This window comes from Ranitomeya imitator, chromosome 5, assembly GCF_032444005.1.
Source record: "Ranitomeya imitator isolate aRanImi1 chromosome 5, aRanImi1.pri, whole genome shotgun sequence".
In the NCBI taxonomy this organism is placed as follows: Eukaryota; Metazoa; Chordata; class Amphibia; order Anura; family Dendrobatidae; genus Ranitomeya; species Ranitomeya imitator.
This window is the reverse complement of record NC_091286.1, coordinates 274,994,180-275,108,865: the sequence shown is the minus strand read 5'-3', so window position 1 is coordinate 275,108,865 and position 114,686 is coordinate 274,994,180. Positions and strand designations below refer to the sequence as shown.

At 45.5% G+C, this 114,686-nt stretch overlaps 1 protein-coding gene across 1 annotated transcript; it reads right to left on the bottom strand.

Moving 5' to 3' along the window:
- Positions 1-612: 612 nt before the first annotated feature.
- Positions 613-58,477, bottom strand: RWDD1 (RWD domain containing 1). The gene is made up of 7 exons (XM_069726180.1): positions 58,101-58,477; positions 54,467-54,532; positions 37,551-37,681; positions 36,742-36,885; positions 36,273-36,405; positions 3,734-3,796; positions 613-878 (listed from the first exon to the last, which is right to left on the bottom strand). Exons 1-7 carry the CDS (start codon positions 58,171-58,173, stop codon positions 769-771), a joined length of 720 nt encoding a protein of 239 aa, XP_069582281.1. The 5' UTR covers positions 58,174-58,477; the 3' UTR covers positions 613-768.
- Positions 58,478-114,686: the final 56,209 nt, after the last annotated feature.

The window sequence follows — 114,686 nt, the reverse complement described above, 5'->3', positions numbered from 1 at the left end:
TTTTGTTCTCTCTTAGGTTTTGTCTGTTTAATGGACAGTGTGAACATGCTCCTTACACACCGTTTCTTTGAGCTGGGCATTACCTTTATATAATTTCCTATTGCTGGGTGTCCAAAGTTGGGCCCCAGTTCTGCTTGGCCCTTATTCACATTGAGGTAAATTTTGGCATATGGCAAGATTTTAATAATAGAGGTTAGGACCATCCCAATTAGCTACACCTTGTGGCTGGTGGGATGGCTTTTAAGCTTTTTTTTCAGATCCAAAACAATGTTTACCAAGTACCCTATGTTACTTATATGCACTATTGCTTTTTACTGACTTAGAGCAGGGTATATGTTCATTTTTGTTATATTTTTGGTTGTGTCTGTTTAATGGCCAGTGTGAACATGCACCTACAATTTGCATGTGTCCCAATATATATTTATATTTTATCTCTGGCATAATGAGCTGACAGGCAACATGTGAAACCTGTCTATGAAAAAGATAAAACTACATGAGAGACCATGACAATTTGTTTCCCTGCAGCTACAGCGTGCTCTCCTCCCTCTGACATATAATGGCATTGTTTCAATTACTTTGATAAAACACAGTTATTAAAAACATCCCAATCAGTTGATTTTAAGTCACTTTATTCAGTGTGATCTTTGAAATGTTCAGAAGAGAAATCTCCTGAAAATTAAAATAGGACTTAAAAAATGAACAGCAGTGGATGAACACTTATTAGTCACAGATACTGTGACTTTGTGAAGAACGGTAAGTCCAAGGTAATCAGTCACTTTCTACATCAATAGGGTTGTAATCTAAATCCTCTTCGTCATCTAGTTCTAAATCATCCAATTCTTGGAATAGAGATTCATCCACTTCAACGCTGTTACCAGCTGCAAGGCAAAGAGGAAACAGTTATTCATTTACAATAGGTAACAACTTGTTGCTACAACCTTCCTCTAATCTAAGCATGCTCTAAGACACCAATGGACACGTCTTTACACATGGGTTATTCAAAATATCTAAATGCAGTAAAATAGCACAAAAAGAAAAACAAAATAAAAAAAACAAAAATGATTCCTTAGTCTATTTTACAGCGTTTATTGTGCTTTAAAAAAAAAAAAAAAAACACTACCTGGCAGTAGGATTATCCAGGTCAGAACAATTATGGAGGTTCCAAACTTTATGAAAAATAATTTGTAAAAAAAAATAATAAATAAATACAAATTTGCTTGTTGTGCTATTCTTTGAGACCAATTAGGTTTTCATTTTTTGGGTGATAGAAGAGTTTTTTTTTGGTAAGAATGCTGATGTTTTTATTTATACTATTTTGCATGCATATGACATTTCTTTTCTTCTTGTATTTTTATGCAGTGATCGAGAAAACAACTGCTCTGAAATGCTCAAGAGAAGGTTTCTGAAAGAAAATACCTGGCCACAATCGTGCATCCAGACTCTGATTTATACTGCCTATCATTTGGACAGCATGAATCAGCCGACACGTCTCCTTTAATTAAAAACACATATACATTAATATATATATATATATATATATATATATATATATATATATATATATATATATATATATATATATATATATAGCATTAACCCTTAATGACCAGAGATATTCTTCCCAGAGACATCACTTTTTTTATTTTTTGGTTAATCTGGCCACGTGAGGACTTGTTTTTTGCGGGATGAATTGTACTTTTGAACGACATCATTGGTTTTAAACATATCATATACTGGAAAACGGGAAAATAAGTTATTCCAAGTGTGGTGAAATTGCAAAAAAAAGTGCAATCTCATAGTTTTTTTTTTTTACCATGTTTACTAAATTATAGGTAAGTTTTCGCATTATAATTCTCCAGGTCATTATAAATTCATAGACACCAAACATGTCTAGGTTTTTTTTTATTTAAGTGGCAAAAAGAATTCCAAAGTTAAAAAAAATTGAGCCATTTTCCGTTACCTGTAGTGTCTCCACTTTTCCTGATCTCGGGTCTGGTGAAAGCTTATTTTTTGCGAGCCGAGCTTATGTTTTTAAGGATACCATTTTGGTGCAGATACGATCTTTTGATCGCTCGCTATTGCATTTTAATGCAATGTTGTGGTGACCAAAAAAGTAATTCTGGCATTTTTAATTTTTCTCGTTACGCTGTTTAACGAACGTGTTAATTCTTCTTTTACATTGATAGATCTGGCAACTCTGACCTGGGCGATACCAAATGTGTGTATATTTGATTTTTTGGTTTTATTTTGCATGGGGCGAATGGGGAAGGGGGGGGGGGTGATTTGAACTTTTATATATTTTTAAAAACATTTCTTTTCTTTTTTAACTTTTGGCATGCTTCAACAGTCTCCATGGGAGACTAGAAGCTGCCATAATCCGAAAGGTTCTGCTACATACAGGCGATGATCAGATTGCCTGTATGTAGCAGAAATGCTCACTTGCTATTAGCGCCGACCATCGGGCGCCGCTCATAGCAATCTGGCTATGACAACCATAGAGGTCTGCTGGAGACCTCTGGCTGTCATGCCAACTCGGTGACTCGCATTAACCTGACGGGGGTCGCCGATGGGCGGGATTCCGGCGTGCTTGCCAGAAGCGCAAGTTAAATGCCTTTGTCAGAATGACCGCGGCATTTAACTAGTTAACAGCCACGAGTGGATCGTGATTCAACCCGTGGCTGTTGCGGGCACATATCAGCTTTCATGTGCCCTGAAAGGTGCCTCATCACCGAAGCCCGCACCAAACAGGGGGAGTCCGATAGCGGCATACTATTACGCCCAATGTCGGAAAGGGTTAAGGACGCAGCGATACCACATATGTTTCTCTTTGTTACTTTATTTTTGATGGGGTTGGGAGAGAGGAAGGCCATTAATTTTTTTTCTATATTTTTTAAAAAAAAATTTCTTCATTTATTTTAATTTTTAGCCCCCCTCAGGGATCTTGAACCTGCAATTGTCTGATCGTGGATATTATACTGTGATACTATAATATAGGAGTATATGGTATAAATCATGGTCTAGTGTTCACATGAGTGCAGTCATGGCAGGCACGATAACCTTCATTCGCATCCTGGTTGAAATGGAATCCTATCGACACTTCACACGAGAGTGCGATGGGCGCACTAATGGCATGGCACACATCCCCGTGGTTCCCACACTTTAAATGACGCAGTCAGAGATTGTCAATGAGGCTTAAGGGATCAACAGTGCTTTGAGAAGCAGATAACAGCTGCATCATAGAAAAAGACCTGACATTGGACAAACCCATACATCCAATATTAGGAAGGGATTAAAGAGGTTGTCCGATCTCAGAAGAAAAGTCTGTGGTCACTATGCAATGCTCACACTATCATGATTCCCCTGTATTTCCCAAGTTAGCGGGCGGTAACGTGAAACACGTATACAACTTGCATACTTGTGGTCATGTAATGACTAGACTACAGCAAGTAACCGCAATTATGGAAATTGTATTCATGCACACACGACCACTCATCTGCACGGGAAATAGTGGTAAGGACTCACATTTCAGCAATCTGCAATCAGAGTGACTACAGACATTTATTTTTAAAGTGGTCAACCCCTTTAAGTTCATATATTTTACTATGCCATTAAACACAGATTTCCATATTACCAAGCTGTCTACAGTGCTAGCACTACATTCATGTAAAGGTTTGATATAAAAGAAGTATTATACATATATACATCAAGCTAATTGGTAACATTCATAACTTGCCTTCTTCCAGAAATTTGATGTCGGAGGTGTCCAGGTTATGGTCTCTCTCAAATAGCTGCTTTCCTGCACAACACAAAACACATTAAAAAAAAAACTTTGGTTAGAAATAAATAGTTCATGAGAAGAACATAGGAGCAGTAACCTACAAATCATTGAAAATGCAGTTACATACAAAAAGTCAATTCCCCCACACATGGACATGTGACTGTACTTTCCAATATTACTAAAAATATTGCCAGACATCCCAACGTCTAGCACTGCAGTGATAATCCCATAAGACTTGCCTTATTTTAAACCATGATGGATTAAAAGTTATAAAATAATAAATCAGGAGCCCATGAACTGGCCTACATGTTTAGCCAGGTATTGCTTTACTCATGGCCTAAAATTATTATCTGTCCATCTCTGCAGCCTTTAAGGCCAAGTTCAAATGACCGTATTTTTGATCCGAGTGCTGTTCATGAAAAGACATATCAAGACCAATATTACCGTATATACTCGAGTATAAGCCAAGATTTTCAGCTCATTTTTTTAGGCTGAAAGTGCCCCTCTTGGCTTATACTCATCAAGTCATTGTCCCAGGGGGTCGGCGGGGGAGCGGCAGGAGTGGCGACTGTCTCATCATACTCACCCTCCCTGGCACAGTCTCTGCACGTACCTGCTTCTCACATGGTCTCGGCGCCGTCAGCTCTTCCTGTGTTGAGCGATCACATGGTTCCGCTCATTAAAGTAATTCATATGGATGCGCCTCCACTCCCATAGGCGTGGAGTGCATATTCATTACTTTAATGAGCGGTACCATGTGACCACTGAACACAGGAAGAGCTGCCGAAGCCAAGACCATCTGAGATTCAGGGACGTGCAGAGACCGCTCTAGGAGGGGGTGAGTAATGTCATATTCACCTGCCCCCTTCCACCGCTGGGCTCTGTCTTCCGCATCCTCTGGCTGCGACGTTCAGGTCAGAGGCATGTGTGCCTTCTGCCTGAACAGTCACTGAAGAGACCCAGAAGACACAGCGGCGCGGCGGTGGAACGGGGAAAGGTGAATATCGCAAGTGCCGGGGGCCAGAGCCAGCGGTGACACCGGCACCTGGCCACCATAGCGCGCTGGTGTCCCCGCCTCCTCAGGACACCGGCACCTGGCTCCAAGCAACGAGAGATGTCTTTTTTTTTTTTTTTTTTTTAAACTGCAGCAGCAGCATATGGGGCATATTATTCTATGGAGCATCTTATGGGGCCATCAACATTTATGGAACATTATATGGGGCATATTATTCTATGGATAGATTGTGAAAGTTTTAGATATCAATCAATCAAGGTAATGTCTCTATCGATTGGGAACTCTAACAAAAAAGCACCAAGAAAAAAAAAAAGTTATTCTTTTACTGGTTACTACTTTTTTTTCCCTCTAAGAGAGGGTCTATATTTATAGACTTCATTTATACTTATGCTTGATTCCTTGGATTTAATTACTGTATATACTCGCGTATAAGCTGAGATTTTCAGCCCATTTTTTGGGGCTGAAAGTCCCCCTCTCTGCTTATACTCGAGTCATACCCAGGGGTCGGAAGGGGAGGGGGAGCGGGGGCTGTCTAATTATACTCACCTGCTCCTGGCGCGGTTCCTGCAGGTCCCTGGCTCCCTAGCTTCTTCCTGAACTGAGCGGTCACATGGTACCGCTCATTACAGTAATGAATATGCGGCTCCACCTCCCATAGACGTGGAGCCGCATATTCATTACTGTAATGAGCGGTAACGGTGACAGCTCAGTATAGGAAGAAGCTGCAGCGCCGGGGCAGCAGGGCCTGCACCGCGCCAGGAGCAGGTGAGTATAACGGGGAGGGGAGCGCTGCGCGATATTCACCTGCTCCTCGTTCCGGCGCCGCTCCGTCTTCAGCGTCTTCTGCAGTGACGCTAAGGTCAGAGGGCGCGATGACTTGCTTAGTGCGCGCCCTCTGCCTGAACGTCAGTGCAGAAGACGCTGAAGACGGAGCGGTGCCGGAATGAAGTCAGGTGAATATTGAAAGTGCCGGGGGCCTGAGCAACGGAGAGGTGAGTATGTGATTTTTTTTTTTTATTGCAGCAACAGCAAATGGGGCAAGTGTTTGTATGGAGCATCTTATGGGGCCATAACGTTTGTGCAGCATTATATGGGGCAAATGTCTGTATGGAGTATCTTATGGGGCCATAACGTTTGTGCAGCACTATAAGGGGCAAATATCTTTATGGGACATCTTATGGGGCCATAATTAACGTTTGTGGAGAATTACGGTATATGGGGCAAGTATCTGTATGGAGCTTCTTATGGGGCCATAATCTGTTTGTGCAGCACTATATGGGGCAAATATCTTTATGGAGCATCTTATGGGGCCATAATCAACATTTGTGCAGCATTATATTGGGCAAATGTGTCTATGGAGCATCTTATGGGGCCATTATTAATCTTTATGCAGGATTATATGGGGCGTATTTTGTATGGAGCATCTTATGGGGCCCATCATAAACTTTATGGAGCATTATATGGGGCTCCTGATTCAATATGGATACTCCAAAACACAACCTACTGATGTCTCAATTCCTTTTACTTTTATTGGTATCTATTTTTACCGGTAGCTGCTGCATTTCCCACCCTAGGCTTATACTCGAGTAATTAAGTTTTCCCATTTTTGTGGCAAAATTAGGGGGGGGGGGGTCGGCTTATACTCGGGTCAGCTTATACTCAAGTATATACGGTACATATTCTGTACTTGTTAAAATCACGCAAGACAGATGAATATAGAAACTACAGCTAAAACTTAGCGTATTAATGAAAGCAGAATACAAGTGTTTCAAAGAACCCGGTAACCTTAACCAGACCTTTACTAGGTTTCCAAATGGGTCCAGTAACCCCACCTGCTTAAAACATTAAGTAACATCAAACCCAATATTGTTGACACTGTCCACTGAAGGAAAATTTCATCAGCCCCACCTCAGGCCAAGATCTGGACCGTAAGAAACCCTTCTATGATCAATGATCACCTAACTGTTCAAAATCTACCCAACATTATGTGTAGCTTGAGCATCACAGAATGCCAAAAGGGGTTGAAAAAACAGAATATTTAGGATTTTATTACAACAATAAATATGGGTCCAGTTCATCCTTACATGTTCGGACTGCATCAAGGCGTAGAGCAATCACAAAAAAGGAGAAAATCCAGTTCAACAAACTTGTGAACGAACTTCTTTGCTTATTCACCAAACGTGCTCAGTGGAGGATAAAACAAAATCAGGGATGTAAGATACATCATATGCAATATCAATGCTTTTAAGGTGACTGTGCAGTCTTAAAAGGGAATCTGTCACCTCATATTTTGTATATAAACTGCGGCCACCGCCATCAGGGGCTTATCTACAGCATTCTGTAATGCTGTAGGTAAGCCTCCCGATGTATCCTGAAAGATAAGAAAAACAAGTTAGATTATACTCACCCAGGGGCAGACCCAGTCCAATGGGCGTCGCGGTCTGGCGCCTCCCATCTTCATACGATGACGTCCTCTTCTTTGCTTCCTGCCGCGGCTCCTGCGCAGGTATACTTTATCTGCCCTTATCTGACCGGACCGTATCGGGACCGCCCCTGGGTGAGTATAATCTAACTTGCTTTTCTTATCTTTCGGTATACATTGCGGGGCTTATCTACAGCATTACAGAATGCTGTAGATAAGCCCCTGATGGCGGTGGCCGCAGTTTATATACAAAATAAGAGGTGACAGATTCACTTTAATCATGAAAGAAAGTCTGTTCACAACTTTGTTGAGCTGGAGTTTCTCCTGTATTGTGACTTTATTATAATCCAACTTTAACAATCTTTTCATTCCTTGGTGTGTCCTTTAGGCTGGTTTCACATTTGCGGTTGTATCCGCAGCGTATCGTCCACACCGCAAACGCAGCGTTTTTTATCCGCATTAGCTTACGAATGACGGCAAAAAACGCAGTGTTTGTATGCATTTTTACATGCGTTTGCGCTTTTTGTGAGCATGCGTTTGATATTTAAGGAGGACGTGTCTCAAAGGGAGTGTCTAAATCAGTTCCTGGATATGCGCAGTCCAAAGTACGCAAGCGCATCGAACGCATGCGTACGCAAAGACATGTGTACGCATGCGTTCCCATAGACAGTAATCCAATCTTTTTAACGCACTCATCCGCATGCACATGCCTGCGCATATTTGATGGGAATTTGCCGCCTCAAAAATTCCAACATTGTGCGTTCTCTGCACCTTGCCAAAGACTACGAAAAAACGCATGCGTAAGCAAACGAGGGCGAACGCAAGCACCTGCTTCTAAAATGTTAAAGATAGGAAATCAAGACGCATGCAGATGTATGCGTCAGAAACGCTGAGGACACAACCGCAAATGTGAAACCAGCCTTAGGATGTAACGTTAGGCCAAAACGAACAAATGAAGTTCGAGATTTCCATGTAAGAATTTCTTGTTATCGCATCTTAGCCAAGTACTAAAAGCTGATACAACTAAAACAGGCAAAAATGAGGGATGAGCTACTCAATATAAAGAAGAGCCACAATCACACATTAATTTAGGAATGGTAGATTTTATCCTATTCTCTATAATGGCATCAATTCATTGTAGACGCAGATGCATCGTCAAATTTCCGCCGCCATTCGCATGCGAACGTTTGCAGAAGGAGTGCGTCAAAACAAAGCATTACAGTCTATGGGAACGCATAGGAATGCAAGGACATGCGATTGCACAAGGGTCTATATACAGAAATCCCATGAATGTCAATGAAATTCTCCTTGAAAAATTTTCTCATAACAAAACGCATGCGCATAAACAACGCAAACGCATGCAAAAACGCGTGAAAATGTTGCTTTTTTAATCAGTCATGCGTAACTTGATGCGGATAAAAAAATGCAGCGTTATCATGCGTTTGCGTACGAAACGCTGCAGACTCAACTGCAAATGTGAACCTAGCCTTAGATAGTCTTAAACCAAGGTGTTAGAACCACATCCCCTTAACCAAGTACCTTATGGATGTATCCTAATGTTCTTGAATAATAATCAAAATGGTCTTTACGTAGTGTGAAGGCATTTGTTTTGACTAGCGAAGATGTTCCTCCTTCACCACATTAGTATGACAGGTAAGGGGACATTTTAACTCATCCATTGGTTCTTCCCTTTATAGATTTGTTGCATTTTTATCATTCCAAAAGTGAAATGACTGAATATTTAACCATCTCACCACTTAGTTGAATTTACCAGTTTTATGACTTCAATATGGAAATACTTATTTGACTGAAAATTAAGCCAGTTGAGCCATTCTACGTGTCCATTTTCCAACTTCAACCAAGAGGATACACTGGTTTTGGAATACTTTCACCAGATCTGGTACAACAATGTCTATCGTGCAACTCCAATTAGGATAGACTATGATATTGATGGTTTATCAGCCCCATACTGGCAAAGTGCGGCCCAAATTGGCATAATTAAGTTAATCCTACCAGTCCATACCAGGAGGGTAGACTGGGGCAGTATGTTTAATCACTTAGCGTCCACAAGGCCAGCGCTTGACTTCAACTACGAGCCTTAACTGGACTTAGTGGTTTAATTCAGCCTAGCACAGCCATGTGCATCTTGCATCTCCAGCTAGGAGGGCAAACTTAAATGTAGCTGTTTAGATACTTAAATGCATTTTCCATCTAAAAAATGGGAAAAGTTTGGAATTATAGACTGTTCTTCACTGATAACGAGGCCTAAATTAGACTGGATTATAAACTTTCAGTCATTTAAAACCCTATACAATCTTCCTGATGAAGAATTCTATAATTTTCTAGAGTTAAGATATATTAGAAATAAATTCTCTTTACCTTTGACCCTTTCAAGAGAAACTGTTACTCTTTTAGAGAATGCTATGAATAACTCAATCTGGAATATTAAGACTATCTATTCAGTTTTTAACTCTGATGTCTCTTTTGAAAAACTGAGGGGCAGCGATGCCTGTCAAATACTCACTTGCTCCAGGCGCGGTCCACGCATGTCCCACGGTGTTCGGGCGCGGCAGCTTCTTCCCTTGTTCAGCGGTCACTCGTACCGCTCATTAAAGTTATGAATATGGACTCCACTCCCATAGGGGTGGAGCCGCATATTCATTACTGTAATGAGCGGTACCATGTGAGCGCTCACTACAGGAAGAAGCTGCCACTCCCGGAGACATGGGACATGCAAGGACCACGTCAGGAGCGCCGGGAGCAGGTGAGTATTTCATATTCACCTTTCCGCGTTCCACTGCCGCCTCGTCTTCCACGTCCTCTGCAGTGATGGTTCAGGTCGAGGGCGCGATGACGCATTAGTGTGTGCGCCGCCCTCTGCCTGAACAGTCAGTGCGGAGACGGGACACTGAGGAGCAGCGGGCAGCGACGAGAGGAGAGTATGTCATTTTTTTTTTTAGTGCAGCAGCATTACATGTGGCACAATGCTATATGGAGCGTCTATGGGGCCATAAAGAACTGCATGGAGCATTATATGGGGCATATATGGGGCCATAACTGCATGGATCATTATATGGGGCATTTATAGGGCCATAACTACATGGAGCATTATATGGAGCATCTATGGGGACATAACTGCATGGAGCATTATAGGGGGCATATTTGTATATGGAACATCTTATGGGACCATAATGAACTCTATGGAGCATTATATGGGGCCTATTTTGTATGGAGCATCTTATGGGGCCATAATGAACAGTATGGAGCATTATATGGGTCTCATGATTCAATATGGACATTCAAAAACACTTAACATAGTGATGTCTCAATTCATTTTACTTTTATTGGTACCTATTTTTATTTCTTACATTTACCGGTAGCTGCTGCATTTTCCACCCTAGGCTATATATTCGTTGCAAAATTAGGGGGGGGGGGTCGGCTTATACTCGAGTATACATGGTAAATAATTTTTTCCTAGATAAATGGGAAAAAGCGGTGGAACTAGCGTACAAAGTTTCTATTAACGCAAATGATATTTTAACATTTTATCTAGGTGGTTCTACAATCATGCTAGATTTAAAAACGCATTAACCAGATCAATCCGATTTATGCTAGAGGAATTGTGGTCTAAGATGTAATCCTTCTTCACATATTCTGGGAATGTCCCAAATTTTCAATACTTAGGAAAGATGTGTCTTTACTATTGACTAAAATAAATAAGTCTCCTGTCAAAATTTGTTCCCAATTGGCTCTCCTTTTTCTGGCAGGTGATGACCTCCCTAAAAAAAAAAAAAATTAGACAAGTTTCTTTACATACTCTTTCTGTCATAAAAACTTGCATTGCCCCAAAGTGAAAAATCGATAGATATTCCCTCTATTTCTGACATATCTGATATTATATTCTCTCATAACTCCTTTGAAATGTCCTTGGCTTTAACTCTAGAACGCGTACCTGGGGCCTCGCAGGCCTGCTAGGTTACTTGTTTTCTATTATCTGTAAAACTACATTAGTTAGAATTTTGAAACTAATTTTGTTAGTAATTTCCAGTTGTTCATATATTTTTATGTTATAGGCATCTCGTATAGCAACGCTTTTTTTGTGACTACCCCAGATTCACGTACCTGGGGCCTTTGAGGCCTGCTTTGGTTTACATGTACTCCTCAGTCTTTTTGTCTGTACTGTTGTTGGGGAAGAACTTATGACTCAGTCTTTATGACTATTGGTCGATGGCTGTTGCTGGGAAGAGTGTGGATTCTGCCTGACATGGTAATGTGATCCTGGAAGGGAGTTTCCCCTCACAAAGTAACGTGATTATGATGTCAGTACAGGTCCTTTAGTCCTAAATCCTAGTTGCTGGAGAGACTTTGGAGGAAGAAGTCAGCTTTCTTTGGTCTGTAACAAAGAACCTTTCTGAGCTCCAAAACCAGAGGCTTCTACTGCACTTACAAGAAAGTGATCTGTTGAAGGTAAGAGTAGGGGGGCTGCACTTTACCCTAAGCACACAAACACTAACAAAGTCTTAGCACACACAGTGTATAGTGCACAAGCCTGATTGTAATCTTTATTTTTTACTTTTCATTTTAGTTTACTCACATCTTAGGCTACGTTCACACTAGCGTTGTGCGCCGCTGCGTCGGCGACGCGATGCACAACGCACCGAAAAACGTGTGCAAACGCACGCAAAAACGCTGCGTTTTTCGACGCGTGCGTCGTTTTTTGACGAAAATCGGACGCAAGAAAAATGCAACTTGTTGCGTTTTCTTGGTCCGACGCTAGCGTCAAAAAAGACGCACGTGTCGGAAAACGCAACAAGCAAAAATGCATGCGTCCCCCATGTTAAACATAGGGGCGCATGACGCGTGCGTCGCCCGACGCTAGCGCGACGCACACTAGCCGAACGCTAGTGTGAACGTAGCCTAAGATTACAATGGCACAGTCTACATCAAGGGGATTGACTGTCCAAGAAATTGAGGCGATTATTTTCAATAGTGATGAAGACAATGGCATTTCTTTGTCGGATGAAGAGTATATTCCACCAGCTAATGTATCAACTTCATCGTCCAGCGATTCCTCAGATGATGAAGAAGTAATGGATCCAGCAGAATGTGCAAGTAGAACATCTAAAACAAATGTTTTTTGGAACAGTACTGCTGTGGCTCATGCACGCACCCCATCACATAACATTATTAGAGTTCCTCAAGGAGCTGTCGGAATTTCCCAATTCATGTCCAAAAAAGATGTTTTCAGTAAATTTGTTTCAGATGATATTGCAGATGAGGTAGTTTTGTGTACGAATGTGGAAGGTAAACGTATTGCTTCGGAAAAAAAAAAAACTTGGAAAAATTTAACTAAAGAGGAACTATATGCCTATATTGGCCTTACTCTTCTGGCAGGGTCGACTAAATCATATGATGTGCCAATCAGAGAGTTATTTCTGAACCCATTTGCAGATCCACATTACAAAGCCACTATGTCCGTAGATAGATTTGAGGCTATTCAGAGATGCATTCGTTTTGATGAAAAGAGAACTCGGCCTGTGAGGTTGGCAACCGATAAATTAGTGCCTATTAGCTATATATGGAATCTCTTTATCAAGAACTGTTACAAACTTTACAATTCTAGCGACTATGTGACAGTGGACGAACAACTTCTTGCCTTTAGGGGACGTTGCAAATTTATCCAATATATGCCCAGTAAGCCAGCTAAATACGGCATAAAAATTTTCTGGATGTGCGATTCAGCAACTTATTATGGGATGAATGGCATGATTTACTGTGGAAAAGAAGCTGACGCTCCAGTCCAGAAAGATCTATGTTCCAACATAGTGAAAACACTAGCTTTACCAATTTTCCATTCTGGAAAAAATATCACTATGGATAATTATTTTACTAATTTAGAACTGGCCAATTTTTTGCTTCAGAAACAACTAACACTTGTTGGTACAATGAGACCAAACCGCCGCGAAATTCCACCAATAATGAAGCACAATGCACAGCGACCAATCTACGAGAGTGTATTCGGTTTCTGCAATGAGGCAACAATGGTGTCCTATAAAGCCAAGAAAGAAAAATCTGTGATACTACTGAGCACAATGCATCACGATGAAAGTATTGACACCAATGACAGGAAACAAAAACCTGAAATTATACTTCATTATAATAAGACAAAAGGAGGTGTCGACAAGATGGACGAAATGATTACTGAATATTCGTGTAAAAGGCAGACTAAACGTTGGCCTGTTGCCCTTTTTTCCAATATCCTTGATGTGTCATCCCTCAATAGCTATATTGTTTATTGTCAAACTAATCCAGAATTCCATGCCAACAGGAATGACAAGAGACGTCTATTTTTGACAGAACTTTGTTATGAACTTTTGATGCCTACTATGCTAGAGAGAAGCAGCACAAAATGCTTATCAAGGCAAATTACAGAGGCAATGATCCGATGTGGAATATGCTTTCAGGAACAGCTAGAGCAAAGAGAAAAAAAAAGAAAGCGCTGCTATATTTGTCCAGCAAAGAAAGAAAATCGGAGCGTTTCTGTTCTACTTGCGGACAAAATGTATGCAGGGAACATTCTGAAGAAAAAATAATATGCAAGAATTGTTGGGGGAATATGTAAAGTGGAAAATAAATATTCCTGCACCAAGTTTGCTACAGACTTTATGTAAAAACTTTTTATAAGAAAAAATGTATCCATCATAAAAAATTGTACTAAGTGAATATATTGGGCGTGCCCGTTTAGTTACATTTTTGTTGTTTTATGTACATAATTTTGTTTGGGGAATTATACACATCTTACGCTATGTTCCAAGTAGCGCTGGGGTTCACCAGAATGGGATCCATAATGGATCTGACCTCCTGGTAACTCCAGCTAAGGCTGATGGAATGCCGGGATTCCACCAGCCTTAGCTGAGGTCACCAGGAGGTCAGATCCATTACGGATCCCCTCCTGGTGGACCCCAGCGCTAGTGGGAATACATCCTTACTTTTGCAAATTTAAAATAAACTTTGAAACGTATTTTTATTTGAGTTATTCCATGTTATTTGCACACAGGCCTAAAAGGCCCCAGGTACGTGAATATGGGGTAGTCACAAAAAAAGCGTTGCTATACGAAATGCCTATAACATAAAAATATACGAACAACTGGAAATTACTAACAACTATATAGCTGAGGAATACCTAGAGTTTCAAAATTGTAACTAAAGTAGTTTTACAGAAAATAATAAAAAAGTAACCTGACAGGCCTGCGAGGCCCCAGGTACGCGTTCTACCAGCCTTAGCCGGGGTCACCAGGAGGTCAGATCCATTACGAAATCCCGTCCAGGCGGACCCCAGAGCTAGTGGGAATGCATGCTTACTTTCAAATAACTTTGAAAAAAAATTTTTTTTGAGTTATTCCATGTTATTTGAAAACAGGCCTCAAAGGCCCCAGGTACGTAATAGTGTAGATTTCTATGGTCACGCATTCTAGGGTTAAAGGGACACTGTCACCTGGATTTGGAGGGAACAATCTTCAGCCATGGAGGCGGGGTTTTTGGGTGTTTGATTCACCCTTTCCTTACCCGCTGGCTGCATGCTGGCCGCAATATTGGATTGAAGTTCATTCTCTGTCCTCTGTAGCATATGCCTGCACAAGGCAATCTTGCCTTGCACAGGCGTGTACTATGAAGGTCATAGAATGAACTTCAATCCAATATTGCGGCCAGCATGCAGCCAGCGGGTAAGGAAAGGGTGAATCAAACACCCAAAAACCCCGCCTCCATGGCTGAAGATTGTTCCCTCCAAATCCAGGTGACAGTGTCCCTTTAAGGAATAACTCTCTACCTAAATATAATTCCAAATGGTCCTCTTGAAGCGTAATTTTTTTCTCCAAGCAAGAAAAGCCTCTTTATATGACGTCTGATTACTCTGCCAGAATACTTTTAATCTATACTTTTATGTTATTTTTGCACTTGGTATGTTAATTGTTGTGGTGCAACTATGTTAAGATGATCTTCATTTCCCTTCATTTTCCTTCTCTCCTCTTCCTCCCTAAGCCCTTTCCTCTTCCTTTGTTTGCCTTCCTTTCCCTTTGTTGCTATCCTGACCCATTATCCCCTATACTGTAAAAATCCCCTAATAAACATAATTTTGAGAGAAACTTAAATGCTTAGCAGTCCATCTTATGACACCAGACCAGAAGGATCAACTGTAGAGTTGAGCGACCTTGACCTTTTTAGAGTCGAGCCGGGTTTTGCGAAACCCGACTATGTCCAAAGTCGGGTCGAGTGAAATCGGCCGATTATGACGTAAAGTCGGGATCGACCGAAACACGAAACCCAATGCAAGTCAATGGGGCAGCATAGTCGGCAGTGAGTGGGGGCCAGGAAAACACCTAGAGTGGCCATTTTAATGTCAAAACCATCCATTCTTCTTAATGAAGCTTGTCAAGCGTAATTTACCTTATAATAATTGGAAGGCATTTGAAATTGGGGGTCATTTGGCTAAAGTTGTGGGGGGTAGGGCTGGTTCAAGTAATTAGTGGGCCCAGGAAATCTGGACCACGTCACGGCAGTGGAGCAGGGAGAGGTAAGTATTTCAACTTTGCAAGTGCTGTGAACCTGAGCAAGCAGGGGGGGCCCACTCGTTGGCATTGGCACTGGCACAGGGCCCCTCAAAGTACAGCGGTGTGTTTGCACGGCGGGGGCGCCTCCCACCGGCAGCAACACTTTTGCGTACTATGAGAGGCCCTGTGCCAGTGACGTCGCCAACTAGTATTCCTCCCCCCACCTGATGAAGGAACCTGCACTTTCATCTGCACCTTCCTCTTTGTCCCCGTGTAAGGTGGTATGGTATGCGGGAAGAGCAACCTGACTTTCAGCAGGGTCACAATGTTGTTGTGTAGCGTGCACGGGGAATGTTGCGTTATGGGTCAATGTACCAGCAGACTCATCTATCACTGGCTGGGCAATGGGCACGATGAAGTGGAAACACAGATATAGGCCCAAAGAAGAAAGTGGGCTAAATGCAGTTCAAAATTGGTAACACAGGAATAACCAGGGGGCATTGCAGTGGAGGACAACTGGAATGAGAGGCTGACACAGAGAGTAGGGCCAAATCAGTAAGTAGTCGAAATGCAGTTCAAAATTGGCAACCGTAGTAAACAGGCGGCACAGCTTTGTTCAGTGGAGGAGAACAGCAAGGAGTGGCAGACACCGATAGTAGGCCCCAAACCAACTAGTACGCCAAATGCAGTTGTTCCATTTAACCACAATTTAATGAGAGCCTGAAGATAGAAGCTCAGGAAAGGCAACCTGGGGAACACCTTGGAGTGTAACACACCATCTCTCTCCACCCCATACCCATTTTGTATGGCCTAATGCAGTGTACTTTTCTACAACTACTAAACGAGAGTCGGAAGACCGAAGCAATGGCAAGGAAACCTGGGGAACACCTTAGAGTGTAACACACCCTCTCTCTACACCCCATACCCAATTTGAAGGCCTAATGCAGTGTAGTTTCCAAGAACTACTAAACGAGAGCCGGAAGATCGAAGCTCAGGAAAGGCAACCTGGGGAACACCTTGGAGTGTAACACACCCTCTCGCTACACCCCATACCCAATTTGAAGGCCTAATGCAGCGTAGTTTCCAACAACTACTAAACGAGAGCCGGAAGATCGAAGCTCAGGAAAGGCAACCTGGGGAACACCTTGGAGTGTAACAAACCCTCTCTCTACACCCCATACCCAATTTGTAGGCCTAATGCAGCGTAGTTTCCGACAACTACTAAACGAGAGCATGAAGATCGAAGCTCAGGAAAGGCAACCTGGGGAACACCTTGGAGTGTAACACACCCTCTCTCTACACCCCATACCCAATTTGTAGGCCTAATGCAGCGTAGTTTCCGACAACTACTAAACGAGAGCCGGAATATCGAAGCTCAGGAAAGGCAACCTGGGGAACACCTTGGAGTGTAACACACCCTCTCTCTACGCCCCATACCCAATTTGTAGGCCTAATGCAGCGTAGTTTCCGACAACTACTAAACGAGAGCCGGAATATCGAAGCTCAGGAAAGGCAACCTGGGGAACACCTTGGAGTGTAACACACCCTCTCTCTACGCCCCATACCCAATTTGTAGGCCTAATGCAGCGTAGTTTCCGACAACTACTAAACGAGAGCCGGAATATCGAAGCTCAGGAAAGGCAACCTGGGGAACACCTTGGAGTGTAACACACCCTCTCTCTACACCCCATACCCAATTTGAAGGCCTAATGCAGTGTAGTTTCCAAGAACTACTAAACGAGAGCCGGAAGATCGAAGCTCAGGAAAGGCAACCTGGGGAACACCTTGGAGTGTAACACACCCTCTCGCTACACCCCATACCCAATTTGAAGGCCTAATGCAGCGTAGTTTCCAACAACTACTAAACGAGAGCCGGAAGATCGAAGCTCAGGAAAGGCAACCTGGGGAACACCTTGGAGTGGAACACACCATCTCTCTACACCCCATACCCAATTTGAAGGCCTAATGCAGAGTAGTTTCCAAGAACTACTAAACGAGAGCCGGAAGATCGAAGCTCAGGAAAGGCAACCTGGGGAACACCTTGGAGTGTAACACAACGTCTCTCTACACGACGGAAGGGCTGATTCTTAGGAAGGAAGGCTGTTGGAAATAAGCATTGCGCGTCCGAGGGTGATTATATTCTTATTAGGTATATACTCACCCTCGGACGCGCCCTGCTTCTTTATTTGGAATGAATGTTTATTTGCAATGTGGTGTTGACTTTCTCTATTATTTTGGTAATTAATGATTTTATTATTTTCATTATTTTGCATCTTCTCGGCAATAATATAAAGAAGACGCGACAGGACAACACTCGGTGGATGCCATATGTGTGTTTTCAATTTAAAAAAACTTTCAGTTAACTACTTGCAGGAGAAAGTAATTGTAGCTGGTGGCCATTTTTAGTACTGTACCAGATTAGAGTTGTGTGTTTGTTTTTAATGTTAAAATGTCTGCATTTGATATCTCACCAGTATTTTCTTTTTTATAAGCAAAATACTTATTTTTATATTTTCTGATGTTGGTTCCAGGGGTACACGGCCAGCAGTGCCCTGGTCAGTGTAGTAGTAGTTGAAAGAATGGACCGCAGACAGGCATCGAAGGCCTAAAATAATAACACATGGCTGTAGGCAATTTTAAATTGGTTCCAGGGGTACACGGACAGCAGTGGTGTGGTCAGTGGAGGCCTAGTGGAAGGAGTGACCGCAGACAGGCATCGAAGGCCTAAAATAATAACACATGGCTGTAGGCAATTTTAAATTGGTTCCAGGGGTACACGGGCAGCAGTGACCTGGTCAGTGTAGTAGTAGTTGAAAGAATGGACCGCAGACAGGCATCGAAGGCCTAAAATAAAAAAATTGGGCTGGCTGTAGGCAATTTTAAATTGGTTCCAGGGGTACACGGGCAGCAGTGGTGTGGTCAGTGGAGGCCTAGTGGAAGGAGTGACCGCAGACAGGCATCGAAGGCCTAAAATAATAACACATGGCTGTAGGCAATTTTAAATTGGTTCCAGGGGTACACGGGCAGCAGTGACCTGGTCAGTGTAGTAGTAGTTGAAAAAATGGACCGCAGACAGGCATCGAATGCCTAAAATAATAACACATGGCTGTAGGCAATTTTAAATTGGTTACAGGGGTACACGGACAGCAGTGACCTGGTCAGTGTAGTAGTAGTTGAAAGAATGGACCGCAGACAGGCATCGAAGGCCTAAAATAAAAAAATTGGGCTGGCTGTAGGCAATTTTAAATTGGTTCCAGGGGTACACGGACAGCAGTGGTGTGGTCAGTGGAGGCCTAGTGGAAGGAGTGACCGCAGACAGGCATCGAAGGCCTAAAATAATAACACATGGCTGTAGGCAATTTTAAATTGGTTCCAGGGGTACACGGACAGCAGTGGTGTGGTCAGTGGAGGCCTAGTGGAAGGAGTGACCGCAGACAGGCATCGAAGGCCTAAAATAATAACACATGGCTGTAGGCAATTTTAAATTGGTTCCAGGGGTACACGGACAGCAGTGACCTGGTCAGTGTAGTAGTAGTTGAAAGAATGGACCGCAGACAGGCATCGAAGGCCTAAAATAATAACACATGGCTGTAGGCAATTTTAAATTGGTTCCAGGGGTACACGGACAGCAGTGACCTGGTCAGTGTAGTAGTAGTTGAAAGAATGGACCGCAGACAGGCATCGAAGGCCTAAAATAAAAAAATTGGGCTGGCTGTAGGCAATTTTAAATTGGTTCCAGGGGTACACGGGCAGCAGTGGTGTGGTCAGTGGAGGCCTAGTGGAAGGAGTGACCGCAGACAGGCATCGAAGGCCTAAAATAATAACACATGGCTGTAGGCAATTTTAAATTGGTTCCAGGGGTACACGGACAGCAGTGGTGTGGTCAGTGGAGGCCTAGTGGAAGGAGTGACCGCAGACAGGCATCGAAGGCCTAAAATAATAACACATGGCTGTAGGCAATTTTAAATTGGTTCCAGGGGTACACGGACAGCAGTGACCTGGTCAGTGTAGTAGTAGTTGAAAGAATGGACCGCAGACAGGCATCGAAGGCCTAAAATAAAAAAATTGGGCTGGCTGTAGGCAATTTTAAATTGGTTCCAGGGGTACACGGACAGCAGTGGTGTGGTCAGTGGAGGCCTAGTGGAAGGAGTGACCGCAGACAGGCATCGAAGGCCTAAAATAATAACACATGGCTGTAGGCAATTTTAAATTGGTTCCAGGGGTACACGGACAGCAGTGACCTGGTCAGTGTAGTAGTAGTTGAAAGAATGGACCGCAGACAGGCATCGAAGGCCTAAAATAAAAAAATTGGGCTGGCTGTAGGCAATTTTAAATTGGTTCCAGGGGTACACGGGCAGCAGTGGTGTGGTCAGTGGAGGCCTAGTGGAAGGAGTGACCGCAGACAGGCATCGAAGGCCTAAAATAATAACACATGGCTGTAGGCAATTTTAAATTGGTTCCAGGGGTACACGGACAGCAGTGACCTGGTCAGTGTAGTAGTAGTTGAAAGAATGGACCGCAGACAGGCATCGAAGGCCTAAAATAAAAAAATTGGGCTGGCTGTAGGCAATTTTAAATTGGTTCCAGGGGTACACGGGCAGCAGTGACCTGGTCAGTGTAGTAGTAGTTGAAAGAATGGACCGCAGACAGGCTTAGAAGGCCTAACATAACAAACTTGGGCTGGCTGTAGGCACTTTTAAATTGGTTCCAGGGGTACACGGGCAGCAGTGGTCTGGTCAGTGGAAGTCTAGTGGAAGGAGTGACCGCAGACAGGCTTCCAAGGCCTAACATAACAAACTTGGGCTGGCTGTAGGCACTTTTAAATTGGTTCCAGGGGTACACGGGCAGCAGTGGTCTGGTCAGTGGAAGTCTAGTGGAAGGAGTGACCGCAGACAGGCTTCCAAGGCCTAACATAACAAACTTGGGCTGGCTGTAGGCACTTTTAAATTGGTTCCAGGGGTACACGGGCAGCAGTGGTCTGGTCAGTGGAAGTCTAGTGGAAGGAGTGACCGCAGACAGGCTTCCAAGGCCTAACATAACAAACTTGGGCTGGCTGTAGGCACTTTTAAATTGGTTCCAGGGGTACACGGGCAGCAGTGGTCTGGTCAGTGGAAGTCTAGTGGAAGGAGTGACCGCAGACAGGCTTCGAAGGCCTAACATAACAAAATTGGGCTGGCTGTAGGCACTTTAAATTGGTTCCAGGGGTACATGGGCAGCAGTGTATGGTCAGTGGAAGTCTAGTGGAAGGAGTGACGGCAGACAGTCTTCGAAGGCCTAACATAACAAAATTGGGCTGACTGTAGGCACTTTTAAATTGGTTCCAGGGTAACACGGCCAGCAGTGGCCTGGTCAGTGTAGTAGTTGTAGAAAGAAGGGACCGCAGACAGGCTTCGAAGGCCTAACATAACAAAAATGTCAAAACAATGGTATTGTCAGTGCCAGGCATTGAAGGATGTCAGCGGCTAGACTACACATTGGTGAAGCTGTGAGAGATAATTTTGCTAGTGGTAGAGCACTGTTTGAGCTGGGGGGGGGAACTGTCTTGTGGCCGGCGGTACAGGCACAGGGCCCCTCATATTACAACGGTGTGTCTGACGTTGGGTGCGCACCACCACCGCCAGAGACACTTTATTGTACTATGAGGGACCCAGTGGCAGTGCCGTCGACCAAAAGCGGCCACACCCACCTCTTCAGACAAACAGCACTCTCAAGGGTCCAAGCGCAAAGTGGCGATAGCACGGCCCCGTGTGGGGAGTTTGGCCATTTCGTGAGGTGGAAACATGTCGTATGCTGGACAATCAGGTGAAGAAAATTACGAGATTGGAAAAGTCATTCAGAATAGTCCACAGGCAAGACCTTTTCATAGGAAAGCTAGGTGTCAGCCGGGCAGGGTGGGGCAAAAGATTTTGAAATCCAGTTGTGGTTCATTTTAATGAAGGTTAGATCATCTACATTTTGGGTAGCCAGACGAGTCCTTTTTTCTGTTAGTATTGAACCTGCAGCACTGAATACTCTTTCTGATAGGACACTAGCTGCCGGGCAAGCAAGCTCCTGCAATGCATATTCTGCCAATTCTGGCCAGGTGTCTAATTTGGATGCCCAGTAATCAAATGGGAATGACGGTTGAGGGAGAACGTCGATAAGGGATGAAAAATAGTTTGTAACCATACTGGACAAATGTTGTCTCCTGTCACTTTGAATTGATGCTGCAGTACCTGTCCTGTCTGCGGTCATAGAAAAATCACTCCACAACCTGGTCAGAAAACCCCTCTGTCCAACGCCACTTCTGATTTCTGCCCCTCTAACACCTCTGGTCTGCTGGCCCCTGGAGCTCGTGTGAGAACGATCACGGGCGCTGTGTGCAGGGAATGCCAGAAGCAAACGGTCAACAAGAGTTGATTGTTTTGTTGCTAATATTAGTTCCAAGTTCTCATGTGGCATAATATTTTGCAATTTGCCTTTATAGCGAGGATCAAGGAGGCAGGCCAACCAGTAATCGTCATCGTTCATCATTTTTGTAATGCGTGTGTCCCTTTTGAGGATACGCAAGGCATAATCCGCCATGTGGGCCAAAGTTCCCGTTGTCAAATCTGCGGTTGTGCTTGGTTGAGGGGCAGTTGCAGGCAAATCTACGTCACTTGTGTCCCTCAAAAAACCAGAACCCGGCCTTGCCACGCCACCAATTTCCCGTGCCCCCGGGAAAGCTTCCTCATTAAAAATATACTCATCCCCATCATCCTCCACCTCCTCTTCGCCCGGTACCTCGTCATGTACACTGCCCTGACCAGACAATCGCTGACTGTCATCAAGGCTTTCCTCTTCCTCTGGTGCAGACGCCTGATCCTTTATGTGCGTCAAACTTTGCATCAGCAGACGCATTAGGGGGATGCTCATGCTTATTATGGCGTTGTCTGCACTAACCAGCCGTGTGCATTCCTCAAAACACTGAAGGACTTGACACATGTCTTGAATCTTCGACCACTGCACACCTGACAACTCCATGTCTGCCATCCTACTGCCTGCCCGTGTATGTGTATCCTCCCACAAAAACATAACAGCCCGCCTCTGTTCGCACAGTCTCTGAAGCATGTGCAGTGTTGAGTTCCACCTTGTTGCAACGTCTATGATTAGGCGATGCTGGGGAAGGTTCAAAGAACGCTGATAGGTCTGCATACGGCTGGAGTGTACAGGCGAACGGCGGATATGTGCGCAAAGTCCACGCACTTTGAGGAGCAGGTCGGATAACCCCGGATAACTTTTCAGGAAGCACTGCACCACCAGGTTTAAGGTGTGAGCCAGGCAAGGAATGTGTTTCAGTTGGGAAAGGGAGATGGCAGCCATGAAATTCCTTCCGTTATCACTCACTACCTTGCCTGCCTCAAGATCTACAGTGCCCAGCCACGACTGCGTTTCTTGCTGCAAGAACTCGGACAGAACTTCCGCGGTGTGTCTATTGTCGCCCAAACACTTCATAGCCAATACAGCCTGCTGACGTATGCCAGTAGCTGCCCCATAATGGGAGACCTGGTGTGCAACAGTGGCAGGTGCGGATGGAGTGTTTGTGCGACTGCGGTCTGTGGACGAGCTCTTGCTTCTGCAGGAGGACGAGGAGGAGGAGGAGGAGGGGGTGCGAACGGCTACAGACAACTGTTTACTAGACCGTGGGCTAGGCAGAACTGTCCCAAACTTGCTGTCCCCTGTGGACCCTGAATCCACCACATTTACCCAGTGTGCCGTGATGGACACGTAACGTCCCTGGCCATGCCTACTGGTCCATGCATCTGTTGTCAGGTGCACCTTTGTGCTCACAGATTGCCTGAGTGCATGGACGATGCGCTCTTTAACATGCTGGTGGAGGGCTGGGATGGCTTTTCTGGAAAAAAAGTGTCGACTGGGTAGCTCGTAGCGTGGTACAGCGTAGTCCATCAGGTCTTTGAAAGCTTCGCTTTCAACTAACCGGTAGGGCATCATCTCTAACGAGATTAGTCTAGCTATGTGGGCGTTCAAACCCTGTGTACGCGGATGCGAGGCTAAGTATTTCCTTTTTCTAACCATAGTCTCATGTAGGGTGAGCTGGACTGGAGAGCTGGAGATCGTGGAACTAGCGGGGGTGCCGGTGGACATGGCAGACTGAGAGACGGTGGGAGATGGTATTGTTGCCGCCGGTGCCCTAGATGCAGTGTTTCCTACTACGAAACTGGTGATTCCCTGACCCTGACTGCTTTGGCCTGGCAAAGATACCTGCACAGATACAGCAGGTGGTGCGCTAAATGGTGGTCCTACACTGCCGGAAGGGATGTTGCGTTGATGACTAGCTTCATTGGCCGAGGGTGCAACAACCTTAAGGGACGTTTGGTAGTTAGTCCAAGCTTTCAAATGCATGGTGGTTAAATGTCTATGCATGCAACTAGTATTGAGACTTTTCAGATTCTGACCTCTGCTTAAGGAAGTAGAACATTTTTGACAGATGACTTTGCGCTGATCAATTGGATGTTGTTTAAAAAAATGCCAGACTGCACTCTTTCTAGCATCGGATACCTTTTCAGGCATTGCAGACTGAGCTTTAACCGGATGGCCACGCTGTCCTCCACCAGGTTTTGGCTTTGCCACGCGTTTTGGGCAAGATACGGGCCCGGCAGATGGAACCTGTGGCGATGTTGATGCCTGCTGCGGCCCCTCCTCCTCCTCTGCTTCAGAACTGCTGCCGCCTGCACCCTGTTCCCCCAATGGCTGCCAATCGGGGTCAAGAACTGGGTCATCTAATAACTCTTCTTGTACCTCCTGCGCAACTTCGTCTGTGTCACCGTGTCGTTCGGTGGTATAGCGTTCGTGATGGGGCAACATAGTCTCATCAGGGTCTGATTCTTGATCAGCACCCTGCGAGGGCAATGTTGTGGTCTGAGTCAAAGGACCAGCATAGTAGTCTGGCTGTGGCTGTGCGTCAGTGCACTCCATGTCAGATTCAATTTGTAATGGGCATGGACTGTTAACTGCTTCACTTTCTAAGCCAGGGACGGTATGTGTAAAGAGCTCCATGGAGTAACCCGTTGTGTCGCCTGCTGCATTCTTCTCTGTTGTTGTTTTTGCTGAAGAGGACAAGGAAGTGACTTGTCCCTGACCGTGAACATCCACTAACGACGCGCTGCTTTTACTTTTACCAGTTTCACGAGATGAGGCAAAAGAGCTAGAGGCTGAGTCAGCAAGATAAGCCAAAACTTGCTCTTGCTGCTCCGGCTTTAAAAGCGGTTTTCCTAATCCCAGAAAAGGGAGCGTTCGAGGCCTTGTGTAGCCGGACGACGAACCTGGCTCCACAGCTCCAGACTTAGGTGCAATATTTTTTCCCCCACGACCACCTGATGCTCCACCACTACCACTACCCTCATTACCAGCTGACAATGAACGCCCCCGGCCACGACCTCTTCCACTAGACTTCCTCATTGTTTTAAAAACGTAACCAAACTAACGTTATTTGTTGCAGTCACACAACTTACACGGTGAGCTATAACTTCAGTATGATTTAGCTACCCCTTTACAGGTTGGTGAGACCACAGCGAAAATCAGGCCCAATGTTACACACTCTTTTTTTGGTGGCTGCAAATTAGAGAGATGCCCCACACGCAGGACTGTCACTGAAGCACAAATGTTAATATTAATGTCACACTATTATTTTTTTTTTATTTTTATTTTTTTCAGGAACACTTTAGAAACCCCCCAAAAAAAAAAAAATAGATTTTTGCAGGGAGAATTTAGAAAACAAATGTAACAAACTATATGCTTTCTATGGGCCACTGAGTGAGAGATGACGCACACAGGAATCAGGAGTGGCACACAAGCCCAGAGGCCAATATTTTTCTACCAATGATTGATGGAGTTATTTTCTCTGGTAGATTTTGGAACCCAAATCAAGGAAAAAAAATGTAGGCTTTCTATGGACCACAATTGGAGAGAGAGAGAGAGAGAGAGATGGCACACCCAGGAGTCAAGACTGGCACACAAGCAGAAAGGCCAATATTAATCTCCCACTGTTTTTTTTGGTTGTTTTTTTTTTTTTTTTTTTCAGGGAGACTTTAGAAAAAAAAAATAATAAAAAAAATATGATTTTATCAGGAAGAATTTAGAAACCAAATAAAATAAAATGATTTTTTCAGGGAGAATTTATAAAACAAATAAAACCAAAAATAGGCGTTCTATGGCCCACTGACTGAGAGATGACGCACCCAGGAGTCAAGACTGGCACACAAGCAGAAAGGCCAATATTAATCTCCCACTGTTTTTTTTTTTTTTTTTCAGGGAGACTTTAGAAAAAAAAATAATAAAAAAAATATGATTTTATCAGGAAGAATTTAGAAACCAAATAAAATAAAATGATTTTTTCAGGGAGAATTTAGAAAACAAATAAAACCAAAAATAGGCGTTCTATGGCCCACTGACTGAGAGATGACGCACACAGGAGTCAGGAGTGGCACACAAACCCAGAGGCCAATATTTTTCTACCAATGATTGATGTAGTTATTTTCTCTGGTAGATTTTAGAACCCAAATCAAGGAAAAAAAATATAGGCTTTCTATGGACCACAATTGGAGAGAGAGAGAGAGAGAGAGAGAGAGAGAGAGAGATGGCACACCCAGGAGTCAAGACTGGCACACAAGCAGAAAGGCCAATATTAATCTCCCACTGTTTTTTTGGTTGTTTTTTTTTTTTTTTTTTCAGGGAGACTTTAGAAATAAAAATAATAAAAAAAATATGATTTTATCAGGAAGAATTTAGAAACCAAATAAAATAAAATGATTTTTTCAGGGAGAATTTAGAAAACAAATAAAACCAAAAATATGCGTTCTATGGCCCACTGACTGAGAGAGAGAGAGAGATGGAACGCTTAGTACTGGCACACAAGCCCAAAGGGCAATATTAATCTCCCTTTTTTTTTCCAGGGAGAATTTCTGAAACCCAAAAAAAAAATAAAATAGGCTTTCTATGGCCCACTATTTGTGAGAGAGATGGGACGCTCAGGACTGGCACAGATGGCACGCTCAGGACTGGCACAGAAGCCCAGAGGCCAATATTAATCTCCCTTTTTTTCTGGGAGAATTTATAAAACCAAAAAAATATTTAAATAGGCTTTCTATGGCCCACTATTTGTGAGAGAGATGGCACGCTCAGGACTGGCACAGATGGCACGCTCACAACTGGCACACAAGCCCAGAGGCCAATATTAATCTCCCTTTTTTCAGGGAGAATTTCTAAAACCCAAAAAAAAAATAAAATAGGCTTTCTATGGCCCACTATTTGTGAGAGAGATGGGACGCTCAGGACTGGCACAGATGGCACGCTCAGGACTGGCACAGAAGCCCAGAGGCCAATATTAATCTCCCTTTTTTTCTGGGAGAATTTATAAAACCAAAAAAATATTTAAATAGGCTTTCTATGGCCCACTATTTGTGAGAGAGATGGCACGCTCAGGACTGGCACAGATGGCACGCTCACAACTGGCACACAAGCCCAGAGGCCAATATTAATCTCCCTTTTTTCAGGGAAAATTGATAAAACAAAAAAAAAAAATTAAATAGGCTTTCTATGGCCCACTATTTGTGAGAGAGATGGCACGCTCAGGGCTGGCTGGCACAGATGGCACGCTCAGGACTGGCACACAAGCCCAGAGGCCAATATTAATCTCCCTTTTTTTCTGGGAGAATTTATAAAACCAAAAAAATATTTAAATAGGCTTTCTATGGCCCACTATTTGTGAGAGAGATGGCACGCTCAGGACTGGCACAGATGGCACGCTCACAACTGGCACACAAGCCCAGAGGCCAATATTAATCTCCCTTTTTTCAGGGAAAATTGATAAAACAAAAAAAAAAATTAAATAGGCTTTCTATGGCCCACTATTTGTGAGAGAGATGGCACGCTCAGGGCTGGCTGGCACAGATGGCACGCTCAGGACTGGCACACAAGCCCAGAGGCCAATATTAATCTCCCTTTTTTTCTGGGAGAATTTATAAAACCAAAAAAATATTTAAATAGGCTTTCTATGGCCCACTATTTGTGAGAGAGATGGCACGCTCAGGACTGGCACAGATGGCACGCTCACAACTGGCACACAAGCCCAGAGGCCAATATTAATCTCCCTTTTTTCAGGGAAAATTTATAAAACAAAAAAAAAAATTAAATAGGCTTTCTATGGCCCACTATTTGTGAGAGAGATGGCACGCTCAGGGCTGGCACAGATGGCACGCTCAGGACTGGCACACAAGCCCAGAGGCCAATATTAATCTCCCTTTTTTTCAGGGAGAATTTATAAAACCAAAAAAAAAAATAAATAGGCTTTCTATGGCCCACTATTTGTGAGAGAGATGGCACACTCAGGACTGGCACACAAGCCCAAAGGCCAATATTAATCTCCCACTGTATTTTTATCAGGGAGAATTTATACACCCCACAAAAAAAAATACAGAAAAATGAAAAGGCTTTCTATGGCCCACTATGTGAGAGAGATGGCACACACAGGGATGGCACTCTAGCAGAAATGCCAAATTGCCAATCTTAATCTCCCACCAAAAAAAAAAAAAAAAAAAAAACAGGGAATGTCCTACAATTACTATCTCCCTGCCTGCAGTAATCTCAGCCAGGTATGGCAGGCAGCTACTATCTCCCTGCCTGCAGTAATCTCAGCCAGGTATGGCAGGCAGCAATAAGGAGTGGACTGATGCACAAATGAAATAAAAAGTGTGGACAAACAAAAAAGATAGCTGTGCAGAAAGGAAGGAACAAGAGGATTTGTGCTTTGAAAAAAGCAGTTGGTTTGCACAGCGGCGTACACACAGCAATGCAGCTATCAGGGAGCCTTCTAGGGCAGCCCAATGAGCTACAGCGCTGAGGGGAAAAAAAAAAAAAAAAAAACTTCCACTGTCCCTGCACACCGAGGGTGGTGTTGGACAGTGCAAATCGCTGCAGCACAAGCGGTTTTGTGGTTAATGGACCCTGCCTAACGCTATCCCTGCTTCTGACAAAGCGGCAGCAACCTCTCCCTAAGCTCAGATCAGCAGCAGTAAGATGGCGGTCGGCGGGAACGCCTCTTTATAGCCCCTGTGACGTCGCAGACAGCAAGCCAATCACTGCAATGCCCTTCTCTAAGATGGTGGGGACCAGGACCTATGTCATCACGCTGCCCACACTCTGCGTTTACCTTCATTGGCTGAGAAATGGCGCTTTTCGCGTCATTGAAACGCGACTTTGGCGCGAAAGTCGCGTACCGCATGGCCGACCCCGCACAGGGGTCGGATCGGGTTTCATGAAACCCCGACTTAGCCAAAAGTCGGCGACTTTTGAAAATGTTCGACCCGTTTCGCTCAACCCTAATCAACTGGACTTCCACTGGTTTTGCTCAGCTTAGCCATGCCTCAGCTACAAATCTCTAGGAGGATACCTTAGAATCTAAATGATTTAAGGTACCGTCACATTTAGCGACGCTGCAGCGATCTAGACAACGATCCCGATTGCTGCAGCATCGCTGTGTGGTCGTTGGAGAGTTGTCACACAGACAGCTCTCCAGCGACCAACTGTGCGAAGTCCCCTGGTAACCAGGGTAAACATCGGGTTACTAAGCGCAGGGCCGCGCTTAGTAACCCAATGTTTACCCTGGTTACCAGCGTAAACGTAAAAACAAACAAACACTACATACTTACATTCCGGTGTCTGTCCCCCGGCGCTCTGCTTCCTGCACTGACTGAGCGCAGCGATGACGTCACCGCTGTGCTCTGCTTTCCGGCCGGCGCTTACACAGTGCAGAGAAGCACAGCACCGGGGGACAGACACCGGAATGTAAGTATGTAGTGTTTGTTTTTTTTTAACGTTTACGCTGGTAACCAGGGTAAACATCGGGTTACTAAGCGCGGCCCTGCGCTTAGTAACCCGATGTTTACCCTGGTTACCAGTGAAGACATCGCTGAATCGGCGTCACACATGCCGATTCAGCGATGTCTGCGGTAGTCCAGCGACGAAATAAAGTTCTGGACTTTCTGCTCCGACCAACGATGGCACAGCAGGATCCTGATCGCTGCTGCCTATCAAACTCAACGATATCGCTAGCCAGGACGCTGCAACGTCACGGATCGCTAGCGATATCGTTCAGTGTGAAGGTACCTTAACTAACAAATGCCAATCAGTCCAAATCACAACTCCAGACCCGAAGATTACCACATATGCTCGTGAATAAGCTGAGATTTTCAGCACATTTTTTTGTGCTGAAACAACCTCCCCCCCTTCCTTTAGCTTGTACACGAGTCATTGTCCTAGGGGGTCGGCGGAGGAGGGAGAGCGTCAGGAACCGGCAGATGCCACTTTATACTCACCTACTCCTCGCGCGATCGCTGCAAGTCCTCCCTGCATTGCTATGTTGTCCCGGTGGGCAGCTCTTCCTGTGTCCAGCGGTCACGTGGTACCGCTCATTAAAGAAATAAATATGGACGTGTCTCCACTCCTATAGGCTTGGAGCACATATTCATTACTTTAATGAGCGGTACCACATGACCACTGAACGCAGGAAGGAGCTGCCGGTCCCGAAACAGAGAAATGCAGCGATAGCGCGAGCAGGGTGAGGAGGACGGGGGAGCCAAGGAGAGCCATGCACACAACAGGGGGAGGACGGAGGAGCCATGCACACAACAGGGGGAGGACGGAGGAGCCATGCACACAACAGGGGGAGGACGGAGGAGCCATGCACACAACAGGGGGGAGGACGGAGGAGCCATGCACACAACAGGGGGGAGGACGGAGGAGCCATGCACACAACAGGGGAAGCCACACATACCAGGACAGGGATGAGGAGACCATGCATACCTGGCTTATACTCGAGTCCATAAGCTTACCCAGTTTTCCGTGGCAAAATTAGGTCCCTCAGTTTATACTTGAGTATATACGGTAACTGGACTTACAAAGATTTCATTTGGCTTATTACAACCATTACCTATGCCAATTAGAAGGATAACTGGGATGTAGATATTTTGCTATGCTAAAAGTCGACCAGTCCATTTTGAGACTGACAAAGGTTTCTGATAAGAGCAACCATTTACACCCCCTGTCAAGAGGACAAACTATAACATAGATGTCAAAATGCAGACCAGTTCAATATGCTATCCAAGTATGAAGGATTGACTGGAAATCTATTGGACTCACCTGCTACCCTCAAAGCTGTCTTTTATGAAGTCCCCCCCTTGCTGTTTAACCCATTTACCACCTTGGGCTATTCAGTTTTTGCGTTTTCGTTTTTGGTCCCCTTATTCACAGAGCTATAACCTTTTTTACTTTCCCATCAATATGGCGATGTGAGGGCTTGTTTTTTGCGGCACGAGTTTTATTTTTGAACGACACCATTGGTTTTACCATAAAGAGTACTAGAAAATGGGAAATATGTTTCCAATGTGGTGAAAATGCAAGAAAAAAGTGCAATTTCACAAATTGTTGCTTGTTTTTTTTTTTTTTTACACAGTGTTAACTAAATGTTAAAACTAACCTGCCATTATGATTCTCCAGGACATTAAGAGTTCGCGGATAGAAAACATGTTTTAGTTTTTTGTCTTATTTAATTTAAGTGGCAAAAAAAAAAAAAAAATCAAGTTTGTTAAAAAAAAAAAAAAGTGTTGCCATTTTCTGAGACTCAGAGCTTCTCCATTTTTTTAAATCTGGGGGTGTGAGGGCTTATTTTTTTGTGCAGATGTTTTTAATGATATGTCTTGATCGCCCATTATTGCAATGTTGCGGCTACCAAAAAACCCTAATTGTGGCTTTTTTTTCTCTAGCTGTGCAGTTTACTGATCGGGTTACTTCTTTTTATATTTTGATTGATTGGGCATTTCTGAATGTGGCAATCCACAATATGTGTATTTATTTTTTATTTTGAATGGGGCAAAAAAGGGGGCGATTTTAAAAATATAAAAAAAAAATAAGTTACAAACTTAGCTGCGATCATCTGGTCGCATGTGCTACACATAGCAGCCCTCTACTGCAGACCCCAGGTTGTCATGCCAACCCATCAGCGTCACGTGGTCATGTGACAGGGGTGCCGCTTTGCACAAGTTAAATGCCTGCCGCTGTCAGTGAGCGAGTATACATACATCACAGGTAGTAAAGGTGGTCAATAGAATCACCACAGACCAACGATCATCCAGAAGCCATCCTTACTAATATAAGCACTATGGCTAGTAAAGGGTAGTGGAGTTGTGAGACAGTTGTGAAAACAGACCTAAAAGCCCCAAGTTGACTGGATAACAAGAAAAAAGCCACGGCCCACAAAGTTGTACATACCACTGAAAGTCATACCCCAACAAAGGCCCCATCAAGTCACACCATGAGGCAGAGGCAGCTAACAAAATGCCCTTCACCTGAGCTGGCAGGAAAGTAGGCAACACCTACAAAGTGGCAGGAAAGCCTTCAGGCAGGCCAAACACGAGACGTGGTGGCATACACCAAACAAGACACGTGGCCAGATCCGAGGCAGCAGCCAAACACACAAGACATGAGACCAGACATGAGGTGGCCGGCAAAACACACAAGACACGAGGCCAGACACTACCGAGATTCTAACACGACAGGCTCTTTAACAAACTAAGCTACAGCACCTAAACGAGAAATGCCAGGCTGCAAGAATCACAATTCTTCACGATGTGATAATCACAAGACCGCGGGACTACTGAAACACAAGGCCCCAGACATCAAATATTGGTAGGAACTGAAGCATTAAATGTAGATCCTCCCAGACTGGGCCACTATATTCATTGCCATTTATACTAGAGGTATTCTATGATTCACGGCTCCTCCGTGTGCTCAAGGCTCCAACATCCAAAAGACAGGAAACCACATTGAAGGAGGAAGTGCAAGTTTTAAGTCCTCATTCTCCCCTTCAGTCTCTGGACAGCATTTTACATCAGTATCTGTAAGCCAAAACCAGGAGTGGTTTATAAATACAGGAGTGGTGACGTGTTTTTATTTTTTCCTCTGATTGTTCCACTCCTGGTTTTGGCTTACAAATACTGATGTAAAATACTGACCTAATACAGAAGGTGGGAACATGGCCTTATTTTGTGCTCTTGGCTTCCTGTCCAGTGATCTCTCTCGTGCAGTCATGGGTGAGGGGGAAAAAAAATCAAGTATGCACCCATTTCTTCTGCATGTCTAAGGCTTCTTTCACACTTATGTCGGTCGGGGTGCGTCATAATGCAGTGAAGCGACATATCGACGGATGTTGTGAAATTAGTGTAAAACGTGTGCAACGCATCCAGTGTTATGACGGATGCGTCGAAGGAGTTCCTGCCTGCATTTTCAGGTACAAAAAAATCCTTCCGGGCATGCTCAGAATAAAAAAAAAAACGGGAAACGTCGCTGGATTCCTGTGTTTGACGGTCAGCGATGGATCCTGCGTCCATAAGCTTCCATTATAGCCAACGACAGACAACGCAGGACCCGTCGCTGAGCGATTTTCCGACGTGCAGAAAAAACGTTCCTCTGAACGTTTTCTCCGCACAACGGACCGATATTTTCTGACGGATCCAGTGCACGACGGATAAAACGGATGGCCATCCATCACTAATACAAGTGTATGGGAAAATGCAGGATCCTGCAGAAAAATTTGCAGGATCCAGTTTTTACAAAAATCAACGCATTTCGACGGGAGGAAAAAGACGGAAGTGTGAAAGAGGCCTAAGGAGACTTTCATAAGGCTACTTTCACACTAGCGTCGGATTCGGCCCGTCGCAGTGCGTCGGGCCGAGGTTACCAACGCTAGAGTTTGATGCGCCGCACAACAGGTGCAGCAGATGCATTTCTCCGGCGCATCCGCTGCCCCATTGTGAGGTGCAGGTGGAGTTCCGGCCGCGCATGTGCGGTCGGAAAAAGCGGTCCGTCGGCAGCAAAAAACAATACATTTAACGTTTTTTGCTCCCGGCGGTCCCCCACAACACAGCACAACCGTCGCACGACGGTTGCGACGTGTGTCAATACGTCGCAATGCGTCGGTAATGTTACTCTATGGGGCAAAAACGCATCCTGCAAACAACTTTGCAGGATGCGTTTTTTCCCCTAAACGACGCATTGCGACGTATTCAAAACAACGCCAGTGTGAAAGTAGCCTTAGTCTACGCATGTGCAAAAAAAATTTGGATTCCATAAGGAGCCGCCATGTAGAATCTATTTTTACAAATACAATACAAATATTTAAATGGAATCTGTCACCCCAAAATTTGCCTATAAGCTAAGGCCACCGCCATTAGGGGCTTATCTACAGCATTCTGTAATGCTGTAGATAAGCCCCCGATGTAACCTGCAATATAAAAAAAACAGGTTTATATTATAGTTACCCAGGGGCGGTCCGGATCCGGCGCCTCCCATCTTCATACGATTACGTCCTCTTCTTTTCTTCCTGCCACAACTCCTGCGCAGGCGTACTTTGTCTGCCCTGTTGAGGGCAGAGTAAAGTACTGCAGTGCGCAGGCACCAGGAAAGGTCAGAGAGGCCCAGCACCTGCGCACTGCAGTACTTTACCCTGCCCTCAACAGGGCAGACAAAGTATGCCTGCGCCGCGACAGGAAGCAAAGAAGAGGACGTCATCGTATGAAGATGGGAGGTGCCGGATCCGGACCGTGACTCCATCGGACCGCCCCCGGGTGACTATAGTATAAACCTGTTTTTTTGTTTTTTTTTTTGTCTTGCAGGTTACATTTGGGGCTTATCTACAGCATTACAGAATGCTGTAGATAAGCCCCCAATGGTGGTGGCCTTAGCTTATAGGCAAATTTTGGGGTGACAGATTCCCTTTAACACACGGTAGAACACTATTTAGTTTTACACAGGTTTAATAACTGTGATGTATAAAAATAAAGAAAAAAAGGACTGCACACAAATGACAATGTGAAAAAAGTGTGGGTTTTCTGTGTTAATATTGTTTTATATGCTCGTTTGAAAACAGCCTTATGTTTGTGAGGGACGAGTTGTAGTTTTGAATGACACTATTCATTTCACCATGTAATGTACTGTGAAATGAGAGATAAAAAAAAATTCAAAGTGTGATGAAATGGCGGGAAAAAAAAAAATGCAACTTCGCCATTGTGTTTAGTTTTTTAAAGCGTTCACTGTGGCAAAAACAACCTGGAAACACAATTGTCCAGGTTAAAGCAATTAGAACTATTTTTTATTTTATTTATTTATTTTTTTTATACGCTGCTCAAAAAAAAATAAAGGGAACACTTAAACAACAGAATATAACCCCAAGTAAATCAAACTTCCATGAAATCAAACTGTCCACTTAGGAAGCAACACTGTTTGACAATCAATTTCACATGCTGTTGTGCAAGATACCCTCAATAAAAGGAGTGGTTCTGCAAGTGGGGACCACATCTCAGTACCAATGCTTTCTGGCTGATGTTTTGGTCACTTTTGAATGTTGCTTGTGCTTTCACACTCGTGGTAGCATGAGACGGACTCTACAACCCACAAAAGTGGCTCAGGTTGCGCAGCTCATCCAGGATGGCACATCAATGTGAGCTGTGGCAAGAAGGTTTGCTGTGTCTGTCAGCGTAGTGTCCAGAGGCTGGAGGCGCTACCAGGATACAGGCCAATGCACCAGGAGACGTGGAGGGGGTTTTAGGAGGGCAACAACCCAGAAGCAGGACCGCTACCTCAGCCTTTGTGCAAGGAAGAACAGGAGGAGCACTGCCAGAGCTCTGCAAAATGACCTCCAGCAGGCCACAAATGTGCTTGTGTCTGCACAAAAAGTTAGAATCGACTCCATGAGGATGGTCTGAGTGCTCGACGTCCACAGATGGGGGTTGTGCTCATAGCCCAACACTGTCCAGGACGCTTGGCATTAGCCACAGAACACCAGGATTGGCAAAAATCGCTACTGGCGCCCTGTGCTCTTCACAGATGAAAGCAGGTTCACACGGAGCACATGTGACAGACATGACAGAGTCTGGAGACGCCATGGAGAGTGATCTGCTGCCTGCAACATCCTTCAGCATGACCAGTTTGGCAGTGGGTCAGTAATGGTGTGGGGTGGCATTTCTTTGGAGGGCCGCACAGCCCTCCATGTGCTCGCCAGAGGTACCTTGACTGCCATTAGGTACCGAGATGAAATCTTCAGACCCCTTGTGAGAACATATGCTGGTGCGGTTGGCCCTGGGTTCCTCCTAATGCAGGACAATGCCAGACCTCATGTGGCTGGAGTGTGTCAGCAGTTCCTTCAAGATGAAGGCATTGAAGCTATGGACTGGCCCGCCTGTTCCCCACACCTGAACCCGACTGAACACATCTGGGACATCATGTCTAGCATCATCCACCAACATCACATTGCACCACCGTACTAGTACGGGGCATGTCAGGAAGGGGTTAAATTGTGATTAACGACTGCACACTGCAATACATAACATCACATACAGTATGTCTATGGCATACTCTCCCAAATGAATATTGGGACCATGTTGCAAGGAAAAGATACAACCTCAGTAACAGGAGACTTACCAGATAATTTACTTTTTCCTGCTTGCTCCTCTTCCTTTTGTCTTTTTCGTCTCATCTCTACCATCTCTACATCAAATTTGGCTTTCCAATTAAGGAAGTTTTCAATTGTAACTGGAGTTCCATGGAAACGTTTCTAGGAGAATTATCAGGTTCACATAAACAATGTTGTCTATGCATCAGCTAAAGTCACGATATAACATCTTGAAACATGCCAGCCAACACCTCAGCCCAGGACCTAAGGAACACCCAGCTGGTGACAATAGCATATGTGCAGAGAGGGAGCAACGATTCTAAATACTTTCCATTATAACTTGACTTTTACCAAGAAACATCTGACTAAAAGATCTAAACATCGACACAACAAACGGTCTGAAAACCAAAATTCCTTGCAGTCTCAAAACTTTTGGCCACAACTGTACTGACATAACCAGTGACATTCACTGAGCAGTACTTTTCTACAGGAAGTTACCTTTTCTGCTTCTTCCACCTCCTTTTCCTTCTGTATTTTTTCCTCTTCTCTCCGGTTTTTGATTTGGTCTATAATTTCATTTAGTTTATCTTGGGCAGCAGACACTAAAGTGAAAATCATCACCATTCCCAGGTTCTCCTGAGCCTACAAAAGATCAGAGGGTTACTTATGTGGTTTGGTTCTGATTGTATTTAACTCACAAAAACAAAAAGTTATCAATCCCTCGTCAGATGAGACTTAGGCAGGGTCCAATACCAAAACTCAGGCCAGTCTCATCTGCCGACTGTGGCTAGCTTTGTTTGGCTATCCACAAAGTAGACAAGTGCAGGGGCTGCCTGCTATGTAACTGCAATAGTCTGGTCTATAAATTGGACTACAATAGTGCACGTTGCATTTTTTCCCATGGAGATCATTAGTCCGTGTGAACCGAATCCGTGTGCTGTTCATGTACGATACATGGACATATAAACCACAAAGAGCGCTGTGATCACTCAGCACATTGATTGACAGACTTTCTATGTACACACACATTGATGAGCAGGCTGTGAATATATGTGTAAGGGAGTGATAACAATATGCTCAATGGTAGAGAGCAGTGACTGTTACAGCCCCCTGCACCGCCCCAATGACTGGAAGCCAGCAGCTGCAGGGAGAATAGAACTTCCCTTTCTCCCTTTGAGCTGCCAGTAAGCCCGACAGACTAAACAGATGATTTAAAAGCCATTTACCTGTAGATTAACACAACAGCTGCAAGTGAAGAGTTGTTTTGAAGGTGACAGGTTCCATTTAAGTTAAAGTGTAGAACTGACCTGCTCCGCTAATAAGGCCAAGACAGCAGAAGCATCACTATCTTCAAGGTTCTCTTGGGAAACAATTTCATAAAGAGGAGCTTCATCTGGATAGGACTCCACATATGTAAACTTCAGCGTTACTTGTACATCTATAAAACAAAGCATAAGGTGAGATTGTGATGACCTTAAAGCTGATTTAGCGGAGGGAGGCTATGTGGAATCCTGCTCAAGTATTCTGATACAGGAAAGATATATATCTTGGTACCGTGTTAGCCAGTAGATAGAATAATATTTAGAATTGAGAGTCCTCAGTGGTTGATACCTTTTAATGGCTAACTGAAAAGATGGTAGCAAATTGCAAGCTTTCGAGACTACTCAGGCCTCTTCATCAGGCATAGACCAATACAACATCTGAAGAATCACATATTTATACACAACACAGCATAGAACTGTCATTATGGGAGAGTGATAAACAGTTGTGTCCATAAATATTGGAACAGTTCCTTGATAAAGAGTGAATGTTTTGTTGTCCTCTGATTGGGGTCTGGTTCTGTTATGGTGCCTCATAAGATCTAAAGTGCAAATTCCTTAATTGATGTAAAAGGACATAAATCCATGCGACACATTCATTCCTGCACTAAGTGTGTCAAAGGTCGTCATAAGTTTATATTCCCAGATTCTTTTGTCTCTGAGATTTGAAGTTACCTTTCAATACAAGTAATTTCAGACTAAAAACATCTGCCCCCAGCCACCCTAGAAAAGGAACATCTGGAAGATGTGCCTGTTCTGGCACTTGGCCACTCTCTTCCCATTCCCCTGTAGCAGTGGGATATGGGGTAATGAAGGGTTAATGTCACCTTGCTATTGTAAGGTGATATTAAGCCAGGTTAATAATGGAGAGGCGTCAATTATGACACCTATCCATTAGTAATCCAATAGTACGAAATGGTTAATAAAACACACACACACACACACTCACATTATTAAAAAGTATTTTAATGAAATAAAGACACAGGGTGTTTTAATATTTTATTATACTCTTAATCCACCTGAAGACCCTTGTTACAGCTGCATTAGCAGAGCTCCTGGGTGTAAAATAATTTAACCCCTCCAGATGGATTTACAGCGTGGGACAAGACTAACGACGGAAGGTATGGAATATTGTTGTTAGTTTTTTTTTAACTTTGTTTCAGGTGACAAGGGTCTTTAGGTGGATTAAGAGTATAATAAAATATTAAAACACCCTGTGTCTTTATTTCATATATATAGGCTGTATATATGTTTAAGAATATTTGAGCTGATGGATCCATGATATGTCCATTTTGCAAGCCTGCGAGAAAAAAAAACAATCGCTGTACAGAAGCCATACGGATGACACACGGATAAATTTGTGCTTAACCCCTTAAGCCCCGAGGGTGGTTTGCACGTTAATGACCGGGCCAATTTTTACAATTCTGACCACTGTCCCTTTATGAGGTTATAACTCTGGAACGCTTCAACGGATCTTGGCGATTCTGACATTGTTTTCTCGTGACATATTGTACTTCATTTTAGTAGTAACATTTATTCGATATAACTTGCGTTTATTTGTGAAAAAAACGGAAATTTGGCGAAAATTTTGAAAATTTCGCAATTTTCCAACTTTAAATTTTTATGCCCTTAAATCACAGAGATATGTCACGCAAAATACTTAATAAGTAACATTTCCCACATGTCTCCTTTACATCAGCACAATTTTGGAACCAAAATTTTTTTTTGTTAGGGAGTTATAAGGGTTCAAAGTTGACCAGCAATTTCTCATTTTTACAACACCATTTTTTTTTAGGGACCACATCTCATTTGATGTCATTTTGAGGGGTCTATATGATAGAAAATACCCAAGTGTGACACCATTCTAAAAACTGCACCCCTCAAGGTGCTCAAAACCACATTCAAGAAGTTTATTAACCCTTCAGGGGTTTCACAGGAATTTTTGGAATGTTTAAATAAAAATGAATATTTAACTTTTTTTCACACAAAATTTATTTCAGCTCCAATTTGTTTTATTTTACCAAGGGTAACAGGATAAAATGGATGCCAAACATTGTTGTACAATCTGTACTGAGTACGCTGATACCCCATATGTGGGGGTAAACCACTGTTTGGGCGCATGGCAGAGCTCGGAAGGGAAGGAGCGCCATTTGACTTTTAAATGCAAAATTGACAGGAATTGAGATGGGACACCATGTTGCGTTTGGAGAGCCACTGATGTGCCTAAACATTGAAACCCCCCACAAGTGACACCATTTTGGAAAGTAGACACCCTAAGGAACTTATCTAGATGTGTGGTGACCACTTTGACCCACCAATTGCTTCACAGAAGTTTATAATGCAGAGCCGTAAAAATAAAAAATCATATTTTTTCACAAAAATGATCTTTTCGCCCCCAATTTTTTATTTTCCCAAGAGTAAGAGAAGAAATTGAACCTCAAAAATTGTTGGCCAATTTGTCCTGAGTACGCTGATACCCCGTATATGGGTGTAAACCATTGTTTGGGCGTATGGCAGAGCTCGGAAGGGAAGGAGCGCCATTTTACTTTTCAATGCAAAATTGACTGGAATTGAGATGGGATGCCATGTTGCGTTTGGAGAGCCCCTGATGTGCCTAAACATTGAAATCCCCACAAGTGACACCATTTTGGAAAGTAGACCCCTTAAGGAACTTATCTAGAGGTGTGGTGAGCACTTTGACCCAACAAGTGCTTCACAGAAGTTTATAATGCAGAGCCGTAAAAATAACAAATCATATTTTTTCACAAAAATAATCTTTTCGCCACCAATTTTTTATTTTCCCAAGGGTAAGAGAAGAAATTAGACCACAAAAGTTGTTGTGCAATTTGTCCTGAGTGCGACGATACCCCATATGTGGGGGTAAACCACTGTTTGGGCGCATGGCAGAGCTCGGAAGGAAAGGAGCGCCATTTGACTTTTCAATGCAAAATTGACTGGAATTGAGATGGGACGCCATGTTGCGTTTGGAGAGCCCCTGATGTGCCTAAACATTGGAACCCCTCACAAGTGACACCATTTTGAAAAGTAGACCCCTTAAGGAACTTATCTAGATGTGTGGTGAGCACTTTGACCCAACAAGTGCTTCACAGAAGTTTATAATGCAGAGCCGTAAAAATAAAAAATCTTATTTTTTCACAAAAATGATCTTTTCGCCCCCAATTTTTTATTTTCCCAAGGGTAAGAGAAGAAATTAGACCACAAAAGTTGTTGTGCAATTTGTCCTGAGTGCGACGATACCCCATATGTGGGGGTAAACCACTTTTTGGGTGCATAGCAGAGCTCGGAAGGGAAGGAGCGCCATTTGACTTTTCAATGCAAAATTGACTGGAATTAAGATGGGACGCCATGTTGGTTTGGAGAGCCCCTGATGTGCCTAAACATTAAAAACCCCCACAAGTGACACCATTTTGGAAACTAGACCCTCTAAGGAACTTATCTAGATGTGTTTTGAGAGCTTTGAACCCCCAAGTGTTTCACTACAGTTTATAACGCAGAGCCGTTAAAATAAATTTATTTTTTTTTCGCAAAAATTTTTTAGCCCCCAGTTTTGTATTTTCACAAGGGTAACATAATAAATTGGACCCCAAAAGTTGTTGTCCAATTTGTCCTGAGTACGCCGATACCCCATATGTGGGGGGGAACCACTGTTTGGGCGCATGGCAGAGCTCGGAAGGGAAGGAGCGCCATTTGGAATGCAGACTTAGATGGATTGGTCTGCAGGAGTCACGTTGCATTTGCAGAGCCCCTGATGTACCCAAACAGTACAAACCCCCCACAAGTGACCCCATATTAGAAACTAGACCTCCCATGGAACTTATCTAGATGTGTTGTGAGAACTTTGAACCCCTAAGTGTTTCACTACAGTTTATAACGCAGACCCGTGAAAATACAAATTCTTTTTTTTTTCACAAAAATGATTTTTTAGCCCCCAGCTTTGTATTTTTACAAGGGTAACAGAATAAATTGGACCCCAAAAGTTGTTGTTCAATTTGTCCTGAGTACGCTGATACCCCATATGTGGGGGGGAACCACTGTTTGGGCTCATGGCAGAGCTCGGAAGGGAAGGAGCGCCATTTGGAATGCAGACTTAGATGGATTGGTCTGCAGGCGTCACGTTGCATTTGCAGAGCCCCTGATGTACCCAAACAGTAGAAACCACCCACAAGTGACCCCATATTGGAAACTAGACCTCCCATGGAACTTATCTAGATGTGTTGTGAAAACTTTGAACCCCCAAGTGTTTCACTACAGTTTACAACGCAGAGCCGTGAAAATAAAAATCCTTTTTTTTCCCACAAAAATGATTTTTAGCCCCCCAAATTTTTATTTTCCCAAGGATAACAAGAGAACTTGGACCCAAAAAGTTGTTGTCCAATTTGTCTCGAGTACGCTGATACCCCATATGTTGGGGTAAACCCCTGTTTGGGCGCACGGGAGAGCTCGGAAGTGAAGGAGCACTGTTTTACTTTTTCAATGCAGAATTGGCTGGAATTGAGATCGGACGCCATGTCGCGTTTGGAGAGCCCCTGATGTGCCTAAACAGTGGAAACCCCCCAATTATAAATGAAACCCTAATCCAAACGCACCACTAACCCTAATCCCAACTGTAACCCTAACCACACACCTAACCCAGACACACCCCTAATTCTAATCCCAACCCTAATCCCAACCGTAAATGTAATCCAAACCCTAACCCTAGCCCCAACCCTAGCCCTAACCCTAACCGGAAAATGGAAATAAATACATTTTTTTTAATTTTATTATTTTTCCCTAAGGCTAGGTTCACATTGCGTTAGGGAAATCCGTTTAGCACTAGCGGATTGCGCTAACACAATGTCTTTTTAGGTGTCGTGTTTAGTGGTCGCGTTAACGTCCCCGCTCTGGAAGATCGGGGATCGGACCTCGGGCGCGCCGCGGACGCTGCAAGCAGCGTCTGAGGCGCGCCACAAAAGAATGGCACCTTGCTAGCGCGAGCCGAAAATGGCACGCTCTAGCGATGCGCTACACCTGAAAATCACATTGCTGTCAATGGTTGTGCTAACGGACCCGTTGCACGGCGTTAATTGTGACATTTTCGCCGTGCAACGCTGTCCGTTAGCGTTAACCCATTAACGCAATGTGAACCTAGCCTAACTAAGGGGGTGATGAAGGGGGGTTTGATTTACTTTTATAGCGAGTTTTTTAGCGGATTTTTATGATTGGCAGCCGTCACACACTAAAAGACGCTTTTTATAGCAAAAAAGTTTTTGCGTCTCCACATTTTGAGACCTATAATTTTTCCATATTTTGGTCCACAGAGTCATGTGAGGTCTTGTTTTTTGCGGGACGAGTTGACGTTTTTATCGGTTACATTTTCGGACACGTGACAGTTTTTGATCGCTTTTTATTCCGATTTTTTTGTGAGGCAGAATGACCAAAAACCAGCTATTCATGAATTTCTTTTGGGGGAGGCGTTTATACCGTTCCGCGTTTGGTAAAATTGATGAAGCAGTTTTATTCTTCGGGTCAGTACGATTACAGCGACACCTCATTTATATCATTTTTTTTATGTTTTGGCGCTTTTATACGATAAAAGCTATTTTATAGAAAAAATAATTATTTTGGCATCGCTTTATTCAGAGGACTATAACTTTTTTATTTTTTTGGTTATGATGCTATATGGCGGCTCGTTTTTTGCGGGACAAGATGACGTTTTCAGAGGTAACATGGTTATTTATATCCGTCTTTTTGATCGCGTGTTATTCCACTCTTTGTTCAGCGTTATGATAATAAAGCGTTGTTTTTTGGCTCGTTTTTTTTTTTTTTTTCTTACGGTGTTCACTGAAGGGGTTAACTAGTGGGCCAGTTTTATAGGTCGGGTCGTTACGGACGCGGCGATACTAAATATGTGTACTTTTATTGTTTTTTTTTTTATGTAAAGAAATGTATTTATGGGAATAATATTTTTTTTTTTCTGCTTTATTTAGGAATTTTTTTTTTATTTTTTTTTTTACAAGTGTGGAAATTTTTTTTTTTACTTTTTCACTTTGTCCCAGGGGGGGGACATCACAGATCACCGATCTGACAGTGTGCACAGCACTCTATCAGATCGGTGATCTGACATACAGCCGGGCAGGATTAGAGCTGCAGCTGCAGCCTGATCCTGACCCGGAAGTGCTCCCTGCAGGACCCGGATGCAGCCCGGCGGCCATTTTGGATCCGGGGACTGCAGGGAGAAGACGCTCGGTACACGGTGAGCACATCACCGTGTACCGATCGTCTCAGGGAAGCCCGCAGGGAGCCCCCTCCCTGCGCGATGCTTCCCTGCACCGCCGGCACACCGCGATCATCTTTGATCGCGGTGTGCCGGGGGTTAATGTGCCGGGAGCGGTCCGTGACCGCTCCTGGCACATAGTGCCGGATGTCAGCTGCGATAGGCAGCTGACACCCGGCCGCGCTCCCCCCGTGAGCGCGGCCGATCGCATATGACGTACTATCCCGTCCATGGGAATTAAGTCCCAGGTCACCTGGACGGGATAGTACGTCATATGGGATTAAGGGGTTAAAAAAAAAAAAAAAAAAAAAAAAAAAATCGCATCCTCGCTGTCACGCTGTTATCGGCGATAAAGGGGCAGGACGGCGTACTGGGACCCGCACCAGTCCCTGTCACTATAGTGGGGCCCTGGCATTCTCTTATCTCAGGGGTACCTATGATGGTTAGGAGACCTGAGCCGCCAGCGTATCCCTGTCTCCTGTGCAGACCCTATCAGTGGCCCCCTCTCCCCCCAAGGGAGGTGGACTGCACCAGTGTAACAATACAACAAATAACAGGGTATACAGACAAGGTAACTAAAAGTCTCTAACTCACCAAATGCACACACAACCACTGAGGCAACACAGAGAAGGGAAGAGAAGGAAAAAACTAGGAAGGAAACAGGTTTAACATGCAACCAAAACAGGAAACACCAATCTCTGTAAATAAACCTCCAACTCCAACACTACACTCCTTCAACCTCCAAGCCAGGCAGTAGAACTGATCACTGACAATAGCTGAAGTCTGGATTGGGTCTATATAGAGGATCAGATTAAAAAATCCACTTCAGCTGAGAGACCCAGCTTTCAACAACTCAGCAATAAGGTTAACTCCTGCACTGCTGGCACAAAGCAGCCAGGTCAGAATACAGGAGAAGAGCTTCTGTTCACTGTGTGTGAACGAGGCCCAGAGCGCTGCGGTTCTCTGGAACCTCTCTGTCGCGGTAGCCCCGTGACAGTACCCCCCTTCTACGAGGGACTCCGGAACCTCAGGACCAGGTTTCTCAGGATGAGCTGTATGAAATACCCGAACCAACCTAACCGCATGGACATCGGCAGCAGGTACCCATGTCCTCTCCTCAGGACCGTACCCTCTCCAGTGTACCAGATATTGTAGGGACCGACGAACTAAACGAGAATCCATAACCCTGGAAATCTGGAACTCGAGATTTCCATCAACAAGGACCGGAGATGGAGGTGAAGGGGACTGATTGGATGACGCCACAACCTTTTTGAGTAAGGAGCGATGAAAAACATTATGGATCTTAAATTACTGAGGCAAGGCCAGCCGAAAAGCAACGGAATTCACGACGGCCACAATCCTATAAGGGCCAATGAACCTAGGGCCCAATTTCCACGAGGGAACTCTCAGCTTAATATTTTTCGAGGACAACCAAACCCAATCACCCACACACAGGTCCGGACCTTCCACACGTCTCCGATCAGCCGCATTCTTATACCTGGATCCCATCCTCTTTAATTTTTCAAGAACCCCTTGCCATACGGATGTGATGGATGAAGAAAACCTCTCCTCTTCAGGAACACCGGAGGAATCCCTCCTATTAAATGAACTAGATTGAGGATGAAAACCATATGCCCCGAAAAACGGGGACTTACCAGTAGAGTCATGAGTACGATTGTTTATAGCAAACTCTGCTAACGGTAAGTACTTAACCCAGTCCTCCTGATTCTCCGAGATGAAACACCTGAGATAAGTTTCAAGATTTTGATTTACGTGTTCAGTCTGACCATTGGATTGAGGATGAAAAGCTGAAGAAAACGACAACAAATGAGTCCCCAGCCGCCTGCAGAAAGCCCTCCAAAACTTGGAAATAAACTGCACCCCCCGGTCTGAGACAATATCTGAAGGAGTACCATGCAGTCTCACAATCTCCTTGATAAAGATCTGTGACAGAGTCTTAGCATTTGGTAATGCGGGGAGCGCAATGAAATGGGACATCTTGCTAAATCTATCAACTATGACTAAAATAACTGTATTACCCTCCGAAACCGGTAAGTCAGTGATGAAGTCTATTGACAAATGAGTCCAAAGTCTATTGGGAATCTCCAAAGGTTGGAGAGACCCAAACGGGCGAGAGAGAGAGGACTTGGAACGCGCACACACACTGCAGGCAGCGACATATTCCTGTACATCATGTCTTACCCCAGACCACCAAAAACACCGAGTGAGTAGGTCCGCGGTAACCTTACTTCCAGGGTGTCCGGCCATAACCGAGTCATAATGCTCATTTATGACCTTGAGACGGAGATTAGCTGGAACAAAGAGTTTACCTAACGGACAGGCTGCTGGGGCGTCCCCCTGTGCCTCTACCACCTCTTTCTCAAGATCAGAATTAATTGCGGAGACTACTAGACCCTTCTGCAGTATAGGACCTGATTCACAATTATCCCCACCCCCCGGGGAAACAACGGGATAATGCATCAGCCTTGACATTCTTATTTCCTGCCCGGTATGTAATGTAGAAATTGAACCTAGCGAAGAACAGAGACCACCTTGCCTGCCTAGGTGTAAGACGCTTAGCAGATTCTAAATACAACAGATTCTTGTGATCTGTGATCACCATGACAGGGTTAAGTGCTCCCTCCAAAAAATGACACCATTCCTCAAATGCCCATTTAATTGCCAACAGCTCCCTGTTACCAATATCATAATTCTTCTACGTAGGAGATAAATTTCGAGAAAAACGCACACGGACGCCACTTGGAGAAATCCCCTGAGACAATACAGCTCCCACCCCTACATCAGAGGCATCCATCTCTACCACAAACGGCTGGGTGACGTCAGGCTGTATTAATATGGGTGCAGTGGAAAAACACTTTTTCAAAGTTTCAAAAGCTTTACAGGCCGCACTGGACCATACGGAAAAATCCGTGCCTCTCTTGGTCATGTCTGTCAATGGTTTGGCTACCACTGAAAAGTCTTTAATAAATTTGCGATAGAAATTTGCAAAACCTAAAAACCTCTGTAAAGCCTTAAGTTCCTCAGGACGATCCCACTCCAAGACCGCCCTGACCTTAGCCGGATCCATACGAAAACCTGTGAAGGATAAGAAATAACCCAAAAACGGAATCTCTGACCGCGAACATGCATTTCTCAAGTTTGGCAAACAGTTTATTGTCCCCGAGTACCTGAAGGACCTGCCGTACATGATCCTGATGAGACTCGAGGTCAGGGGAATAAATGAAGATGTCATCGAGATGTACCACCACAAACCTACCTATTAAGTGACTAAATATATCATTGACAAAGTGTTGAAACACAGCAGGAGCATAACTTAACCCAAAAGGCATAACCAAGTTCTCGTAATGTCCCTCTGGAGTATTAAACGCTGTCTTCCATTCATCCCCCTCCTTCATCCGAATGAGATTATATGCCCCCCTGAGATCAAGTTTGCAGAACCATTTAGCCCCCACAATTTGATTAAAGAGGTCCGGAATAATAGGGAGCGGGAAAGAATCCCAGACCGTAATTTGATTTAATTCACGGAAGTCTAAGCATGGGCGTAAACCCCCGTCCTTCTTCTTAACAAAGAAGAATCCGGCAGCAATGGGTGATGACAAGGGTCTGATATGACCCTTGGCCAGACTCTCCGTGATATAGTCCTTCATGGCCTGTCTCTCTGGGGCAGAGATGTTGTATAGCCTACTCTAAAGGTACCGTCACATTTAGCGACGCTGCATCGATATAGACAACGATGCCGATCGCTGTAGCGTCGCTGTTTAGGTCGTTGTGTGGTCACACAGACAGCTCTCCAGCGACCAACGATGCCGAAGTCCCCGGGTAACCAGGGTACACATCGGGTTACTAAGCGCAGGGCCGTGCTTAGTAACCCGATGTTTACCCTGGTTACCATTGTAAAAGTAAAAAAAACAAACAGTACATACTTACATTCCGGTGTCTGTCACATCCCCCGGCGTCAGCTTCCCTGCACTGTGTCAGCGTCGTCCGGCCGTAAAGCAGAGCACAGCAGTGACGTCACCGCTGTGCTCTGCCTTACGGCCGGCGCTGACACAGTCAGTGCGGGAAGCTGACGCCGGGGGACGTGACAGACACCGGAATGTGAGTATGTACTGTTTGTTTGTTTTTTACTTTTACAATGGTAACCAGGGTAAACATCGGGTTACTAAGCGCGGCCCTGCGCTTAGTAACCCGATATTTACCCTGGTTACCAGTGAACACATCGCTGGATCGGCGTCACACACGCCGATCCAGCGATGACAGCTGGTGATCAGCGACCAAAAAAAAGGTCCTGATCATTCCCAGCGACCAACGATCTCCCAGCAGGGGCCTGATCGTTGGTCGCTGTCACACAACGATTTCGTTAACAATATCGTTGCTATGTCACAAAAAGCAACGATATCGTTAACGAAATCGTTATGTGTGAAGGTACCTTTAGGCAGTTTAGCACCAGGAATGAGACGTATGGCACAATCATAAGGAAGGTGTGGAGGTAGCTCTCGACTCTCCTCCTCAGAGAATACATCCTCAAAATCTGAGATGAACTCTGGCAAAGCCTGAGAACTCAATCCGGCCAGCCGAGTACCCAGGCAATGTTCCTGACAAAACTCACTTCATCTAGTAATCTCCCGAGTCTGCCAGTGTAACACCGGGTTGTGTAACGTGAGCCATGGTAAATCGAGTACTACAGGCGATGGCAAACCCCCCCAACACATAATCTAATGACTCAGAGTGCAACGCCCCTATTTGTAGGCTCACCCCACAGACGATCTGAGTGAAAGTCCCCTGGCTCAAACGTGCAGAATCAATGGCAATTATAGGTATGGGTCAAGACAACTCTTGAGTCTTAAGCCCATGTGCCTGAACAAACCCAGCCTCAATTAAATTAAACCCTGCCCCAGAGTCCAGAAAGGCAGAGATATTGAACCTATTTTCACCAAGACGAATCTCGGCTGGTAGGAAAAATTGAGGTTTACCTAAGGAGAAAATTAGTACACCCGAGTTGCCAACCTCCCCGCAACCCGGGCTCAATAGTTTTCCGGCGGTTGTCTTCTAGAAGGACACACATTCACATAATGACCCCTTCTGCCACAAAAAAAAAAAAAAAAAAACCATGCACCTTCCTTATGCCCAGGGTGGATAAAAATCAATGTTTTTTTTTTTTTTTTTAAATAAAAAAAATAATAAATAAATCGGATTTTTTTTATTTAAATCGGATTTTTTTTATTTAAATTGGATTTTTTTCAATAAACTGCTTTTTGAGGAAAATATTTTACCATCCAAAGGTTCTTCCATCATGAGATAAAGCTGAGTTGTTTAACTCAGTAGAATAAAGGCTGTATATGTGTAACATTCACAATGCCATGCTCTTCCAGAGGTTTCTGTAGGATTAGTGGGCAGTTTCTCTCCTATATTATCACAGACGCTCGCTTTACTTACGCAGTTCTCAAAACTGAATTTGACTCCGCAGAGGTCCCAGCCTCTTCTTCACGGCAAAAATGTTACAACATGAACAGAGTTGAGAAAAAGACCTTAATCCTATTGTTCTACAAACCTATGAATACAGAATCAACCCCTTCAGTGCCAAGTCCAAGAAGTTAGACAATATGTTTCTGATTGTTTGGAGTGGAATAGATCTGCACAACACAAGAAGAATGTGAATCTAAGTGTGAGGAGGAGGAAGGGCAAGCAGACAAGAAAATGAAAGTGAAACTTTGAGCACAATACTGCAGCATAGCCACAGACAAGCCTGGATCTGTTTGTGTGTACGATCTGAGGTTTATTACATTCTTATGGCAGCAGGCCGTAAAAGAGACTCAGTTTGGGAATATTTTAATGAAGCTCCTTCGCCTATCGGTAGGGCAGGCATGCGTGCAAAATGCAAACGATGCAACAAAGAGATGCAAGGCCTGGTGGCGCGAATGAGGCAACATCATGAGAAGTGCGGTGATGAAGATGACCAAAGAAACACTTCTGAACAGGCAGGATCTTCAGGTTGGTAAACATTTTTATTGAATCCTATTTCTAAAGACTGAACTGTCATGTGTGAGAAAAATTATATTTCTTATTATTACTGCATGTTACTGTCATTTGGTACAGTTATGAAGAAAAACAAATATTCCTTTTGGGGCAGGGGCAGTGATGTGTTGTGTACAATAAGCAGAAATTGTATAAACAATAAAATAACAGCATTGACTTTTTTTGTTTAGGGGAATTCATGGATTCTGGAAACTATCCACCTCCAAGATCACCATCATCCTGTTCTACAGTTTCAGAGTTATCCATCCAGGATAGTGCTTCATTAGCAGCAGCAGCATCATCAGACACCCACAGCCACATATCACCATCACCCAAAAGGAAGAAAAAACCTTTACCTCCTGGAACCACCATAGATAGGTTTGTGATAAGAACTAGCAGATTAGAAAAAGAGTTGATTGATGAAAAAAATTGCCCAGTTTATTTATGCAACGAACTCTTCTTTCCGTCTGACTGAGAACCCACATTTCATTAATATGGTTCAGTCACTGAGACCAGGATACAGTACACCCAGCAGAGCTGATGTTGCAGGGAAACTGCTGGATCAAGTGTATGACAGAGAAATGGAGCAATGTGCAACAGCTCTGGAGGGTAAAATTGTTAACCTAAGTATTGATGGGTGGAGAAATGTCCACAATGATCCTATTGTATGTGCTTGTATAACAGAAGAAGGTAAAGTCTTCCTTGCACAAACAACTGATACGACAGGAAATGCACACACAGCAGAATACTTACAAGAAGTGGCAGTAAAAGCTATAACGACATGTGAACAAAAATTCAAATGTCTAGTACGCAGTTTGGTCACTGACAATGCTGCAAACGTATCCAAGATGAGAAGAGATTTAGAAGAGCAGGGAGGGAATACAAAGCTGTTAATAACATATGGTTGCAGTGCTCATTTGCTGCACCTCTTAGCCAAAGACTTAAGTGTTCCAGAAATAAAGGCTAATGTTGTTGAAATTGCTAAATACTTCCGTAATAATCATTTTGCTGCAGCAGCTCTGAAAAGGATGGGTGGAACCAAGCTAACGCTCCCACAAGATGTTAGATGGAACTCTGTGGTGGACTGTTTTGAGCAGTACATCAAAAACTGGCCTATTCTGATGACACTTTGTGAAGAAAATCGAGATAAAATAGATGGCACTGTCACGGCCAAAATCCTCAACATTGGGCTTAAGAGAAATGTTGAACATATGCTGAGCTTCCTGAAACCCATCTCTCAAGCTTTAAACAAAATACAGAAAAATAGCTGTTTTATTGCGGATGCTGTTGAAATTTGGAAGGAACTGAGTGAACACTTAAAAACAGAACTACACATGGACAGAATTAAATTACAAGCAGTAAACAAACGAATGGGACAAGCACTGACTCCAGCTCATTTTTTGGCAAATATTGTCAATATCCAATATCAGGGTCAAAACCTAAGTGCTGAGGAAGAGGAGTTAGCTATGACATGGGTATCCAGCAATCATCCTCTGAACCTGAAGTGTGAGGACGCAACCTAAAATACAATTTACAGGCCTCCCTGAATGTAACAAATTTGTCACCCCCCCCCCCCCCCCCACCCCAGAGAACCTGTCAGGTAATTCAGCGAAGCTTGTGGAGGTGTAGAAACCCCTGCAGTGGCCACTGGAGTGCGCTGTACAACCGCTGAGCGGAGGTCAGCCACCTCTAGACTGAGTTGCTGCATTTGTCCAGCTAAAGCACCAATGGGGTCCATATTGGACCAAGAAAATGTTTAGGTCAGTGATACTGTCACGCCGTTATCGGCGATAAAGGGGCAGGACGGCGTACTGGGACCCGCACCTGTCCCTGCCACTATAATGGGGCCCTGGCTTTCCCTTATCTAAGGGGTACCTATGATGGTTAGGAGACCTGAGCCGCCAGCGTATCCCTGTCTCCTGTGCAGACCCCATCAGTGGCCCCCTCTCCCCCCAAGGGAGGTGGACTGCACCAGTGTAACAATACAACAAATAACAGGGTATACAGACAAGGTAACTAAAAGTCTCTAACTCACCAAATGCACACACAACCACAGATGAAACACAGAGAAGGGAAGAGAAGGAAAAAAACTAGGAAGGAAACAGGTTTTACATGCAACCAAAATAGCAGACACCAATCTCTGTAAATAAACCTCCAACTTCAACACTACGCTCCTTCAACCTCCAAGCCAAGCAGTAGAACTGATCACGGACAATAGCTGAAGTCAGGACTGGGTCTATATAGAGGATCAGATTTAAAAAATCCACTTCAGCTGAGAGACTCAGCTTTTAACAACTGAGCAACAAGGTTAACTCCTGCACTGCTAGCACAAAGCAGCCAGGTCAGAATACAGGAGAAGAGCTTCTGCTTACTGTGTGTGAACGAGGCCCAGAGCACTGCGGTTCTCTGGAACCTCTCTGTCGCGGTAGCCCCGTGACACTCGCATTGAATACGGAACAGTGTTTTGGGAAAATTACTGTGTATTACGGCCGTTAAAAACGGACCGTATTTACTTACGTCTAGTGTGATGCCAGCCTTAATCTAAGTCCAGGCATAGCAGAGTCTGGCTTTTAATCAGGTCAGGCAAACCCACTAAACAATGGCAGGCGCAATGCATGCAGGTAAAGGAAGTTCTAGCACCTCTAATGCTGGTAGAATTCCGATAAAGAAACTGTCCACTAAACAAACAGAAAATGACAGAGGATGAGGATAGGGTTTCTGGAAATATTAGACTGGTGTGCACCAAAATCAGCTTTGTTTTGTTGTGGGGATGAGAGTAGCCAGACCATGCTTTTTTCGGTTTAGGCTGACCTCACTCCCAGAAGCACCTTGCTCCTTTTGTATCTTCCCTCTCTCACCTCTGGTAGAATTCGGTGTGTTGTACAAGGGATAAAAGAGTAACATAACACTCTGCAATCAGCTGATGTAAAAAAAAAAAAAAAAAAAAACAACACTACATGGGAGCATTAAAGACCTTTTGGAAAACTCCTCCTCTGGTGCAGTTTGTTTAAAACCTGAGATTAAATCACCCTCCCCAGGTCCAGCACAGTCACCCCCGCTTCTCCTGGTGTCGTTTATTGTCTGCAGCGGTGACATCACATTGACAACGCTGTAAACAATAAATGAGCTCGGTGCTTTTACCAGAGTGAAAGGCACAAGTTGCTCCGAGCTAAGGAGCTCACTGATTGGCTGCAGTGCTTTCGGATTGATGACAGTGCTGCACCCAAAACAAAAAGAGCATTGGAGAACTGGCTCTATTTTACATTTCTGCCTGCAGAACCCCTTTAAATACAGATAAGACTTGGTCTATAATGGACTGTTCTTTCCAAGCTCCAGCATCACTAATTGCCGGACATCAAAGAACAAGTCCACAGCTACATTGGGAACAATGAAATTCAAGGGAAAAGAAAGCAGTCACTAGGGAGCGCTGTGAGGGTCACAGTTAAAATCGAAGGCAAAAGGTCCACCGCAGCTCCAGCCATTAACCTTCTAGGAGGATACAATGTGCAGTAAAGAATAGTAATAACGGTCCTAGGAGCGCTGAAAATGAGACCAAAACAAGGATTTTAGTGTTGAACCACAACGCGTTTCAACGGTTAAACCGTCTTCATCAGGAGGAAGTTTTTCCACCTGATGAAGACGGTTTAACCGTTGAAACGCGTTGTGGTTCAACATTAAAATCCTTGTTTTGGTTTCATTTCCACCTGATGAAGACGGTTTAACCTTTGAAATGCGTTGTGGTTCAACACTAAAATCCTTGTTTTGGTTTCATTTCCACCTGATGAAGACGGTTTAACCGTTGACATGCGTTGTGGTTCAACATTAAAATCCTTGTTTTGGTTTCATTTCCACCTGATGAAGACGGTTTAACCTTTGAAATGCGTTGTGGTTCAACACTAAAATCCTTGTTTTGGTTTCATTTCCACCTGATGAAGACGGTTTAACCGTTGAAACGCGTTGTGGTTCAACATTAAAATCCTTGTTTTGGTTTCATTTCCACCTGATGAAGACGGTTTAACCTTTGAAATGCGTTGTGGTTCAACACTAAAATCCTTGTTTTGGTTTCATTTCCACCTGATGAAGACGGTTTAACCGTTGACATGCGTTGTGGTTCAACACTAAAATCCTTGTTTTGGTTTCATTTCCACCTGATGAAGACGGTTTAACCGTTGACATGCGTTGTGGTTCAACACTAAAATCCTTGTTTTGGTCTCATTTCCAGCGCTCCTGGGACTGTTATTAGTATTCTTTACTGCACATTGGGAACAATGGCTTCTACTGTTTTGGCAGAAAGAAATAAAGCAGAGGATTTATGCACAGGTGTTAGCATGTAGATCTGTGAAAATCTATGTTACTTCAACTATATTTTTGCTGCTTGGAGTTTTCAGCAGTGATATTTCTCATGGATCCAACACATGATGCAGCATACAGATCTGTACTACTCACCTTTACTGTACTCTGCAAGCCTTTACATGACAGACCAGAGCTCAACATTAATAAAAAGAAAAGAAATAACTAAACTTTATCCCAACCTCCACAAGAGAGTGCACAAAAACAAAGTACACAAGCACAACACTGCTTTCCATGAACATACTTTCTTCTTCTTCTCCTGCTTCTGATGACACAGTGATAGAGAAACTTTCTGGAGATGTAGAGAAGACTGCAAGAAAGGAAAAGGACAAGTTTAAGAAAAATTCACAGGATCATTGCATGGGAGCTAACTAAATGTGTATAGGGCTGAATAATAATATCACTAACATTGGTGACAATGCACCCCATTTTGCTGGCATAAACTGAAAAATGCTTTCATGGAATCTGTCAGCAGGTTTTGCAGTGTATCGTAAAAACAGCATGAGGTAGGAACAGAGACCCTGATTCCAGCAAAGTGACACTTAATCTACCCTATCACAGTGTTCAAATGCCAATAATTAGTATGTCACATTATTTTTTTTAGATTTTATAAATTTTTATTCTTTCATTCTTTGCAGTTGGGTGTAGGGTTTTTCCAAGTAAAAATGATGCTGATATGACAACCAGTGTTGAGTGCAAGTGCACGCTACTCAAGCTTGCACCAAACGTGACATGGTGTCTGATCTCAATTCCAAGCATTTTTGAATTCACAAAGTCAAACTGTGCTCCTTCCGAGCCCTGACCCTGCCGAGTACATTAGTACTCACGAGAAATTGCATAACAAATTTTGGAGTTCACTTTATCCTGTTACCTAGTGAAAAGTAAAAAATTTGGGGCTAATGTAACAGTTTTGTGAGAAAAAAAAAAAGTTAAAATGTTCATTTTTTCCTGGAACATTGTATTAATCTTAATGAGGTCACCATAGTTCATTATCCTGGCTCACAGAGAAGTGCCGGTGGGAACACAGCCTCTGTAACCTGTGGTAACCTCAATAACGTCACCGCCTGTCACTGAGGCTGCGCTCGCAGCAGCTCACTCTCCTGTGGTTTTCAGCCTGGACAATCACATCATGGTACAATCCAGGTTGTAATCCGCATATCGCAGACATGGATTATGGCGTGGAACACCTTCACTTCGGACAGGTGAAAGATATGGGTTGTTGTTTTTTTTTGTTTTTACAGGAGACAAGGGCTTCAATGGAATGGGTGTAAGGCAAGTATAATTGTTTATTTTTAAATACATTTGTAAAACGGTGTGTATTTTTATTTCAAATAAAGGACTTTATTCTGGGTGTTTTTTTTATTTATAATATGACTATGGGGTTAGTAATGGATAAGCATCTTATAGACACCTCTCCATTACTAACCGTTGGGCTTAATGTCACCTGGCAATACAAAGCCATCAAGCCCACAAATTTTACCCCACTTGCCATCGCCACAGTGCAAGTGGGAAAAGCTGGCCAAAGGGACAAAATTGGCACATTTAAAAGATGCGCCTTTCAGGGGTCGCTGTGGGCTGCTATTTTTAGGCAGGGGCCAATATCCATGGCCCCTTAATAAACTCAGAAAACCAGCAGCTAGCTGTCTGCTTTAGCTTGGATGGTTGTCAAAAATGGGGGTGACCCCACGGTGGTTTGTTTGTAATTATTTATTTCAAGAATTCAAAAAAAAAAAAAAAGTGTTCTTGATAACTGGCCATGATAAAGCTGAAGGTTGCAGCCTGCAGCTGTCAGTTTTGCCTACACAGATAATCAAAAATAGAACCCCTAGGCATTTTTTATTATTAATTTAGTAATTTATAGCGCAGGCACTGTCTGATGAATACTCCCATCAGCGGTGCCTGCTCTCGCTGTAATCAGAGACAACAGACATAGGCTGATGGGAGTACTGCCAATCAGAGGAAGTATTTGCCGCGCTGTCTTCCAGAGGACAGCATGGCAAACAATGGATCTTTGGGGCCCCCATTTACCTGAATGGGGTCTGGGTTCAGGTAATGTTCTGGTACCCGAACTGAACTTTTTTTTAAATGTTCGGCTGAACCCGAACATCAAGGGGTTCGCCCATCATTAGTCACAATCTCTCAATGCAAGTCCATGAGAACCAGAACGAGGCTCTAATACACTTGTATTGAAAAGTGACCTCTGGCGTGCTCCATTAAAAACACTGGAGTTGCACCGCAGACAAAACACATGAAAACGGCAGACGATGAGTATGAGACAGGGGGCAAGGAACTTACATTAAAAGCAGCACTCCACCGATGAAAAAAAAAAAAAAAACGCTGGAGTGGTGCTTTAACACCAGTGATTGGAACAGCTGTTTAACCTATATAAAGATGGACTAAACCTATATCATTTAACCAAAAAAATCAAAGTTAAGAATTTCTTATATCACCAAAATATAAAAAGGAAGTGCGACTTTTTTTTTTCATACCAACATTTCAACACACGTTAATTTTTGTCCACGTTTTTCAGTCCATTATAAAGTAAAATAAATGGTGGCATCCAAAATTACTACTCCTGCCCTGCAATGCCAGCCTGTGCCCTTGACCCGCTATGCCTGTGTCCCTGATCCCCAATGCCAGCCTGTGCCCCTGACCCTCAATGCCACGCTATGCCTGTGCCCCTGACCCTCAATGCCACGCTATGCCTGTGCCCCTGACCCTCAATGCCACGCTATGCCTGTGCCCCAGATCCCCATTGCCAGCCCGTGCCCCTGACCCTCAATGCCACGTTATGCCTGTGCTCCTTAGCCTTAATGCCAGAATATACCTCTGCCCAGCATTGCCAGCCTGTGCCCCGAAGCCTTAATAATGCCAGGATATACCTCTGCCCAGAATTGCCAGCCTGTGCCCCTTAGCCTTAATGCCAGCCTGTGCCCCGAAGCCTTAATAATGCCAGGATATACCTCTGCCCAGAATTGCCAGCCTGTGCCCCTTAGCCTTAATGCCAGCATATACCTCTGCCCAGCATTGCCAGCCTGTGCCCCTTAGCCTTAATGCCAGCATATACCTCTGCCCAGCATTGCCAGCCTGTGCCCCGAAGCCTTAATGCCAGCATATACCTCTGCCCAGCATTGCCAGCCTGTGCCCCTTAGCCTTAATAATGCCAGCATATGCCTCTGCCCAGCATTGCCAGCCTGTGCCCCTTAGCCTTAATGCCAGCATATACCTCTGCCCAGCATTGCCAGCCTGTGCCCCTTAGCCTTAATGCCAGCATATACCTCTGCCCAGCATTGCCAGCCTGTGCCCCGAAGCCTTAATGCCAGCATATACCTCTGCCCAGCATTGCCAGCCTGTGCCCCTTAGCCTTAATAATGCCAGCATATGCCTCTGCCCAGCATTGCCAGCCTGTGCCCCTTAGCCTTAATGCCAGCATATACCTCTGCCCAGCATTGCCAGCCTGTGCCCCTTAGCCTTAATGCCAGCATATACCTCTGCCCAGCATTGCCAGCCTGTGCCCCTTAGCCTTAATGCCAGCATATACCTCTGCCCAGCATTGCCAGCCTGTGCCCCTTAGCCTTAATGCCAGCATATACCTCTGCCCAGCATTGCCAGCCTGTGCCCCGAAGCCTTAATAATGCCAGGATATACCTCTGCCCAGCATTGCCAGCCTGTGCCCCTTACTTTCAATGAAAAGCTATGCTTCTGTTCTACAATGCCAGCCTGTGTTCCTGCCCCAACATGCTGTGTCACCCACCCAATAACGACCTTGTACCCCTGCTCCTGTCCTGAATTGCCAGGTAGTGCCCCTGCCCTGCTCTTCTATGCCAGGCAGTGTTCTTTCCTGCAGTGCCCCTGCCCCGCACCACCTCGCCGCTCACCGGTGAAAGAGTCCGCATAAATGGACTCTAAAGCCTCCAGCTCATTGCGCTGCTCCTCGGCGTAGTCCGTCATGGTTAATGGTCCATGGAAGCGAGCAGCAGCGGCGGGACGGACGGTTCTGGAAGTGTGTGGCGCTCCGGACTCTGCGCCGGTGTCTGGCTGCCGCTGAGGATTAGCCGGCCACGCTCAGGAAAGGATCGAGAACTCTGCCATCGATTGCTCCTCCCTTCAGCACCTCCCTATTCACCCTTCCGCTGCTGGTTCCGTGTGCGGTGTGAGCTCACGACCTAGGCGGCTACATGTCCTGTTGTACGGGCTCATATCCAGACCGGACCATTATGCTATGGGTATGCTGGGGTTACAGGTGAGCGTAGGCACGATGGATCCATCTCTCAGGTGATTGATTGGTTGAGCCTTAAATGTCGCGGTGCGTGACGTAAAACTGTGCGCCTCTTCCTTATGCAGTGGAGTGCAGTGAGTGTACTGCTGCATCCAGTCCTCATAGAGTGTACTGTAGAACATAACTTATGCCGTGTGATAGAGTTATGGGGTCTCTATAACCCATAGCTATACAATACAGCGACCACCCAACCTTCTAAAGAGCCTGTCAGCGCCCCCTAGTGGTCAGGCCATAATCAATCATGTCCTGTGTCAGTACTGGTAGTGTTGTCATGTGAGTGAGGGCATACTGTGTAAGAGTATGTGTCCACGTTCAGGATTGCATCAGGATTTGGTCAGTATTTTACCTCAGTATTTGTAAGCCAAAACCAGGAGTGGATGATAAATACAGAAGTGGTGCATATGTTTCTATTATACTTTTCCTCTAATTGTTCCACTCCTGGTTTTGGCTACAAATACTGATGAACAATAGTGACCAAATCCTGATGCAATCCTGAACGTGGACACATACCCTAAGATGTATCATGTGCACATAGCAATAGTTCGGTTATCCCCTGGGCATACATGCTGATAACTGGGGGGCCTCAGTCCCAAGAGCAGGGGTCTGCAGCCCCATCCTGAATGCTCGACCTCCACTCCAATCATTATCTATGGGACTGCCAAGTACAGCGCTCGGTTATTTCTAGCAGTTCCATAGACAATGAATGGAGTGGAGGTCGAGCATTCAGTATGGGGCTGCAGACCCCTGCTCTTGGGATTGCTGGGGGTCTTAGTGTTAATCCTACCCTATTGATAGAGGATAACATGTTCTCTGGGAATAACCCTTTAATCTATCCAAACCGTATATATAATTGTGAGAAATAATAAATGGTTTAACATAAACTCGCACATGCCGTTTTCCTGGTGACTGTAACAATTGCTTTTGATTGACAACTTCTAGCATCTATTTTGTGGGTAGAATCTTTTTGGGTTGTCTCATAAGAATCTCCCCTGATGAGCAGATAATTGCCGGCGTCCATCAACTAGAACTTATATGAATTTAAGAAAAAAGTACATGCAAAAAAACGGTTGGAACTCCACAAAGTTTTTCACAAAAAATGTATCAAATTTTATTTGCACACAAGAAATGCTACACACAATTTAAAAACATTTCAAAATTACTCCAAAGAGTAAAAGACTCCAAACTTCCACATTGAAATATATGTAATCTGGCCATGAGCTGATTATCTGCACCAAATAAATAACATAATACAAATGCTGCATATACTGTTTAACAGGAAAGATTTTTCCATATACGTGGGACCCTTTTTGAAGGCATTGTTTAGATGGAAGTGGACCTCACCATATGCCAGTATAAAGTGATGAGCACTCTGGCGATGTTGTCCGCAATAGGTACAATCAGAATGCATGTATATACCATAATCTAAAGCACCCTGTTAGTTTGCCCAAGAGATGCTCACACATAACTCAAACGACATAATAGATCACAGGTACAATTGGCAAAGAGAGGCAATAAACGACAGTTATATACTTTACCCTAACCGGTCCACTACAGTCACCCCCTGGTCCCTAGAGCAGCGGTGCAGCCAGAGTGTGGAAGAGTACAGAACCCACGCGTTCCGACACACACGGTGTCTTTCTCAAGGTGAGTGCATTTCATAGATGCGGTGCTGGCTATTTAAGCTATCTAGATTAGAGTTACCTTAGCGGCAGGTGTGAGTAACACCTCATGGCAGTGGCATACATGCTGTCAGCGCTGACCCGGAAGTTTGGCACAAGGGTCATGTTGTATCATAGCGCCTGCGCGATCGTCCTCCGCTCTGTGCGGTTATGCCTTCTAGAGGCAGAAAGTCCCATGAATGTGTGCGCTTGCGCGCTGGGGAGCTATGTCCCTTGGTGTAGAGATAAGCGCCTGCGCTCTGGGAGTGCGAGTGCCTGTTCCCTTTTGCGTTTGCGCAAGGTCTGTGATCCTCTATTCACATATGGACCACAGTATTTTGTGCACTTGTCACCCATTATGCGCTTGCGCTGAATAAAGCAGGCGCTCCATATTTGTAAGCGCTTGCATACTAAAGACCGGTCGCTTAGTGCAGATCTTAAATGCTGCGCATTGAGGGGGAAAAAATCATTATCCCCTTCTGCGCCTGCGCAGAGTCCAATACCGTCTGCATACGTAATTTGGATAGCACAATGAATCTTATTCATATATGCCTGCACCTCTAGACCATTAGTCCTATATTATCATGTGCTGGCATATTGAAAATCATGAGCTTAATCCAATATGACGGGTTTCAGGCTAAACACAAAGTTTTGTCCACACGTTACCGCACATTTTGGAATATATGAAGGACAAATGATTTCCAAGAAATAGGTTATTCCATGGGGGAAGTGCCAAAAAATATACCACAAATGTAGCTTCCCCGTGCCCATAGGACATCACAAAGAAAAGGGGGTCATGATCCCCAATGTTTCTGTCCCAGAAACGTTCTTAGAGCAGCACATTATAAGTCTTGTTCCACTGGGCATACATATCCTAACAGAGAGAAACATACAGATGTATGGTACTCTATAAATGATATGTTCACATACTTCATTAGTAGGTTAGTAACTATAGACATCCCCCAAGTGGTAAGCATATAATATAAAGGGGGACACTAGGTTAGACCACCTTCTCTGTTTAGAGAAGGAAAAAAAAAAAACCTGAGCATCACCTCTTGTTTGGCCATGCTAATTGTATCTTGCCATGCTCTTTGTTCTTTTCCTGAGTTCTTTTTTTTCCCCCTCCTTTTTCTCTTTCTTTTTCATTTTCCACCCCTCCCCCCTCTCCCTTATTTTTTTTCATAAAAAGATTCTTCTTTTTTTCCTCATATGCTTTATTATCCTAGGGGCGGCTAAGGGAGCAAGGCTCATGAAATATGAACGCAAGACCTTTGAAATGTTGGAAGCGATCAGCACAAGCATTCTACATATTTTACAGAGGATTGAAATTTGGACTTTTTTTTTTTTTTTCCCTCTCTAAACAGAGAAGGGGGTCTAACCTAGTGTCCCCCTTTATATTATACTATTGAACCCGTTCTACGCCCGGGTGGCGAGCATTTATATTGGTATATGGTCTCCATCCTGTCATGTGCTGCTCCATCCTGCGTCCCCATCCTGTCATGTGCTGCACCCATCCTGCGTCCCCATCCTGTCATGTGCTGCTCCATCCTGCGTTCCCATCCTGTCATGTGCTGCACCCATCCTGCGCCCCCATCCTGTCATGTGCTGCACCCATCCTGCGTCCCCATCCTGGTATGTGCTGCACCCATCCTGCGTCCCCATCCTGCGTCCCCATCCTGTCATGTGCTGCACCCATCCTGCGTCCCCATCCTGGTATGTGCTGCACCCATCCTGCGTCCCCATCCTGTCATGTGCTGCACCCATCCTGCGTCCCCATCCTGTCATGTGCTGCACCCATCCTGCGCCCCCATCCTGTCATGTGCTGCACCCATCCTGCGTCCCCATCCTGGTATGTGCTGCACCCATCCTGCGTCCCCATCCTGCATCCCCATCCTGTCATGTGCTGCACCCATCCTGCGTCCCCATACTGTCATGTGCTGCACCCATCCTGCGCCCCCATACTGTCATGTGCTGCACCCATCCTGCGTCCCCATCCTGGTATGTGCTGCACCCATCCTGCGTCCCCATCCTGTCATGTGCTGCTCCATCCTGCGTTCCCATCCTGTCATGTGCTGCACCCATCCTGCGCCCCCATCCTGTCATGTGCTGCACCCATCCTGCGTCCCCATCCTGGTATGTGCTGCACCCATCCTGCGTCCCCATCCTGCGTCCCCATCCTGTCATGTGCTGCACCCATCCTGCGTCCCCATCCTGTCATGTGCTGCTCCATCCTGCGTTCCCATCCTGTCATGTGCTGCACCCATCCTGCGCCCCCATCCTGTCATGTGCTGCACCCATCCTGCGTCCCCATCCTGGTATGTGCTGCACCCATCCTGCGTCCCCATCCTGCGTCCCCATCCTGTCATGTGCTGCACCCATCCTGCATCCCCATCCTGGTATGTGCTGCACCCATCCTGCGTCCCCATCCTGTCATGTGCTGCACCGATCCTGCGTCCCCATCCTGTCATGTGCTGCACTCATCCTGCGTCCCCATCCTGGTATGTGCTGCACCCATCCTGCGTCCCCATCCTGCGTCCCCATCCTGTCATGTGCTGCACCCATCTTGCGTCCCCATCCTGTCATGTGCTGCACCCATCCGGGGGCCTGAGCAGGCGGGGACACCGGCGCGCTGTGGGGGTCAGGTGCCGGCATTGCCGCCAGCTCAGGCCCCCCAGCACTTACTATATTCACCTGTCCTGCGTTCCACCGCTGGGCGCCGCCATCTTCCCGGTCTCCTGGCTGTGACTGTTCAGTCAGAGGGCGGCGCCGGCGCGCATTAAGCACGTCATCGCGCCCTCTGAACTGAAGGTCACAGGCCGAAGACCGGGAAGATGGCGGCGCTCAGCGGTGGAACGCAGGACAGGTGAATATGGCCGATACTCACCCTCCTGGCGGTCCCTGCTTCTCTGTTGGAGATCGCGGTGTGCGTTCAGTGTGAACGCATACCGCGATCTCCCGGGAGCGTCACTGTGAGGCCCAGACTGCGCCGGCGCTTGCGTCTGCGCAGTCTATAAAGGCTTCGGACAGAGTGACGCTCCCAGCGTTATATTATATGCTTACCACTTGGGGGATGTCTATAGTTACTTAGGAACCTCCTAATGAAGTATGTGAACATATCATTTATAGAGTACCATACATCTGTATGTTTCTCTCTGTTAGGATATGTATGCCCAGTGGAACAAGACTTATAATGTGCTGCTCTAAGAACGTTTCTGGGACAGAAACATTGGGGATCATGACCCCCTTTTCTTTGTGATGTCCTATGGGCACGGGGAAGCTACATTTGTGGTATATTTTTTGGCACTTCCCCCATGGAATAACCTATTTCTTGGAAATCATTTGTCCTTCATATATTCCAAAATGTGCGGTAACGTGTGGACAAAACTTTGTGTTTAGCCTGAAACCCGTCATATTGGATTAAGCTCATGATTTTCAATATGCCAGCACATGATAATATAGGACTAATGGTCTAGAGGTGCAGGCATATATGAATAAGATTCATTGTGCTATCCAAATTACGTATGCAGACGGTATTGGACTCTGCGCAGGCGCAGAAGGGGATAATGATTTTTTCCCCCTCAATGCGCAGCATTTAAGATCTGCACTAAGCGACCGGTCTTTAGTATGCAAGCGCTTACAAATATGGAGCGCCTGCTTTATTCAGCGCAAGCGCATAATGGGTGACAAGTGCACAAAATACTGTGGTCCATATGTGAATAGAGGATCACAGACCTTGCGCAAACGCAAAAGGGAACAGGCACTCGCACTCCCAGAGCGCAGGCGCTTATCTCAACACCAAGGGACATAGCTCCCCAGCGCGCAAGCGCACACATTCATGGGACTTTCTGCCTCTAGAAGGCATAACCGCACAGAGCGGAGGACGATCGTGCAGGCGCTATGATACAACATGACCCTTGTGCCAAACTTCCGGGTCAGCGCTGACAGCATGTATGCCACTGCCATGAGGTGTTACTCACACCTGCCGCTAAGGTAACTCTAATCTAGATAGCTTAAATAGCCAGCACCGCATCTATGAAATGCACTCACCTTGAGAAAGACACCGTGTGTGTCGGAACGCGTGGGTTCTGTACTCTTCCACACTCTGGCTGCACCGCTGCTCTAGGGACCAGGGGGTGACTGTAGTGGACCGGTTAGGGTAAAGTATATAACTGTCGTTTATTGCCTCTCTTTGCCAATTGTACCTGTGATCTATTATGTCGTTTGAGTTATGTGTGAGCATCTCTTGGGCAAACTAACAGGGTGCTTTAGATTATGGTATATACATGCATTCTGATTGTACCTATTGCGGACAACATCGCCAGAGTGCTCATCACTTTATACTGGCATATGGTGAGGTCCACTTCCATCTAAACAATGCCTTCAAAAAGGGTCCCACGTATATGGAAAAATCTTTCCTGTTAAACAGTATATGCAGCATTTGTATTATGTTATTTATTTGGTGCAGATAATCAGCTCATGGCCAGATTACATATATTTCAATGTGGAAGTTTGGAGTCTTTTACTCTTTGGAGTAATTTTGAAATGTTTTTAAATTGTGTGTAGCATTTCTTGTGTGCAAATAAAATTTGATACATTTTTTGTGAAAAACTTTGTGGAGTTCCAACCGTTTTTTTGCATGTACTTTTTTCTTAAATTCATATACGGTATATATATTACATGCCTGGTAGTGAACCCAGAATATTTAGTGATAGGATTTTTTCGATGGTGCCCACTTGTTTAAAACTTTTTCTTCTCATCAACTAGAACTTCTGGCAATTAGCTGATGTCATACAGATGTCCGCTGCAAATTCTTCAAAGCAGAAGCCACGTTTTGTAGCAGTCACATAGCCTGACATCAGACATTGATGGCGTATCCTAGCAAATTCTTTATCATGTGAAAAGTGACAATCCCGAGTCCTGGACACGCAGAAAGCTCAATGGCATGGGGATCTCATTGAATGGCTACTATAGTAGTTTATAGCAGTTAGCCATCCTTTTAAATATCCTGCAGCACAGAACCTCCAGCAATGCTCCTTGTTTCCTAGTGTCTGGCACATCACTGCTGTAGCCAATCACTGGCCATGTACCATATTACTGATGTCACATTTTTGCTAAACTTAAGAAGAGCCCTAGACCGCCGAGATGCTTCAACAACAAAAAAGTGTGATTCCTTCAGAAACCTCAGGTTCCTGTTTATTATGAATGGTCACTCTTTAACGACCAATGACCTGTATAGCACGTCATGAGCAGGTGTCAATTCCCACATCATGGCGTGCTATGTACGTCATGTAATTGAATTGTCACTGTGTGGAAACACACAGTCCTCATTAGCGATAAGTGAGAGCTGGAGATGCGGGGACCCATTTCAGAGGACTCCGCTCTCTGCTGTAATCGAAATCTGACTGACTGAAGACCAATCACAACATGTGACCAGCAGGAAGGGCTGAACTATCCCCTACACTTAGTTGCCAAGAACCCCCCGTTACCAATGTCATAGTTTTCCTCAGTGAGCGATAGTTTCTTAGAAAAATATACACATAGACGCCATTTACTAGAAGATGCACCCTGCCATAATACAGCCCCCACTTCAGACGCATCAGCCTCTGCAGTAATTAGCTGAGTGACGCCAGGCTGTATGAGAATCGGCGCGGCTGCAAAACATCTTTTCAATGTTTCAAGTCTAGGCAATGGCGTGACTCCCATCATTTTTCTTGACAAAGAAAAACGCTGCAGCAACGGGAGATAAAGAATAGTGATGAGCGAGTGTACTTGTTGCTCGGGTTTTCCGAAGCACGCTCGGGTGACCTCCGAGTATTTGTTAGTGCTCGGATATATAGTTTTCATCGCCTCAGTTGCATGATTTACGGCTGCTAGACAGGCTGAATACATGTGAGGAATGCCTGTTTGTTAGGGAATTCCCACATGTATACAGCGTATCTGGAAGCCGTAAACCATGCAACTGAGGCGATGAAAATTATACTGTATCTCCGAGCAATAACAAATACTCGGAGACCACCCGAGCAACAAGTATACTCGCTCATCACTAATAAAGAAGGTCTGATATGACTCTTTGCCAGATTTTCAGTCCTTCATGGCCTGCCTCTCTGGACCAGAGATACTATATACCCTGCTCTTTGGCAGCTTGGTCCCAGGAAACAGGCGCAATCAAAAGGACGATGTGGAAGAAGTTCTTGACACCCCTTTTAAAAAAAACACCCCCCCAAAGTCAGACAGGTATTGAGGCAGAGATTGGGTACCTACGCTGGCTAGCCGGTTGCCCAAGCAGTGTTCTTGGCCATACTCGCTCCATTTTACCACCACTCAGGTCTGCCAGTCTACCAGATGGTTGTGCAGCGTAAGCCAAGGTAGTCCAAGAACCACAGGATAGGGCAAGCACTCTAGCACAAAACAATCTATACATTCAGAGTGCGTGGACCCTACCTGTAAATGCAACATAGGAACAAAATGATTAAAGGGAATCTGTCACCTACTTTTTTATATATAAGCTGCGGCCACCGCCATTAAGGGCTTATCTATAGCATTCTGTAATGCTGTAGATAAGCCCCCGATGTATCCTGAAAGATAAAAAAAACAGGTTAGATTATACTCACCCAGGGGCGGTCTGGTCCGATGGGAGTCGCAGGTTCGGGTCCGGCACCTCCCATCTTCATGCAATGATGTCCTCTTGCTTCCTGTCGCGGCTCCTGCGCAGGCAAACTTTATCTGTCCAGTTGAGGGCAGAGCAAAGTACTGCAGTGCGCAGGCAAAGGTCCGAGAAGCCCAGCGCCTGCGCACTGCAGCACTTTGCTCTGGAGATATGGAAGGACAAGTACCCACAAAATGACCCTTTCCACCACAGAAGAAACACTCCCACTGTACGCCAAACTACCGTTGGACCAGCAGAACGTGCTGCCCCACCCAACTGCATGAGTTTCTTGGTTGACTCAGACACAGATTCTCTTGACTCCAGGCCCCCCGCAAGTTGGAGTGTCTCCATATGTCTCTTACGAAGATGATGGTCCAAACGGATGGCCAGAGACATGGTCGCCTCAAGGGAGATCGGAGTCTCATGCAGGGCAAAGGCACCATTAACCCTTACAGATAACCCTTGATAGAACTGCCTACGGAGTGCAGGGTCATTTCACTTAGTATCGGTGGATCACCTCCCAAACTCGGAGCATTAATCGTTCACCAGCTAGTCTCCCTGCAGAAACTGAGGTATTGTAGACTCGACCAGGGAGACGTGGTCGGGGTCATTGTACATGTGACCCAGCTCCCCTAAAAATTCCTCAACCATCTGAAGCAACTGAGAGTCGGCCGGAAAAGAAAATACCCTGGCTTGAGGGTCACCCTGAAGAAGTGAAATTGTGATCCACACCTGGTGATCATCAGTTACAGAGGAATGAGGACATAACTTAAAGTATAGCTTACAGGCTGAACACAAGAAACTTGTCTCACACATCCCCTTGCATAGAGCCTGTCAGGAAAAGCGATCTTGGGCTCCACCTTTGCTGCCTGGGAGTAGCGGTCCACAGACCAGCCATGTTTCGGTGTAGTGTAACAACAGAGCTAGGATCTAGCACCTCCAGAATGAGCTGCTGCAGTTGCCCAGCCAGAGCAGTAATATGATCCATGATGAATCAAAAATAGTATGAATCAGCCTTATATACTCTATGTCCCCATCTGCCACCCATGGAAGTGGGGGGGGGGGGTTATAGTGTATGTATATACTTAAACCAGACTAACAAGGGAGGATGTACAGTAATAAAATACACACACAAATATGCACTCACAAGCAACAGAGAGGAACACTAGAGAAAAGGAAGCAAAACCAAATAGGCAAGAATGAAAATTTACACACACTCAAAACACCAAGCAATGGTCACAAACGCAACTACCAACAACCGACACCTCCAATCCACACCAGGCAGTATAAGTCTAACGGCTCATACCCATCAACATCAATAAAATCAATCCGATGTTCCTGAAAAGTCGGACAAGTGTACTGTGAGTACAATGTGATTTTTCTGACCTAGCATTTCTCACTCCGTCTGTACATTCATTCCCAAGGTGACAGTGGGTCCAAAACTCACTTCTCCCTGTGTCAGTACAATGCCTTTTTGTCCCAGGTCTTTCCCACACATAGACATTTGCATTCATACCACCCCTGTGACCAGGATGGGTAGCTGGTTGGCCGCCATCAACTTTATCTCGGGGCCCCATTCAGGCCGTATTTCTCGGGGAAAATGTTGCTGGTAGTAAGCCTCTAGCATCGTTGTCACCTGCGAGCCTGGGTCCACCAGGCATCGCACTGCACATCCATCCATTTCTGCCCATATCGGGGGGCATGTAGACACTAAACTTGCGGGACTCCCACTACTCTTCACTGTTCTGGCTCTGAGCGGCGTCCCCCGTCTCGGAGCTCTCTAGTTTAATGGGTGGTGAGATGTCACTCTTCCTCGGCGGGTGCACTCCCGGGCAATGTGTCTGCTCTCACCGCAGTTGAAACAAGTGATGAGTCTAGGCCAGCGAAGCATTCTAGAGTTGTGACAAGGTTCCGGGCCTTGCCCACTCTCTGCTGAATTGTTAGTAGTCTCTGCTTTCTAATTTAGGTCCGCCAGTTCTTCCTTCACATTCACTAGTTCTCTCCGGAGTTCTTCCACCCATTCAGCAATGGCGGTTACGGACACCCCAAAGCTCTGGACCTTTCCCACCGGGACTGTCACCCCCTTGCTCCTGTTCACACATGCGTGCCTCACTCCCTACCTCAGGGAAAGTCATTTGCGGGTTTTTTGCACACGCTCCCACAGGGCTTGCATTGTCATCATGTTGTCTCTTAGGCCAGTCACTAGGAGGTTTCGCAACATTATATGGGTGGGACCTACCCCCATGCCGTCCTTTCTAGAAATCGCTGTGTGTAACTCCTGCAGTGCATTCATATATTGGATTGCGGCCCCCTCCCTCTGCATTCAGCTAAAAATTCGGGTCCTCAGTTCCCCTACGTCAGTGGGGTCTCCGTGGATTTCCTCTAATATTTGCAACACCTTATTAAAGGTACCTCGATCTCTGGGGGTCCTCAACATCACTGAGCCCCTGGCTTCCCCGTCTAATGCCATAATAGCCAACTCAGCCTCCAGCGCAGTGGTCACTGGGTGCATTTGAGTTGCCCGCCGGGGCAGTGGGGTACTCAGTACCGGGTCCGGTCGCAGTTAAAGGGGTGGTTATCGTGGCAGCAACCTGGTCCATGACCCTGGGCACTCAAGTAAAAGGGGTTTAATAAGGTTTGTATTCGTGATGCCACCTGTGGTTCTTTGTCTCTATCATGACCCGGACTTTTCAGGTACTGTTTCACCTCCAGGTGTGGGTGTGGGCAAATTACATAGAGTCCTATGCCCTCTGGTTCTGCTGTGCAACCTGGGTACAGCACAGCCTCGAGCTCCAGGTGCCCGGTTCCAGCGCTTTGGCTCAGAGGGTGCCCAGTCATAGTTTTAAGGATTAAAGCTGGGTAAGCTCTCCTGAATGCGGGTTCAGAGCTCCCCCTTCTGGCCTGGATTTAGAATGTGTTGAATGTAGGTGCTTACCTGGTAAAGAGAATCCTCCTTGCCTCCAAGCATGATATCGCCCTCCACGAAAGGAAGGCAACATCACTGTAACAACCGGTTACCTGGGGTGTTACACTCCCCCCCGTTAACTCCAGTACTCCCAGACTGGGAAAAGAAAACAACAGTACAGGTTAAAGATGTAAAACATTTTAGTCATGCATGTCAACAGGTTTAAACAGGTGAAAACTTGGCTTCCCTTTATGGGAGGTACTTTACTTGAACATTGCTAAACAAATTTACAAAAGTATAGGTAGACAAAAAATGCAAATATTTTAATATAAGGTGTCCTTGTGCACCATCAACAATAATGATGCGAGGGACCCGTCATAAACCCCCAACGTTGTGTTGGGCAGGCTACAATGCATGCATCCAGACCTGGTCTTCATCCGCGCCAGACGGTTTTATTCTTCTGGTCTGCGAACAACAAGGTAAACAGAGTTCCACTCATGCTGCCAGCGCGTGGTAAAACCAATAAGGGGCACCTAAAGAGGTGCCAACTATTTACAAGCAAATTCTCAGGTAAGCAATGTTCATTACCCTACTGTCCTTTTAAACTGGAAAGAAAACATCAAATAAACATAATCAAAACATTATCAACAATACTTTCACGCAGGTGAATGTCTTTAATTATTCTTCCAGGACAGGTCCTGGTGCCACAGATTCCGGACTGGGGAAGTTCTTTGGTATATGTGTCAACTGGTGACTCCATAGGAAACAGTCCATCAACAGGGGTTTGTGTAGCCTGGTTTTGCACTCCACTTTCAGTGGCTACACAGGTATTGGTATGTTGTCCTAGGCACATTTTAACATGTAGGGCATAATATCCCCTTTTGCCATGGTGCCGGGGAAAAGGTCACTTTGTCTCCTGGATACAGGTCATGGTCAGGGTGTCTCTTTAAGAGGTGTGACTCCACGTCTCTGCGATTGACAAACAGTTCAGTTGTTTTACCATGTTCTCTTATGAATCCCCATCCTCTGTCCAGGTTAAAGGTGACAACAGTTCCTGATCTTATAGGTCCTCTGTCTGCAGGTTTAGCTTTGTGGGACCTGGTTTTAGCTAGTATATTCCTTTCTTCCATTGCTTCCCACTTAGCTCTGCATTCCTGTTCCTCTGTAGCAAGCTTTAATATTTGCTGTCTGCAATATCCTTCTTTTTCTATTATTTTCACATTATTGGCTGCTGCTTGAACCTCTACTATGAATCCCATAAGGTCAGTTTTAGGGATCTAACAGCGTATGGCTTCTTTTGGCCTGCACGCCTTCAGGGGCGAGGGTTCAGGTATGATAGGGTCAGTTAGCTTATCCCCAGATCTGTCATGCGGTCCCAGGTTACTGTAGTGGTTACTACCTGGCCGGGCATTAGGGTTGATGGGGGTGCTAGGGGTCCCACCAGGGTTTCTTCAGCTACCGGGGCAGTTTGCGTACCTGTCTTTCCGGTGCCGGTGTCCTTCTCCACTTCCGCTGGGGTCAGGATCGCTGGTTGCAGGGCCTGGTGCTGCGACGTTGTCGTTTTCTGCAGCGTCTCGCTTTCCGGCTCCGCTGGGGTCAAAGGTGCGGGCTCCAGGTCTTCTATCAGCGCCGCAATCTTTTTCAGCAGTGCCACTCCCTGTGGCTTCGCAGTGGTTGTGAGCGCTGGTGGTAAGTTCCGTTGCTGTGCGGTCGTCATCCTCCGGGACAGGGACTCCTTCCATGTGGCTACCGCTGTCATCTGGGTCCGCAGGAGTTGTCGGGCCAGCTCCTCCATCTCTGCGCCAATGAGCTCCAGATCCAAGGTGTTCTTCAGGTCCAGGGTTCCTTGTGGCTGACAGGGGACATCCTCTCTGGTGTTGGCAGGTCTTGGCGGCTCTCCACTGCGGTCCACCATTGCTTTTACCAGGTAGCTTGCAGCTGTGCTGCGGCCACTCTTTCCCACGTCTTTCTCCTTTCTGCTTCGTGAGCAGTCTCTCTCCACTTTTCCGCCTGCCATCACCGGGGGCGGATCCATCCTCCTGACGGACATGTTTTGGTGGCATTACAGTCTGAGTAGGGGGGGATCCAGCTTTTGCGCCGGTTCTTGAACTCCACCCATGGTAACACATCCTCCTCGTAACTCTTCCACCTCACGGTGCAACAAGGGCGGCCATTAAAACAATTTCACACAGTCCATTACAGTCCATGGCGCACAGGACTCGATTTATTGGGTCGGTCCATCCTGTTCGTGACGCCAAGTTGAGTCTCCCGCCAAGGCAGTGGGCTACTCGGTACCGGGTCCGGTACTTTAAAGGGGATGTCATGGTGGCGGCGACCCGGTCCGTGGCCCTGGGCGCTCAAGTAAAGGGGAAAGGTCTTTAAAGGGGATTGAATAAAGTTTGTGCTTGCGATGCCACCTCTGGTTCTTGGTCAGAGGGGACTGACGCTGCTTAAAGGGGTCCTCTGGGGTGATGTTACTGCAGCATAGATGGTGACGCTTCCCACAGGTGAAGCGGGGTCCCCAGGGCTCCCAGTGTGTGTTGGCAGGGATGGTGGATGCTGGCAAATAAACGGAGGACACAAGGTTGTAACATCTTTACCTGGTTTACTGATGGTAGTAGGCCACAGTCCAGGGTACCAGGAACAGGTGATGATATAGTCTGGCTGGCCTGGAGCCAAAGGTGGATCACTCTCCCATGTGAGGTCCATAAGCCTTCCTACTCGCGTTCGCATGCGATTTCCCTGCTGCCTGTAGCTTGCTGGCAAACTCCTCTTTCTCCTGTCCTGGGACAGTTACCTGTATGGTGGGCAGTGTGAGCCTTTTTATAGGGTCTCGATCATGACCCGGGCTCTTCAGGTACTGCTTCACCTCCAGGTCTGTGTGCGGGCAAATTACATAAAGTCCTATGCCATCCGATTCTGCTGTGTGACCTGGAGTGCAGCACAGCCTCGGGCTCCCGGTGCCCGGATCCTGCGCTTCGGCTCAGAGGGTGCCCAGTCACAGTTCCCCTCTAAGCCCCTTTCCTCCTCCTGTGCTTCTTTCCTCTGATGTTTCACTGACATTCAACCCCTTGCGTTCACTTCCTTTCCTGGAGCTGCAGCACAGTCCTAGTTGCACGGCTCCGCTCTCTCCTCTCCTTCCTCTCTGATCTCCCTCCTCTCTCCTCACTGTCTGCTCCAGAGTAACCTAACTCCTCCTCCAGACCAGAATACTTAAAGCTGGGGAAGCTCCCCTGGATCCGGGTTCAGAGCTCCCCCTTCTGGCCTGGATTCAGAATGTGTAGAATGTAGGTGCTTACCTGGTAAAGAGAATCCTCCTTGCCTCCAAGCATGATATCACCCTCCCCGAAAGGAAGGCAAAATCACTGTAACAACTGGTTACCTGGGGTGTTACACATTCTCATCATACCTCTAAGGCGTTCAGTCCAGCTCCACAGCATAGTATTGCTCCCCATAAATTTTTGCAGATTTTTCAGCATGTCTCCCAGTGAAATGCTGGTCCTGGGGCCACCCCCAACAGCTTGATCTGTCGCCTGCATGCTATTCGACTGCATCCTGCCAACTACGCCAAGTGTAGGATTCTAGCAGGTGCAAAGGATGCAGTGACACACAGGAGACAGATCAAGGGTTAACAAGTTCTTTATGTAAAAAGTAATAGTATAAGCAGGGGGATGAACAATTAAAATTTGCAGATGGGGAAAGGAAAATACAGAAGATAACAAAGGGTTAACTTATCAGTCTCTGTGCGCTGGAGGAAGGTGGCTAAAAGATCCCTCGATGGCGCCGCAGGCGGCACGAGATGTCTCTGATCCGATCCCGCAGAAGGGCGATGTACTGTCTCCTTGCGGTGATGAATCCTCCAGGTCCTTTGGCACGTGGTCTCTGGTTCCAGGTACGCGATGGAGTAAAGATGAAGGTAAGTGGCACAGTGGATGAAGCAGGAAGTGCAGTAGACAAGTCCGCAGTAGAAGCACACAGTCCAGCAGACAGTCACAGGTGTGGCCTGGTTCTCAACGGGCACCGCAAGGATGGGACTAAGCGGTGCCTCTGCGGTGGTGAGTGAAGATATGCACTCTATCCTGGATACTACACGGTGTTGATGTCTCGCTGGGCTCAGGGTAGTCTGTATCAACAGTCTTACTAGCTGGGTGCGCAGGCACAGCTAGTTGGCGTGGGTCCATCAATAGGGAGTCAACCGTCTCTCTGCTCACAAGCTCGTTCTCCACCAAGTGTCCCGTCTTGCCGATCACACTGCTATATTTGTCCGACCCGCCCCCATAAGTCAGGTGTTCAGAACCGTTGTAGTCAGAAACCTCTTCCACCCTGAAATAGTGGTGACAGTCCCGACAGTTCTGGCCCAGACACGCAAGAAGGTGTGACATAAGTAAATACTCTACAGGAATGAGTGATAGGACCAACAGATAAGATATTCATCAAAGGAATCAAAGTGGGGATAAAAGTACTGCTACAAAGTCATAAATGTGTGTAGAGGAGAATTAAGTAGAACTGACCTGCACTATGGACATGAATGCTAACCAGATGGGAGGTACAAACACGTATGTGCTGCTATGAAGTGTGGCATATACAGTCAGCGTATATGCACAGACCGGAAGTGATGCGTAAGAGGGGGAGTGCGGCTAACACAGGACAGGGGGCAGGTGGAGACACAGAAAATGACGGAAGTGTGGCAAAAGAATGGAAATGGGGCATGTAAAGACAAATTTTTCTGTATTAGAACAACAGGTCATGGTTTTGGCCATTCTCCCTGATCCTCTATCCAATACTCCTTTAGGCTTACACCTTAAATATAGTCCCAGACCCCCACCCAATTTACACAGAGCTGAGGCCTATATTCACACAGTCGTAGACAATGTCATTAAGTCCTACAAATTGGGACATTTAACTCACAGGTCCAATATGACCATTGAAGACACTATAGTGTAACACCCCAAGGTCCTGGTTGTTACAGTGGCATTGCTTTCCTCACGAGGAGAGTGATGTCACTCTTGCAGGCAAGGAAGGATCTCTTTCACGAGTAACCACAAAGCACACAACATGTTCACACTCCAGGCCAGAAGGGGGAGCTCTCATCCAGCTTGTGGGTGGCTCCCCTATATATATTCTGGCTGGAGGGGAAGTTAGTGAGCAGTCTGTCAGAGGACAGAGAAGAGAGCAGTCAAACAGTGAGTGTCAGAATTCCTGAAGGGTTCGTGCAGCCTGAGGTGCTGCAGCTCCTGGAAAGAGAGAATCTGAAGGGACGAACAGCTTGTAGCGAACGTGCAGGAGAGTGGAGCACAGGAGAGTGACAACAGGGGAAGACAGCTGCGACTGGGCTACCTCCCTGGTAGAGCACAGATTCCGGTAGCTGGAAGAACGAGGTTGTGTCTGACTCTAGGAGGCACAGCAGAAAGCGGCAGGACAGCTGGACTATAAGTAACCTGCCCGCCCTAATACGCAGGAGACACAGTGGCGCATAGAGCCCGGGTCATGATAGAAACCCTATAAAAAGGCTTGAGCCACCTGTCATACGGGTTTGTGTCCCACCTTTATGGAGGACAGAGAAAACTGGGAGGACCTTGCTAGAAGCCATAGGCAGTAAGCAACTACTTTCATCTCCACCTGGTAAAGGGAACTCCCAATTTTCTTCCAAGCTGGCCGAGCCATGCCTGTACTCGTGATCTGGTGCCCTGTACTGCAGTTGCCTGAAACCTACACTAAACCAGGTAGAGACTGCAAACCTGTGTCCTCCGTTTCTTACTGCACCACTCACCATCTTCTGTTTACACACTCTTATCTTAGATAATCCCCCCTGCAGATTCCTCAGGCAAGAGCACATTTACAAATGAAAGGATGCTAATTAAGGTGTCAATATGGACTGAGGGTCATTTGACCCTCTCTCAGGACTTCAGGGGGGATATTGAAATTCCCGGGACTTCTAGTGTTAAGCAGTGTCGGTCCCCACTGACCGAATACCACAGGTGGCGTCACGAACACAAACTTTATTACAAAAATCCCTTTAACCCCTTTCTGCCAGCTGACAGAATAGTACGTCAGCTGGCAGATCCCCTGCTTTTGAGGTGGGCTCCGGCGGTGAGCCCACCTCAAAGCCGCGACATGTCAGCTGTTTTGTACAGCTGACATGTGCGCACAATGAGCGCGAGTGGAATCGCGATCTGCCCGCGCCCATTAACTAGTTAAATGCCGCCGTCAAGCGCCGCGCGGCCGTAAGTGCTCGCACCGCTGACCCCCGTCACATGATCGAGGGTCAGCTCCTTGAGACCTCTATGGTTGTTGATGGCCGATTGCTTTGAACGCCACCCTGTGGTCGGCGTTCAAAGTACACCTGCATTTCTGCTACATAGATGCTTCTAGCCTCCTATGGAGGCTATTAAAGCATGCCAAAATTTAAAAAAAAAAGTGTTTAAAAATATAAAAAAAATATATAAAAGTTCAAATCACCCCCCTTTCGCCCCAATCAAAATAAAACAATTAAAAAAAATCAAACATACACATATTTGGTATCGACGTGTTCAGAATCGCCCGATCTATCAATGAAAACAAAGGATTAACCTGACCGCTAAATGGCGTAGTGAGAAAAAAAATCAAAACGCCAAAATTACGTTTTTTTGGTCGCCGCGACATTGCATCAAAATGCAATAACGGGCGATCAAAAGAACGTATCGACGCCAAAATGGTATCATTAAAAACGTCAGCTTGGCACGCAAAAAATAAGCCCTCACCTGACCCCAGATCTCGAAAATTGGAGACGCTACGGGTATCGGAAAATCGCGCAATTTTTTTTTTAGCAAACTTTGGAATTTTTTTTCACCACTTAGATAAAAAATAACCTAAACATGTTAGGTGTCTATGAACTCGTAATGACCTGGAGAATCATAATGGTCAGTTTTAGCATTTGGTGAACCTAGCAAAAAAGCCAAACAAAAAACAAGTGTGAGATTGCACTTTTTTTGCAATTTCATCATACTTGGAATTTTTTTCCCGTTTTCTGTTACATGGCATGGTAAAACCAATGGTATCGTTCATAAGTACATCTCGTCCCGCAAAAAATAAGCCCTCACATAGCCATATTGACGGAAAAATAAATAGTTATGGCTCTGGGAAGGAGGGGAGCAAAAAACGAAAATGAAAAAACGGAAAAAACTCCGGGGTGAAGGGGTTAAAGACCTTTCCCCTTTAACATGGGCGCCCAGGGCCACGGACCGGGTCATCGCCACCGTAAAATCCCCCTTTGAGCTGAGAGACTGTGAACTATAACACACCACCAAAGACTGCCACCATTACCGCACCATGTGACATGCAGGAGGAGTGGGGCGTGTTGTCGTGGGCAGAGCCTGGAAGAACGGCACGAAAGTTAAGGCCACTCCTCATAGCTATTATTATGTCCGAGAGATCTGTTCATCAGCAGGAGGAATCCGCGTCCTGATCTGGGATGGAAGGAAAGAAGGAAAAAGGAACTGCCCACGGAAGGAGGCGGAGAAGGAACAGCAGGAAGACGCGCAGAGAACCTGGTCAGCAAGATAGTGAGCGGAGGTCACCCGGAGGAGGGGGATAAAGCAAGCGGCGGCCCTAGCCAGTGGGAGGAAGAAAAGGGCCTGCCGTCAGCGATGAACCCGGAGGATCTTGGAGCGGAAGTGGAGGAACTGTGCTGTCAGCTCTGGCAGTCCTGGTTCCATGCAGCCGCAAAAGCGCGGGAGCAGCAGCAGAGCCAGCTTCTGGAATACCAGTCTGCAGCTGAGAAGTCCAGCACCGGAGACGACGCGGCGGCAGGTAAGAAGATCGACCCTGCCTCGATAGCTGAGGACACCCTGATAGGGCCCTTAGACGCCCTGCCATCCCTACCACTGGGCTGGGTGTGCAGACTGATCGAGTGGGAGCGGCCCTGGGAGATAGTACATACCTCCGAAGCCCCGTTGCAGCTGACGAAAGAGGTCCAGGAAGTGCACGGAGAATGGGTGACCTTCCGGTGGGAGCATTTCGGCACCAACCTGATGGGGTTCCCCGGGGAGGCCCAGGCTGAGGGAGAACATGTTGAAATAATGAGCCAGAAAGAGTACTGCCAGCAGCAGGCGCTTAAACAGGAGCAGGAGGGCAGGGAGCGGGACCTCCAACCCAGGGCTGCAAAAGAAAAAGATCTGCAGGCTAAGGCTCAGGCTAGGCGGATGAACCATGAGGACAGGGGCCCACGGAGACTTGGGACTGTAGTTGCATTCCGTAGCAAAACCGGTTGGGGATTCATTAAAGAACTTGGCATGGAACAGGAGGTATTCGTCACTAGGCGTGATGTAGAACCCCAACTATTAGAGGGACACCAGGAGAGGGACCTCTACCCAGGAGACCGAGTCACTTACACCAGGCACTGGGGAGAAAAAGGGTGGTACGCACTGCATGTACACAAATGTGTCCCAAAAGGAGCAGGACCCAGGTCACCTGCAAGTGACCCAGAGCCACCGCCAGTAACCAAAACTAAGTCAACAGCAGCATTGCCTGGCAAGGTAACCCCTGCACCTGCCCCCAGCAGAGAGCTAACCACCATGTGTTCCAGGGCTTCTCAGGCTACAGTGGAACCGCATTCCATGAGGACCCAGACTCCCATCGTGGGTACTGATCAGCTTTATGTTGTCCCTAGCATATGTTTGAACTCCCGGCTAGGAGACTGCCACATGCAGGGGCTACCTTGGAAAAAGAAAAATTGAATCTGCAAGACAAAATTACTGCAAAATAAGTTCAGAGTATAAAGAGTTTTGATTAACCTGGCAAGGTTTCTGCTTCAAAGAGTTCAGTTGTTTAAAGAAATTGAGGCCATGGACAGTGAATGGTCCACCAACTCTCCATTGTAAATAGTTGGCGCCTCTTTAGGTGCTTTAACTGGTTTTCCATGGAACTCTTAAAGGAACTGTGTACTAACGTTTGCCTTAAAGCTTATATTTGTTTACAGACCTGAAGAAAAACCCATTTGGCATGGCCGATGACAGGGTCAGGATACTACGCCTTGTAGCACGCCCAAGCCTACGTTGGGGGTTTACAAAACGGGTCCACAGCATCGTTGCTTCTGTTTAAACGACATTGAGTTATTGACTTGAATATTGATTGCATTTTTGAATAGGAAAATGTTGATTTGTTACACTTTATGAAAGTGATGGTGTTTAATTAAGTAAAAATAGTGTTTTGTGCAGATAGCATTGAATATTAAAGTGAGAGTAGGAAAATGAAAATAAAGTTGAATTTTTGCACTTTGATTAAAGAAGCCTTAAAGTAGTGTACCCGTAAAAGTAGTTGCCGTTATATCGTAAAAGATCCAATATTGAAAGTTATTTAGATTTTTTTTATTGTAAATATGTTTTGCAATGTTTCAATTATTAATTACCTCCCATAAAGGGAAGCTCAAGTTTACATGTATTAACCTGCTGTATGCATACCAAAAATGTTTTTGTATGTCTTCTAATAACCTGTAACTGTTGTTTTCTTTTCCCAGTCCGAGAGTACTGTATTTAACGGGGGAAGAGTGTAACATCCCAGGGTCACGGTTGTTACAGTGGCATTGCTTTCCTCACGGGGAGAGTGATGTCACGCTTGGAGGCAAGGAAATATATCTTTCACCAAGTAACCACAAAGCACACAACATGTTCACACTCCAAGCCAGAAGGGGGAGCTCTGATCCAGCTTGTGGGTGGCTCCCCTATATATATTCTGGCTGGAGGGGAAGTTAGTGAGCAGTCTGTCAGTGGACAGAGAAGAGAGCAGTCAAACAGTGAGTGTCGGAAGGACTGAAGGGGCCGTGCAGCCAGAGGTGCTGCAGCTCCTGGAGAGAATTTGGAAGAACGAACAGCTTGTAGCGAACGTGCAGAAGAGTGGAGCACAGGAGAGTGACAACAGGGGAGGATAGCTGCGACTGAGCTACCTCCCTGGTAGAGCACAGATTCTGGTAGCCAGAAGATCAAGGCTGTGTCGGACTCTAGGAGGCATAGCAGAAAGCGGCATCTGTCCGCCCTAATGCCCAGGAGACACAGTGGCGCATAGTGCCCGGGTCATGATAGAGACCCTATAAAAAGGCTTGAGCCACCTGTCATACAGTTTTATGGAGGACAGAGAGAACTGTGAGGACCTTGCTAGAAGCCATAGGCAGTAAGGGACTACTACACCAAAGCGATGGTAGGAAGGCTTACATCTCCACCTGGTAAAGGGAACTCCCAACTTGCTTCCAAGCTGGCCGTACCCTGCCTGTACCTGTGATCTGGTGCCCTGCTCTGCGGTTGCCTAAAGCCTACAGTAATCCAGGTAGAGACTGCAAACCTGTGTCCTCCGTTTCTTACCGCACCACTCACCATCTTCACCTACACACCTGGAGCCCTGGGGACCTACTTCACCTGTGGGAAGTTATACCATCTAGGTGCCATAACATCACTCCAGAGGACCCCTTTAAGCAGTGTCGGTCCCCACTGACTGAATTCCACAGGTGGCATCACGAACACAAACTTAATTGCAAAAACCCCTTTAAAGACCTTCCCTTTAACATGGGTACCCAGGGCCACGGGCCGGGTCACTGCCACCATGACATCTCCCTTTTGAGCCGACCGGACTCGGTACTGAGTACCCCACGGCTCTGGCGGGCGTTCCAATAGCATTGAATGCACTCAACAATGACAACTACTCCATAATAAAACCATCTGATAAACGGGGATCTCTAGTGATAATGGACAAATCCTACCATATCTCTAAAATTCTACTGTACTTGTCTAATTGTGATAACTATACACCAATTCCATATAATGCTGCTGCTCTTATCACAAATAAGATTAACAACATCGATCGATATTTACACTTACAGGTACGGTCGGCCTTAGCCTGAATGGTGACCTGTGCACACAGCTGGACTGACCATCTGACAATTCTGACAAATACCAGATGGGCCGGTCCGGCCGTGGGTACGTTTAAGCCAAGTACCAAGTACGTTTAGTTCGAATGTGGCCAGAGGTGTGGAAATCGCATTCTCGCAGTCACATGACGGCCCGCTTCCAATGATCAGGAGAATCCTGGACAACCCCTTTCATGATCAGTATGGTGGTATTATTAATACCGTTTATTCTGGTAATATTTGGGTATGGTTAGTTGGTATTTGGTATATTGCAATATTATTATTGCTGAGCACTATGTTCCTTTTATGGGGTGCTTTTGATGTACTTTAAAAAGTCATATGTAAAAAATAAAAATAAATCCTAATTCTCACCTTACCGCTAGGAATGAGCGAATATTTCAATATGCGGTTCAGATTATGATCGCCGCATTTGCAATATTCGCCAAACATAGCCGAACGCCATTGGAGTCAATGGGAGTACAGATGAGCGAATATATTTGCAAACAATCATCAAACATAAAATCGGCATGAATATGGTACGAATATGGCAAATTCGGATTCGGCGATCGTTTTCTGAACATATTTGTTCACCACTCTGGGCCTGGGGAGTTCAATACTGGTGGAAGGAATCAGAAAATGCAAAGAGGACTGTACAGGTGATGTTGAGGAGCAAAGGAGCTGGATAACTCAGTGGTTAGTATTTACATTTTTTACATCTTCCGTTTATTATGCTCTGTAGTCTAGAGAGGCACAACAGCATTATAAAATAAAATAGAGAGAATAACTTAAGTCGAAATCGAACTTCCAGTGAAAATCCATGTGAAAAGGTAAATTGGAACTCTGCTTGATCCACTCAACTCTAGAGATGACACTTCCTCAGGAGCCCTCTACAGTTTTATGGATTAATACTTATTGCGGAGTGTGAAGGAAAGCAACAAAGGTATCACACAGGAGCTGACGTTCCCAAGATGGTGAAGATCACACTAGGAGATGAACAATACGTACAAGATACTGAGAATGTTTCAAACTCCGCTCCCTCTCTGTGGTGCTATGGCTGCCACCCTTTGCCATGCTTCACATCTACCCTGGCCTGGTGTTCTTCAGTGATATAATCTCCCAAGTCTTTTTAACCCCTTAGTGACAGAGCCAATTTGGTACTGACCGAGCCAATTTTTGCAATTCTGACCACTGTCACTTTATGAGGTTATAACTCTGGAACGCTTCAACGGATCCTGCTGATTCTGAGATTTTTTTTTCGTGACATATTGTACTTCATGGTAGTGGTAACATTTCTTCGATATTACTTGCGATTATTTATGAAAAAAACAAATATGGCGAAAAATTTTAAAATTTAGCAATTTTCAAACTTTGTATTTTTATGCCCTTAAATCAGAGAGATATGTCACGAAAAATAGTTAATAAATAACATTTCCCACATGTCTACTTTACATCAGCACAATTTTGGAAACAAAATTTTTTTTTGTTAGGGAGTTATAAGGGTTAAAAGTTGACCAGCAATTTCTCATTTTTACAACACCATTTTTTTAAGGGATTACATCACATTTGAAGTCGTTTTGAGGGGTCTATATGATAGAAAATAATGAAGTGTGACACCATTCTAAAAACTACACCCCTCAAGGTTCTTAAAACCACATTCAAGAAGTTTATTAACCCTTTACTAATTATTTTTATTTATATTTATGTTACTATAAATGTAGGCCCCTTAAAAAATAGTGAGGAAAGAATGGTTGTAGATGACGAGGAAAAAGCTAACATATTAAACACCTTCTTCTCTACGGTATTCACGGTGGAAAATGAAATGCTAGGTGAAATCCCAAGAAACAATGAAAACCCTATATTAAGGGTCACCAATCTAACCCAAGAAGAGGTGCGAAACCGGCTAAATAAGATTAAAATAGATAAATCTCCGGGTCCGGATGGCATACACCCACGAGTACTAAGAGAACTAAGTAATGTAATAGATAAACCATTATTTCTTATTTTTAGGGACTCTATAGCGACAGGGTCTGTTCCGTAGGATTGGCGCATAGCAAATGTGGTGCCAATATTCAAAAAGGGCTCTAAAAGTGAACCTGGAAAATATAGGCCAGTAAGTCTAACCTCTATTGTTGGTAAAATATTTGAAGGGTTTCTGAGGGATGTTATTCTGGATTATCTCAATGAGAATAACTGTTTAACTCCATATCAGCATGGGTTTATGAGAAATCGCTCCTGCCAAACCAATCTAATCAGTTTTTATGAAGAGGTAAGCTATAGGCTGGACCACGGTGAGTCATTGGACGTGATATATCTCGATTTTTCCAAAGCGTTTGATACCGTGCCGCACAAGAGGTTGGTACACAAAATGAGAATGCTTGGTCTGGGGGAAATTGTGTGTAAATAGGTTAGTAACTGGCTTAGTGATAGAAAGCAGAGGGTGGTTATAAATGGTATAGTCTCTAACTGGGTCGCTGTGACCAGTGGGGTACCGCAGGGGTCAGTATTGGGACCTGTTCTCTTCAACATATTCATTAATGATCTGGTAGAAGGTTTACACAGTAAAATATCGATATTTGCAGATGATACAAAACTATGTAAAGCAGTTAATACAAGAGAAGATAGTATTCTGCTACAGATGGATCTGGATAAGTTGGAAACTTGGGCTGAAAGGTGGCAGATGAGGTTTAACAATGATAAATGTAAGGTTATACACATGGGAAGAAGGAATCAATGTCACCATTACACACTGAATGGGAAACCACTGGGTAAATCTGACAGGGAGAAGGACTTGGGGATCCTAGTTAATGATAAACTTACCTGGAGCAGCCAGTGCCAGGCAGCAGCTGCCAAGGCAAACAGGATCATGGGGTGCATTAAAAGAGGTCTGGATACACATGATGAGAGCATTATACTGCCTCTGTACAAATCCCTAGTTAGACCGCACATGGAGTACTGTGTCCAGTTTTGTGCACCGGTGCTCAGGAAGGATATAATGGAACTAGAGAGAGTATAAAGGAGGGCAACAAAATTAATAAAGGGGATGGGAGAACTACAATACCCAGATAGATTAGCGAAATTAGGATTATTTAGTCTAGAAAAAAGACGACTGAGGGGCCATCTAATAACCATGTATAAGTATATAAGGGGACAATACAAATATCTCGCTGAGGATCTGTTTATACCAAGGAAGGTGACGGGCACAAGGGGGCATTCTTTGCGTCTGGAGGAGAGAAGGTTTTTCCACCAACATAGAAGAGGATTCTTTACTGTTAGGGCAGTGAGAATCTGGAATTGATTGCCTGAGGAGGTGGTGATGGCGAACTCAGTCGAGGGGTTCAAGAGAGGCCTGGATGTCTTCCTGGAGCAGAACAATATTGTATCATACAATTATTAGGTTCTGTAGAAGGACGTAGATCTGGGGATTTATTATGATGGAATATAGGCTGAACTGGATGGACAAATGTCTTTTTTCAGCCTTACTAACTATGTATGTTACTATGTATGTTTTTACGTGCTTCACAGGAACTGAAACAATGTGGAAGGAAAAAATGAACATTTAACTTTTTTTTGCAAACATCTTAATTCAGAACCATTTTTTTTATTTTCACAAGTGTAAAAACAGAAATGTAACCATAAATTTTGTTATGCAATTTCTCCTCAATACGCCAATACCCCATATGTGGGGGTAAACCACTGTTTGGGCACACCGCAGAGCTTGGAAGTGAAGGAGCGCCGTTTGACTTTTTCAATGCAGAATTGGCTGGAATTGAGATCGGACGCCATGTCACGTTTAGAGAGCCCCTGATGTGCCTAAACAGTGGAAACTCCCCACAAGTGACACCATTTTGGAAACTAGACCCCTTAAGGAACTTATCTAGATGTGTGGTGAGCACTTTGAACCCCAAAGTGCTTCACAGAAGTTTATAACGTAGAGCCGTGAAAATAAAAAATCGCTTTTGTTTACACAAAAATGATCTTTTCGCCCACAAATTCTTATTTTCACAAGGGTAACAGGAGAAATTAGACCACAAAAGTTGTTGTGCGATTTCTCCTGAATACGTCGATACCCCATATGTGAGGGTAAACCTCTGTTTGGGCGCACCGCAGAGCTTGGAAGTGAAGGAGCGCCGTTTGACTTTTTCAATGTAGAATTGGCTGGCATTGAGATTGGACGCCATGTCGCGTTTGGAGAGCCCCTGATGTGCCTAAATAGTGGAAACCCCCCACAAGTGACCCCAGTTTGGAAACTAGACCCCTTAAGGAACTTATCTAGATGTGTGGTGAGCACTTTGAACCCCCATGTGCTTCACAGAAGTTTATAATGTAGAGCCGTGAAAATAAAAAATCGCTTTTGTTTACACAAAAATTATTTTTTCGCCCACAAATTCTTATTTTCACAAGGGTAACAGGAGAAATTAGACCACAAAAGTTGTTGTGCGATTTCTCCTGAATACGTCGATACCCCATATGTGAGGGTAAACCTCTGTTTGGGCGCACCGCAGAGCTTGGAAGTGAAGGAGCGCCGTTTGACTTTTTCAATGTAGAATTGGCTGGAATTGAGATTGGACGCCATGTCGCGTTTGGAGAGCCCCTGATGTGCCTAAACAGTGGAAACCCCCCACAAGTGACCCCATTTTGGAAACTAGACCCCTTAAGGAACTTATCTAGATGTGTGGTAAACACTTTGAACCCCCATGTGCTTCACAGAAGTTTATAATGTAGAGCCGTGAAAAAAAAAATCGCATTTTTTCTACAAAAATGATCTTTTTGCCCACAAATTTTTATTTTCACAAAGGTAACAGGAGAAATTAGACCACAAAAGTTGTTGTGCAATTTCTCCTAAGTACGCTGATACCCCATATGTGAGGGTAAACCACTGTTTGGGCGCACCGCAGAGCTTAGAAGTGAAGGAGCGCCGTTTTACTTTTTCAATGAAGAATTGGCTGGAATTGAGATTGGACGCCATGTCGCGTTTGGAGAGCCCCTGATGTGCCTAAACAGTGGAAACCCCCCACAAGTGACCCCATTTTGGAAACTAGACCCATTAAGGAACCTATCTAGATGTGTGGTGAGCACTTTGAGCCCCCATGTGCTTCACAGAAGTTTATAATGTAGAGCCATGAAAAAAAAAAATCGCATTTTTTCTACAAAAATGATCTTTTTCTATTTTTATTTTCACAAGGGTAACAGGACAAATTAGACCACAAAAGTTGTTGTGCAATTTCTCCTGAGTACGCTGATACCCAATATGTGGGGGTAAACCACTGTTAGGGCGCACCGCAGAGCATGGAAGAGAAGGAGTGCCGTTTTACTTTTTCAATGTAGAATTGGCTGGAATTGAGATTGGATGCCATATCGCGTTTGGAGAGCCCCTGATGTGCCTAAACAGTGGAAACCCCCAACAAGTGACACCATTTTGGAAACTAGGCCCCTTAAGGAACTTATCTAGATGTGTGGTGAGCACTTTGAACCACCATTTGCTTCACAGAAGTTTATAACGTAGAGCCATGAAAAAAAAATCGCATTTTTTCTACAAAAATGATCATTTGCCCACATATTTTTATTTTCACAAGGGTAACAGGAGAAATTAGACCACTAAAGTTGTTGTGTAATTTCTCCTGAGTACGTCGATACCCAATATGTGGGGGTAAACCACTGTTTGGGCGCACCGCAGAGCTTGGAAGAGAAGGAGTGCCGTTTTACTTTTTCAATGTAGAATTGGCTGGAATAGAGATTGGACGCCATGTCGCGTTTGGAGAGCCCCTGATGTGCCTAAACAGTAGAAATCCCCCACAAGTGACCCCATTTTGGAAACTAGACCCCTTAAGGAACTTATCTAGATGTGCTGTGAGAACTTTGAATGCCCAAGTGCTTCACAGAAGTTTATAATGCAGAGTCGTGAAAATAAAAAATATTTTTTTTTCCACAAAAAAGATTTTTTAGCCCCCAAGTTTTTATTTTCACAAGGGTAACAAGAGAAATTGGACCCCAAAAGTTGTTGTCCAATTTGTCCTGAGTATGCTGGTACCCCATATGTGGGGGTAAACCACTGTTTGGGCGCACGGCAGAGCTCGGAAGGAAGGAGCGCCGTTTTTGAATGCAGACTTTGATAGAATGGTCTGCGTTTGCAGAGCCCCTGAAGTACCTAACCAGTAGAAACCCTCCACAAGTGACCCCATTTTGGAAACTAGACCCCCCAAGGAACTTATCTAGATGTGTGGTGAGAACTTTGAATGCCCAAGTGCTTCACAGAAGTTTAGAATGCAGAGTCGTGAAAATAAAAAATATTTTTTTTTTCCACAAAAAAGATATTGTAGCCCCCAAGTTTTTATTTTCACAAGGGTAACAGGAGAAATTGGACCACTAAAGTTGTTGTCCAATTTATCCTGAGTATGCTGATGCCCCATATGTGGGGGTAAACCACTGTTTGGGCGCACGGCAGAGCTCGGAAGGGAAGGAGCGCCGTTTTGGAATGCAGACTTAGATAGAATGGTCTGTGGGCGTTGTGTTGCGTTTGCAGAGCCCCTGATGTACCTAAACAGTAGTAACCCCCACAAGTGACCCCGTTTTGGAAACTAGACCCCCCAAGGAACTTATCTAGATGTGTGGTGAGAACTTTGAATGCCCAAGTGCTTCACAGAAGTTTAGAATGCAGAGTCATAAAAAAAAATATATATTTTTCCACAAAAAAGATTTGTAGCCCCCAAGTTTTTATTTTCACAATGGTAACAAGAGAAATTGGACCCCAGAAGTTGTTGTCCAATTTATCCCGAGTACGCTGATGCCCTATATGTGGGGGTAACCCACTGTTTGGGCGCACGGCAGAGCTCAGAAGGTAGGGAGCACCATTTGACTTTTTGAGCGCAAAATTGGCTGTCGTGTTTGGAAACCCCCTGATGTACCTAAACAGTGGAAACCCCCCAATTCTAGCTCCAACCCTAACCCGAACACACCCCTAACCCTAATCTCAACCTGATCCATAATCCTAATCACTAACCCTAACCATAATCACAACCCTTACCCCAAAACAACCCTAATGTCAACCCTAACCATAACCCTAATCAAAACCCTCAGGCTATATTCACACTTAGCGGTTTTTACCGCGGAACCGCCGCGATTTTGATGCTGCGGGTCCGGAGCAGTTTCCATAGCGTTTACAGTAACATGTAAACCCTATGGAAACCGCAAACCGCTGTGCACATGCTGCGGGAAAAACCGCGTGGGAACGCAGCGGTTTACAACCCGCAGCATGTCACTTCTTTGTGCAGAATCGCTGCGATTCTGCACCCATAGGAATACATTGAACCGCTTACTTCCCGCATGGGGCTGTGCCCACGTTGCCGGAAGTAAGCGGATAATGTGCGGGTGGTACCCGGGGTGGAGGAGAGGAGACTCTCCTCCAGGCCCTGGGAACCATATTTGGGGTTAAAAAATAAAAAATCTGGTTATACTCACCCTCTGATGTCCGGAGCTCCTGGGCGCTGCACGCGGCCGTCCGGTCAGAGTTGCTGTGCGACCAGGACCTGCGGTGACGTCGCGGTCACATGACCGTGACGTCACGAAGGGTCCTTCTCCCACAGCATCTTAGGAACCGGACCGCCGGGTGCAGCGCCCAGGAGATCCGGACATCAGAGGGTGAGTATAACCAATTTTTATTATTTTTAACATTACTATTGATGCTGCATATTGCTGCATATGCAGCATCAATAGTATAGGCGGAAACCCGCAGCGGAAAACGCGGAACAAACCGCGATAAATCTGCAGGGAGAACCGCAGTTGTTTTGCCCTGCAGATTTATCAAATCCGCTGCGGGAGAACCCGCAGGGACCCGACGCAAGGTGTGAACATAGCCTAAATCCAACACACCCCTAATCCTAATCTCAACCCTAACCTCAAACCTAACCCTAATCCCAATAGACCCCTAATCACAACCCTAACCTTAACCCTAATCCCAAACCTAACCCTAATCCCAAGCGTAACCCTAATTCCAACCCTAATACCAACCCTAATCCAAACCCTAACCCTAATTCCAACTCTAACCCTAACTTTAGCCCCAACCCTAGCCCTAACTTTAGCCCCAACCCTAACCCTAGCCCTAAGGCTACTTTCACACTTGCATCGTTTGGCATCCGTCGCAATCCGTCGTTTTGGACAAGAAACGGATCCTGCAAATGTGCCCGCAGGATGCGTTTTTTGCCCATAGACTTGTATTGCCGACGGATCGTGACGGATGGCCACACGTCGCGTCCGTCGTGCACTGGATCAGTTGTGTTTTGGCGGACCGTTGGCACAAAAAAACGTTCAATGAAACGTTTTTTTGTACGTCGCATCTGCCATTTCTGACCGCGCATGCGTGGCCGTAACTCCGCCCCCTCCTCCCCAGGACATAGATTGGGCAGCGGATGCGTTGAAAAACTACAGCCGCTGCCCACGTTGTGCACAATTTTCACAACGTGCGTCGGTATGTCGGGCCGACGCATTGCGACGGCCCCGTACCGACGTAAGTGTGAAAGAAGCCTAACCCTAAATTTAGCCCCAACCCTAACCCTAAATTTAGCCCCAACCCTAACCCTAAATTTAGCCCCAACCCTAGCCCTAACCCTAGCCCTAACCCTAGCCCTAACCCTAGCCCTAACCCTAACCCTAGCCCTAACCCTAGCCCTAACCCTAATTTTAGCCCCAACTGCTGTTCTCCTGCCGGCCAGGAGATGGAGACAGATGGCGGGCGCACTGCGCATGCGCCCGCCATTTTCTTTTGCCGGCGGCCAGGAGGAGCAGCAGGAGGATCCAGGGACACAGGTGAGTATGACAGGGTCCCCGAATCCCCCTATTTCTCTGTCCTCTGATGTGCGATCACATCAGAGGACAGAGAATTACACTTCACTTTTTTTTTTTGTTTTTTTGCGGTCGCCGGTAAACAGTTAATTACCGGCGATCGCAAAACAGGGGTCGGTAAAACCGACCCCGATCATGCTCTTTGGGGTCTCGGCTACCCCTGGCAGCCGAGACCCCAAAGATTCTCGCGGGGCCGGCCGGTGGGCGCACTGCGCATGCGCCTGCCATTTTGAAGATGGCGGCGCCCACCGGGAGCCACGAGGAGCACCGGGGGAGATAGGTGAGTATTGGGGGGCTACCTGGGACCCCTTTTCTCTGTCCTCCGATGTGCGATCACATCGGAGGACAGAGAAATTAAAAAGAGATCGCGTTTTTTTTTTTGCGATCGCCGGTAAACGGTTAATTACCGGCGATCGCAAATGCGGGGTGGGTAAAAAAAAACCCCGAATCATGTTCTCTGGGGTCTCGGCTACCCCCGGCAGCCGAGACCCCGGAGAAAATCCGACTGTGGGGGGCGCTATTCACTTTTTCCACAGCGACGTTAGTTAACAGCGCTGTGGTTTAAGTACCCTTAGTGGCCGCCGTTAAAAAGCGTATCGGCGGTCGCTAAGGGGTTAAAGTCCACTTGGGCACACCCCTTTGTCTGAGAATAGAGACAGTAATGTATTCAGCCTTAATTTGTGTCCATGATTCCTCAGGTTTTCTGTTATCCATTTCATCCACAAATAAAGGCTATTATTAAACATAATCTGTCAGCAGGTTTTTGCTTTGTAATTTGAAGACAGCATGATGTAGAGGTTGAAACACAGATTTCAGTAATGGCTCTATTATCAAGCTCTGAGCTTTCGTTTGTTAACAATGATTATTTTAGTACCAGGAGCTTATCATTGCTGTGACCCAGCAGCTCTGTGCAAACTAGTCTGACTCCACCTCCTCCTGTGATAGGCAGCTCACTGTCTATGGACATTGTATATCTAGAACCTGGTGTGGGTGGGGTTATCTTCCTCAGCTCTACAGTATTGCTAAATCTAAAAACTCTGATTGTGTCAGAACGGCTGCAGCCAGTAATTTAAGTGATATATTTTTGGATTCAGCTTTTCTTTACATACATCAGGCTGCTGACAAATTTCCTTTATTGAACAAGCCAATAAGACAACAAGAGGCAGAAGAAACCCAAACAGCCATGGTTAACAGAAGAGACTCTAAAAATTATCAAAGAAAGATGAATGGAATAACATAATAAGCAAGATGCAGACAACATCATTAAAAGACTAAAGAGAGCCATTCAAGCAAAGAACTTTATTACTAAACAATATGTACAGAGAGAAAAGAACATCTGAGGGACAAGACCAGAAAGGCATACCTAAAGATCAAGAGAAACAACAAAAGTTTCAAACAAGAGTGGGTAAGTTGTAAAAAACTAATAAGAACACACGGAGCCAGAACAGATCAAGGAAAGAGTATTCGGAGCACCTCTACAAGAATGACTCAGTGATATGAGAAGAAACTGAGTGTAATGGCTCGTTTCAGGACTCAATCCGATGACCTCTTGCTACTTGGTCAATTTCCCTCTCTGCTGAGCCACAGCCTGTTCGGTCTCTGTCCAATTGCTGATAGTTTTCTTGTCTTGGCTTGGTTTGCTTTTATTCAGGGGTCTCTCACTTCCTCATTTGATTTTGCCCTATCACATCTTGAGAAGGACCATTTATACTCTCCTTGCATCTGCCTTCTTTGCCGACTATACTTCAAGGTTTATGGTATTTGGAGTTCTAGATCCTTAGCTAGAGATTATATTGTTTTAGTTATCTCAGTTGCTTTCCTGTGGTCTGTTTGTGAGTTATCCAATCCAACATCTTTTTCTCTATTCCATGTTTGGGGTCTGGGAGGTTTTTTATTTTTTAGTTCTCTGTTTTTTTCTCATGTCCATTCTGTGTGAACATGTTTAGTTTCTTACTCTGGGTCCTGTTGTCTCGCTGTATGCTCTTCTTTTGTAGGATTTGTGTGCGGTATTGCCTCTGGTTCCTCAGGAGGTAGGAGAAACCCCTTGACGGCCTTTTAGGGAGCCAGGTCCGAGGAGGTGCTTTTTCAGTTGTGCGGCAAGGGACTTTTCTAGTCTGTACATGGACCAGTTGGGTGTAGGTGCAGCGTCACTTTTTTATTAGTCCTTTCATTCAGGGCTGGCGTCAGCACCCGGCGTACCTGGGCAAGTGCCGGGGCCCTGGCGAGACGGGGACCCATTGACGGTATGACACTGAGGCTCATGGGGGGGCCCCGCAGCCGGACTACATCCCCTGTCCCCTGTAATACACAGTACAACTCCCAGGACTAGGAGCACATCCCCAGCAGCAGGCGGCACAGAGCTCTGGGAGTTTCGCAGCTGCTGGAGAGCCATGACGCGTCGCCGTTGATTAGCAGTCTCACCATGGATACGCAAAGTGACTTCCGGTCTGTGCCGTCACTTCCGGGTGAGAGTGAGGACAAGCTCGTTATCCTAAGAGCTCAGAGCGGTCCGTCCTCCCCTACGAATCCTCATCGTCCAGCGGCGTGCGGGGTCCAACCGTCCAGTGCCCAGAGCATGAGCCACGCAATCAGAAAGACGAGCAGCAGTACAGCACCTGTGGGTGTCCGTGATGGTGAAAGTGAAGCAGTCTTCCTGAATCCTGGAGCAAAGGCAGACCTACAGTGTGGCATCTGAGTGAGTGATGCTGGGACTTGTAGACTACTGTTTGTATATACTACGCTGCATGGCTGTGTTATGTACTAGGTGGGCTGTGCTATATAGTACGTGGGCTATGCTATATAGTACGTGGGCTGTACTATATACTACGTGGCTGTGCTATATACTACGTGGGCTGTTCTATACTACGTGGGCTGTTACATACTACATGGCTGTGCTATATACTACGTGGGCTGTGCTGTATACTATGTGGGCTGTGCTATATACTACGTGGGCTGTGCTATATACTACGTGGGCTGTTATATACTACGTGTGCTGTTATATACTATGTGGCCTGTGCTATATACTATGTGGGCTGTGCTATATACTACGTGGGCTGTGCTATATACTACGTGGGCTGCTACATACTACGTGGGCTGTTATATATGTGGCACCCCTAGGGGTATTTGCCACAAAAATAGTTACTGACAGTAAATGCAAATACTAAAATAGCAAGACTGCACTACCACCTCCGGCCAGAAGGGGGAGCTCCAGAGACTCCCCTTGATCCATTCTGGTCTGAGAGAAGAACTGGCAGTTGGGCTAAGGAGCTGATAGTGAGAGGTCATACAGTTGAATCTCTAACAGCCCTGTGACTGTTACCAGGCCTAAATCACCGGCCTGAGGAGAAGAGGGATAGAGAAAAAGGACATTGTGAGAACCGGGTAGCATTAATCACTACCCAGAACAGGCGCAAAGACGGATACCGGATCCGTGGCTGTATTCATTACATATAATACAACAACCGGAAAAATGTGAGGTGATATCAGCTTCACTAGGGTCGGACGCAGCAACAGACACAGAGTTCAGCGGTACTCCTGGAGGGGTAAGCCGATAAAAGGACTCGGGTTGCCCGTCGAACCAGGACCCGGAGGAGACAGATTGGGCCGGCAGCCAGTTCACATACAGCAGCAGGGCCACACAGATATTGCGTACAATAAGAGGCGAAGACCCCGGCAGGGTCAAAGTAACTCAGAGTTCCCATACAGACTCCGGTGACAGGACTGGTTGTAAATCCTTTTTTGTTAAAGTAAACTGGTTAAACGTTTCAGTGCCTCAGCCTTTCATTTGGACAATAGCCATCTATCCAGGATTGGGATCATCACCGCTGGGAGAACCTGCTGCTGATCAAGTAAGTGCCTGTTCCCTCACGATACCCTTTACACTGTGCATTGCCTGAGGCCACAGCACCGGGTCAAGCCACCCGTGACACCCCCCTCAAGAGACAGACCCCATTGGTCCGGTGCTGGGTACCCCGGTCTCTTGGGCGTCACAATTGGCGTCACGAACAGGATCTAGCCAGCCCGTATACCGGGTATTGTGTGCCGTGATTGGAGCCCAAAACTGTGAAAACTTGGATGAAAAATCTTGAAAATTGACTTTATTAAAGAAAAATCCATTCTCCATTGAAAACTATTGAAAGTGACTTTTCCCCATTGGTTATAATGGAGTAAAGATGGCCGCCATCCCCTGAGGTAATCACTTCATAACCGTTAGGCACGAGACTGTTAATTGAGCTACGCCATCACCTGAGCCCCAGTCTAACTGAAAAACTTCAGAATCCGCCATTACAGAGCGCGGTGGGTGGGAGCAGCAGGGGGCGTGTTATTGTGGGCGGCACCAAGCTGAGCGCTCTGACATCAGAGCAAGGGGAAAATCGATCCTGCTGCACAGCGGAACGAATCTACACTATCCCGACGGAAGCGGAGGACCGGAAGGGTCCGGATTAACTAAGGGGGCACAGTATGTCGCAGCACGGAGACGCCGCAGCACCCGGCGACGCTAATGCAGCTGAAAGACAGAGTGTCGATAGAGAGTCCGGTAGCGCAGCGGTGCAAGGAGTGGCACCCATCATGCCGGTGCTGATGCCATATACCCCGGGTGGCCCATGGCTTCCAATGTATGAAGGTGAGCCTAATACCCTTGACGATTTCAGAGAAAAGATGCTGGCCCATTTTGACATGTTCCCTGTGGGTGAAGTTCAGCGTGTTAGTCTCCTGATGATGCAGTTAAGTGGCCATGCTAAGCGAGAAGTCACAGCATGGGCAGCTGATCTAAAAGGCACTGTTGAACGCATATTTGCTGGATTAAAAGCTACATTTGAAACCACTGCCAGCAGCAAAGCTAAAGTACGATTCTTTAATTGCAAACAAAAAGTTAATGAGGGCGTGAGAGACTTTGCCTTAAACCTGCAGGAAGCCCTTAAATCACTTACACTGGCTGAACCCATTTTTAACACCGGAGCGGATAAACTGCTAAGAGATCAATTTATTGAGGGACTCTACACCCCTTCTCACCGGGGGCATGTGAGCATGCTTGTTTTTAAGAACCCTGAATTGACATTTGCCCAATTAAAGGAGAGCGTTATACGTCTCCAGCTGGCAGAGGCACCTCGGGATCAGGATCCTGCGCAACTCATGGCAGAGGCTCCTCAACAACATGGAGTACCAGTGACATCAGCTATGTCCGGGGCCATTGCTAAGCCCCTGGGGCCCAGTACTAATGAGGCTCTTCAACAAAAGCTTGACTCTTTAACTGATGTTGTTGCTTCAATGGCTAAAACCATGCAGGAGATGAGAGGACCCAAGATGGAGTTGTCAAACCGTAGAGAAGGTGTTCCATGGATGAGACCCCGGAGATACCCGACATGGAGAGGACGACCCCGCGACCGCTACCAACCGGATGGACAGCCCATTTGCCGCCGTTGCCAGCAGCCAGGCCACTTTGCACGAGATTGTGATTTAAACGGGAATCCCCTGGGAATGCGGGCCGCTTCGCAGGAATGAACTTTCAAGGCCCAACACCCTGGCACGACAGGTACATCGGAGGACGACCCATTATCCCTATCGTGCTGGACGGAATGCCCCTCAACGCTTTGCTGGACACAGGTTCCCAGATTTCATCTATACCGTATATCCTTTATAAGAGGTACTGGGCTGATGCAGATATTGATAAAGGGCCCTCTGATGTTGAACTAGATATATGGGCCAGTAATGGTAAGTTGGTACCGAAACTAGGATTCAGGGAGATGACCATAAAGATTGGTAAAGTAGAATTGAAGAAACAGGGTATAATTGTTGTTGATGTTGACCGGCGGAACTGTGAACCAACTGTATTGATAGGAATAAATATGTTAGAGAACTGCTTTTCCGAAGTCATTTCTGTCTTACAGCAAATTGCTGAAACTGCCCAATCCTGCCAGCAGAGAGTTCTCCGGAGGGAAATAAAAGTATTGATGTTAAGGCAACAGGTAGAAGTTGCAGGTGGAGAAATCGGCAGTGTGAGGGTAAGTGATCCAACATCTATTGTAATCCCACCAAAAACAGAAATGCTGGTATGGTGTAGAGCAGCCATTGGTACTAAGGGACGAGATTATCAAGCCTTAATAGAACCAGTGTACACCGACAGCAGGCCCACTATACTCACAGCACGAGGGATAGTCGAGGTACACCGGGGACGAGTGCCGGTACGACTTTTGAACTGTGGAGAGGAAGAGGTCACTTTGCCAAGGTATGCTACAATGGCAAAGCTATATACTGTTGACAACAATGCCATCACAACCATTGAGCCCTTAGAACCAACCTGTCAGGTGGAAGGCAATGGCTCAGATGGAGAAATGGAGGATTGGTGCCAACAGCTACACGTGGGCATAAATTCAACACCTACCCATCAAAAACAAGGGGTGTATAGGCTAGTGACGGAATATGAACAAGTCTTCAGTAAACACCCATTGGACTTCGGACGGATAGAAGGGGTAGAACACACAATCCCCACCAGTGACCATCCCCCAATAAAAGAAAGATATAGACCCATACCGCCCGCTCACTATCAATGTGCAAAAGATATGCTGAGGGAGATGAAACAGGCCGGGGTAATAAGAGACAGCTGTAGCCCCTGGGCGGCCCCTCTAGTGATTGTCAAAAAAAAGGACGGAACCATGAGAATGTGCGTAGACTACCGGAAGATTAATAACATCACCCATAAAGACGCCTACCCCTTGCCTAGGATAGAAGAGTCCTTAACTGCTTTGAAATCTGCTAATTATTTTTCCACCTTAGACTTAACAAGCGGGTATTGGCAAGTCCCTGTGGCTGAGCGAGATAAGGAAAAGACGGCATTCACCACACCAATGGGTCTATGTGAATTTAATCGCATGCCGTTCGAACTCTGCAACGCATCCGGTACCTTCCAGCGGCTGATGGAATGCTGCCTCGGACACAAGAACTTCGAGACCGTCCTCCTGTACCTAGATGATGTGATCGTCTACTCAAAGACTTACGAACAACACTTAATAGACCTGGCAGAAGTGTTCGAAGCCTTATCCAGGTATGGCATGAAAGTCAAGCCATCCAAATGTCACCTTCTCAAGCCAAAGGTACAGTACCTGGGACACATCGTGAGTTCGGAGGGAGTAGCACCAGATCCCGAGAAAATAAGCGCCATAAGGGATTGGCCAAGACCTACCAGCGCAAAAGAAGTGAGACAATTCCTGGGATTGGTGGGTTACTATCGCAGATTTATAAAAGGATTTACCAAGTTGGCAACACCCTTGCAAGACACCTTGGTAGGGCAGACGAAGAAACCTTCAAACCGAAACCCTCGTTTTCAGTGGAACGACGAAAGGGAAGACTCCTTTGAACAACTAAAGAAGGCACTAACCGGAGAAGAGGTTCTGGCATACCCAGATTACCATCAACCTTTCATCCTCTACACCGATGCCAGTAATGTGGGACTAGGAGCGGTGCTGTCACAAAAGCAAGAAGGTCGGGAGAAAGTCATCGCCTTTGCAAGTAGAAAGCTCCGGCCTACTGAAAGAAATTCAGAAAATTACAGCTCCTTCAAATTGGAACTACTGGCAGTAGTTTGGGCTGTGACTGAACGTTTCAAACACTATCTGGCCGCTGCAGAATTTATTGTCTATACTGACAACAATCCGTTGACCCACCTGGACACAGCCAAATTAGGTGCGTTAGAACAGCGATGGATAGCCCGGTTATCTAATTACAACTTCAAGATCAAGTATCGAGCAGGTCGCAAGAATGGAAATGCCGATGCCCTATCCCGGATGCCACACTTGAGAGATGTAGAAGAAGAAATGGGGGAGCTTGAAGAAATTGAACTACCAGCCTTCCATCATCCCAAGGCAAAACATCATCAGTCAAGTACCTATCAGAAACAACAAGAGGTGAATTTAAATCCGTTAGCACACCATAGATGGGCTGACACCCAAGACAGCAATCCGGCTGTGAAATTGGTGAAGGAACTGTTAACTGAGCAAAGTGCATATCCCGATGAGGATGCCCCAGAAGAGACGCATCAACTCTGGAAAGAGAGAGGCAAAATGTTCCTGTATCAAGGGAAGCTCTGTAGAAGGTACACCAATCCGAAAACACATGAATTGGTTTGGCAGATTATCGTGCCTAAACAAGATGTCAAGATGGTCCTCGAAGCTTACCATAATGGTGCTGGTCACTTCGGTTGGAAAAAGTTAGAAGTACTTCTAAGAGAAAGATTTTATTGGGTCGGGATGAGAAAATCAATCGAACAGTGGTGCAGAAATTGTGGCCCGTGCAACCTCAGAAGAAACGATCAAAAGAACCAAAGAGCACCACTGCAGCCCATAATCACCAAACAACCACTTGAACTTGTAGCCATGGACCACGTGAAGTTGACACCAAGCCGGTCTGGCTATGTCTATGCCTTGACCATCGTGGACCATTATTCACGCTTCTTGGTAGTAGTACCCGTAAAAGATCTGACAGCAAAAACAGCAGCCAAAGCGTTCCAAACGTACTTTTGTAGACCCCATGGATATCCGGAACAGGTTCTCACCGACCAAGGTACAGCCTTTGAATCAGAGATCTTCAGAGAATTCTGTAATATGTATGGTTGCAAAAAGATCCGGACGACGGCCTATCATCCACAAACAAACGGCTTATGCGAGAAGATGAACCATATTGTAATAGAACTACTAAAGACTTTACCTGAGGCAGAAAGGAATCAATGGCCAGAGAAATTGCCTGACTTGGTGGATCTGTATAATCATGTCCCGGTGAGCTCCACCAACTGCACCCCAGCTTACCTTATGCGTGCAAGACCCGGCCAATTACCAATCGATCTAGAAATGGGAATTCTGAAACCAGACGCAGAAGTTCAAGACTCCAATTGGGATATCATACGGCAAAAGCAGTATCGCCAAGTGCAAGAGAGTGTGGAAAGAAGCCTTCAGCAAACTAGAGAAAGACAAGAGCGAACTTTCAACCAGAATGCTCTAGCGACCCCATTAAGACCGGGTGACCAAGTGCTCAAGAGAAATCGTCGAACCAATAAACTGGACAATCAGTGGGAAGCCGTACCCTACACAGTTTTACCAACAAGAGTGGATAATCCTAAAATGTGTCTCATTAGCAAAAACGGAGGCTTAACATCTGTACTAGTGTCAAGAGACAATCTTAAATTATGTCCGGAAGCATTGAAAGAGCCAGACGTTGTCCAGCCAGAACCAGAAGTTATTCAACCCATACAGGTTCAACCAGTAAAGGAAAAAGAAGAGGAAGTGTATCACACCTGTATAGGAGACTTTCCCAAAACCCTACTAACATACCATGGTGCAGTAGTGGTTCCCATGGTGGCCTTTTACCCAACACCGAACCCAATACCAGAAGTCCCAAGACAGGAAGAGGCTGACCCCGTACTACAGGAGGTTCCAGGCCAGGAAGAACAGATTCCTGGTCAGAGTAATCCCATTCACGGTGGACTTGCCAACTCCATAGTCGTGGAATTATCTTTAGCAGAGCGGGCAGATACTACATCCACAGTAGACAGTAGTACACCACATGAAGAGACACCGCTATTACGTAGATCAAAGCGTAGTACCCAGGGTCAATTACCGGCCAGGTATGCAGATTACCAACTATAAAGCTCATAATGTGAATTGTATATATGTTATGCCGTATATAGTAAAACAGAAAATGTAGTATAGTCATTGTTATCAGTCTGCAACGTTTAAGCCCAGTGCCTACAGAGACTTGTCTGTATGAACTTCTTGCATATTCTTGAACTTTTTATCAGCCCGGAGGCACTAAATCAAAGCTCCGGAAAGACTGCTTTTTGAACTTTGCTCCTCGCTCTTTTTGAACTTTCTTTAGACTTTATATTGATAACTCCGTTGGAAAAATGGAACTAAATTCCTGGACACAAAGTGCAGTGCCTTTCCTAGTACCTTCAAGGATAGAACTGTATTAATGGACGCTATTTGAAGTGACTTTGTACAGAACTATATTTTTGTTTCCTCGAGTGGTTTTTGTAACTTTTCATTTTTAAGACTCTGTACATATTAATTGTTATTTCAAAATGTTATTGTCCCACAGTCCCGGAGTACTGTTCTTAACTAAGGGGGAATGTGGCACCCCTAGGGGTATTTGCCACAAAAATAGTTACTGACAGTAAATGCAAATACTAAAATAGCAAGACTGCACTACCACCTCCGGCCAGAAGGGGGAGCTCCAGAGACTCCCCTTGATCCATTCTGGTCTGAGAGAAGAACTGGCAGTTGGGCTAAGGAGCTGATAGTGAGAGGTCATACAGTTGAATCTCTAACAGCCCTGTGACTGTTACCAGGCCTAAATCACCGGCCTGAGGAGAAGAGGGATAGAGAAAAAGGACATTGTGAGAACCGGGTAGCATTAATCACTACCCAGAACAGGCGCAAAGACGGATACCGGATCCGTGGCTGTATTCATTACATATAATACAGCAACCGGAAAAACGTGAGGTGATATCAGCTTCACTAGGGTCGGACGCAGCAACAGACACAGAGTTCAGCGGTACTCCTGGAGGGGTAAGCCGATAAAAGGACTCGGGTTGCCCGTCGAACCAGGACCCGGAGGGGACAGATTGGGCCGGCAGCCAGTTCACATACAGCAGCAGGGCCACACAGATATTGCGTACAATAAGAGGCGAAGACCCCGGCAGGGTCAAAGTAACTCAGAGTTCCCATACAGACTCCGGTGACAGGACTGGTTGTAAATCCTTTTTTGTTAAAGTAAACTGGTTAAACGTTTCAGTGCCTCAGCCTTTCATTTGGACAATAGCCATCTATCCAGGATTGGGATCATCACCGCTGGGAGAACCTGCTGCTGATCAAGTAAGTGCCTGTTCCCTCACGATACCCTTTACACTGTGCATTGCCTGAGGCCACAGCACCGGGTCAAGCCACCCGTGACACTCCCCTCAAGAGACAGACCCCATTGGTCCGGTGCTGGGTACCCCGGTCTCTTGGGCGTCACAATTACTACATGGCAGGCTGTGCTATATACTACGTGGGCTGTTATATACTACGTGGGCTGTTATATTTTACGTGGGCTGTGCTATATACTACGTGGGCTGTGCTACATACTACGTGGCTGTGCTATATACTACGTGGGCTGCTATGTACTACGTGGCAGGCTGTGTTATATACTGCGTGGCTGTGCTATATACTACGTGGGCTGTGCTATATAGTACGTGGGCTGTTATTTACTATGTGGCTGTGCTATATACTACGTGAGCTGTTATATACTATGTGGGCTATTAATCTGGCATTGTACTACACCTATATTTCTCTGCTGTATCTGTGCATCATAAATCGTGGTTTGTGTTAAAGGGGGGGCCCACAGACTTTTTCGCCCAGGGCCCTCAAAAACCTGGAGCCGGCCCTGCTTTCATTCCTCCTTTATTTCATGTGTGTGGGAACACGTTCACAACACTGAGACTGGAAATGATGGAGAGCTGAACATCCTGAAAGACAAAGTCATTGCTAAGGTAAAGTTTCTGTCCAATAACAAAGTGCCTGGATGTGACAATATTCGAATAGAGTCAATAAAGTGTTCCGAAAAAGCAGTTGATGTCATCACACATCTGTGTCAACTGGTATGGACAACTGGTAAATGACCCAAGCACTGGGCAAGATCTGTATTTATTCCTATTCCTTTCGTTTTCTTTTTCCTCTTCATCTGCCCTCCTAGTTTTGTGGCTTTTAGTTCGTCCAAATCCTCGCTTTTTCAAGTGTCTTCCCCTTCTAGTGTGCCAACACCTTGGGTTCGTGTGTCCATGTTGACCTGCAACTTCATAAATCTACCTCACCAGGAGAGCCTAACAGGAATCTCAGATCATGGATTCCAAAGGTGCGGTGGCAACAACACCATTGTCATTGGAAAGAAGGAGTTACCTGGTCTGGTTTAGCCTACTGCACCGTTATGAGAGTTAGACAATCTTATAATGCATAGTCCACCCTCCTTCATGTGTGATCTTAGCAATTCCTGGTGGTTATGTCCAATCCTGCATGAATAAGGTGATTCTTTAGATTTGAGTACTACATGTTCAGGACATTTCTTTTTTAACTTTGCCAGTGCTTTTGGGATATCTATGTCTACAGCTAAATGCTCTGATTATTATTGACTTTTCTGACCAGATTATCCAGTGTGGTAATCTGCGTCATCTTGTGACATTACTTTCTAACTGGCAGGAAGTCAGAGGCTACATCACATGCTCTCAATACAAGTCTATGAGAGCCAGAATGAGGCAAGAATGAAGCTCTCATAGACTTGTATTGAAAAGTGACCTCCGCGGAGCTCCATGAAACATTGGAGCTGCTGACAGATCACTTTTTGCCGGAGACTGACCGGAGTGACACTGGAATCGGATGAAGGTGGTGGCAGGTGAGTATGAGACGGGGCAGGGGACTTAAATGTAAAACACCACTCCAGCAGAGAAATAAAAAAACAAAAACGTTGGAGTGGTGCTTTAACACTAGGACTACTGGTATAGTCATTTTGACTACTTACTTGCAGTAGTTCTCGAGCCCAGTAGCCCTAGTGTTAAAGGGTGCAACGAGTGAAAGAAAGCATTCAATACCCGTATTGGTCACCATGAATATCCATTTATGCTTTTCCTTGTTGGACTGAATGACATCTTAATCTTCTTCAGAGATTTAGACTATCACTGTCTTCATGTCAGCTTCATTCTGAAGAGACTGTAACAGAACTAGTTGGAGAAATGTCTCTTTGAGCATCATAAACTGTCATTTCTCAGATGTACATTATCTTTATCATCTGCAGAGCTGCGCAATGGGGTCTATTGTGTGATCAGTTGGGGTTTTTACAAGTAATCATACTGACCTTTCCAATTCCAGGTGACTTTTACAGTGCAATGAATACCGTAACAAACCCTTCCCCCAAAAATAATAATGGCAGAATTGCATTTTTTCACTATTTTATTCCACTAGCAATTTTTTCTCCCATTTTTACAACTTGCCCTAAAAAAAAAGCCCTCACGTTTATGTTCATTGAAAAATAAAAAAAATGATGGCTATTGAAAAAAGGGGAGGTTGCTAACATGAAAATTAACTGCAGAAGCTAAGGGTTAAGTTGGGATCCTGTAAAAATTTGCCCCCATTTTTCAGTTACTATTGCCTTATGATTGTTTTTTTTACATTTTTTTTAAAGTGCCATGTCCAAGGTGCTGCACAAAACTTTGCTGCTTTCTCTTTGCGTTTTGAAAAGGATGACTAGGATTGGTGCATTGATACCTTTGGCCTTCAGGGGGCGCTTTGACTCCACACATTCTTACAAAACATTTAATTTTGCATAGAAACCTGTCAGATGTATGCAGAATATAAACTTGTTTTGTCTCTAGGGTTAAAGGAGTAGAAAAGCTTAGTAAAGGCAGCATGGAGTCTGTGTATTCTCTGTACCCAGAGAGAAAGGAGACACCAAGCACAATACAGTTGTATCCTGGGGAGTAAAATCAAATTATTCTTAGGGTACCATCACACAGTGACACTTTTGTCGCTACGACGGTACGATCCGTGACGTTCCAGCGATATCGTTACGATATTGCTGTGTCTGACATGCAGCAGCGATCAGGGATCCTGCTGAGAATCGTACGTCATAGCAGATCGTTTGGAACTTTCTTTCGTCGCTGGATCTCCCGCTGTCATCGCTAGATCGGTGTGTGTGACACCGATCTAGCAATGCGTTCGCTTGTAACCAGGGTAAACATCAGGTTACTAAGCGCAGGGCCGCGCTTAGTAACCCGATGTTTACCCTGGTTACCAGCGTAAAAAACCAAACAAACACTACATACTTACATTCCGGTGTCCGTCAGGTCCCTTGCCGTCTGCTTTCCGCACTCACTGACTGCCGGCCGTAAAGTGAAAGCAGAGCACAGCGGTGACTCACAGCGGTGACTCACCGCTGTGCTGTACTTTCATTTTACGGCCGGCAGTCAGTGAGTGCAGGAAGCAGACGGCAAGGGACAGACACCGGAATGTAAGTATGTAGTGTTTGTTTCTTTTACGCTGGTAACCAGGGTAAACATCGGGTTACTAAGCGCGGCCCTGCGCTTAGTAACCCGATGTTTACCCTGGTTACCCGGGGACTTCGGCATCGTTGGTCGCTGGAGAGCTGTCTGTGTGACAGCTCTCCAGCGACCACACTACGACTTACCAACGATCACGGCCAGGTCGTATCGCTGGTCGTGATCGTTGGTAAATCGTATAATGTGACGGTACCCTTAGGTTGTTTGACCCACAGCTGCTGCAGTACTCTCGACCCAGGAAATCCTGTTGTGCACAACAAATAATAGGAAAGTAGGGGAAGTAGTCTGCAGTGCCGATATAGAACTCAAGAAACCAAGGACGATTAGGGAAATTTAACCAAGTGGTTTATTCTCTACAAATTTCAAAGTAGGACCAAAAACTGGTTCAAGTAGGAATGCTCGGACCTGACACCCATAATGTGGAGGTGCACCATCTTGCTGGAAAAACTCAGGGAACATGCAATGAACAGTTTCCTGGAAAGTGGATTGGTCGTCGTGGGCCAGTTGAATGGCCACCACCTGACCCGATCTGACCCCCTTAGACGTTTATCTTTAGGCTCATCTGAAGGCAATTGTCTATGCTGTGAAGATACGAGATGTGCAGCATCTGAAACAATGGATACTGGAAGACTGTGCTAGCATTTCTTCTGCAGTATTGCTATCAGTGTGTCAAGAGTGGGAGAAGAGGGTTGCAATGACAATCCAACACAATAGGCAGCACTTTGAACACATTTTATAAGTGGTCATAAACTTGTAAATAACTCATGAAAGAATAAAGCTACATTAAAGCCAAGCATACCATTGTTTTTCTTCTGAGATTCTCAATAAGTTTGATGTGTCACATGACCCTCTTCCCATTGGAAAATATAAAGTTGGATCAAAAATGCCCGACTTCAAAATGGCCACCATGGTCACCACCCATCTTGAAAAGTTTCCCCCCTCCCATATACTAATGTGCCACAAATAGGAAGGTGATATCACCAACCATTCCCACTCATATTTCTTGCACTGAGGCTTCCGTCGTGCCACTCTGCCATAAAGGCCTGACTGGTGGAGGGCTGCAGTGATAGTTGACTTTGTAGAACTTTCTCCCATCCCCCTACTGCATCTCTGGAGCTCAGCCACAGTGATCTTGGGGTTCTTCTTTACCTCTCTCACCAAGACTCTTCTCCCACGATTGCACAGTTTGGCTGGACGGCAAGGTCTACGAAGACTTCTGGTGGTCCCAAACTTCTTCCATTTAAGGATTATGGAGGCCACTGTGCTCTGTGAGCTGTGAGGTCTTATATAAACAGGTGTGTGCCTTTCCAAATCAAGTCCTATCAGTTTAATTAAACACAGCTGGACTCCAATGAAGGAGTAGAACCATCTCAAGGAGGATCACAAGGAAATGGACAGCATGTGACTTAAATATGAGTGTCTGAGCAAAGGGTTTGAATACTTATGACCATGTGATATTTCAGTTTTTCTTTTTTATTAAACTTGCAAACATTTCTACATTTCAGTCAAGATGGGGTACAGAGTGTACAATATTGTAAAAAAATGAACTTTTTTGAATCTACCAAATGGCTGCAATGAAACAAAAAGCGAAAAATTTAAAGAGGTCTGAATACTCTCCATACCTACTGTATATATAATGTATCCCAATTCGGGGGAACAAATGGCAAAAAGAAGGGGCGACTCCCTTAATGAATGAATCCTACAAGAAATATGGAGTATTGTGCCCCACAATAAATAGTGAATGAGAATAGCAGTTCATTTAAAAATTACAACATTTATTATTTTACATTTATGTAACAAGGCAAAAAATACCAAACACAATGTGAAGGGTGATGGTGAATGACAAAAGCAGGCAGCACCAGCATATTGTGAACCACTACATCCACTGGTTTGCGGCTCACAAAAGTTCCATATCACCATATGTCATGGAGGTGTAAATGCAGTATGGAATATGAGGAGTAGAGCAGACTGTGTACACTGCGGCGCCCCAGGGTCCTGGTCATCACAGTGGTATTGCTTTCCTCTCAAGGAGAGTGATTCTACGTTTGGAGGCAATGAAGGAGAACTCTTTGTCAGGTAACACAATGCATGCAACATGTTCACACTCAAGACCAGAAGGGGAAGCTCTAACCCTGTTTAAGGTGAACTCCCCTATAAGAACATCCTGATCTGGAGGGAAAGGGTTCGGTTCCTGTCAGAAAGACAGAGGGAAAGGAAGCAGAGGAGCCCTGTGGCCTGAAGTGCTGCAGCTCCTAGGAAACAGACGGATAGCAGAACATATTGCAGCAAGCATGAAGGAAGTCAGAGCAAAGGAGAGGATATCAGAGGGAGACCAACCAGGAGCAGGCTGCCTCCTTCTGAGGTGCAGAAATCCGGTAGCCGGACTACTGAGGCAGTAAGGATCTCTACTCTTTACTTCAGAGACCGGCAGGACAGCTATTTCCACATTACCTGTCCGACCTATACCCAGGAGGCACGGTTGCAACTCTCAGAGGCTGGGGCATGCTAGAGTCCCTGTAAAACGCCTCAAGCCACCAGTCATACGGGTTTTGTCCTATCCGACCATGGGGGACAAAGATAGAGACATTACATCTTATGTGAAGCCACAGGCAGTAAGGGACTGCACCATTACAGCGCAAGGGTAGGCTACTGATTTCCACCTGGACAAGGGGACTCTGGACTTGCCTCCAAACCGGCCGGACTCTGCCTGCCCTGTGATCTGGTGCTCTGGACTTTGGATGCTGAAGTCTTCTGTACAGGTAAAGAGACTGCAACGTTGTGTCCTCGTTCTTCTCTGCGCCTCTCACCATCCTTCCATCTACACACTGGGAAGCCCTGGGGACATATTTCACCTGTGGGAAGGTATACCATCTAGCTGCCATAACATCACCCCAGCGGACCCCTTAAAGCAGCGTCGGTCACCCTGACCGAATACCACAGGTGGCGTCACAAACATAAACTCTTTATCCCTTTAAAGACCTTTCCCTTTTACATGGATGTACCAGGGCCACGGACCGGGTCAGCCACCGTAACATCCCCCTGTGAACCGCAGGACCCGGTACCGAGTACCTCACTGCCCAGACGGGGTGATCCATACACCATGATGAGTACACCAATATACCAACAAGTGGCTTGTATCTACGTAAAGTTGTGTTCTACAGGTGCTACCACACAATTTCTATCCATGAATGCAGCCGCACAGTCCACATGAGGGACAGAGTCAAAGTAAGTATAAAGTGCTTATAAGTGCTTATCCATGTGGCACAGTTGGCAATGAATGCCACGCCGTAGCCCTGACGCACGTTTCGCGCTGTGGGCTTCCTCGGGCTTGTGTGAGCTGTTGTATGTGGGAGGTTATAAATCTCCCCTCCACAGCTGTGAACGATTGCTGTCTCAATTAGTGGGTGCATGGAGGTGGATACAGAGTTACAGTCGAGTCACTTCCGGCTATCCCAGCACAGCGCCGGTCAAGGAAAAAGTTCCTGTAACGTCAGTGACCCGCACTGTGCCAATTAGGATGCTTTCTGGAACAAGGATCCACAGCCCATGCGTGCGACGCGGCAGCCATCTTACATCAGGGAACATATATGGTCACCATGAAAATATATATAAGAAAAGGAAAAAGGAGACCGTTATCCTCCCAGCATTGTTCAGTCATTTTATACCATATCATTGATCCTTATGCACTGTTTATTGTGGTTATTTGACTATAACATTGCGCCCATCATACTGTGTTTAGGGAGATTGACTTGAACCTCTTATTTATTTTGGGAATCTGGTTATGTGAAAAAAACTTGTTGAGGTTTTTTTTCCTTTTAAATATTTTGAATATTGCTTGTTCACATTGTTTTTTCAATAAAAATATTGCACTTGTCATAGTATACAGGCTGTCTTACACATTTTATTTTCATTCTCTTGGGTTGCTGGTGCCCCATATACTGTACACTGCCCTCCCCTCTTCGCATACTTGCATTTTCATGCCAGTGATGCCAGGCCATATACCCCTGTTTACAGAACTATACAATATGGTTGTTGATGTTTCCTGGATAGATCAGATGCTCTGGACACTTCAACATGCCACTAGAAAGAACTGGAGGAATAAATGCTGCCGCCATCTAAGAAGCCTTTGATTAAATTAATCTTTTACTAAAAGGAATCTGACACAAGGTTTTGCTACCCCTTGTGAGAGCAGCATGATGTAGGGGCAGTGATTTTTTACTAAAAACTGTTTTATCTGCTGCTGATCTAGCATTGCTCTGAATGCGGAGCTCTGTAGAACCCCGCCCACTCCACTGATTTGCTGCTTTCTGCGTGCTCTGTGCATAGGCAGAAAGCTGGTGGTATGGGTGGGGATATACAGAGCTCATGAATATGGATAATCTCCTGCTGATAAAACAGTAATTTTATCTAAGTACACCAAGCAGCCTAAAAGTGACACACCACTGGAATCAGGGTCTCTGTCTCCACATCATGCTGCTCTCAGATTAAGTTGCAAAAACCTTGTGACAGATTCCCTTTAACAACCCCTTTAGGCCGGTTTCACACGTCAGTGGCTCCGGTACGTGAGGTGACAGTTTCCTCACGTACCGGAGACACTGACTCACGTAGACACATTGAAATCAATGTGTCTCTGCACATGTCAGCGTGTTTTCACGGACCGTGTGTCCATTTGGAAAACACGGAGACATGTCAGTGTTCGTGGGAGCGCACGGATTACACGGACCCATTAAAGTCAATGGGTCCGTGAAAACACGTACCGCACACGGACGTTGACCGTGTGCAGTCCGTGTGCAGTGCAGTAGACAGCGCTACAGTAAGCGCTGTCCCCCCCACGTGGTGCTGAAGCCGCCATTTATATCTTCTCTGCAGCAGCGTTTGCTGTAGAGAAGATATGAATAATCCTTTTTTTTTTTGTTTCTCGTGTTTAAAATAAAGATGGGGTGGAGCCGCATACTCATTTCTGTAGTGGGTGGCCCCACGTGACCACTCATACAGGAGAAGGTGCGGCCAGGACAGGAAGCAGCGGCAGCGAGGGAGCCGGGTGAGTATTTTAATAACAGCGGGCAGGCGCACAGGGGGTGGGTGGGGGGTGGGGACATGGATCTTTATTTTAAACACGAGAAACAAAAAAAAAAGGATTATTCATATCTTCTCTACAGCAAACGCTGCTGCAGAGAAGATATGAATGGCGGCTTCAGCACCAGATGTAGGGGACAGCGCTTATCTCTAGCGTTGTCTCCTGCATGGTGCGTGTGGTACCCAGTCGGCACACGGGCGGCACACATGTGCCGCACGTGTGCCACACTGATGTGCCACAGAAACGCACGGGCACACGGACACGGATAATTCCGGAACCGATTTTTCCGGTACCGGAATTATCTGGACGTGTGGGACTGCCCTTAAGTAGCTTTGGTGAACTTACTTTTTAATCCTCTCATTGTGTGGCCAAAGATGAGTCATGTTTCTTCATGTGCAGTCACTCCCCGCACACTGCTGTGCTGATTAACAGCTTGCTCCCCACATAAAGAGACTGTTAACTCCGGCAGTTTGTCGCTCACTCATGGAGGGCAGCATTACTTTAGTTACTTACATAGCTTTATTATATTTCCCCGCGCTTTACAGAAATTATCATCACTGTCCCCATTGGGGCTTACAATCTACATTCCCTATCAGTATGGTCTTTAGAGTGTGGGAGGAAACTGGAGAACATGGGGAAACTCCTACCGATGTTATCCTTGGTGGTACTTGAACCTAGGATCCTAGCACTGCAAGGAAACCGTGCTAACCACTCAGCCACAATTTGTTTAAATCAAGCAGGATTCCTGCAATTTCCACACTGGCTACTAAGCCTTATACTAGATTCAAACTCCATGCTTCTGCACAGTTGACTTTTCAGTAGTCTGAGTATCACCACAGACAGGATTACAAGGGTCGGTAACACATAGTCCACTACTCACAAGAAGTTATATCACAGCACATCTCCTTTCCCTCCCTTTACAATGATCTCTGCCCCAATTAGAGGATGCTCAGATCATGCTTCTATACAAATAAATAGGGTCTAATTGGGTTTATTACTGGTAACATCCAGATTTTAAACAGGAAACGGGACAGAGCATTGCAATGTACATATATTTATTTAAAAACAAACATTTGACGTGACTTAGAGAGAATTGATCTTTAGGCTTTGCTACCTTATGTGAGAGCTGCATAATATATGGGCAGAGACCCTTATTCCAGTTCAATTACTGGGCTGCTTGCTATAGTTTTATGGAAGAGTCAGAGGATCGCAAACGCAATGCTCAGAATAGCTGTCGGCTGCATAGAAAGAGATGTTTTGGTTCAGGAGAACTGATGGCCAGTCTGAGATTTGAGTTGCAATCCTCATCTGAGTTATATGTCCGTCTGACTCTTACCTTAGTAAAACACTTTTATCAGCAGGAGATTATCACTAGGGGACTATAAAACTTGCAGCAATGTAGTATTCGATATGCATTATTTCTGTATAACCCCACCACCAATTGGCAGTTTTCTGCCTATGCACAGTAGTGACAGAAAAATGACAATCAATGGAGTGGGGGCAGTTACACAAAGCAGGAGCAGAGAGTAGGATAGAAAGTGACACTTTGCTCGCATTAGGGTCTCTGCCCCTACATTATGCTACTCTCAGTTGGTGCAGGAAAAAGCTGGTGACATTCACAAGGAAATAGGATGCAAGGGACCTTCAAAAATCAAAAGACCGGGTGTCCCCTGTTGTGATGCATGCTTGACCGCTGTTCTTTTAATAGACTGTCAAGCTACATGGGTATTACCCATTCGCAGGATATAAACTTTAGCATCCAGCAGTCTGTTATCCCTCTGCTAGTTAACAAAATTTTGGGGCATCCCACGCCATTATTTTCAGTAATTTATTGATTTATAAATTGTAGACATGTACAGTAAGCTACACAAGCACTGTACTAATTATAAATGTCACTCATATTTGTAGCTATCTATTCTATGTGTATATATCTATTCTATCTATTCTATTGTGATGAGTCACGCTGTGATTTTACTGTAATCGTCTGATAAAATGTCGGGTTTTCTAGGAGGTGGGTGCTGTGGTGCAGTGACCCCTGTGACAGCAAGGGGGCGCTGTGAGTGCTCTTTGGGATGTGCATGGAGGCATATCTATTGTGATAATCGTGGTGAAACAGTGACTGGCTGTGTTGTGAATGGCCGATATGTGTCGCAGAGGGAGTCTGCGTAGTAAGTCTGATGTAATGTTGTTGTTCTGGGACCTGTAGTCCCTCAAGTGTGTATATGTATGGTGTAGCTGTAAGGGAGACTTACTAGGCTAGTTGTGTGAGTTGGGCAGGGCAAACTAGCCACACATCCACACTCCCATCCAGGGGAGTAATTAAGGGTATATAATGTGACTAGGGTGTGGGTCACATGTTCCCGTGTGGTTCCAGTGGAAGGTCCTGGAGAGCCTGTGTGTTGGGAGGTCCTGGGAGTAGGACCGGATTCCTGAATAGCACACTGAACCATCTGTGTTGGATTTCCTGGGAGAAGGAGTCCTGAATAGCACATGGTGGGGCTTTGGACCTGGTGGCCTGGGGTGTTGGACAGTGGTCCTGAATAGCACCTGGACAGGTCACATGCTGGAGTGTTGGGAGGTTCTGGGAGTAGGACCGGATCCCTGAATAGCACACAGTGACTGTGGTTCTGGATGGTCTATGTTGGGGGAAGCTACCGTCCTTCTGTGGGTCTGGACTGACTAAGATATGCCGCCAGGCAAGTTGGTGATCCCAGTGAGGCAGCTTTCCCGGAAGACCGAACTGAAAAAGGAGTCAGCAGGTGGAGCAGGAGCTCCCGTCAGGTACCTATACAGACTGTTGGTGCTTGTAATGTTCTATGAACTGTGTGGTCTCCCACGGTGACTGAACGGAGTGAGGTTCGGCGTGTTTAGAGACTGCGATCCAGTGTCATATGTGCTGTGTGTGACTTGGGTCATTGATGAAGTGTACGGCATACGGATACCAATGGTAACTGGGCGAAGTGAGAGGTCCAGCATGTTTAGTGTCTGTGAGACAAAGCCGTAAATGTGAATCAAAGCTGTAAGTGAAGTGTTAAGACAAAGCTGCAAGTTAATATCACCAGTTGGTGCCTATTGTGTTCTATGGAATGTATAATGTGAACTGTGCATAACCCGGTTTATGACACTTTAATAAACCGTATGGACTGTTTGTTTGGAAAAATCGTGCCTGACTACGTTAATCCCGTGCCAAGCGAGTGTCCCCCAATTCACTTTGTGAGAGCAATCTTACAGTACTTAAAAATAGGATGGCACATACATGACCCATGTACCATGTGATTCTTTTTCTCAGTCTCATCTGTGCTGAGAACAGAATTGCCAATGAGAAGGGAATCATAGAATAACATTAGGCAGAGTGTAATCCGATTTTTTTTTTTTTTTTTTTTTATCAGATTGCACTCATCTGTTTTTCTCTCAAAAGAGTATGAGCCCTAACACTGGCAATCCAGATTGCCAGAGGCAAGTATATATAGGAGAGGGGAGTGTTCAATGCTGAACAGCTGATATCATCCAAGCCCAGAGGCTTCAGAGACTCTAAGCCAGTGGCGGCGAACCTGTGGAAGACGTGCCCGAGGGGGCACGCAGAGCCCTCCCGAAATCTCTTAGGACTGGGGCCACCATCACTCTTCTCAGCCCCCTTGCCATCTCCCTCATCACTAGCACTGTGGCCACTCTCCTATGTACGCACACCGTCCCTTCAAGTCACAGGAAGCAGGAGCTGCTGGCTGCAGCTAAAGCCTGTGCCTGCTGCTAAAGAGAAATGAATATTCACTGCACTGGCAGTGAGTATTCATCTCTCTAATAGTGTGAACAGTTACAGCCTCAGCCATCGGCTTCCAGCAGCTGACGGGCTATCACGGGTGCCCGCAAATTAAGGCAATAAATATTCACCTCTCTCCACTCCCACAGGCGTGGAGAGAGGTAAATATCATCTTAAAGGGTGGGGACATGTGATCACTCTGTAGCAGATGCTGCTGGCACAAGAACAAGGCGCGCAGGGAAAGTAAGTATGAAGTTTGTTTTTTTTTTGCTTTTCCCATGGGGGCCATATATACATGGATATGGGTGAGGAACCCTGCATACCAGGACAGGGATGAGGAGCCATGCAGACAAGGGTGGGGATAAGGAGCCACGCATACAAGGGGATGGGGATAAGGAGCCATGCATACAAGGATGAGGATAAGGAGCCTTGTATACAAGGATGCGAATAAGGAGCCATACATACAAGGATGGGGATAAGGAGCCATGCATAAAAGGATGGGGATAAGGAGCCATGCATACAAGGATGGGGATAAGGAGCCTTGTATACAAGGATGCGAATAAGGAGCCATACATACAAGGATGGGGATAAGGAGTGATGCAGACAAGGATGGGAAAAAGGAGTCACGCATACAAGTATGGGCATGAGGAGCCATGCATACAAGGATGGGGATAAGGAGCCATGCATACAAGGATAGGGATGAGGAGCCATGCAGACAAGAATGGGGGATAAGGAGCCATGCATACCAGAATAGGAATTAGAGGACAATGCATACCCGGCCTATACTCGATCAATAAGTTTTCCCAGTTATTCATGGCTAAATTAGGTGCCTTGGCTTATACTCGGGTTGGCTTATACACGAGTATATGCGTTTTTTTTGTCAGGCCATTATACTGTATGAAGCACTATGTGGGCACATTATACAATTATACAGTATGAAATACTATTTGTCTCCATTATACAGTATGGAGCATCATCTGGGGCCATTATACAGTATGGAGCATCACGTGGGCCGTTATACTGTACGGAGCATCATGTGGGGCTGTTATACTGTATGGAGCATTGTGTGGTCCCATTATACAGTATGGGGCACTGTGTGGGGCCATTATACAATATGGAGCAACATGTGAGGCCATTTATTAGTATGGAGCATCATATGGGGCCATTATACTGCGTGGAGCCTATGTGGAGCCATTATACTTTATGGAGATCTATGTGGAGCCATTGTACTGTATGGAGAACTTTATGTGCCTATTATACTGAATGGATGGCAGTGTGGGGATTACAGTTGGGGAATCATACTGTTATGGGGTCACCATTCTTTGTCGGGGGAACTGAGGGAGGGGGGTTCAGTAGGTTCATCATACTGTGCGTGTGGAGGAGGAGTTCACTGTAGGGGTATCATACTGTGTTTGGGAGCACTTTTGTTTGCATCATAATTTATTATCTGCTTTATGCAAGGTTTTTATATCCTTTCTTATTACATATTTAAATTAGGCCATTGGGCCATATGCTTTTTACTGCTGTTACATAACATATTATATTATTTCACTATAATCATTTTCAATCCTGGTATGCATGGCTCCTCATACACATCCTGGTATGCATGGCCTCCTCATCCCTTTCCTGGTATGCATGGCTCCTCATCCCTATCCTGGTATGCATGGCCCCCTCCATCCCTATCCTGGTATGCATGCCCCCCCTCATCCCTATCCTGGTATGCATGGCTCCTCATCCATATCCTGGTATGCATGGCCGTCATCCCCATCCCTTTATGCATGGTCCCCCTCATCCCTAGCTTGGTAGGAATGTCCCCCTTATCTCTAGCCTGGCAGGAATGGCCCCCTCATCCATATCCTGGTAGGAATAGACCCCTCATCCCTATCCTGGTATGCAGGGCTCCCATCTTGTCCTAGTATGCATGGCCCCATCCCTATCCTAGTATGCAGGGCCTCATCCTTAACCAGGTATGATTTGCCACCATCCTGATCCTGGAATGCATGGCCCCATCCTTAACCTGGTATGATTGGCTCACATCCCCATCCTGGTGTGCATGGCCCCATCGGAAAACATTAAAAAACCAAACCATTACACTTACCTTCCCGTCGCTCCCTTGCAGTGTCCTGCTCCGTTGCCAGCAGCTGCTTTATGCTTGTAAACAGCACATGGCAGGGACGTCATGTGCTGCTTGCAAGCCCAAGGGCAGCTGCCAGGATACTCACTGCTCTGCACGCCGGGACTGTGTGCGTAGAGTGCAGTATTCATTACTCTTCAGTAGAGCACGCAGTGTCAGCCAGAGCCTTCCTGCAGCTGCTGGCGGGCAGTCACATCTGCCGCTACTTAAGAGAAGTGACTATTCA

Bases quoted from the DNA above. Each gene is read 5' to 3' on its own strand.
- RWDD1 (XM_069726180.1), bottom strand. From the start codon at position 58,173: ATGACGGACTACGCCGAGGAGCAGCGCAATGAGCTGGAGGCTTTAGAG. The intron at 54,533-58,100 runs GTGAGCGGCGAG...CCTTTCTTGCAG, and splicing joins TTATGCGGACTCTTTCACCG to TCTTCTCTACATCTCCAGAA. The intron at 3,797-36,272 runs GTAAGTCTCCTG...TGTGTTGTGCAG, and splicing joins AGGAAAAAGTAAATTATCTG to GAAAGCAGCTATTTGAGAGA.